Source organism: Mixophyes fleayi, chromosome 6 (assembly GCF_038048845.1).
Source record: "Mixophyes fleayi isolate aMixFle1 chromosome 6, aMixFle1.hap1, whole genome shotgun sequence".
Lineage (NCBI taxonomy): Eukaryota > Metazoa > Chordata > Amphibia > Anura > Limnodynastidae > Mixophyes > Mixophyes fleayi.
In genome coordinates, this window is record NC_134407.1 from 16,025,831 (window position 1) to 16,170,009 (window position 144,179).

At 40.2% G+C, this 144,179-nt stretch overlaps 2 protein-coding genes and 1 long non-coding RNA gene across 4 annotated transcripts; 1 reads left to right on the top strand and 2 right to left on the bottom strand.

Moving 5' to 3' along the window:
* Window positions 1-39,142: 39,142 nt before the first annotated feature.
* On the bottom strand, window positions 39,143-80,475 carry ARHGAP19 (Rho GTPase activating protein 19). 2 transcript variants are annotated; one of them, XM_075215911.1, is made up of 12 exons: window positions 80,415-80,475; window positions 61,425-61,690; window positions 58,125-58,205; window positions 55,775-55,984; window positions 53,393-53,619; window positions 51,120-51,206; window positions 49,226-49,291; window positions 47,371-47,577; window positions 46,807-46,890; window positions 46,180-46,281; window positions 44,118-44,195; window positions 39,143-43,275 (listed from the first exon to the last, which is right to left on the bottom strand). In XM_075215911.1, the coding sequence occupies exons 1-12, from the start codon at window positions 80,459-80,461 to the stop codon at window positions 43,219-43,221; spliced, it is 1,512 nt and encodes a 503-aa protein (XP_075072012.1). In that variant the 5' UTR covers window positions 80,462-80,475; the 3' UTR covers window positions 39,143-43,218. The 2 variants fall into 2 exon arrangements, with proteins under 2 accessions (XP_075072012.1, XP_075072013.1); XM_075215912.1 differs by lacking the exon at window positions 80,415-80,475 and adding an exon at window positions 63,444-63,482.
* LOC142160866 (uncharacterized) lies at window positions 72,418-78,532 on the top strand. Its single transcript, XR_012693326.1, has 2 exons — window positions 72,418-72,589; window positions 76,933-78,532. It is a non-coding gene; the product is annotated as an uncharacterized LOC142160866 (long non-coding RNA).
* Window positions 80,476-91,635: 11,160 nt separating the features above from the next.
* LOC142160198 (neurotensin receptor type 1-like) lies at window positions 91,636-114,482 on the bottom strand. Its single transcript, XM_075215143.1, has 3 exons — window positions 114,425-114,482; window positions 96,151-97,088; window positions 91,636-93,428 (listed from the first exon to the last, which is right to left on the bottom strand). The coding sequence occupies exons 2-3, from the start codon at window positions 97,052-97,054 to the stop codon at window positions 92,968-92,970; spliced, it is 1,365 nt and encodes a 454-aa protein (XP_075071244.1). The 5' UTR covers window positions 97,055-97,088; window positions 114,425-114,482; the 3' UTR covers window positions 91,636-92,967.
* Window positions 114,483-144,179: the final 29,697 nt, after the last annotated feature.

The window sequence follows — 144,179 nt, forward strand, 5'->3', positions numbered from 1 at the left end:
ACCATTTAATGATGGGTGGTAGCTTTCAATTTATTGGTGGGGGGATGGTGGTTACTGTTTATTTGATGGTAGGGACTATATAATTTAATAGTGGTGATATGGTGGGGCCTATAACTTTAAGGTGGGGTGATGTGATTATTAATCTATGAATTTAATGCTGGGGTTGTTTGGGGGCTACTAATTGAATGTGGGTCTGATTTTGGAGCGAAGAACTAATTATTTAATGTTTGGGAGGAAATAGGTTTATTTATTAAATGTGAATACAATTACTTTACTATCGGGGCAGGTTATAGGGAAAGAAGTCTATTAATTAAATGTGATTGCTACTAATTTAATGTTGGGGCTGGTTCCAGGTAGAAAGGCCTAGTTATTAAAAGTGGGTGCTATTGATTTAACTTTGAGATTGGTTGTGGATAGGGAGGCCTAGAGTGTTCACTCATTGCTCGACTTTCCATATTTCATGTACCTGTCCTTTTTCCAAACAGGGCCCCAACATTCCAGGATCCCGAGAAGCAGCAACTGAGCTTAAGACACCAGCAGCAACAGTTAGTGACATCTACAAGAACAGGTAGGAAGGAGAGAGCAGGGCAGTCTGCCAACTGGTCCTGGTGGGGCAGTTCCGATTTTGAGTCACTGTCCCTCTTAGTCAGTCCCCATTGCTAAGACAGTTGGTAGATCTCCTGCGTCACACTGCTCTGCTCGTGAAGGGGGGAGATACGTGCACCTAACAGCAGTGCACGCAGCATTGCCCATGTATTTGAAGTGGAAGAGAAGGGGTTGGTGAGCCCACCACTGTCTAAAATGATAGTCATCCCTTGGATGATGACATGCGCTCTCCTGCATTTGCCCCTGGTAGGAGATGATAGGAGATGGTGATCATCATAAAACATTTTGATAGCAGTGATTTTTTTTGCTCTTCTTTTTCATATGAAACAGCCAATATTTAAACTGTCAGGAATACATAGTTAAAAAAGAAAATTATTCTTGCATCTGGCATTGCGGAACTCCATTACATTTATGATGTGCTTAAAACAACGTCTTAAATTTTATTTTATTCGCTTGCAGACTGCTGTGGTTGAATATATGAGGTTTCTTAAATCTCAACACTGCATTAATTTATTAACATCTAAATCAACATTTGATGTAACGGGAGCAGAGGTTGGACAGATTGAACAGTATATGTGATATTGCCCTGGTGTAAGAGCAACCAAATGTGGCTTCCTGCCCAAAGACCGCCAAGAACTCACAGCAAATACACGTGGGTACAGAGAGCATTTGCCAAAGGGTTGGATGCACCGTAATATTCCGAGTGTCTACAGGACAGTATTGCCAACCTAGGCTAGCGTAATATCCCTGATGTCTAATTGTCAACCTACTCTAGCTTTACATAATAATATATCATTATAGCAATATAAAGATCAGCCAGTTTAATGATAAGGACTTCAATTACTGTTTATTGAGACTTAATGGTCACCAACAGTGCAGACACCCACCACCCATCTAACTGCATAGAATGTTGCCTATTATTAGATTGACATCTCACAGGAAACACTTTCCCATTTCTTCTGGATTCTAACACTCAGTGACCGAGGATGTGATGAAATACAATTATAAATACTCTGCTACATGTGAGAGTGTGAGATTGGTGGGCCTTGTCCACAGCAGCCAATCAGATTCCGTCATTTTTCTAATACAATTTAGGATAGGGATAGGCAAACTGATACACTTAAGGGGCCTTTAAAACCTTCAGAAGGGGCCGCACGCTACCCTTAACCTCAGTGATAACTTAAAAATAATACAAGTAATCAAAGAAAGAGACACCAATCTGTAATAACATAATAGGAGGCATTATATACAAGTGTTACAAGCTATAACAACCAAATCTGACAGATACGTTGAAGGTTTTATTTGCTTATACCATAGCAAAAGAGTAGGGAGAAATAATTTTAGGAGTAATACAATTCAATACCGAGGAGAAGCTGTCGTGAGGCAGAACGATTTGAGGTCATCTATATATGTTACATTCAATCTTGGACTTGAAGTTAATAGGTCTTTGATAGAGAAACTGCACGAGATCCAACAGACAAAAGGAATATTACTACAACTGGATCCTCGGAGGTGTGTCAGATTATTTCCCCTACTGTGATTGACTACTGCATATCATGTGATCTCAACTGTGTAATGCCTCCTGGGAGCTGTAGTTTGGTTCTTGTCCCACAGTTACAGAGCCGTAACTAGAAATGTTAGTGCCTGGGGCAAGAAAGGAAAAATGAAGCCCCCTAGCACTAAATTATAGTGAAACCAACCTAAAATATTCCTTATCCTGCTCCCCCCCTTCTGCTTTGAACCCTGGGCGGCTGCCCCTATCGCACAACCCTATGCTGCTATAGTATTGGCAGAGAGAGGTAACTACAAATATCTCAGACACCTGGCAGGCTGACATTTAACGCTCGTACTTATTGAGATTTTTCCTGCACCCCCTTCTTAAAGTGATTTTTATAATATAATGATTACTTACTGGCATAATTCATTCGTGCAGATAAACCCATATTTTTAGAGCTGTTAATGGAATCAAACACAGGCCAGTTACACTACAAGAAACTCGTTTGTTGCTTTTTTGTTAATGTGGCTTATGTTCAAAAATAAAACATAAAAAAACTTATAGCTGCCAACCTGACTCATTTTCACAGTAAGACAATACACTACTTTTGCTTTTCACACGTTGTTTTCCTGCTGCAGTCACCTGGGCTGAATTCATTACCTGGAGTTAATGTCCTTTTTTTTTAGCATAAGTTAACAAATTAAATCCAGGTTATTGCAATCGAAAACTGAGTGTGAAAAGCTGATTCTGAGCATTATCTCACCATGAAAGGGATTGAAGTTGTAAGGTATGAAAACTTTCAAATAACTGTAGAATCCCCCCCCCCACTCCCCACAGTAAAACAGGGGTTTGCCAAGATGCAGAACTGTACATTATAGCTGGATTTACTCTTAACTCTAAATTAAGCCCTTAGATGTTTTGTCAGTAACTTTATAGTTTATTGTTAACGAGTCGGTCAAAAGTACACTTAGGGGTATATTTACTAAACTGCGAGTTTGAAAAAAAGTAGAGATTTTGTCTATAGCAACCAATCAGATTCTAGCTGTGATTTTGTAGAATGTACTAAATAAATGACAGCTAGAATCTGATTGGTTGCTATAGGCAAGATCTCCACTTTTTCAAACCCGCAGTGTAGTAAATATACCCCTTAGTGTTAAGTCAGTAAATTTAGAGATGATTGTTAGTAAAATACATTGAGTTGTTTAGACATTAATTTGCTAGTTTATTGCTATTAGTCAGATCAGTTAGTCAGTATTTCTAGATTATTGTAAGTCAGTAAAATACATTTAGTTGTTTAGTCACCAGATATCTATATTATTGTTAGTCAGTCAATAAAATACATTTAGTCATTTAGCCAGTCAATTTCTAAATGTTTATCTTTAAGTAAAATATAATATTGTTGGTAATTCAGTCAGTAAGGGCCCGATTCATTTAGGAAAGTTAAGCAAAAGTAAGTAAGGCAAAACCAGGTTGCATTGGAGGGGGAGGTAACTTTAAAATGTGATGACAGATTTATATTTGGGGTAGGGCATGTCCTAGATCAACTTTAAATTTCACTGTAAAAATGAAGCTATCAAGTATTTGTGTGCTAGATGAAAAAACAGACAGTATTTATCATTTAACTTAAGTGCAAAATAATAAACTAATGTGCATCCCTTGCATTGTAACATGGTTTAGTCCAGGAGAAAACCTGCAAATTTTTTTGCCTTACATAATATTGTTAGTCAGTCAATAGAATACATTTAGTAATTTAGTCAGTACATTTCTAAATGTTTGTCAGTAAGTAAAATAAAATAAATAAAAACAAATAGATTCACAGTCTTCATCTGTAATAGATCTATGGATTCTTTGCAAAAACAAAAATCCTTTCTGGATGATGTCAAACTAGACTTTCTCTGAAGAACTCCTAGAGCATAATGAGCTCATTACGGCACTGGGCCTATTTATAACATGGGGATTTCGATTGACCTCAAGCTTTTCAGCACAGGACTGGTTAAACCTGGGGGAGGAGCAGCATTTCTTTTAGTGGACCCGATCACCCTAGGGAATCCAGCCCCGTGCTGACCTGCCTGGGGCTAGTTTGGCATTATGACAGGAGGACCCCACGGTGTGGGTTTCCAATCTATAGTGCCAGTAGCCCCAGCTGGCAATGCCTAGATCTGGTAATATTAAAATCAGGGAGACCCCACGCTTTTTCTCTCCCTGATTTTGCTAGTACCAGCCAAGGCTGGCAGCGCTAGGGTTGGTTAAACAGCTTGGGGGAGGTGGGGGTCACAATTTATATTAGTTTTTTACTGTATTGTAGGTAGTATTGCTGGTGTAAATCTAACGCTTTATTTCGACACTGTGACTGCCGACTTTACAACCTGTCGACAAAATGTCAACATTCTGACTGTCGACATTTGATGTCAACATTTTGAATGTCAACATTTTCACTGCATACATTTCATATCCATATTCACTGTGCTATTCCTGTAAAATGCAATTTACGCAAATTGCATTTGGACTTGAATCAGGTGGTATTTGGGCAGCACGGTAGCTTAGTGGTTAGCACTTCTGCCTCACAGCGCTGGGGTCATGAGTTCAAGTCCCAACCATGGCCTTATCTGTGTAGATTTTGTATGTTCTCCCCGTGTTTGCGTGGGTTTCCTCCGGACGCTCCATGATCCAAAAACATACTAGTAGGTTAATTGGCTGCTATCAAACTGACCCTAGTCCGTCTGTCTGTGTGTGTATGTTATTTTAGACTGTAAGCTCCTATGGGTCAGGAACTGATGTGAGTGAGTTCTTTGTACAGCGCTGCAGCATTAGTGGCGCTATATAAATAAATGATGATTTATCTTTTAGGGTCAGCGGTATTCCCTCTCTGAAGATGAAGCCCGAGCCAGAGTGATAGTCAGCAAGGCGTGTTCTAGAACTGGGCAGAGAGGGCATTTGCCCCAGGAACAAGCCCCATGTTTTTTTGTAGTTCCTTTGCCAGTTGCATATTGCTATAACTGTATGTGATATTGAGAGATTGTTCAGGCAGTAACAGGCATTCACTTTAATTGTCATCTTCATCTAACCTCGGCGGGCAGGAAATTATGTTTTGTGCCACTAAATGCAAAGCTTAAGAACTTGGCAACGTTCTGCTGGAAATTGTCAATATGAATTCTCCATCACAATCCTCCGCGTTCTCCAGCCCTGGCGGATAAAGGGTTATAGGCAGCTATGAAGTGGGACTTCCTTTGTGCAGCCTTATAAAACATAGTGTAATACAGTATTACATGCCAGTCGCGGACACATTGTTTCCTTCCATCTGCGTCTCTCCCTGTTAGTATTTTTCTATGATTTCTGTCTCCTGGCCAAGTCCACATGAGAGCAGTAATATATAATCCATGAAGAAACACGATGCCGCCTGTAGCATCCAGACTGGAACGGACACCTGTTTAGTTCTTTGGGGGGATCCTGTTGTTTCTCTGAGTCTGTTATAGACGTTCACACTCATGTAAGGAGCATTAGGAGGGCAGTAAATCTAATCTATATGGACTGACTGCACAAAACGTATAAGCAGATTAAATATGTTTCTTCATCCTGTCAGAGCAGAATAGTCCGAATTGTGGCCCGTAACTAAAACATCTACATATTTATAGCCTCTTTTATAAACAATATATTTTTCAATTTGTCATTCAGATATCTATCTATCTATCTATCTATCTATCTATCTATCTATCTATCTATCTATCTCAAATATCTCTCTATCCCTCTCTCTCTCACTCTCTCTCTCTCTCTCTCGCTCATATCTATCTATCTCTCATCTCTCTTTCATATTTCACTCTATCAATCATCATCATCATTTATTTATATAGCGCCACTAATTCCGCAGCGCTGTACAGAGAACTCACTCACATCAGTCCCTGCCCCATTGGGGCTTACAGTCTAAATTCCCTAACGCGCACACACAGACAGACAGACTAGGGTCAATTTAGCAGCCAATTAACCTACCAGTATGTTTTTTGGAGTGTGGGAGGAACCGGAGCACCCGGAGGAAACCCACGCAAACACGGGGAGAACATACAAACTCCACACAGATAAGACCATGGTTGGGAATTGAACTCATGTCTAGTCTATCTTATATGTCTCTCACATCTATCTATCTATCTATCTATCTATCTATCTCATCTCTCTCTCACATCTCTCTCTCATATTTCACTCTCTATCAATCTAGTCTATCTCATATGTCTTTCACAGTCTCATATCTCTCTTCTATCTATCTATCTATCTATCTATCTATCTATCTATCCTCATATATATTTGTTATATCCATCTATCTCATATCTATCTATCTATCTCATATCTATCTATCTATCTATCTATCCTCATATATATTTATGTTATATCCATCTATCTCATATCTATCTATCTATCTATCTATCTATCTCATATCTATCTATCTATCTCATATCTATCTATCTATCTATCTATCTATCTATCTATCCCCATATATATTTATGTTATGTCACGGTCGTCTGAATTTCTTGATCCGATTCGGGACCCTTGGGACTAGCTGGAGCAGGAGTGAAACAGAACTTAGCAGCCTGGATGAACTTCTTGCTCATGTTCTTGCTGATTGTAGAATATAGCAGGGGAATTAGCAGTCTGGAAATGTAGACAGGAACAGTGCACTAGTAATGGAGACAGGAACACTGCACTTGTAATGCAGTCAGGATTACTGCACTTGTAATGCAGTCAGGATTATTGCACTTGTAATGCAGTCAGGATTACTGCACTTGTAATGCAGTCAGGAACACTGCACTTAGGAATGCAGACAGGAACACTGGAGCCAAGAACTATCCTCTGGAGAGAAGTGTGGCTAAGATCCCGATTTGTGACAGTACCCCCTCCCTTACGAGTGGCCACTGGACACTTAGATTGGGGTTTAGTTGGAAACTTGCGGTGAAATTTTTTGATGAGAGATGGAGCGTGAACATCAGAAGCTTTGATCCAGGCTCTCTCTTCTGGACCATAGCCCTTCCAGTCGACTAGATATTGTAAGGTCTTATGTCGAAACCGAGAGTCCAAGATCTCTTTAATTTCATATTCATCACCATGTTCAGTCTGCACTTCAGGAGAAACCAGTTTGGGTGTATAAAACCTATTTAGCACCAATGGTTTTAAGAGAGAAATATGGAAGGAGTTGGGTACCTTGAGGTAAGATGGTAAATGTAATTTGTAGGACACTGGATTGATGACCCGGGAGATGTTAAACGGTCCAATAAAGCGGGGAGCGAATTTCATAGATGGAACTCTGAGGCGTAGATTGCGAGTAGACAGCCATACTCTGTCTCCCGGTTTCAAGCTTGGAATGGCTCGTCGCTTTTTGTCGGCCTGAATTTTGTAGCGTTGGGATGCTTTAAGTAGAGATTCCCGTACTTGGCGCCAGTGGCCTGCAAAATTCTTTAGGAAAACTTCAGAGGCAGGTACTGAGGCTGTAGGAAGTGGAGTAAACAAGGGTACCCTGGGGTGTAGGCCATAGACCGTATGAAATGGAGTGGAAGCAGAAGATTCGTGATAATGATTATTATGAGCAAATTCTGCCCAAGGAAGCAGATCTACCCAGTCGTCTTGTGAAGAAGATATGTACAAACGGAGAAATGTTTCTAGGTCCTGATTGACTCTTTCCGTTTGCCCGTTGGACTGTGGGTGATAGGCCGAAGAGAAGTTTAGTTTGATCTGTAGTGCTTGGCATAAGGATCTCCAGAATTTCGCCACAAACTGAACTCCTCTATCTGAGACGATTTCTTAAGGACACCCATGCAAACGGAAGATCTCCTTTATAAATTGCTGAGCCAGTATAGGTGCTGATGGGAGGCCACGGAGAGGAACAAAATGCGCCATTTTAGAGAATCGGTCAACGATGACCCAGATGGTATTGAAATTATTAGAATTTGGCAAATCAGAAACAAAGTCCATAGAAATATGGGTCCAGGGTTTGGTGGGAATAGGCAGAGGCAAAAGTTGACCAGCTGAAGATTGTCTTGAACTTTTATGTTGGGCACAGCTGCCACATGCGGAAACAAATTGCTGAACATCCTGATGAAGAGTAGGCCACCAGTAGCTTCTCGATATGAAAGATTGAGTTTTGCGGATGCCCGCATGACCGGCAAATCTAGAACAATGTGCCCATTGGAGCAATTTTTTACGCAGATTCTCAGAAACAAAAGTTTTTCCCTGGGGAGGTGTATTGTCGGGTTTACTGACTGCGATGCTGAGTGGGCTGATAATAGGCCGTGGATCCACAGTGATGGAATCTTCCTCTTTCACCATAGAACGTGACAGAGCATCGGCCTTGCGATTTTTGGAACCGGGACGGAAGGTGACATGGATATCAAATCGAGAAAAGAATAGTGCCCATCGGGCCTGTCGTGGATTCATGCACTGTGCAGTTTTAAGGTAGAGCAGATTCTTGTGATCCGTGTATATTGTGACAGGATAACGAGCTCCCTCAAGTAAATGCCTCCACTCTTCAAGCGCCAATTTGATGGCAAGCAGTTCTTTGTCCCCTATGGCATAATTTCGTTCAGCTGGTAAAAATTTCCTGGAGAAGAACCCGCAGGGATGCCATTGCTCATCAGCTGGTTTTTGGGAAAGAACTGCCCCTACTCCGACAGATGAGGCATCAACTTCCAAGTAGAATGGACAGGTTAAATCTGGTTGCCTGAGTATGGGAGCAGAAATAAATGCTTGTTTCAGAAGTTGAAAAGCTGTTTGGGCTTCTTCAGACCACTTGGCAGGATTAGCTCCTTTTCTGGTGAGAGCGGTGAGTGGTGCTACTCTAGTAGAGTAGCCACGAATAAATTTTCGATAATAGTTCGCGAATCCCAGAAATCGCTGTACTGCCTTTAGTGTAGATGGTTGAGGCCAGTTAAGAATAGCTTGCACCTTCTCTGGGTCCATACGGAGACCAGTACCTGAGATGATATACCCCAAGAATGGGATGGATTCAACTTCGAAGGTGCATTTTTCAAGCTTGCAATACAGTTTATTCCTTCTGAGACGGCTGAGGACCTCTTTAACATGTCTGCGATGGGACTGGATATCAGAGGAGAAAACGAGGATATCGTCCAAATATACCACAATAGTATGGTACAGTAAGTCCCGAAAGATTTCATTTACGAAATTCTGAAAAACCGCTGGGGCATTGCTCAGACCGAATGGCATGACTAGATATTCGTAGTGCCCATCCCTGGTGTTAAAGGCGGTTTTCCATTCGTCGCCACGCCTAATGCGAATCAAATTGTAGGCCCCGCGGAGATCCAACTTTGTGAATATTTGGGCACCTTTGACTCTGTCAAATAACTCTGTGATTAGGGGCAGAGGATACCTGTTCTTGATGGTAATGTCATTGAGACCTCTGTAATCGATGCAGGGACGTAATCCACCATCCTTTTTCTTTACAAAAAAGAACCCGGCTCCTGCTGGTGAAGAGGATGGACGAATGAAACCCCTTTTCAAGTTCTCTTTTATATATTCAGACATAGAGTTTGTCTCAGGGATAGAAAGAGGGTAGACTCTGCCACGTGGTGCGGTTTTACCTGGAACTAGATCAATGGGACAGTCCCAATCCCGATGAGGTGGTAGAGTTTCAGCGGCCTGCTTACTGAAAACGTCTGTGAACTCTTGGTAGGCAGCAGGAACTGTCAAAACTTCTTTATCAGAGGTGGAGCAATGTGGAAGAACACGTTGTAAACAGGACTCGAAACAAGTTGGAGCCCACGCCAAGATTTGTGGAGTCAACCAGTCGATATGGGGGTTATGCAATTGAAGCCATGGAAACCCGAGAACCACAGGACTAGTGGCTTCTGGGATGACCAAAAAGGTAAGGGATTCAGAATGCAGAACTCCTATTTGGAGAGTCACTGGAGAAGTCTGATGCGTAATGGTACCCCCTGGAATACGGCTACCATCAACCGCAGAGAGAAAGATGGTCACTGGAATTTTCACTAGTGGAATGGCTAGTTCAGCAGCTAATTTGGCAGACATGAAATTCCCAGCTGCTCCTGAATCCAGCAGGGCTGAAATGTATTGGGAGTCTTGAGCGTGTTTCAGGGTGACTGGGATAATACAGTCCTTGCCTTGTGGGGAGCGAAGGGCCACTCCTAGGCTCACCTCCTCATAGTCAGCTAGGAGGGTATGTTTACCCGGTTTGCGAGGACAATAATGTAGCAGATGTCCGGAACTGGCACAGTATAAGCAAAGTTTCTCTCTAACTCGCCGTTGTCGCTCGGTGGGTGAAAGACGTGCTTTGCCTAGTTGCATGGGTCCTTCAGGGAAAGGAGACAATGCGCAGACCCGTTGAATAGGGAGGAACTTGGGGTGTTTCAGCCTCCTCTTTTCTAGAGCTCTCTCTCTGAACCGAATATCAACCCGATTGCAGATAGTAATCAATTGGTCTAGCGTTGTAGGTAAATCCCGAGATGCTAATACATCTTTAATGTGGTCAGACAGGCCCTGCCAGAAGACCGCAACAAGAGCATCGTTATTCCAAGACAGCTCAGAGGAAAGTGTTTGAAATTGAACGGCATACTGGCCCACGGTCTGCTGTCCTTGCCGAAGCCGCAGAATATCTAAAGCGGCTGACGCTGTTCTTCCAGGATCGTCGAATATTCTGCGGAAGGTAGACAGGAAGCTATCAATATCAGATAAAATTGGGTCAGATTTTTCCCAGAGCAGTGATGCCCATGCCAGAGCTTGCCCTGATAGTAGCGAAACAATATAAGCAGTTTTGGTACGTGCAGTAGGGAAATTCCCGGGTTGTAATTCAAAGTGTATACTACACTGGTTGAGAAACCCGCGGCAATTCTTCGGATCGCCATTGTATTTAGCTGGCGTGGGAAGATGGAGTCCAGATGAAGTGGGTAGTGAAGCAGGTATTACTGGCTCAGGCGGAGTATGGGATGGTTGACTGCGGAATAACTGCAAGGTATCCATACGTGTAGAAACATCCTGCAGCAATCTCAAAATTTGCCCTTGGTTAGTTTCTTGTCTCTCAATGCGTCCAGCTAATATTTGGACAGAGTCCTCCCTCGGGGTATGTTCCCCTGGCGGATCCATTGGGTCAGAACAAACTGTCACGGTCGTCTGAATTTCTTGATCCGATTCGGGACCCTTGGGACTAGCTGGAGCAGGAGTGAAACAGAACTTAGCAGCCTGGATGAACTTCTTGCTCATGTTCTTGCTGATTGTAGAATATAGCAGGGGAATTAGCAGTCTGGAAATGTAGACAGGAACAGTGCACTAGTAATGGAGACAGGAACACTGCACTTGTAATGCAGTCAGGATTACTGCACTTGTAATGCAGTCAGGATTATTGCACTTGTAATGCAGTCAGGATTACTGCACTTGTAATGCAGTCAGGAACACTGCACTTAGGAATGCAGACAGGAACACTGGAGCCAAGAACTATCCTCTGGAGAGAAGTGTGGCTAAGATCCCGATTTGTGACATGTTATATCCATCTATCTCATATCTATCTATCTATCTATCTATCTATCTATCTATCTATCTATCCTCATATATATTTATGTTATATCCATCTATCTCATATCTATCTATCTATCTATCTATCTCATATCTATCTATCTCATATCTATCTATCTATCTGTCTATCCTCATATATATTTGTTATATCCATCAATCTCATATCTATCTATCTATCTATCTATCTATCTCATATCTATCTATCTATCTATCTATCTATCCTCATATATATTTATGTTATATCCATCTATCTCATATCTATCTATCTATCTATCTATCTATCTCATATCTATCTATCTATCTCATATCTATCTATCTATCTATCTATCCCCATATATATTTATGTTATATCCATCTATCTCATATCTATCTATCTATCTATCTATCTATCTATCTATCCTCATATATATTTATGTTATATCCATCTATCTCATATCTATCTATCTATCTATCTATCTATCTCATATCTATCTATCTCATATCTATCTATCTATCTATCTGTCTATCCTCATATATATTTGTTATATCCATCAATCTCATATCTATCTATCTATCTATCTATCTATCTATCTATCTATCTATCTATCTCATATCTATCTATCTATCTATCTCATATCTATCTATCTATCTATCTATCTATCTATCTATCTATCTATCCCCATATATATTTATGTTATATCCATCTATCTCATATCTATCTATCTATCTATCTATCTATCCTCATATATATTTATGTTATATCCATCTATCACATATCTATCTATCTATCTATCTATCTATCTATCTATCTATCTATCTATCTATCTCCTGCTCCAGTCTGCAACGCTGTCTCAAATTGTGGCAAAAGTAATACATACATTGTATACAGGCTGTTGGGCATAAATAACCTATATGAATGCAGCAAATTACCCATTATACCAACAATTTCTAAGGACAATTCCAGAAACATTGTTCTGTTGTATCTAAAGATAAGCTAAAGAACTATTGTCTTGTGGTGTTTGCTGTACTGAATAAGGGCTAATTCTATATTGGCCGTATCTTGTAGAGGAAAAAATCTGCATTGGCCAAGTAAAATAAGCCTAGCAAGTCCTGAGGTAATAAGTTTAACATATAGGCCCTGATTTAGAGTTACGGGTACGTTCATCTGGAAGGCACAGGTTTAGAGTTGGGAGAGTGTGTTTGTATAGTTTCCTCAACTTGAAATTTCAGTGTTAAATTTCCCTGCAAGTACCCCCCCTTACATAACAACATGATTTGTGCGGGTACACATTTTTTTCAAAGGGAATAATTTCTCCCTTGTTTAGGTGTCATAGTAGTTGTAGCTTCCAATGTCAATGAAAAGGTTCTTCAATTAGGCGATAAGAAATGTAGAGAATTATTTATGATTTTTATAATAAAAAACTGGTGCAGGGACTGTTTAAGAGATTTGAGAGCAATACTTATCCCTCATTTGTATTGTTTAATTCTCCACAGAGCCATGAAGTTGTGGTATAGAAACTATACAAATCCTTGACAATTAACACAGTTCAGGACAGGAGTATAGTTAATACAGAATTCCATAGAACTATGCAGAATTACTCTGAGTTCCATGGTCAAAACCCCAGAAGGGGATTGCAACTAGTAAGCGCTACTGAATATGTTGGCGCTATATAAATAAATGATGATGGTGATGATGAAGTGGGGGGTTCTACTAAGAATTGTAAAAGACATTGGGGTAGATTTATCAATCCTTCTAAAACAAAACAAATCAGATTTTTATCTTTATCTAATACGTTCAAGAAAATGAAGGTTTGATAAATCTACCCCGCAGCTTTATTTCCTTACAATTTACAAGTCCCTTTAAGAGACCTCTAACATTGCTTCTATTTAATTTCTGAAGCGTTGTGCAGAATTGGGGGTGAGAAGGGTCATTATTACACTTTAATTTTTATTACAATAGGTTCTTTACTTGAACTTATCACTAAGTAATTCTTCTATCTTCAGTTTCTCCAGATCCTATTATAAGCAGTGTACAATCCTAATATTCCCCTGTCTTACATCTCTGATTCCTTATTACTGAGGCAGATCAATACTGAAGATTGTGCCGAGAATTAATGAGATTCCCCAGTTGGAGAAAAGTTGAAGAAAGTTTCTGGTCCAATGTTATTGATGTAAAGCAGACAATGGATTTTGTTACTCATTACAGATGAATTCCTTGTACTTTCTGTACTGTCGATAAAAAGCAATTAGGTTTCTGTCTGCCATTATTTTTAATCCAGTAAATTGGACCTTCGCGCCACACACAGTGGAGGCAGCCATTTTGTTGTATGAATCAATATTCAGCCTATTAATTCTCTAGTAATTAGTGACATCACAGAGGCACAGGCCACAGTATGGCTGCCTTCTCTATGTGTGCACAATGGGTAAACGTTAAAATACCAGCAGCCAGTGGCGGAACTACCACACATAATTATAGGAAATGGGGGCACTAGTGTGGCATAATATGAACGGGCGGAGATGTTGCCTATAGCAACCAACATTCTACAAAATGATAACTAGAATCTGATTGGTTGCTATAGGCAACATCTCCCATTTTCCAAACCCACACTTTAGTAAATATACCCCATAGTCTTGGGTGAAATCGGCCACAACAGCAAGCACTAACCATTGGGTCTTGGGAATGTTCTAAATTATCCACTTTTCATTTGGCTTTGGTCTAACCAAAAAAATAAGCAAATGAAACGTTATTCATCATCTTGTCGTGTGACAGATAAACGTGGAAGCTGTAAAGAGGCAAAAAGGGGTAGATTTAATAAACCTTCTAAAAAGTAAAAGTGGAGGTGTTGCCCATAGCAACCAATCAGATTCTAGCTATCATTTATCTAGTACATTCTAGAACATGATAACTAGAATCTGATTGGTTGCCAAGGGCAACACCTCCTCTTTTCTTTTTATAAAAGCTTTAATAGATCTCCCCCCCCCGAGCCTTGAAGTGAACACGTCACTTACAAACTATGGAATCAGAGTTTATAAAAAGGCAGCCTATCAATTCACTAGAAACTAGTGACATCACAGAATCAGGTCCTTTCTCTCCAGAAGCAACCATGAAACATGATAGTAGCAAGTACATTTTAAAATAACTTGTAAATTTAGTTTTCTGTCTGCGAATACTATTCATCTTAAGAAATGACAACTAAGGAAAATATTTGCCCTTGTTACATCTAGTAGCTGTTCTGTCCGAACCACTTCATCAAACTTATCCTAACCTTTTAGTCTTAAGCAAGGCTTAGTGCATCCCTAAGGTATCAACACAGAGTGAAACTGTAAAGTGATACAGACTAAGTGCTATAAGTTATAGTTTGGGGGCCGCGACAACAAAGACTGGATCACATTGCGGAAATTCACTGCACAGGCTGCTGGGAATCAGGACCTGCGGTACCACCCCTAAGCACAGAACCCGATGACTGACATCTTAATTGTTCCTCTTCTTCCAATTATCTTTTCACGTTTCTTGAAATTCTGTCTTCCTAAAATGTTAACACCCGATGAGCGAATGACGAAACAGCAAAATGAAAAACACATTTTTATAAGTAGGGGGAAAAAAAAGAATTAAGTTTATGATAGATGAGGAGAGAAATTTAGGACACGGACTACTCTGACAGTTATACATTCATCACATTATTTTGCAATTCCGTTAACGTTCTATCCACGTAGCATATGCAAAACCACATTCCCCACCCCCCGATGTGAGTCATTAGTTAATGTTCTCAAATGAACGTCCGTTCCACAATAGATTACTCACTTTAAGGGACACTTTATATCCACATTCAATTTGACATGTTTATCAAGTTTTTCTTTTTTTTTTTATTTAAATTAAATATGACAGAGTTGTTCTTGGGGGAATAATCTTGTTTGCAGATATATTTAAATACACATTCAACACATTTTGTAATTCAAACATATAAGTTGTGTTAGGAAAAGTGAAATAATGATTCATTAACTATTGAACTTTCAGTTAAATGAGTCTCTGATATGATAATTAATTACATAATTATATGTACCTTAATTATGCAAGTGATTATCAAGATTTCATATCCAGCTTACTGTGAGAATTTACTGTTTTCAGAGCAAATATATAACATGTGCATTTTCTAATCTTACAGTATACTTTGAGTTCTTTAGTTCTTTTTGATTCTTCCCCGCCCAGTCTTTTCCTTAGCTTAAACTGTTCTTTGTATAAGTTTACTAAGTTTCCCTGGTATCCAAGGATGTACATTATTATTTACAGGTTTGGATGTCAACACTGAATCACAGTGGCCCCATACAGTGTGGGCAGCAGGTAAAGTGGTCACATATGTCGTTGTGCTCAGTGTACCAGATCAGATCTCATCCGATTGGATCGGGTTTCATTATTTAGGATGAGCCCACGTTTACTGCAATAATGGATCAACAAAATCTTCAGACCTGGTCACTCATTATTGACACATATGTTTGTATATCTGAATAAACAAAAAAATGGCAGCGCTGGTGTGTATAATATATCAAATTTATTAAAACATAACATAAAATAACTGTAAGTAAAATTAATATATTAGCGTGGTAAGGAGCTAAAAAAATAGAGCCCAAAGAGATGTTAAAAGTGCTCCAAAAACCGCTATACAGATCCAACATTGATCAATTGTTAGCGTTAACGCTAACAAACGAGTGCTCAAAAAATCTTACCATTAATACGGAAATTCCGCGAGTAAACTACCGTATTAATGGTTTTTGCGCGCAATATTACCGTATAAACGGTAATATTTTTTGAGCGCTCCTTTTTTAGCATTAACGCTGACAATTGAATACCCCCATAGTGTATGATTATACTAAAGTTCCACAATGGTAGATCATCGGAAATCAGCTGATATAAACACTTTCTAGAGAGTAGTCCACCGGTATTGTTCTCACAAGAGTCTAATTGGTATTCAGCATAATCCAAATCCCGTGTGCATCCAAACATCAAATGGAAGAAAAATCTATTGGAGCTGTCATGCTCCTAGCACATAAAGAGCAAAAAGAATATTTTCATAATCCATTGATGTAAGATACGGTACCTTGCTGGAACTGAATAGTTGTATGCAAAAAATCCTAATATGTCGCTATAGAGCGATGAAACCCACGGCCGTGGAAAAAGTCATAATATCCAAACTCCGATCACTGCAGTGATATGTTTGTAGCGTGTATACACAGAGGATCTCGGCAACAGCTGGTGTATTCAAAACGCCCTTCCACGTCTAGCTGACGCGTTTTTCCGCCTCCAATATGGGCGGTTTCATCAGAGGTGATATATCTGAATGTTTACCAATCAGACCAAACACTTGGACCTGACTTGACCAAAAGGAAGAAGCTAAGTGGTTAGCACTTCTGCCTCACAGCACTGGGGTCGTGAGTTCAATTCCGAACCATAGCCTTATCTGTGTGGAGTTTGAATGTTCTCCCTGTGTTTGCGTGGGTTTCCTCCGGGTGCTCCGGTTTCCTTCCATACTCCAAAAACATACTGGTAGGTTAATTGGCTGCTATCAAAATTGACCCTAGTCTCTCCCTCTCTCTCTCTGTCTGTCTGTCTGTGTGTGTTGGGGAATTTAGACTGTAAGCTCCAATGGGGCAGGGACTGATGTGAGTGAGTTCTCTGTACAGCGCTGTGGAATCAGTGGCGCTATATAAATAAATGGTGATGATGATGTGATGATGAAGGTTCCTGTCAGCCAATGATATCATATATGCATCAGTGTGCGTCACTGAGCGCCTGGTTTCTCCATCCCTACCGTACAGCGCTATTTGGATTGGATTTCATTTTAACTGGTAGAATGTTGGCCTAATGGGTTTTAAATCAGCCAATATTATTTGTGTGTATGACCAACATGCCTGGTGAGTTAATGATTTAATATGAAGCTTTTCTCCCATGTAATCTAAACCGTTTTTGTTTGAGGAAGAAGAATTGTTCAGACTTCAGAAAAAATGAGATTTGAACCATGTAAGACACGGAAGTGAGTGTGTTAGAACTGTGTTTATTTATACACCACACACCCAAGTGACTTAGGCTGTTTGCTATGCTGACAAAACAACCCAGCTTGCTAGAGTGAGAAGGAAGAGGGGCTGTTAACAAGGTGGGATTGACGAGAAGGAGGAGAAAGAAGCAACAGGAGCAGGAGTAAGAGGAGGGGCATCTTGCACAGAGGGGATTAAGACAGAGAAAAAGTGTGGGGAAAAGAGAAGATAGAAAGACAGAAGAGATATGACAACCGGGGACTTGGGACAGAAGGGGGAGGATGCCCAATGCTCCCCCGCAATTGCCTGGAAGCGCGAGCATGTCAGCTGCAGCAAGTAATGTGTGCCTGAATAGGGGGAGAGTCAGCAGAGCAGAGACGCCTGGAAAGAAGGGGGGATTGCTGCAAATGGCAGCGTGTCTACACTGCAGATACAGTGTCAGAGCCTAGAGGCTGAGAGTACACTGCAGAGAAAGTGTCAGAGCCCAGTGGCTGAGAGTTACACAGAGAAAGTGTCAGAGCCCAGTGGCTGAGAGTTACACAGAGAAAGTGTCAGAGCCTAAGCTGAGAGTACACTGCAGATAGAGTGTCAGAGCCTAGAGGCTGAGAGTTACACAGGTAAAGTGTCAGAGCCTAGAGGCTGAGTTACACAGAGACAGTGTCAGAGCCTAGAGGCTGAGAGTTACACAGGGACAGTGTCAGAGCCTAGAGGCTGAGAGTTACACAGGGACGGTGTCAGAGCCTCAGCTGAGAGTTACACAGAGAAAGTGTCAGAGCCTAGAGGCTGAGTTACACAGAGACAGTGTCAGAGCCTCAGCTGAGAGTTACACATGGAAAGTGTCAGAGCCCAGTGGCTGAGAGTTACACAGAGAAAGTGTCAGAGCCTAAGCTGAGAGTTACACAGGGACAGTGTCAGAGCCTCAGCTGAGAGTTACACAGAGAAAGTGTCAGAGCCTAGAGGTTGAGAGTTACACAGAGAAAGTGTCAGAACCTAAGCTGAGAGTACACTGCAGATAGAGTGTCAGAGCCTAGAGGCTGAGAGTTACACAGGGAAAGTGTCAGAGCCTAGAGGCTGAGTTACACAGAGAAAGTGTCAGAGCCTAAGCTGAGAGTTACACAGGGACAGTGTCAGAGCCTAGAGGTTGAGAGTTACACAGAGAAAGTGTCAGAGCCTACGCTGAGAGTACACTGCAGAAAGAGTGTCAGAGCCTAGAGGCTGAGAGTTAGAGAAAGTGTCAAAGCTGTCTGTGTGTGTTAGAGACCAGCTACACTGTGATTTCTGCCTGTGTATACTGGGAAACAGACAGAGCCTGAACTGTGAGTATTTGTGGAACTACTGTGACCAGGTGAAACTGGAATGTACTATAACAACACCAGTGGTGTATGATGTGTGCAGGAGGAGTAAGGAGATATATTTGCAACCATATTCATATTACTCATTAAGAACTGTGCTGGAGGATTTGGAGCTGTTTATAATTCTGTTTTGCTGCAATCATTATGATTATCGTGCTGGAGGACGAGGAGTGTAAATAAAGAGTTCAGTTTGTCATAGTGATGGTCTGGCGCCCACATAATTCAGGCTTATATTGCACTGCACCACAAAGTGACATCACCTGTGTCCCACAACTTACAAAGAAACAACTGCATATGCAGAGACCCCCTGATCATTTACACCCATGCCCATCAGCTAGCCAGGGCTGGAGAAGGAGGTGCATTGTATAACATTCGCACCCCACCCTACACACAGCGACAGGGGGTTACATACATATTCAGTGAGACGTTGTTTTCATTTTTAACAGAAACTTTGATTCAAGAAAGATAATTACTGGAGACTGAGTTTTACTAAGTTTTAGTAAATCAAGAGGCGTCATTATATAAGTTATTTATTGTTTTAAAACATCTCTTCCCTAGCAGTAAACACATAACAATATATTTATTCAAGCAAGTAACCCATGTATGGCCCGATGTGTCCATCAAACCAACTATGTTCAAAGGGACAAAATTACTTAAATTCCGCTTTGCTAATCAGTAAATGTTTCCAAATGAAAATGCCAAACTTCCTGCCATTTATCTCCATAAAAACACAGCCCAATACATTAGTATTTCCAGGTTCCCCACCTTCCAACACACTTAGATCTATTTCGATGCCCTTGAGATATAGTTCTGCCTTTGAGCCCTGACGGATTGAGACAGGGGCTGTGGAATGACATCATGGTGATAGGGACCCGCTCATCTGGTTCCGGAATGTACAGATGTTATTCACTCAACTCTCATCCCTTTGTATACAAGTAACATGAAACAGACTGTCCCGATTTTTATTTGTAAATTTGTTGTTTTCAGAGAACTTTAATAAAAACAACTTGTAAAGTAATTGAACACTCTATAAGAGCGATTCTTACAGAATCCTTGGGCAGAGCACTTTGTGTGCTGTATGTTGTGTGAAATAACTTGGCGGATCCTCCGGAATGGACCTGACACCAATGAACGCAATTGCATGCAATAGATGTCGGAACGTAGATGGCGCTTACAGCTGCCTATGATTTGAATGGGGGTGAGAAGCCACGGATGAATGTAGGCAATGTACAGTAAAGGACATGCCGAGGGGGTTCTGACACAGATGCGGACCATTCAAGTTCTGGGCTTCTCTTAAATACGTGTTTTTTAGCCGTATCAAAGCAGTACACTTTAAGCCATGGGCCAAATTTGCCGGGACCATGCCCCGCTACCACTACCTTAGCATATCTCTCAAATGTCCCGATTTTTGCAGGACATCCTAGTGTGTGTGCCACAAAAGGGACTGGCTTAACAGGAAAGTGGGTGGAGTTTTGACCAAATATGTCCATGTGTGGGTGGGATTTGTCCAACAGTGGGGGCGTGGCTTACTTTATCCCGCTTTCAGGATTCTAAATGTTGGGTAATATGACTTAGTGTTAGATCTCAGACCCTTTTTGAAGTGGAAAACCTGGAATTAGAAGAAAATATTCTATTATTTTGAGGGAACTACTAGGTTCTATTTCCGCTTCAGTGAGATGCTTTACAATGAAACCATTTTGTTATGTAAAATAAAAATTTGAATGATCTGGTTGAGCCATAAATATATTGAATTTACAGTGGAACAGGTCAGATATTTGCCCAGGTGGCCTTTCTTACGCTGTCCATGCTTGTCCCCGCTGCCCTGCCCGCTGATTCTGTGTATGCAATCTGTAATCATTGTGGAGAACGTTGTGTTAGAGACGTTCCCAGAATGTGTCTTGGTGAAGCTCATTGACCATTACATTTTATGGCTGCATATAAATAAGTGGGGAATGACCCCGCGCTTGTACATTTGTGAGTGCTCTATTTTTATGAGGTGATAGAAAAGATGCAATCTCCGTTCTTAGGATTTGCAGGTTTTGGATAGAGGTAGAGGTTAAAAAGGAGAGATAATAATAACCCATTAAACTGGTGAATTAAGTGTTATAACCTGGAGTAAAATGCATTGTAAACTTGGCCTACGAATAAACTAGGTGGGGAAAATAATACCGACACTGCCAAATATGCACTCGATACAGAGTACTTTGCAGGGTTTCAAAAGCCTATTTCTGGAAAAGAACCTGTCACCGCTGGGAAAATGGCTATTTTATCTTGTGTCTTATGAACTATGTATAACCCCCCCCCCCCAAAAAAAAACAACAACACAAGCTTCTGTGCCCCCTCTGCTCGGGAGAGAGTTTTGAGGACAATATGCGTTGTATAAGATATCTGGACTTAGTATCCAGGTTGGGGTACATATTGCACTATACTTATGTCTGGGGGTGTACTTCATGCTGGTTCTCTGCCTCAGGAAGGGATGTTTGTGACATATGGATACACTCGCCTGGGGGTGAGTGTATCACTATACAGCTACACTCATAACCTGAGCAATAGGTGCACAGGGGGACTGCTTAGTGCAGGTCAGGGGAGGCAGAGGGGACGGCTCCCCCCCCCAACCTGGGAGCCCACAGAGTTTCCCTGCTGCTTCACTTCCAGACATAGGAGTCAGCAGATCAAGTGTTGGGGTAAGGTTGGGGTTACTAATGTAATGTGGGGACTGGCAGGGTATTAATGTTATGAAGAGACTGTTAATGTGCAGGTTAATGTTAATCTTTGGTGCCAGTGTGCCATTAAATGTGGGTCACAATTCCTGGCTGGTGCACTCTGCAGGTCTGAAGTTGGTAGCACATCACAAGCCAGATCCTGTGTCCATTGTTCAGATGCCAGATCCAGTGCAGAAACTAAGAACAAAAGAACTAATTTTTGTAGCTCCATAGCCCCATAATTCCAGATACCAGTGGGGTACTCATTAAGTTACACCCCCCGGGTCCAACAGCTCAAACAAGCTGTATTTATTTGTTTTATACAGCACTGATTCCCTGCACATACAGACATTACAGATCAGAAAACAAATACAATATGCATATACCCTAGTGCAGTGTTGGCTAACCTGTGACACTCCAGGTGTTGTGAAACTACAAGCCCCAGCATGCTTTGTCAATATACAGCAGCTTATTGCTGGAAGGGTATGCTGGGACTTGTAGTCTTACAACACCTGGAGTGTCACAGGTTAGCCAAGCCTGCCCTAGTGTAACAACCCTAAAAGTGAGAGGTAGGTAGGGCTGTCAGCGCATTGTCAAAAACATCCATCTGTAGACCAAGTACAGAGGATGTATATATTGTGCAGTCTATACTACTGTTCATGAACGTCATTAGACCGGGCAGCTCCGTGTTAGAGAGTCCTTCTTGTGGGCACATAGAATCTCTAACTGCACCCATGGCTTCTGCAATTAAAGTAAATCACAATGAAAACTAAGCACCAGGTTTAGTAGGTATTCTTGACATTCAGGGATTCCGCTCACAAGCTGTCTGCAAGTTACCGTTAAACTATATAATACAAAATGACAAAGAGATATGTAAAGTCTCTCTCTAAACCACGTACCATTTATTTTTAAATTTACCAGCGTTATTTGTTTGTCCTCTAATTTTAACCAAGCATCCCACAAGCCACGTAATCAGTTTGTTTAGAATAATTCTAAATGTTGCAGTGCGGCCATAATGACCTGACATTCTACAAATAATGTGCAGCAAGATCCAAATGAGTTCACTGACCAACATTGACCAAATACACTTAGGGGCGGACTGAATTAGCCGCGACGTCCCGTAGTAACCTGGCACTGTGTCTCCGCAGTATGTTGTGGGCAAAAGTGAGCTATGTTTCCTTTATCAGAATTTCTGTATTTCTGTGCAGCAACACATCTTGCGAGGTTCCGTCCAGACCTTGTGGGTAATTGAGTCTCGCAATAAGGACCCTGATAAGAGAACCTGGTTATAACCCAAATGTCAGCTCATTAACCACTTTATACTACAAGGACCAGAAGTAAAATAATAATTTTAGCATGATTCTGCAATAACCTGGGCATTTTCAATGGAGAGGTCTCAAACCCCCTTACCAAGAAGTACTAGTATAAGAGAGTATAGGGTAAATTTATCAAGCTGCGGGTTTTAAAAAGTGGAGATGATGACTACAGCAACCAATCAGATTCTTACTGTCATTTTGTAGAATTTACTAAATAAATGACAGCTAGAATCTGATTGGTTGCTATAGGCAACATCTCCACTTTTTAAAACCCGCAGCTTGATAAATTTACCCCTAAGAGAAAAGCTTTTCTGCTGCAATACTCCTTGCAACCAGCAGGGGGTGATTAACGTTGCATTGGGTACTGTGTATAGGTATATGTAAATGATAATTGTATGTATGTGCCTGCATGTTATGTGCATACAGTTGCACACTGGTTAGCATTGCCACCTTACAGCGCTGGGGTCATGCGTTCAATTCCAACCAGGGCCCTATCTGTGTAGAGTTTGTATGTTTGTGTGGAATTCCTCCATAGACATACTGGTAAGATAATTGGCTCCTGACAACATTAACCCTAGTTAGTGTGTGTGGTAGGAAATATAGATTATAAGGACCGATTTGAATGATTAAATATTCTCTGCAAAGTGCTTTTAATATGTAGGTGATATTTAAATAACTGTTAATGATAAATATATTGCCGATGTATGTTGTATGTCAGTTTTTTTGTGATAAAATGCAACAATCACTCAGGTGCTGGGTCTGCCCTGTGCTCAGTACTGCAATAAATAATGATAGACTAAAGACTGGTTATTACAGTGTGTGAGGAAGATTGTGATTCTGTATAATTACTTGTAGCGCCCATAAGCTGGACAATAACTAACAACAAGGGGGTTCAGGTCAGCGATACAAGCAGATTACTTTCTTCTTGATTTGCTGCACAAGATGATTTTTAACTAAAAAAAAAAAATCAAATAAAAACATTTTAACAGGTTGGTTATATGAGAATTTGGGAGACGTTGCTCTCCCCACTCTCCACATACAGTTACATTCTACTGTAACTAACGCCTGACAATTGAGCTTTCGGGTTTGTGTTATTTGGTTGCATATGTTCCCTAGTACTTTTATCTGAGATTGATGGATTTATAATATTCTACAAGACACCATTTTATTTTGCTTTGAAGCAATTCTTTCACACATTCTGAAGTTTTGGTATTTTACGTTTTTTGTTCAGTAATGTTTCTCCCTGTATAGTCAAAAACAGACATAGGTCCTCTGCACTCACCATGTACAGACTGGGGTGCAAGAGGGGGTTGCCCACATTGTATAGACAAGAAAACAGGGATACTCTGCACTCTCCAAACACATAATTAATGCTATACCAAGTACTGTTCTATAGTAAAAACAGGGAATGTTAGTTCCACATATTGCAATATATGTTAAGGTGACCAACTAACTCCAAAGTCTTCCCATTCTGGTCAGTCCTAACATGATCTAATGCTATGCTATTTATCTGGGCTTAAGGCTTACCTGCACACAGCTTTTAAAGGCAAGACTTTCCCAAGCACTAGCAGCCATGGGACACCTGGCACTCACCTGACACAAGTTGGAATTAATTAATGTAAAGAATGGGGTGCAAGAGTCATGGGACTTACATTGTATAAACAGAAACAGACATAGGTCCTCTGCACTCACCATGTACAGACTGGGGTGCATTTGATCATGTTAGGACTGACCAGAATGGGAAGACTTTGGCGTGAGTTGGTCGGCTTAACATATATTGCAATATATGGAACTAACATTCCCTGTTTTTAATATAGAACAGTACTTGGTATAGCATTAATTATGTGTTTGGAGAGTGCAGAGTATCCCTGTTTTCTTCCCTGTATAGTCTACTGTTTGTACTATGTACGGCGCTGCGGAACTCTTGTGGCGCCTAACAAATAAAGAATAATAATAATAATAATAATAATAATAATAATAATAATAATAATAATAATCCATACCATTCAGGCAAAAGTGATAGAGGATTCTCGCTCTTACCAAAATCACAAAAAAAAAAAAAAAAAAGAAAAACCAAAACAAAACATAATATCAATTCCCAACAGAACACTCTTCATGTTGCCAAATATTAAAATCCTGCAGCTGATGCAGTGTACACACTGGGATATAATTCACGTTTGAGAGCTCTCTCTCTATCAGTTCTGCTTTCCCAGACTCTTAAACAGATGATAATGAATACAAATGAGTAGAATCGGCAGCTAGGTATTTGCATGAGAGGTTAGAACCTTACAGCCTCCAATTCCCTTTTCAATCATGATTGTCATTCTTCAAATCGCGCAGTCCCTGTTCTCCTGTCACATCTGGAGACTGCCTTTGAAAGCAAAGAGCTAATATTTAGGTATTCTTGAGAGAGAGAATGCTGTCACTATGACAACATGGTGAATGGTGTGTGCTTAAAAAAATATAAAAGGGGGGGGGGGTCGTTTTAAAAAAAACAACTAAATAATAATAAAAAGCTACTCAAATACAATCTGTTCACAATTTGGATTGCCTCCTGCGGTCTCAGCTGCCATGGAAATGGTTTTTAATTTGTAGAATGGAGACCTACAGGGACACCTAGTGGACAATGGCGGAAACACAATTATTTCTTGCAACAAAATAGATGCAGAATGAAGTTTTATTTAAAGTGAGCCTGTCTGTAGTCTAGTGGTGCAAGCAACCGCTATGGGGGTTAAATCAGCAGTAATGAGGGTGCCATGAACTAGGAGCCAGTGCTAGAACCCATTTGAGTTCTGCTCCATACACCTGTGGAATGGAACAGATCAGAAATGAAGCTTACAAAAAATAGGGATCACTGTTTGAATGAAGAATGGAAAGTCCATGTAGATGGCAATTAGAAGGAACGCAGCATATTGAATGGATGAATTTGAAAATATACTATTCTTGGCATTCACAGCCGCTTCCCTTTCCCTTACAGCCGACCACGGCATGACCAGTAATATATTTTATAACATTATGGTGTATTTTATAAACCATTATCCCTGCAGAGAAGCTAAGAAATGTCAACTGTATTTTGATTCAAATCCCCAATGTTAAAATCGCCCCTTTGATTGCTTACACCACAGGAGAAACAAATTAAATGATTTTGACTCCACAAGGTTTTTGGTGTCTCTAATCATAGGCAAACCGAGGGGGGGGTTCCTAGTGCCTGGAACTCCCCTCCAAGCTTGGGACACTGTATAATTGAGGTGGCTGGGCCCTGCCCCTGCTTCACACGGCTCTGCTTGAAAAGGGAGAGCTGCACCTAACAGTAGTGCGTGCAGCATTGCCCATGTATATTATGGGGATAGGAAGAGTTGGAGATCAGCCAAGCACTGCCTAAAATTATAGCCACGCCCCCATGCATGCTGGTCACACCCACCCCCTCTACAAATCCTGCGTTTGCCCCTGCTAATAGCCATCATTCTCAAAGTACATACTTTAATAGATACAAAAAAAAGTACATTATTTACTTGGCAATACCAAATATTGTCTCTTAAAACAAGTTAAATCCATATAGTGTTATATTAGCACAATACTGGATCAGTATAACAGGAGCCTGATGCTACTACTATGTGCTGATGGAAGACCTGGTTCCTTCTAATATACAACATGTATTCTTCATTCTATCTTAGATTAGTTGTGTTTGCTAGTATTACTAGTCAGTCATGCACCAATGCTATGCTTAGGTTACATGAACACATTGCTCTGACACTATTATACTCATCATATATTGCATCTGCTAAAAAAAACATTGTATTTAAGGATTTTAAGATATAACGAGGTCCTAATACACAAATGTGTGGAGTGGTTCCTGTTCCCCCGTGTAGAGAGGAACCTCTGTCAGTCCTATTCAGTGCACAGGGGAATGAGAACTTTGGAGTCATCATTGATTATAGTTCTTAAACCAACTGATAGATTTTTATGATACAATGTTCTTTCATATACTTAACTCTGATCTGTGGCTAACTAAATGTTCCTGTTTTGTTATTAATGGGTTTTAAATGTTTGAGTTAACTATGTCTAAATGCATTTTTTATTATATACAATCAAAACTCCTCTATATTAATATTAATTGTTAATATTAATGTATAAGCCAAATCCTGATGGCATGGTCAATTGCAAGACACCTCTGCCCTCGTGATGTTTGTGAATTTAAAATACAGTTGAGTAATGGAATCTGGTCAGTCATCAGGCTATGCATAGATCAAATATGTTTTCAAACAACGTTATTCTCTGAGAGGGGAGTAGTATCATCATCATCATCACCATTTATTTATATAGCGCCACTGATTCCGCAGCGCTGTACAGAGAACTCGCTCACATCAGTCCCTGCCCCATTGGGGCTTACAGTCTAAATTCCCTAACACACACACACAGACACACACAGATTAGGGTCAATTTTAATAGCAGCCAATTAACCTTCCAGTATGTTTTTGGAGTGTGTGAGGAAACCGGAGCACCAGGAGAAAACCCACGCAAACACGGGGAGAACATACAAACTTCACACAGATAAGGCCATGGTCGGGAATCGAATTCACGACCCCAGTGCTGTGAGGCAGAAGTGCTAACCACTGAGCCACTGTGCTGCTCGTGTATCTAGACTTTACGGTATATAGAGCAAAAGGAGAGAAAGTTGTCTGGGATCTGGTCTGTGAACGATGGATGGTGAATGCCCTCTAGCTCAGGGTCCCAAGTTGCTAGTTCCTCTCTTACACTCTCTGGAACCTGGCACTGGGGTGGCTAAGATGCCCAATGTGGTTCTCTACAAGGACTGATCCAAGGAGCGCGTTCCTCACTGCAAAGACATGGAGGCAAATTATCTCACCAATCCCCTCCTAAGGAAGCTCAGATTATAGACTGTGTCCTCTCCTGGTGCAGAATCATAGAACTGTAAAGATCTTCAATAAAGCAGTTATTGAATAGACTGTTATAGATATTCTCTTCTTCACGATGCTGGTACAAAGCGAACACCACCCATAGTCATGCCCGGCCCATGACCCTCTCTAGCCCTAGCTGTATCGTAACTGGTGATCGTGGCTGCGGCTGGGGAAGGGAGAGTTTTCAGGCCCCACTATTACTGGCCCAGAGGTTTCCAGGTCTGTCCTAACGCGTTTGTAGATGAGTTATTGGGAGTAATCATCATCATCATTTATTTATATAGCGCCACTAATTCTGCAACGCTGTACAGAGAACTCACTCACATCAGTCCCTGCCCCATTGGGGCTTACAGTCTAAATTCCCTAACATACATACACACAGACAGAAAGACAGACTAGGATCAATTTGATAGCTGCCAATTAGTATGTTTTTGGATTGTAGGAGGAAACCGGAGCACCCGGAGGGAACCCACGCAAACACGGGGAGATCATACAAACTCCACGCAGATAAGGAATGAACCAGGAAATATGGTCAGACAAGTTCAGAGAATGGTTCGCAGTCAGTATGAGAAACAGCCATAGGGTCAGGTCAGGCCTAAGACAAGCAAAATTCACAGACCAAGCCAACAATTCTAGGCATGGCGGCAACACAACTGAATGAAGAAGTTGACACCAGAATGATAGAGGAATGAGAACTCCTCACTGGCATCATTTAATAGTCAGAGTGCATCTGTGTGTACATCACTTGCTGTAAACATTTTGGGGCTGAGACAGGGCGAGCACTACGCCAGTTTGCATAGGGTAGCTTGCGTGAAATCGCTCTGCGCATTGCACAGAAAAGTGGCTCAGCCTATGCTGATAGGTGTTTTTTTTTTATTGCACTTGAATATATTATGCCTTTTAGGGCATGTGTAAGCATTTTTTTTTCACATACATGTGACATGGAGACGTTTCTCCATAGAGGTTTTTAAAGTGTTATAAATTCCTAATAGCGAATACGCATTTTAAAAACAAAACAAGTGGTTATAAACATGGGTGTAAGTGTATGTGATGTATGCACGGTATAATCTGGGTACATACGCTGAGGGCGTAGACCCGCGTGTATCTTACAGCGTTGCACATGCACACAATTATAGATTTGCTAGTGATCACAATTTGAGGTGTAATTGCAGCCAAATGTGCATCAGGCCGGTTATCTGCACCGTGCTGGGCGTGGATTAAGCATGTTGTTTTGACATATCACATTGCCCGTTAATTGATGCTCATCGTGTTTATTTCCTTTTGCCCTGGGTCTTCAAATTCTTCATACACGGGCTAGGGGCCTGCAGGGTGTACAGATGCCCCTTTTATACAATATTTGTTCACTTCTGCTACCAGATTGTTCCTGAGCTTTGCATTAGTTGCTGGGACACGGCCGCCAACGGCATTTCCTCTACTTGTTTGTGCAGCTTCCAGGATTTCATGAAATCCTTCACCTGAATACCAGTGATGGAGACATGAATGATGTGTTTCCCAATGTGTAACAGCTCGTGAGCTTCACTCCACTGCAAAAACTTTATGCACTTTTTGGGGAGGAGTTTTCACACACAGCTCAGTAGATGGTCCGCAGTGCCTGACAAATCATGGGGTACTGAAGGACAGTCAGTATTCCTGAAACTGCTTATTTACATCTCTGACATGAGAAGGATACTCAGTCCCTGCCCTTAATCATAGCAAATGAAATCCAATCACATGACCATCTTCTCCTCACACCATTGGTGAACAAGTAGAACTCAGATACAATTAACAAAACAGCCAACATGTATAGACAAAGTACCAAATTAAGTGCCAATCACAAATGGTCCGCTAGCGCAGGTGACCGTCATTATCTTCATCCGCTATTTGCCCCTGTCCCGGACCACCCACAACTGACACAGCTTTCTCAACCCTTTGTGCTCCAGTCTGCACGTGTTGGCAATGAAGGTAACAAGTCCTTATTGTACTCCGTCTATGTTAGATCGCAACCTTCCTCTCCCATCCCACCTCTCGAGACGTAGGCTGAATATGCCTGAATAAAATGTTGAACATGTATGTGACAGACAGCCAATGTCCGTCCAGCTGTTGTGGGACCACAAATTCCAGAAGGCCCTGTGAACTCCTGTCTGGCAGGGCCTGCTGGGATTTGCAGTTCCCCAGAGGCTAGAGAGCCGTAGGTTGCTTACAGCCAGCCGCACACAGTACAATCCTGCTGCTCGGCCTGAGGAGCAGAATCAGAGTCTGGTTTGGCCAAACTGGACAAGATTCTGCCATTCAGCGCTAAGGTATACTTGCCAACTCTCCCGGAATGTCCGGGAGACTCACGAAATTCGGGTCGGTCTCACGGACTCCCGGGAGAGCAGGCAAGTCTCCCGCATCCCGAACCTGCCTAGCCTAAATGATGCGATTCACGGTGAATCGCGTCATTTTGGCCCCGGCCCTGCGACAAAAAGGCATTTCCGTCGTGGGGGAGAAGGGGGGGGGGGGTCAAATAACGCCCCTCTCCCGGAATACACTTGCCGAAAGTTGGCAAGTATGCGCAAAGGCGGAACGTCACACGGGCTGATAGCGAACTCTGTGGTCATCCTACCAATAGGTCCGATACCAGGACCACACACTGCTGATGTCTCAGGCAGGCAGCGTAACACTGAGATAAATCATCTCACGTATGCCTCTTTATCTCACTTATTGTAGAAATAAATGTTGCCCCGTTGATTGCTGGGACTTCATACATAAAACATTTAAATAGAAAAGAGATGCATTGGCTGTAGATACTTCAGAGACGACAAAATACATTTAAAAAAGCAACTACAACACTTGTTAAATAAAAGATATAACCATAGTTTTGTCTGTAAACCAGCGGGCAGAAGGGATTTCTGTAGCTCAGCATGAACCCTGAGGTGGGAATAAATAGGGGGTTCGGAGTGAAAGAGAAATCGGACATGGGGCGTCTGAGCCGAAATACCATCGCTGGCGAAACTTCTTAGCAAAACAGCGGGCACCAAATCAGAATTTCACATGGCACTTCCCCGAGCACAGAACAAGTCTGCGTCACAGGAGGTCTGGGAAATCGGCTTGATGTGAAAGAGGGATAATGAGAGGACAAATTGTGGTTGAGAAGAAACTGGTTGGAAGCGGGGAGAAAACTGTCTGCCTGAGACAAACTTTGAGCACTTTATTAAAGTTTGCTCCTCTGGTCCTGTGGCCGTTTGGCTGTAGGAACTGGGTTGCCTTTGTAATGAAGCTATCAAGGTCATTTTTTTTTGTACAAGAAAAACAAAATATATTGAAAACTAATATCCACACATCAGCAAGAGATACTTTCTTTATTTTTACCAATCTCCCGTTCTTTAAATAAATGACAATGAAACCGAAAATACAAGTTTACGAACACCAAAAGGTGCACAACACCTGTACCAGGTTAATGTATGTGCATAATTCATTTTAATATAACATATTTCAGCCTTCTATATATGTCTGTGTGTCGCCAGACTAATAACGGTTCTATTTGTGAACGCAGAAAAAGAAGATTTCGTTGGTGGCACAGTGGTAAGCACTGCCGCCTCACAGCGCTGTGGTCAAGGGTTTGATTCTGAGCAAGGCCCTATCTGTGTAGCGTTTGTATGTTCTCCCAATGTTTGCGTGGGTTTCCTCCGGGTGCTCTGGTTTCCTCCCACACTCCAAAAACATTCTAGTAGGTTAATTGGCCTCTAATAAATTGGAAATTATCCCACGAGTACATGGTAGGAAATTTAGATTGTACATTCCAACGGGACATTTAATATGGTGACTAGTAAGGGTAATAACAATATATTTGTGTATGTCATTAGTAGCTGTTTATTTATAAATCAATTTGGATGTTAGGTGTAGTAGCCCTTTAAAAAGCACGTGAATGTTGTTTCCTTCATGAAAATGACAAACAAGAGCCACAGCCAATGACTGACAGACAATAAAACCTCACACATTAGCAAAACTAATATTTTTTTAATTAAAAGAAAATAATTTCTCTTAAGCAAAGAGCAAATATGAAGCAATAAAATATATATTTTTGCCTCATAGTATTACTGACACATCAATAAATAAAGTAGGCCCAGCCTATAGCATATAGTACACACCATAACCGTCACCCTCATGCACCCCATTGGGGATCAGAAACTAACACAGCACAATTAGGCAGAATCCACAGCAATCAATCAGTCAGACATTAGGGCCATTGTCGCTTACATTAGATCAATCATTGCTAATTAATGATCTGTTGCCACGGGTTACTGAATATTTGTGTTTAGTAAATAACGTGAATTGTCTTGCGAGACTAAACAAACAAACTTATCCAGACGTTCTGGATCCTGCCGAATCCTCCAGAGTGACTTCTCCGCAAGCTGCTGCACCCGGCACTGTGCGGAGAATAACTACACATGCTTCTCATTATCTCCCCCTTCCCGTTTTATATTTATTCCAATATTTTGCTGGTGTCTGTATTGTTTGACGGCCCAACCATTCCCAACTGCACCAATCGTTCAAACAATGATAAAGCGTAAATAGACTATGTGAGACGTGGAAGGTACATCTGTGGATCGTTGTACAGCGCAGGTCATCAGGTTGACAAAGATGTTTCCTAGCACATTATTCTCAGCTCCTAGTCATTGTTACTGGTGGAACATTAATGGAAGAGGCATTTTTTGGTTCCCAGATAATTAAGTGATCACAATTCGGACCATGTGTGTTTCAGAAGTCCTTGCATGTTTCTCTAAGCATGCGGCTCTCATATATTAGATATCTGTACAACAAAGATTTTCTTTCTCGTGCCTGTTCAATCATTCTGAATCATTAAGGAACGTAAATGCCGATATGTGCTGTATTTTGCGTAAAATTGCTCTGCCCGTGCTCAGAAACTAACCATTCACCAGAGAACGCAGCAACATGCAATTCATCTTGGAGCGCAAAGAACAGCCTACGATTTCAGGAACAGAACGGGGAGAGGACTGGGCGTATGCACGTAGTCATTGTACAGAGCGGCGCGCCAAGTATGAGCGCAAGCATCAGCGTCCAATTCAAGCTTTGGGCATCTCCAACGTACGTGTTTTTCTATCGCATTACTTGTACCAGCTACAGGTCGGGTGTAAGTGCCGATTACTAGTGATGACGGCTGTGTATGCTATAACATGTGTTTGCAATCAGAAGTAACTGTAAAAATTTATTTTATGTACAGTAGACATTAATAACATTCTAATAAATGTATTATATGTACAGTAGACATTAATAACATCATAATAAATATATTTTGATTAAAAAAAAAGAATAATTTAAAAATATATATATTAATGACTATGTTATTAACAGGTGACATTGAGGTTTTTTTTTTTCCTGTGAGTTCTTTTGGAATGTTATATTTCCGACATGTATTGGACGTGTACTGCTGTGAATTGTCTGCTAGAGCACAGTGGACCTAGACCGGTATTCATCAAACAGACGTATTTTCACATCCACTCCTTGTTGAATACGGGTGTCCGTATATCCAACTTACGCCCGATTTAAAAAAAAAAAATGCACAATAAGTTGGTTCTGCGTGCCCTAATGGATGAGGCCCTCATTGTTCAAAAAGCCCAAAAGTTCTCCTACGAAGGTGTTGCAGCCCAGGAGACCATTCTAGGCACAGAAGACCGGAATATCTACACCCTACCTGAGCCTTTCTGTACATGAGTGTTATGTTCAGACCTTGCCATAGCTTGCTGTCTCCTACTTTCAAGCACTACCACACATCAGATCTGTATAAGAAACAAGTGAATTTAAACTGGAAGTTAATATGATTATTGGGTTTTTCTATGTGTGACCTAACACTCCGGCTTCCCACTCGCGGCAGAAGTACTATAAAATAATGAGACAACATCGAAGCCTGAACTGGTAACTTTAAGTGGATCTGTCTTCTACACACTGTGACTGCAGCCAATCAAATTGCTAGAAGCCAATGACATCACTGAGTCACTGCCTGACTAATATTCATGAGTCCTGACTTATAATTAATAAGCACATGCTCAGCGCCGTGGTCCTACTAAAGTTTGGCTATGGGGCTCATCAATACCCTGTTCAGTCCCTGCTGTCGCTCCATTTGGTCCCCCACCCTATAACCGTACCTGTATGACCCTTACACAAAGCCAGACTCGCTTAGGTAACCTGTCGGTCTCCCTCCCTCTAACATCAGAATCATATCTCTGTCGTCTGAAAATTCTTTTGTCTTTCATTATAATTCTTTCTAGAGCTCTACACATACTTCTAGCGCAGCACTTTTTAATTTATCAGCAACTCTTTTAATCTTGGCGTAGTCCGCCATCACATGCAAAGCAGCTGTCGGTCTTTATTCAATTAGAAACTAATAGCAATAAACATTTCTTTTCTTCCTGCATCCAGTTTTGGATTAATATAGTTTCTACTGGTCTCCCCTGGATTTAGGCCATGTGACTGTATGCACATAATATATTTTGTGGTTTCACAGTCCTGTTATCTCTGCTATAATAGAATACAGCTGCCAAGGATTTATGGTTCAGTTACCAGGAGCAAGATTTTTCCCTTCTACTTTACACAATTTATCCAGCATACTTACAGAAGACATAAACCCTTTTACATTTTACTGTACTACTATGTTCAATATATAGATGCAGGATAAAGTTCAAACAATAATTTAGAACTACAAACCTTAGCAATGTCCCTCTTAATGTGAGCACAGCTCCCCCTAGTGGTGCAGTTTGGCATTTGTAAAACATTGTTATAAGGTAATATTTTCTTTGACAAAATCATCATCATTTATTTATATAGCGCCTCTAACTCCACAGGGCTTACAGTCTAAATTCCCTAACATACATACAGACATACAGACTAGGGTCAATTTTTTTAGCAGACAATTAACCTACCAGTATGTTTTTGGAGTGTGGGAGGAAACCGGAGCACCCGGAGGAAACCCACGCAAACACAGGGAGAACATCCAAACTCCACACAGATAACACCATGGTCAGGAATTGAACTCATAACCCTGGTGCTGTGAGGCAGAAGTGCTAACCACTGAGCCACCGTGCTGCCCCAGAACCCTTGTTATAAGCAATTGGTCAAATTGAGCACTTAAATTACTAAAGTCTAGTTCAAATTAAACTACACTTGAAATATGGACTTACATTCTCAGCTTCTTCTGAATAAGGTTGGTCTCCTGTCAAAGCGGAATAATTAAATATCACTATTAATGAAGAACGTAACACAAACCTGAACATTTAGTTTTGGGTGGAGATGGAACAAAAATAAAGAAGAAAGACGTCCGCTAGGTTCACCGGGGTCCTGGGTGACTAAATAGACAGCGTTGCTATGTTAGCCATGGAACAGATGCAAAAGGAAATTACTTTTGTAACTACATTATATAATATGTAATTTAAAGGTTATATGGTGAAACAGTTCAGATCTTTCCTAAGAGGTGTTTGAATAAAGTACAAACTCCTTTTTGCTATTAAGTATTCATTTCTTACTCATCTGGACAGGCACACACTTTGGGGGAGTTCCCAATTGCCTGGAAACCCCCCAGAACTCGTTAACAGGCTGATCCTTTCCTCGGGACCAGCACCCTCGGTGCCACATATCTCCAGATCTATTCTTCCCCTCCTGTCTACAGTACGGTCCACATCACCTCTTTCATGGTACGGGCAGCATGCCATATTGCAGGAAATAGGAAAGGCAGACAGAATAGTGAGGTGGAAGCTGGGTATTAATTTAATGGGTGGGTAATAATCATTTACTATCGGGTGGGAAATATTGTTTTTTTGGTGGGGCAACTTATTTCATGGTGCGGACTATTTAATTTAATTGTAGGGTCATAGTAATGACTATTACTTTAAGGTGATGTGATGGCATTAATTAATGCTAGGATGGTTTGGGGCTTATTCATTTACCGTGGGGCTGAGTTTAGGGAGAAGGAGGGCTATTTATTAATTGTAAATAACAATATTTAATAATGGGGCAATAGCTTTAATTATTAAATGGGAATACAAATTATTTATTAGAAAATAGAACCCAATTCAAATTACTCACACTTGCCTAAAAAGCCCTCAACACCACCCCTTCATACATCTCAAATCTCATCTCACCCTCCTAGATCTACCTCGGACCTGCGCCTTGTCTCTGATAACCACCTCTCACTCCCACCTACAAGACTTCTCCCCTGCTGCTCCCCACTTATAGAATTCCCCACCATGCCCAATTAGGCTTTCCCACATCCTTCAAATCTTTAGACGCTCTGAAAACCCATCACTTTTTCAGAGCTCCTCTTATCTCTTAGGACATTATTCACACTAATACACCATCACAATCATCCCAATCTCCACTCTGAGCCACATATGCTCCTCGTTTCAGCTGTGTCCTCTTCCACTTAGAATGTAAGCTCTCTGATGAGCAGGGTCCTCTATCCTGTTTTCACATCTGCGTCTATATTGTCTGCTTTGTATGTCCCTGTTTTATGTATGTCCTGTTTCCCCTACTGTATGGTGCTGTGGAGCACTGTGGTGTCTTACAAATCTATGATAATAATAAGGGGATGGAAACAGTTGGAAGAGCAGCCTAGCAATGTCTCAAATGATAGCCATTGGTAGACGCATAGGCATGCCAGCAAAAATATTGCTGTTTGATTGACTTGCCCAACAATTATATTTTCATACAGGGAAATTCTCAAAGGAGAACCTGGAGGGTTACAGTAGAGGGGGGGGGGGGTGGTTTACAAACTGCTCTAGAACAGACAGCAGGCATTTGGTTATCACAAATGTCTTCAGCCACCTACAACAGGGCAAGTTTTCTATATGTTCTCACAGATGAAATAATTAGTAGACTGAGCCATTCACGAATGACATGTGCGCCATAGAGTACTCCGAACATTACATTGTTTTTGTCGGTTCAAAGGAACACACACTTGTGAGGTTATATAATTTTTCTGTTATGGAAGACTGAGATTTAGACCCACGTATTTTGGGTCATTATCAGGTATGCCTGTAAATCAGGTTGGAAGAGGACAGTGACTGAAGTGTGTAATTATTGACTTCACTTACATGCTCCAATGTGTTAAAGTACAGATCCGCGCATCCTGAGCTTGTCCAACTTGGCTACATACATATATCACTGAATTGTAAAAACTCACATGGAGTGTTGAGGTAGGTAGGGCTCATTTCTGAGCCCTACCTACCTCAATCATCTTGTCATCAATACAAAGCACTTACAAATGTGTGAAGGCAGCGAAGGGATTACAGAGTACCCCAAGCAGTGTCGTCACACCAAGGATGAGACCCAGCGAGTTCAACTGACATCCCTGTTCCTTCTTTGGTGACCTCGGAGGACTTCTCAGAACATGAAGCATGTTGCCAAACAAATATACCAGGCAGACAGCTACTCCAAGCTGGCAGATGACCACAAGAGTGCCCTTGCAGCTCAAAAGTCAGAAGAGGAAGGAGGTTCAGTTAAAAACCATTAAGATCTCCCCAAAGATGATTGTTGGTCAACAGTAGACATACGGCCCTCCGGCTTCACCATTGGTCATGAATGACACTGTACCTTGGATTACCTTCCCAAAAAAAAAAAGCATACTAGCCAATGGTCCCAACTTCCAATGAGCAAAAAGGGAGCGGCGCAACATAAAAGGAGCTTGTTTGGGTGGCTCGGGGCATGGACTACATTGTTCCAATATTTCATCGAGAATGTTGTCATATGCAATATGCTCTTGGAATAATTATTTATATTGAAACTCTACAGTGAAGCACCTTCTTGTACACTACTCCCCGGTTGCCACAAACATGGCAGTCTGCAGAGATTCATGTATTTGTTGATGTAATAGAGTATGTAATACCCTTACAGCGCTACATAAACCACTTCTGCAAATCAGTGAATTGCAACCTAACACCTAAGTATAAATAACAGATAGAAAAAAAATGTATAAATCACTTTTTTGCGCCACAGAAGCTCCCTGCCTTCTGATTGGCTGATTACAGAAAGGAGGAGCGGAGATTAATACTCTGAAGTGCCAATTTTAAAGAATCTACATTGTAAGTAGATTGAATTGTGGGGTATCCCACATCATATATCAACTTGGAATAACAATTTTGTTACCTATGGTGAAATATTGATTGAAAGCACCAACATTGGGATTGGATATTTTTAACTTTCATATATATCATTTGTAATCACAAATATACACCGTTGTATTTTACAGTATTACACTATTGTATATTCTTTTTCTTTTCATATGGTCTGATTGTCAACGAGAAAACTTGTTTATGATCGTCTGAAAGAAATCGAATTTCATATCAACAACAATAAGTATATTCATTTCTGGTTTTTTTAATATCTACTCATTTTTGTCTTGTTTGGGAAACCACAGCGCAAAAAAGTGATTTATGTATTTGTTGATGTTATTAGAAGCACTGTTATAGAACACAACTTGTATTTGTTTTACACATCCTTTAAAAGGGATCTTGGACATGAAGAATAGACTTCTCTCCATCGTCAACCTCATGCTAAGTATAAACAATGGGAATCTGCCATGATAGCGGATAGGTGGTGTGTCCTTTGTGTTATTACTTGCAGATAACTGCCAGGTCCTGCTGCAATCATATTTATTTACATACAGTCTCTCTCTAAGGGCAATTTAATAGCAGCCAATTAACCTACTAGTATGTTGTTGAAGTGTGGGAAGAAACCGGAGCACCCGGAGGAAACCCACGCAAACACGGGGAGAACACCCGACCATGGCCTTATCTCCACACAGATAAGGCCATGGTCGGGAATTGAACTCATGACCCCAGCACTGTGAGGCAGAAGTACTAACCACTCAGCCACTGTGCTGCCAATATCAATTATTGAGTTATGTTGATTGGTTTTTAGATATCTACAGCAAGTGTTGTGTTTTTTTTTTACCTTTATTACCAGTAAACATTGATCAATGGCAGCTATATATGTGTTATAACAACACAGTGCTTTGTGTGGACACAGTATAGAAGTACAGGATCTCCCATTGGGAACACTCTCTGCAGAGTCAGTTAGTACTTTATAGCCAGAGGAGTTAATGACAAGGACGGAATGAGACACAGGTAATTGCGGACAGTTAAAAGGTTCTGCTTAGTAATGCAGTGTTCACGGAAATATCAGCCAGTATGTTTACGGATTATTATATATATGAAACAAAGAGACTCATCACAAATACAAGACAAAATATTTATTTGTAAACCTCGATATTAAAAATATTAAAGTTACAATAAAAAAAAAAAAAAAATAAGCCTTTCACAGCATGACATATATAGAACATAAATATTAAACATACAAATAGAAAACATTAAAGACATTGACACAAACATCGTACTGGGGATGGTCTAGCTGCATACTGACCATTGTGAAACGAAGCTCGGTAGTTAGTGGTAAAGGGTTTATAAGTAGTTATCAGCAGGTGACGAAAAACACAGACAGACGAATATGTATTTCTTGCAGTTCGGTAAACCGCACCAGCTCACAGCATTTAAAAGGTCATTTTAAATGACGTTTCCAAGATTTCACGCCAGTAGTAACAATCATTTCTGAGTAGAGCTCTGAGTGATCGTCCTGATTATTATGTATATAAAATACATTTCTGCATTAATAAAATGTATTACGGAAATAAAAAGTACATATACACTCCATACATATCCAACTGCCCAAACACCATTACTGGCACACAAACAAGCACACAAACAAACACACACAAGAAAAAGAAAATACAAATAATAGTAAAATGTAAGTAACCAAAACGACTGTTCAATTTTATGGGCCGAATCTCTATGAGCCAAGCAAAACCTCAGTTATTTAGAGAGAAAAAAAAATAATAATTTTTTTTCAAATAAATAATGAAAAGAAAAAGAAAAAAAAAAAAAGTTAAAACTTTGTAAAATTCACATTTCTTCTTTGGACCATTTTTCACATTTGTTTTAATATAGTTAAACCATGTTTCATGCATCAGTGGAACGTCTGTAATGTAACTGTACACTACGAATGTTTAGCGACAACTCGGTTGGTGAGAAAGCAGAAACCTATATATGTACTATAGGGATATTCCCGGGACAAGGGGTCTGCAAGCTGTGCAATGTATGACAGATGGGGAAGGTCTGACTGATGCATTCTTCAACATGTTGAAGATATCGGAAAGGTTCGTGTTTATTGTCTAACACTTGCAGTGTGTATTAGGTACAACTTTTCACCGAGTTGCTATTGAGATGAGGGAGATATAGTTATTAGTAAGAGAGTCAGTTTCTGTGTCAGAGTTTTGTATACTAACCAATGTTAATACTTTAATTATAGCTGCCTTATAACCCTAGACAGTTATTTTATGGTCTGAAAACATGCAGGAGAAGGCAGCCTATCAGGTCACTAGGATCTACTGACCTCTCATGCAGTGCCTCGTGCCTCAGTGAGGTGTGTAAGGGACAGGTAAATGTGAACAATTCACCTATATCCAAAATGAAACAACTTGTTCTAGTTCTACAGATCATAACAAGTCTCATTGTCTAGAGAGAGAATACATGGGAGGATTCAATATATGTAACAACACTCCCAGATTAGGGGAGAATTGAGTAAAGCACATCAGGTGGTCTGGTAACTGCCCCCTCAATGTAGAAGTGCTTTGTTGCTGGAGTTTGTTCACCAATCAGATGACACAGATCACTGCTAACAGTACGAGTAGAGAATGTTGTACCTGTTTACAGGTAAAGGCTTTACTAGTCTACGGAACGCAAAGCGGGTGGGGCATTCTAAGGCCCCATAAAATGGGTGGGGCATTCTAAGGCCCAAAAAGCGGGTGGGGCATTCTAAGGCCCAAAAAGCGGGTGGGGCATTCTCAGGCCCAAAAAGCGGGTGGGGCATTCTAAGGCCCAAAAAGCGGGTGGGGCATTCTAAGGCCCAAAAAGCGGGAGGCGAATCTGATGCTGTAATTGAAACCCGTTCAGTATAATTGTACTGGACAACCTACAAATGTTTTGTTGCTTGGTTCAAAATAACCAAATAGAGAACATAAAAGTTAAAATAAAAAATTACTTTGGTCTCACAGCGCTAAACATTATGCATATAAAAGCAACATGGCAGTTTATCATGAAGGTAAAATAGGCTTGTTCTTGGAGAACAGTTATTTTTAAAATACAAACTTAAAAAATAACATTGATAAAGGCACAATTTATCACAGTCTACAGATAAAGCTCCCCTTACACCAGCGTTGTATACTGCCCACACATGGGCAGATCCGGTCCTATTTGGCCATGTATGTGCAGCGTCATACCACATAGATCATAAAAGGGGAAAAGGCAAATCACACAGCTGACCGTCCAGATTTCCAGTTCTAGCTGGGCAGAACGATCTGTTTGGCCTAACAATAAGAATGACCAGCTCACATTTAAAACAGAAAAATAAAACACAATAAAATATCCACTAAAGTGTTGACCAAGGACACGTAGCAGTCTCTATTTCTCATGCATTTGTGCTATTGTCCGGGAGGTCAACGCAAGCTGCAAGAAAATCCCATGGGAAGAGTAAATGGTAAAAGAAAGATATTCAGCCTTGTATAGGAAGGCAAACATGGCTGATATTTACAGGCACAGCCGTGTGGACAAAGCTTGTCTAGTATTGTATTTATCATGAAATGTTTAAGTTGTTGACCACAAATAGTCTCCTATTCAGGATGGGGCCGACATTATTCGTTTAAAGAAAAGGCTGAAAGACGGGTTCACAGTTCAAAGATGAATCTTGCAATGATTCTTTCTAGGATACAGCCAGACATCAAATTCAAGCTGACCTAAGAGCTTACAATTTAATATACTAATGTGTCCGATAAAAATCCATGACCTTTTGGAGCAGGATTCGCTTATATAACTGTGTGGGATTGTGCGTGTCCCAGTGTAATTTGTCCTATTAAAAAAATTACAATCTTATATGTTGCATTCTACCCCCCTTCCCTTGTGGATATAGTTCAGGGCCAGCTGAATAGGTCCATTTAATGCTCTAAATCTCCACTAGGTTGTCCAACACACCGATGGAGACCACCTGCTAACCATACTAGATCGAATATTAATCGTTGTGTATGGGGCCGCAGAGAGCAATGGTTAGCCAATGCGGTACAAAAATACTCGGAGAGTAAGAGTTCGCTACATTTTTCTCTTACGTTGGAGTTAACTTTTAAGCTACAAAGTCATTAAGAAGTCTTCACAGAAAGAGTTAAAAAAGTTTTGCTTCAAACGATAAATGTGAAAAGATCCGGATGAGACACAATGTTTAGTGGGGCAGCAATGCCAGCAAATGAGAAAAAGGTTCTGTATCGTACAACAGGCTTAGGCACCGGTCACAGAATAGCTGTCGTGGTGGGAAGAGGTCTCTAGAAGAGGCCCAAGCCTGAACGTGGCTTCTCCCCGACAGCCCTCTTGCCACCAGTTATTCCAAAGTGGAGAACTTTAGAAGTTGGGGAGGGGGGGGGAGGCGGCAGTGATACAGGATTCAGCCGGTCACGAAGATAGAAATGATAAAATTTCAAACAATATATAACAGTGGTTATTGCTCATTGTGTGATAAGCGCCGGTCACTGTGTACACACATCTAGAACCCTACTAAACGCTGGTAACACCTACGATGGCTGGTCTGTAGAGAACATTCAGCAGTGGTGGACCCGACCTAGAGTCCCAGACACAATCTATTTACACATACAGTTTCCACATCACCTCACATTAATCATACGGTTCTCTCTTGTGCTAAACACAAGCAGTCACTTTGCCAAATCTGCCCCTAAATACTCCTCTTACGTAGGTCACTTTACACCACCAGGTTCACATGAAATGCAATAATGAACGTCCACCACTCCGACATACATACACTGGGACAGAAGTGGGGGAAGCCAGTGTGAGCAACATCCCAATAAAGAAATATAAAGATCCCCCCATACACATTATAACTAAGCCTCCACTGTTGTGTCAGAAACGTTGTATTAAACATCACCATACATGTGAATACTCGATTCGAAGGCTTTAGTATTCTAACAATAGCTGGTTAAATAAGTTTTTCTTTTTTGTGTGTGTTACAGTCCACAAAACTGAAATGCTACAACAAACACACTCCAGAGACTGGTACAAGTCTGCACAGGATTAGTTGTGTCACAACTTTCTTCGTAACAGTTATCCACAGGTTGAAAAAGTTGTATGTATAAAAAGTCATTATAAAAGATAAACAAAAAAAAAAAAAAAAAAACCAACAAGTCCAATATTCTGGGATCCATTAAATTGATGTTTCTTGACCAGATAAGAGATGAGCCCTTTTTAATTTGCTGGATCCCTAGAAAAGCAGATGGAAAGAAAGCCTGTTACATTATATTAAATAAAATGTTTATTAAGAAGTGTACATAGAACTTTGTCATACAGAGATGTTTCCATCCATTATTTCCAAAACAGAAAAATACTAGTGTCTTGTGTCAGGAGGCGGCGTGTCACCCCCAGGCACCCGATCGCTACCGGAGGGGCGCATGAAGAGTGGACATCCCTTATACAAGGAAAGAGCCATAGGCTGATTATGTTTCTGCTGCCTTATAGGTGAAAAACTGTATTTCACAATTCTTAGTTTTGCTGAAGCACTAACAATTAAGTGAAACAAAATACTAAAAAACAGTAGTTAATAAGAAAAGAGATGGGAGAGCTCAAGTCTTCAGCCCACAAGATGATAGTTTAGAAAAATAAAAAATAAACATATGCTTATTTTTCCCACCAGATAAAAAAAAAAAAAAAAAAAAAAAAATACTTATCAATTAAAGGTTATGCATTAAAACATGCTAAATATTCCCTACCACCGGCCCACCTTCTAGTTTAAAAACATTACACACGGAGCTCAGTGTTACTGCGTAGTAAGTGCTACTGCTCCGCAAGTGCTACTGCTCCGCAAGTGCTACTGCTCCGCAAGTGCTACTGCTCCGCTGGGATATTCACAGGAGTTCTGCACAATGGAGGGAGCGGGCAGGGGTACTTAGTTTAAGACAGGATGAATAGGTCGAAAAAAAATCTGTTGAGCCTTTAGTGGTCCTTATATATTACGGTACATGACTATCCTGATGGTGAAGCCGGAGGATGACCCAGGAAACCACTATAGTCTGGGAAGGATAAACCATGCAGCAATTTTCAACAAACCTCTTTCTTGGACGTAGATTCGTCTGACAACTTTAACTTGGCCCGGGTGAAGTAAACGGCAGGAGAATCTTGGGATACCTATATTTAGAAATCACGTTCATTACAGAGTTCATAATCACGGAGGAATGTTATAGACGTTAAAGAGAACCAGTCACTGCGGTGTTAAAATAAAACGTTAGAGTGGACATAAAAACAGCAAGCGGTCCTGACTCGGCGTCAGCGCAGAGAAACATGGCGTTACGCCTTCTCACTCCTAGGCAGCTCTCCACGTCTGTGAATGCCACAAGGCAGTCAAAGTGCCCTCCGTTATCTGTGCTCTCACCCGGGCTGAGTGAGCAAAGGTACATGTAGTTTTTATAGGTTTCTTTTACAAAAGACATTGCTGAAAATATGCTGTCAAACGCTTTAACTGAAAAGGGACAGGATTTATTTAAAGTTCTGCTCCTCACAGAACTAGAGGCCCAATAATGTAAATATAAACATCTCCTTCACTTATCTGAGTGTTTAATCCATTAGGAACAGGCCCACAATTGTGTAGGTAAGAGAATTGGGCAGAGAATGGTTGAAATAATTAAATATGTTTTTAATTTCACATGAATTAGATCACTTGATTCTGTCTTTGATAAAGTCACGAAACGCGTCAGGTTTCTATGCTGGGACTGTTGCCTATTTTAATACCTTTTTTTTGGAGTCCTATACTTTTTACAGGTACCAGTTCTAACCTCCTGATTATATGAGTATATGTGCAGATCTATTAGAACCTGCCAGCACTCCTATAATTGGCTTTAATTGTCCCAGTGCATGTGTGGACTTATTGAAAATTGACATCATCGTTGTAAGTTACGGCGTGGAGACGCGCAGCCGCGCTTCTGGGTAAAGATTCTGGGCGGCTGTGTTCAGAGTCCCCGGGACTGAGACATATACAGAGCTACAGTCGCGGTATTACCGCGTACATTCCAGCGAGTGAGTTACTTTATTCCTTCATACAAGTCCTGTGACAGTTGTGGTCCGAGAACATCCGTACGTGGAATTACACTAAAGACACCAACATCATTCCACTAAGCACATGCGAAGCAGCTTATTGGCCTTTTAACATGTATTATTATTTTGTGAGGATTACACTGACTATTTCTATACACGGACGGCCATATGATTATCTGGCTTACGCAGACAGTTATATCATTTTAGTCCGTTATATAATTTATCTTTTACGGAACAACATTTTTTAATTGTTGGTTGTAACATTTTGTGCTGTGATTATATCATTTATTCAGGCATTAAACAATTTATATGGAACCATCTCCGCTTTAACTGATTTATACGTATCGTGTAATGGTTTTAATTGATTTTTAATTTGAGTACCCACTTATATATCACATTTCAGCGCTGCTTCTTGTGGGGTCTAGAAATCTTGGTGACATTTTAAAATTAAAATTGGTGAAGGACATTTAAACACTATTTACACATTATCGGTATCTTGTGCTCTCTGGGAGCAATTTATCAATACACTCAATTGAGAGGCTTGAAAATGACACCAAGCAGTTTTTTTATACATGTAAAATAAAATTCACATATTTAACTTATTGTGTCAGGTGGTCTCTTTGGCAGTCTTGTCTACACTACTGTTCTCCCACGATCAATGAACTGGAGACTGTACTAATTTGAGACCTGCTGGAGACTATTTATACCAACGGGATAATATACTCATTTAACACATTATTACAGTCGACAGTTAAAATAGTGTCACCATTCTTTGCTGTTCTTTTATGGACGCACAGAGACTTGGAGATAAAAGTCAACGGCTGCCGTCTATGGAGTTAGTTTCTTTCCCGAAACCCAGAACTTATTTGCATTTTTAACTAAATTAGTATTTTTAACTGCATTAACATTAAATTGGAACACAGATTTCTAAAGATGGAACTTTTAATGCAGACGGGCCGTGTCTCTGCGCAACGGGTTTGAGGGGGGCTGGCAGTGGGGACAGAGGATTCTGCCAAACTCAAGAACAATGGATTTGTTACATCTCTAATCACACAGTAATCACTGTAAAGAAACAACTTACATATTTAATGTTCGTTTGGACGTAATCTTTTCCATCCGACGAGAGTGGTGTCCTCATCCTGCTTTTCTTTTCGGACGCCACGTGTCCGCCCATCACTTTGCGCTGAATATATTTACAAATTTAGGTAAATATTTTATTAAAACATTCATTGCATGGCCCTTAGAAAACAACATATCAGTATTTATGGATTAACATTGGTCAACAACTGGAGCATGGAATATAAATAGGGAGTCTGAGTATACCTTATCCCTCAGCCAATAAATTTGTTCTGGTTTGAGCTGAATCTACATAAAGTAATACAAATGGGATCATTCTGATGTGAGAGTTCTCTGTACAGCGCTGTGGAATTAGTGGCGCTATATAAATAACTGGCGATCATGATGATTCTTAGGTTTGTCAGATCACCACAATCTGCCTATGTGTCTGGTCATCTGTAAGTCACACTAATAGGCCTCTGTGATATTCAGCAGCTCAGTTCTCTAAATAAAACTATCCATTATTAGTAGCAGTAGCGGGATGCCAGTGGTCGTAGGGTTGTCTAGACCCCCAGTTATGGGCTATTTGATAAGGCATCCTATCTCTTAAGACAAAACAGGACCAGGCAGCATCTATAACATCTAGCGTTACCTTAATCATCCCACTAAAGGAACGTGAGCGAGTGTGTTTCTTCCCAGCAGACACCTCTGGCGTTCCTGGATTATGCTTATTGAACTAAAACAAAATACACATTACTGTAATTCCTTTAAATGACAATTGCTATTTACATTTCTAATTAAGAGGAGATTAATGGTGAAAAAAATATCCTGATTTGACCATTTATACCCATTACTCTTATGCAATGTCATGTGATATAAAACATGGCAGCCCACACTGCACTAGACAAGACCATTGTGTGAACATTAAGATGGGATTGTTTTCTCTTCTGCACAACAAAGATGTTAATAACCTGCGAATCTTGGAAACGCTACTCAATCTTCAGATTGATATAAATCTATTAACCAGCAGAGGGCGCTATGCGCATGATACAAGAAAGACCTTTTCCTATTAAACAGAAGCAAACCCCACACTGGTCACATTAACTGAAGCCTAGGCTATAAAACAATGATGTGAAAACTCATCTGACACACATTTGTTTCCTCCACCTTAGTATCCAAGTTATTATTAATGTATATGTTTATATGTGATCCCTACCTGCCGGATGAGCCGTTTCTTCTTGGTGGAGTCCGGCATATTGTGGACATGCTGGAACAGCTCTCTTAGCGCTTCCTCCGTGCGCTGCTGCGTCAGTTCCTGTTGAGATGCGGAGGACGATGGCGACGACGTCAATCTGTCTCTTTTCTGGCTCTTCACAAACGGAAACTCGCTGCGGTTCTCAGAGGATAATAAGGCCAAATCGTCCTGCAGAAATACCACAAATAACAGCTGTCAAGGGTCCTATTAGCTGGGTCACCCCTGTATCACGTTACTGAGGCCTGGCTCTGCACCAAGTATAATACATAATGTCCATCCTGAAAGGGTTAACTATGTATATTCACACTTGTATTCAGTATGTAGAATTGAAAGAAAGGAGGGCTCTTTAAAACTTGGTAGAAAATATTTGAAGTGTCGCTTTAACCTTGATTCACAAGTTTCTAATCAAATGTACTTAAAACTATATCTCACATATATACACAGTATATTTGTATATTATGATTGGCTTAATAAAAGGATCATTCTGATCACTTATGATCCACTGACCATCAATAAGGTCAGTGAAATCCTCTCTCCGGTGTTGTCAATGCCCCTCCCAGTCATGTGCATGAAAACGTTAAGGGGAGGGGATTGACAACCTTAAAACAAGCTCAGCTGGACCAGAAGGGGGAGGGGACCCACCGAATCCCTGGATGAATGGAGCACTGGTGAGGAACGGCCTCACTTTTTTAAAGGAGTGTTTTCAGTGTATTCATTAACAGCTTTCGTGCTGCACAATGTACTATGTACACATAGAACTCCATTGATTCTTTTTAGATATCATTAATGCTTTAGGTAAAGTTGAAACGGACACACAGAAAAGTGCAGCGAAGGATTGTGGGAAAGTGTGTGTACAGGTGCAGTCACGGTCATTATTTATTGGGTTTGAGAACAAACACGTCAAACAAATCAAAACGACGCCCAATTCTACAAGACGTAGCATTGTCTATCTTATTTTGGATCTACTAATTTGCTTTCAATAGAATTTGCCTTTATTTTATTTCTTTAATTATTTGTGTAACAAAATTCACCCAAACTACAAGGGAACGGAACATCTGGGGCTGCAGGTAGCTATAAGCTCACGTGAGGTTGTGGTGTCTAAGGAGCACATGCACGAAGCTCACACGGAGCATATTACATCATGAATAGTGATCGCCGTACACGCACAGACTATTCAGGAGAGCATATAATATGCTTGTGAGTGTGTTGTGTGAGACAGAATAAAAGCAGAGAGCAACAGACCTAAATGGGGAAACCCTGAGACCAGGACGACGGCTCCCTGATCTGGTGTTTCTACTGTTTTTGTTAGATCATAAGATTTATCAGACTTGTTGTCAACAAATGTTTCAGCTTTAACTCATTAAGTATAACGGTTCCCAGTTTTAAATGAAGATCACCAAGTGTCTCTAATTTCTGTGTTGTTTAAATTAAAAACAAGTCAGTGTGTATCAACTTTTATTTTCTATGATTATATGGTCTCAGATGCTAGTGTAGGGACAAACCTAAAATGAGACTCTCGTATTGGCTGATGTTTTCCCCAATATGGTACTACGTGACTATATAGAATACTTTGTAGTACATTTCATGAGGTTCTGAAGAAAGTCACAGGATTCTATAGCACGCTTTAGCATCGCTCTCGTTAGATCTGTCAGTCACGTACCAGGTAGCGACTTTCCAAACTCTAATTGTAATACGTTTGATCAGGCTAAACCCACTTTGGAACACAGCACACGTAAAGCCGATATGTAGTTACAGTGTAATCTTTGTGCTTATTGAAGCCCAGTGTTGGCCGATTGAGATGTACAGTGTTGATTACCTTAGAGGCGGGCATCCTGCTGCCACTGAAGTACAGCCGGGCATATTCCCGTATATAAGCAGGTGCCTGAAAACAAAGACAAGGATTAGAACGTTCAGAAACATCTATAGAACAGATGGCAAAACACACACTACTGGCATTCATTTCCGTGCATACTAATATATAATTAAATTGCATTATGAGGTCCTATTTGTACTTTAAAAGGGTGGGCAAGACAGTTGCTGCATTACTAAACTAGTACAGTATATACCATGATATTAACTCTAATGATAGGTTTGGAGACTGTACAATTATCTGACTTGTTAATAGACCCACAAAACATAATAGTTAGCAGCTTGATACTTTAAACTCCGAAAGGTTACAGTAGTCTTTTGAAAGGATAAATGTAAACCTGAACGGTTTATCTATGAAAATCACACCACGTAGCTTGTACAAGAATTAAATGACCACTTGGGCAGATTTCCTGTGATGAGTTCTAGGAGTGTCAATTATCGCTAGAATTCCAACTCGCAAATGACTCACATACTCATCACACGCTATTGACATACTGAGCACCATACTACAACATACATACTACACCAGCATGATGTCACGTGAAACAGGCAGATTTCAGGTAGATCTGTTTACACCTTACCAGCTTGTAAAATAAAATAAATTTGTGTATTCATCGTTATTCACATACTGGATCTCCCACAATAGCTGGAGATGTATAGGTTACCCATCTGTGTTCATAGTTTGAGTTATTGCATCGTGTCTCAGTAACAGCAAATACAAAATGACCCCATTAGCATGATAGAAGTTAAATCAGAGTATTAAAACAGACAATCATTAGGAGTCTCTATAAATCGCAGTGATGTATAATGAAGCAGCACTTTAATTCACCATGCCGGGCTACTCTAGGAGTCCCGGTGAAGCCTCCCCTCCACAGACACAGAGAAACCTTAAGTGGGTTATGGGAATCTTTGATCCCTCCTGCTATTAGCCCGTCATAAATCGTGCAAGAACTATCGCACCGACTCGTGTTTTCTCCGTTTTAAAGGCTGAATAGACCTTATGTTACCTGAGCTACAAGCATTGTATACGTGGCATTTCACACAAAGTTCCTGATACAGCCTTTCATTCGTTATACGCTGTAGACAAACATTCTGCCTGTGACAAGTGAACCATTAATCAGACCTGGACACAATGTAATGAGCATAATATGATCTGATTTGTTCTTGAAAAAAAAAAATATATAAAAGAGCAAATGAATGGAGTGAGTCATGTACCCTGTTCTCGCACAACCAATGCCGGCCACTAAGGCTATCCAACACACTGCCAAGTACACCCACAGTGCTTGTTGTGTACATGCGTTACCATTAAGAAGTTCTCTTTGTGTCTTCTTGTGCTCTCGCCCACCTGTTCTTGTATTAAGCCTTGAGTGCTGTGTACTACGCTTTGTTCTGTACCTTGCCCGTTACATCTTATGCATTAAGTGTAGTATCTTGGCAGTATTGCTTTATGCTTCTTATAGGTTGTGTATTTTGCCTTTCTACATTTTCTTTGCTAGCCCTCTGTCTTACGGCCTGTGCTGTATTTCACCACGGTAGGTTATGGAGCCACGGACATAAATATAAATAAATGCCAGTACCATATCTCATCACATTTTCCACCTGATCGGTAAGAATCCGGCATCTGACATTATAAAGCTAAATATATCTGAAATATAACAACAGCCGAGGTTTGCATCGCGTAGATCTCTTGGGATCAGTTGACCAGTTCATGCATTACAGAGTATTTGTATCATGTGTGGATATTATTGGATTGAGGGATAAGAACCGCTGTAAATATGTTAATGTGACGGTACGATTAGCATATATAAAATAGCATGTAACACAGTATACACGGGGCTTACCTTAAAAAGTTTTTGAGAATGTTTAATCATGAATGTGACTCCGTTGTTCAATTTTATTATATGATCCTGCAAATCATTTGCAGTGAGCTGTAGGGCAAAGAGACAGGAAAAACAGTAATGAAACACGCTAGCGGATCTCCAGCACTCTGTACATGTGTGTTACAGTGATCATGTCAGTCACACAGAGTTACATTTGTGGCTGTAAAGCATACATACAGTTTAGACCAATGTTGACTGTGTATTGAAAACGTTTTCTGTATTTTAGGAAATAAGCATTGCATCCCACTGCCGGCTATTTGCATAGATCATCATTAGCATTTGGAAGGAGAGCTTTGTTACATCTTGTAAATTTAAATAAAGTTTTCAATTTCACCAGTTTAACCCTTGGGGGGTACATTTACTAAACTACGGGGTTTGAAAAAGTGGAGATGTTGCCTATAGCAACCAATCAGATTCTAGCCATCATCTTATAGAATGTACTAAATATATAATAACTAGAACCTGATTGGTTGCTATAGGAAACCTCCACTTTTTCAAACCCTGCAGTTTAATAAGTCTAGTCTTTGGTGTTAGCTGAATTCAGAGGCCAGATCTCTCGGTAAATACTAAAGACCTTGCAGGACCCAGACTGTTCAGCAACTTTTCTAGCTGTCTGTATACCTTGTTACCGGCCCAGTATGTCTTTAGCTTCCATCACAGCATCTGTACTGGGCAGGAGTCTAACAATGACAGATAAACTACATATTGTGCAGCACTGCACACAGAATATGGAATCATTCACATCAGTCCCTGTCCCATTGGAGCTTACAATCTACATTCTCTACCACATACACACTAGGGTCTATTTTTGTCAGAAGTCAATTAACAGTAGGTCTTTGGAGTGTGGGTAGAATGTGGAGCATGCAGAAAAAGCACATACAAACATAGGAAGAACATACAAACTCCACACAGAATGGCCCTGGGTGGAATTGAACCCTTGGCCCCACTACTCCCAGGTAGCAATGCCAACCACTGTGCTGCCCGATAGATAACTGCTTAGACTGACACATGCAAATACGGATTGTGACTGACAAAGCTTCTGGGTAATTTGTATTTATCAGAGATACTTGCTATCTTGAACGTTAAGGAATCAGTATTCTGTCAGTGCTGTATTCTAGTCCAGATGTATATTTCAGCCCAGTGATACTATGGTGTAAAACAAAAACGTGAGAAAAGTAGCCATCTATTTACGCAATATACAACTAAGGGCTGTAACGATGTGCTGGACATTGGGTCTGTTATGTAATACCCACAAGGTGGGGAGTAAATCAAGGAGAAGGGAGCGGATATGGAGAATGAGAGCAGAGGAATATTCTCAGTGTGTGTGCGTGTGTGTGCGCGTGTGTGTGTGTGTGTGTGTGTCAACTGTACAAATAAGTTCATCCCTCTAACTTGTTTTATCTATATTGTGTTATTACAGTGTTAATAATGGTGTTATTACTAAATAGAAGAACCATGAAGTTAAATAAAACCATAAATCTAATTACCGGTAACTAAATTATAGCGCTCAATTAAATGGAATTCTACTCAACATTTAAATTAATCTTTCCAATAGTTCACCTATAAAGGGGTGTCTGTTGTACTGGTTGCCCTACAGAGATCAACATGTTTAAAACCTGAACCAATCTGTTGGTGTGAGGTGTAGGAATGATGTCATTTACCATTTTGTGTTATCTACTTTACAAGAGGTGCAGGTTTTGCACTAAAAAAAACAAACAAAAACAAAATGATGTAATTCTAGAAACAAAATGCCCAGAATAGAAGAGACACATATTACATTTCCAGGAAGCAGCTATTACATGTTCATCACCCACACAGACACCTGCTCGCCCCCTAGGACATCAGTATGCAGCTATAAGGCGTAGGCGGGTACAAGTTGCCATTTAGAGAATCTCCTTTCATACATAAGCGCACACATAATTGCAGCGCGTCCCAGAATTAGATTTACACTGGAGATATGTAATTCATTAGCTGCCGAGACCTAAGTGACTGTGATGCATCACAAGTGACAGTAATTTGTTCCATCTCTAGGAAGATCCCAATTTTCGCTGTACATTATGTAAATGATGGTTCCACCATCCAAGCTGAAGAAGCAGCTGCTTCCGCTGCAGATAAACACCATGGACGGCCGATACGCGGCCAGTAACAGCATGTAGCTGGCGTTCATCACATTAGCAGCTTGCAGGGTGAAGTCATCCTCCCACATAACGGGCAGGTGCCCGGGCGCCACTTACGTTCTTAGGCCATATGATATGAGGAGCAAACATGAGAGCCAGGTTGTGGGCGGACATCTTGTTGCGGTCTTGTTTCTTGGCCGTCTGGTAGAGGAGATCCAGCAGCAGTTTGAGAAGATTCCTGTTGGGGGATGGAAGGAGCAGGAAGAGGAGCTGCAAGGCCTCCATTTGTCGCTCTTTGTCGGGTGCCCCCGTTCGGTTCCCCTTGTCGTCCAGAAGCATCAGATCTGTGAAGCATTACATGGCCAGTGAATGGATGAATGATTAGGCTTTATGTATTACCAGCATTAGTTACCCTCATTTCAGCCCACTCACTCTGCACCCACTATACGGTTTACTCTAGAAATCGAGGCAGCCGGATGAGGCCAAGGACACGGGGGCTAATCATTGAACGATATTTCTATATATGGTAACAATAAACGAACAACAAGACACACTGCACAGATCATCCCCCTTTACTTCTCACAAGGGGAATCTACATTACTATCCTCCTGGCAGTAAATGGGTTAATGCTGGGTACGCGGTTAGTGGAGGCATCCAATCAGTCCGACCTAGGTGCCTCGGTATGAAGGGATTTATAAAGGAGTAGCAGCAGACGGCCTTGGTCATCGGTGCCATAGATTGTGCAGAAACCCCACTGAGCGAGTATAGACAGGGAGCTGGCGGATTATTTTGCAGAGATGTTGCCGGAACTGCAGTGAGCAAAATACAATATAATCCTTATTGCAGGATGTAATAAGATAATAGGTCTGCTTACGCTATCTACTACCCTGTAGAGTAACCACGTCCCATAATCCTCTCACCCCCAACCACAGCATTGCTGCCAATCTTATTCATGTATGACGAGAGGCCTAGCGGCAGGGTGCATGGTACGACGTCACTGGAGCCACAGTAAGGGCAGAGGGTCTGAAAATAGGACAGCAAGAAGCCTAAAACCCCAAACTATAAATGTGGTTTTTAGTTATATTATGTCACTGTGCATGTTATTACATTGGGTAAAGATAAGTTTTGAGGTTAGAGTGCCTATAAATTTACTAGACAGTTTTAGATCGCCCCCTAGTGCTGGCTTCTCTCTGCTACCTCTGACTGCCCACTTATAATATTGTCTCTCTCTCTCTTACCTGGTGAAACCTGTAGTGACATCACAGATATCCCTTGCCCACCCTCCAGCAATTGTCTTGAGAGAACTAGCACACCCTTATAAGACTGACGGGAGGTCAAAGGGGTTTTAGGGAAAAATAATGCAAACAATGGAACTGTACTAAACCAAGAGATTTGCGAGCTAATTATTAGCACCACATAAAAAGTAGATGGAAGTCCTAAAAAATATTTTACACCTGTAAATACTAAGGGATACATTGTACAAATACAAAGTGAAAATCAAATTTTGAGTTTTAGATAAGAGACGTGTTAATGGTGGAATGAGAAGACACACACTTCTATTTGTTATATATATTTTTTTAAATAAGAGTGTCACAGGGTTTGACTGATTGGGGGGGGAATTAAATTGACTGCAAGTTTTGCTTATATATTTTTTTTAACAATGCGTTAATTCTTTTTAACGCGGTTTTTTATCATTTTAACTTTACCCGCGATTCAATTACATTTTTAACGGAGCGTTTTTTTTCCCCATCGAACGGTCCTATCACAGTAGAAGATCTATTGAAAGTATAGGGTGTGTGAGAGGCAGCCCCGTTAAAAGCTATTCAATTGTTTTTTAACGCGGTGTGTTAAACAGACCAATATGCTGTTTTATCTCGCACCTCTTTGGGGTGTGATAAAAATAAATAAAAACCTAAGAAAACTATTTGATATCATGTAATAATGAAAAAAATAAAAAAAATAAAAATAAACTATGTTTATCAGTAATGCATAACACAAAAAAGTTGATTTTATTTTAAAAAAAATGAAAAAAAAAAAATATCACTAATTATATATGTATGTTTTTTGTACTAATATGTACGTACTAATGTGTTTTGACATGTTATAGATGATTCTGTAGTAAACAAAAATAGTGAAATAAAAAAATAAATAGTAAAATAAAGTACTGTATGTAGATATTAAATAGAAAGGTTGTGTAATGCAATCTAATGTATGTCAATTTTTTTATTTTTTATAATACATGACCGTGTTAAACACTCCCCTAAAAATTCGGAAATACCAATGATTGAGGCAGCGTTACCTCTTTTTCAACTGAATTGCATGGGTTTCAACGCTGCGTTAAAACCGGTTGTTATAGCAGTTAAAAACCCGCGCAGGACTTTTATTTTTTTTACCGCTGTGGGGAAAAAAACAAAACAAAAAAACAAAAAAAAAAACTTGCGGTCAATTGAATCCCCCCATTGATTCATCTGTGAATGCTATCCTGACAACACGCCTTACCTGCGATCTTTAAGTGAGCGTGATAATGCCGGTGTGTAAGCAGTGGTTCAGGCAGGTCGCCCAGAAACATTTTGAGTAACGTGGCTACATCGTTAGGGTGAAATTCACCAGAATCCACATCGATATCTGTCCCACTATTGAGACAGTCTTTAAGAACCTGCTGGCGATTGCTGTTCCCAGGGATACGGAATAACCCTTCAGTGCGTAGATCTATGGTAAGATAAACGTACAGTGAGAACACACACAAGAGGGAATCCAGTACAGGTCTGTACAAGCCGAAGAATAAACAAGTATACAGACAATTTATTTTTCTTCTGTGGCTTATTTATTAATGTCTAGTGCAACATATTGCTTCTGAAATAATTATAGAGATAGAAGAAGGTTATGTCGCACCAGTGAACAAGAGTAACTCCTCACTTATTACCTTGAAAGATAATATTTATTTCCTATAGGTACAGAGGGTGCACCAGCCATCAATAGATAATGTGAACCAAAAACAAAGAGAAATGGCCCAGGTGCACAGTACTCTATTATTTGAAAGTTGGGAATACAGAGATGTGCATAAAACTTTTACAAACAAAAAAGCGAAATAAATCCGACTATCCTCATTTAAAAACAATTGTGTGTGTTTAAAATCCACTGATAGAGTGATTCTGCCCCTTGTATTTATTATTATTTAAATACAACAAGAGACAGAATCACTTTTTTGTTTGTAACAATAAAAGTTAAGTTTTATGCACATCTCTGTATTCCCAACTTTCAAATAATAGAGAGTACTGTGCACCTGGGCCATTTCTCTGTTTTTGGTTCTGAAATAATTAACAGGGAACAAATTGTTCAGCACATGATGTCAATCGCTGGCGTTTTTAAGACAGCCAGTAAGAGTTTAAATCTGTCAAGTCTGTCCGCCCATACACAAGAACCTCATTATCAGACCCTTCCAGTCTGGGATTCTGCAAACATAAAACACAGGTAGGAGTACAAAAGTATTGTTGCTATGGTGTAGTACCCATGCCAACCACACACACAACTCCAAACTTAAGTATCATGCCCAGCAGAGTCCTATGCTTAACACATAATCACATGCCAACATGTGCCATCCTATGCCTAGTACAACAGTTTCATGCCCACCAGTCTGATGCACTCTATCTGCATCCTTGTGGGAAACACAGCGGCACCATGCCCAACACATACCATCTTGTGCCCAGGCTGACAGTCACATGCCCGCCCCAATCCCATACCCTCTATTACAGTCCTATGCCCAGCATAGGCCTTATACCCATCTCCTTTTCATAACTAGAATTACAGCTGTGCACCCAGATTACCAGTCTGATTCCTACTATTATACCTGTGCCCAGTACAACAGCCTGATGCCCACCAGTTTCAATACCACCCCTCCCTTGTTTCCAGAAATAAAGCATCATACTAACCACAGCTTTATGCCCAACATACAGCCTCATGTCCCATCACAACCACATACCGTTTAGTCTCGATCCCATGCCCACAAAATCCTGCTGTGTGCCAGACTCATTTCCCCCTCCCAACATCCACCATTCATACTGCTCAGCGGTGGATAACTCCACATTACCAGGGATAAGACCGCCCTGTTAGCGTGGAGAGCCAATGGAGAGGAAGCATCACAATTTCATCCAATTAAATTGCATGTTTTCCATCCAATGAAGTATGTGTCACAATGTTATCAAGCTGCAGTGGTTTTGTATTGAATCTATCAGTAACAGCAACAATAGTTTGACTATCGAAACCACCTGTTGTTGTGGATGAGCTAAAGTGGTGAGTGAGAACGCTTAGCTTCATAGGGGGCTATGTAGAGAGGCCTCTGGGGGACCCTAAGATTTAGTAATGTCAGGAAACCACTTTGTTCCATTATATTATTGAACTCTGGGGCGGAAGGGACCCCTTGATTACAAGGTATCACCTTTTAAATGGTTAAAGAAATAAGAGACAATTGATTTTAAAAAGGGACAAGTCCTTTTTTTGTGTCTTAAATGTACAAAACAGACCCAAAGGATCTATTCTGCAGATATAGGCCCTAGTGGAGTGGATCTAACCTTTACCTCTCCTGCACCAATGAGTCACACAAACGGCAACATCGGGTTTCAACAGAGAAGCGACAATAACATATCGCTGTACTCGTAGTTGCTGTGGTGTGGGAGCAGGTATTACCTGGAGTGCTCAGTACGTCCGACTAACCGAGGATCTGAAAAACTGGCAGAGATATAAGGGCTATATCCGCTCTGCTAGAGAGTATTCCGTATGCGAAAACACACACACAAAACATGTTATGTTATAGCTATGTTGTAGCTGAGATACATGAAGGTGAGACACTTACTTTTATACAGATACTCAATGAGTTGGTATATTTGTGCAATGCCTTCTTCTGTCAATGGTGCGCCAAAAACTATGACTTTTTCTAGGAGAAAAAAAAAAAAAGAAGATTATTGAGATTGTCTGATCAGCACTTTCCTCATCAGTTCTCTGCCTTTATCCTTCTGTAGCATGAAGATGGCTCTACAAGGGATATACTGTATATTGAAACGGAGGAACAGAAGGCAGCTCGTCAACTTTGTTTCTTAGAAGTGCAGTCTTCATGCTTGGCCATAGGGAAAGATAGTGGTTAGCACTTCTGCCTCACAGCACTGGGGTCATGAGTTCAATTCCTGACCATGGCCTTATCTGTGTGGAGTTTGTATGTTCTCCCTATGTTTGCGTGGGTTTCCTCCGGGTGCTCCGGTTTCCTCCCACACTCCAAAACATACTGGTAGGTTAATTGGCTGTTATTAAATTGACCCTAGTCTCTCTCTCTGTATGTTAGGGAATTTAGACTAAGCGCCAATGGGGCAGGGACTGATGTGAGTTCGCTGTACAGCGCTACAGAATTAGTGACGCTATATAAATAGTGATGATGATGATTTATCTTTATTACATGCTACACACTAGCGCCCAGCCACTAACATTGTGTCTAGCTACAAAATATGCACAAAACCATAGCAGCCAAATGGTCATATTTACTCTATATGGACGAAACCTCATTTGCTGGTTTGTTGCTGTGTTCAGTGCAAATTTTTAACCTAAATAAATGGTTGGTTTGGGCAAAGTAGTCGCATGTCTAGGGCAGCATAGAAATTATGTTCGATTAAAAACAAAACAAATTTTATTGAAGTAGGGGTTATAGACAGATTGGTAGAAGCACGCTGCGTGTGCACTCTTTAGAGTATTCACAACTCCTAGGAGCAGATTCAGTTCTGCACAATGTGCTGCCAAGTGACCCCGCTAGGACACTTTGCGATGGTATTTGGTCTGAAATCTCTGCTTATAATTACTCACTGAGGTGCGAGCGCAAAAATAGGTGAAAGGTTTAAGTCACCATATTAAGATTTCGGTACCATATTAACCGGAAGTGCCCACAGAAGGACAGAACGGTGATGTCCAATGGCACTTTGCAGGGAGCTCAATTTGCCCCCTAGAAGCGCCATCTCTTCCATATATACACAATCAAGTGATCCTAATTATCCAATACAGTTTGCCAAATTCAATTCTATGTAAAGATAATTTTACACTCCTATTATGTAACAGTGAGGATAATCTCCGTGCACACATCGGGTATAGGTGCAATACTGCATAATAAAATAGATGGATAGAAGATATTCTGCAAACTTATCTTTCTACAAATGTATCTAAATTGCCAACGCTGAATAATATTAAATTTCCTATTTCCATTATAGAACGAGTATTACATGAAATGTTTAAGATGAAGAATATATTTTTCCTATAGCAGTTTTCCTTTGAACATCATTGTATAGAAGGACTGAAATCTCGTCAGATAAGTCATATAAAACAGGCAAGAAGCCTGTAATTCTCATACAAGCTCAGACACTTAAGCATCTGCTATTCTGCTGGTCTGCTTTGCAGTAAGATAATGGAAGTGAGCGAGTCAGCTGCCTCTATAGAGAAACAGACCATCTATTAGTCCCATACTCTTCTATCTCAATACTAGAAGCAAATTGCACCAAGCCTGCGATTTCTTTTTCTGATTCAAGGCTATTTGTGTAAAGCAATTAATGACAGACCAAAAAAAAATAAAAAATAAGAATTCTGAAATAGCCAAAAAGACATTTCTTTAATACCGGGAACATCATAAATTGGATGCAAATTCCTCCTACGTGAAAGAACACTTTGTAATATTCACAAATTCAACGTAAATTATAATTTTCCGAACTGCATGTGGTTTGTGTGGGAAGCAATTTGTATGCAATCGATGTCCGAGTAAATACCAATTTCTGTACGCATGGAGAGAAGAGAGTTCTGTGATTTTCTCAGCGTGTAGCATATAATAGCAATAAGGCCATCAACGCCTGCCAATAGCAGAAGTGGGAACTGACTGCCGTAATCAGGAACGTGGAATAAAATTTAAGATCAAATGGCTCCAGATATACTTCAGGTATTAACATCATTGATCCCGGGCGTTCACACGAGCGGAAGTGTAACCCTTGCTGGTCAGAGCAAATTATTTTTGGTTTGTGAACAGCCCAATTCCGCTGTTCACAATGATCCAGATGTCTGCGGCATTTTCAGAGTTTTTCTAAAGTCTATTGTCTGTTTGGAACAAACTGCTCACGAGTCCTGCCAAAATTCTGTTCAGAAAGAGGTTGTATAGGCAGCGTGCTGGTTTAATCCAATGTCTAGTGGTTAAGGAAGCACTTTACATAGTTTAGCGCTTGTCGGACACATCAGTCATTGGGCTGTAGACTACAGATGACGCATACACAGAAAGGGATCGGTCATAAGTTGCTGTGAAATTAGCGCTAAACACAGACTATTCCGAAGCAGATCGTTGCAGCTTCATAGAATTAAAAAATATTTTCTCATTTTAAAGTTGAAGTGAAAGATGCTCAGAAGCAAACGCTGTAAAGCTGGGTACACACTGACGCAATTATCACGCAGATCACACGATAAGCGTCCATTTGGTCAGATATTACGATAGTACGCTCCCATTATAAATGTTTTACCGTACCAAAGCACGTTGTATCGTTTGATTTGGTTTTTAGAAAAAACTTCCTTAAAATCACAATCAACGATAGAACGATGTCTGGTAAACGTGGAAGCGTGTACTCACTCATGGGCAGCAGTGTAGGCAGATCTCTATAGTGTGTGCAGAGTCACCATCTTTCAGCAATTGGTTATGTGAGATGAAGATCACAGATCTGAAGGTAAATCGTGTAGGTGTGTACGTACACATGAATCTGCATGGTCGTTGGTAAAATCGTTACAGTAATTGTATCTGAAGTCATTTTCATTAGTGTGTACCCAGCATAACACTGTTCCAGGGGCTAGACCTCATAGTAACTCTGTCCTCTGCACCACTAGACAGCAACAGGCAGAATTAATATCGGCCACCACTACTGCCAAATCTCCCAAGCATTATCCTCATCGTTAACACTTAGAAATACAAAACTAATCCTGCACCCTGTTCTGTTGGCGGTACAACCATCACCCAGAATATCTGGGAATAGATTAAGTGTATTTAGTTACTGTTTCTCTTGCAGTTCATAACTATGATTATACGGCCCTGAATCATGAACCGGATGACACCGTGATAGTTGCTGAAATGATAAGAATATTTCATACCAACCTTTGCGCTTCAGGAAGTTGAGCGACTTGAAGAAGGAGGTGGCTGTTCCATTGGGTCCAGGAAGTTTTGGATCCACTTCTCCCATCAGCTCAGCAAACTCTGTTCCTGGCAGGTCTATCAACCTTGTGATGTTGCTGACCACTAGCTCCGTAAATACCTCCGGATTCTCGTGACGGAGTTTTTCCACAAAGAAGTCTGGGTTGTAGATGACCGGCTGGCTTCGTAGGGAGGCATCGTTACAGATGACAATGCTGCACAGGGCGTCGCTGCAAAGGAAAACAAGGTGAATGAACTTTGTGCGTTTGTCACCATGTGACAACAGTGTCACATCACTGTGCCATTAGGGACCCTGATCTTTTCACTATCTGTCAATCACTTGGTGACATTCTGTTCACCTCCTCACTCCATACTCTGTGCTGCTCTAAACATTCCAATTATCTTATCAGCTATGTATGCTATGAAACCTGATGGTCTCTGCTTTGGCAAGCTAAAAAACAAACAAACCACGTGGTAATTCCAGATGAAGATTGAGTACAACACAGACCCTAGCTAAGAACACCATAATACCTACCCCCAGTGCAGGATTTCTCATTGTTTAATTACTACAAATTAACATTTCTATCATTAATACTGTCTTCCCAAGGTCCATGACACCATAGTGCCTAGTAACTAATAATAACTGCAAACTGTTTTGGGTAATTTTATTCCAGAATTCAGACCACTAGATTCAAAACTACTGAATACCTCCTCATTTCATACATCAATAGTATATCACCAACCAACTAAATACCATGCATTAAAGTGCAGCCTATCAATTCACCAGGAACCAGCTCCGTGGATTAGGTCATGAAGTGCGTAAGTGATGTCACAGATTCAAATGACTGCCCCCACTGTGAGTAGTTGAGAAGAGCGCTTGATACTGAATGTTGGTTATTCTTAGCTTTAAAAAAAAAAATGGCAGTGATGCCACATGACGAACGTGAAGAAACCCAGCAGCTACATGCGGGGGTGGAGAAAATGGAGTATGCAGCGACCAAAAGATGACAAAGACACCCCCGACCTCCCAATTGCACAGACAACTATGTATGGGGTCATTGGAACCAATAGGTCCCATCTCATTAGGGTTTCCATGCTTTGATGAACAATAAAGAATTTTATAAACGCCAGTGGGCAAGTGGCTTAACTGTATACTATTTTTTTTAATCCCATTTATCTATATTCATTCTGCCAGTAGCCTGGTGAAAATCCTAATGGCAGTGTATGCAAATGAGGCATTCAAGTGGTTAAAATAATTCCCAGTCACTATAGCTTTGGGAAAATCACAGAAAATTACAAGTCTACTACAGAAGTAAGCAAAAGATATTTCTTTCTAGATAACTGTGTCTCTCTCTACTGATACAACAATACATCCTTCAAAAATATTTGTGACTAAAGGCTATGAACATGCACTTTCTTGAGTGCCCAGCACCTCAAGTGCAGCCACAACATATTTAATTAAAAGCACAATAAGAAACATTAGATGAACTCTCATCACAGCTATTTCCCTGAATCCATGCCCCTGTTTCACAAGAAGAGATAAGAAGTACTTTAAAGATTCTGTTAACATCAGTACTAAACCGCATCTCTAAATCTGTGTCTCTGAAAAGCAGCGTACAAAACAGACATTGCTTGTAACGCTGTACTGAGACGACAAACACACACTAACTCTGTGGCAGGATCGATGGTCACTGATGCGAATATGCGGTTATTAGCAATAGTCCCACTTCGGAACAAACAACTTGACCTTTTAAAACCGTTCTGCCATTTCTAAAGTGCTTTACAGGGAGGACACACAATATACATTACATTCTGTGCAAAAACTAATAAGCAATAACAAATAAAGAACAAAATCTAAATACTGTAATCTACAGCCCAGGCAATTTCCACCTCAGTTGTTTTAAGCAGCTGCCTATGCAAATGCTTCTGAATTTTAAGAAGGAAATTTTAATAGCAGGTAGATGTAAAATAAGAGAGTCTTACAAGAGTGCAGAAAGTTTTCGGAGCGGCATTAATAAGGCAGGAAATTCATGTGAATGGAGCTGTGTGCTATAAACATGTAGAAGATATACAACCCATGCAAATTCTTGGCATACTACCGGTACACAATAGAGCATTGTACATCCACAAAGAACACGCTCTGCGATACACAGTTTTCTATACTTTAGGCGGAAGCAAATAGAAGATTAATTAAAACCAGGGCACCAAAACACTCGAATGAGACATTAAAATACTCATTTAGCTTGGAAGAAAATTATCTTTAAAACTATAGAGTGAAAAAGTGGATTGTGTGCATGAGGTTTGTTCCAGAAAGCAAACATTTATGTCCCAGCATTTATGTGGAATTAAACATGGATCCATAGCAGAGAATTCTGGAGCTATTTTATCAGTGGAACATTGATGGATGAATATGAATAACTGGTGGTCACTAGTCACTGGCTACCTGACCTCTGCAGGACGTGAAGAGTTAAACCCAAAGCTCCAGAAGTATCCACAAATTCCAGAGATTTGAAAACAAAAGCGTTGGGTGATCATGAAACCTTATACACTTCATTTTAATTTCAAAATTAAATACATGGAGCTATTTATTTACATTGTTACATAATTGTTCTAGCAAAAATAATAACCCACAGTGTTACAAGCCGCGACAGCTCCCCGGGACGCTACTTTGATCCTCCTCGTCCTGGTCGTCATCTGGGCAACGGCCGGAACGCTCAGTTAATCAGCGCATCTTCCTGGCAAGTGTGGACATCCGAGTGTGTGCACAATGGCTATAAATTAAGTAGGCAGCCTCCTGTGGCTGCTTCCCATGCTCTGTGTGCCCGACTCCTGATTGGTCAATTATGGTATTGGAGTGCGACTAGTTCTACGGGAAAGGCGGCTGCTATAGGCGAAGGCCTCTAATCCATATGTTCTAAAAGTTTATTTTGGTAGCCGTCAGCCATAACACAGCTGAACAAAATTAAATAGAATTCAGGCTAAATCTCGTAGCAGTAAGCTCTTTTAATGTATCCAGGTAAATAATGTAAGCAAAAATAAGGTCAATGGAATAGAGGAAGGATTAGAAAAAGCAGTGAAAAAAATAAACAACATATTCAAACTATTTATACAAACACTTATAGGAACATCTATTCAGATCTAATGGTCATAATGACAAGGAATGAGCTAGATCACGGTGTAATGAAAATAATGGGTAAAAGCTATTGTATTTCCAGGTTATACCTTATGTAGAAATGACACAGGCAGAAGAGATGATGAAGTGACTCTACATAAAAACATCAAAGCAACATCAAAGGAGGCATGTAAATGATTTCTACTCTATTTGGAGGCAGTTGAATGGAGTGCAGGATTAGTGGTAAAAGAAATAAAATAAAGATTATAATTGTAAAAAGCAAAAAAACAAACAAACTGTCAGACAGGTTATAAATAAAAGCATAAGAAAAAAAAGTCTATTTGGTTCTCAAAGGAAGCGGGAAGCACGGTAGAAACAAAAGAATTGGTGTTAGCAGGTTACTCAGACTCAGCAGAGTGCCAAGCCAAAGGCCCAGGAAACATGGCCGGTTTTTAGATATACAAGTGAAAGAATATATTAAACACGGATGGAGAAAGTCAAGGGTGTAGCAGATCATCTAAAAGATGTCTGTAGTATTTCTCTGATATTTACAGTAGTTAAGTAACAGGAATGTTGACGTAAGGGGAGCAGTCACGAGCTAACGTAGCGGAGAGGATCCTAAAAACTAAAAGTAGACAAGTCCATGGAGCTAAATGGGATACATGGTAGAGAGCTTAAATGGGGGCTTGTTACAGCATCATCTGAATTATTCAGTTCCTATTAACAGCATTAGTCACATAGGGCTGGAAAAGAACAAGTGTAGCGTTGTTTTACAATAAAGAGGCTGCCGGACCACGACCTCAGTAAGTGGGGTATAATGTAAACACTGCTGAAAGAATCGACTTTTTTGACTGAGTAACACATGAAGCTGGAACTGTAGATTATTTGGAACCGGAGCTTCTTTAGATTCCTGCCTTGAAGACTGAGGAACTGGAATACTCAGGAATGGATTCAGGTGGCTGAGTGGATATAACATTGGTTGGAGAATAGACAAGGTTGTAGTAAAAGTACATTATGATGATATAGAGGCTACTAGTGATCTACTCCAAGGACATGATCTACATCATAAACCTGATCAGGAATGGCAACATGATCTCATATATATATATATATATATATATATATATATATATAGTGTGACAGGACAAGCAAAGTGACCGCTGAGCTCCATCTTATTGTTCTTGTACTTTTATTGTGTGTATTATGAAATGCTGATGTAACCAAGACAAAGCCGGGATATGTCTATATACCTATATCATCTAGGCGTTGTCCCAGCGCTAACTGCGCATGTGCTGGAAAGTCCCCGTGTAACGTCACTGCTATTGTACCTGCGCAGAATAAGTGAAACTGTAAAGAAGTTTTAATTATATTTATAACCGATATGTCAGTAATATCCGGCACCCTAAGTTTCCTCTCCATAAAAGATGGTTTTGCCTCGTCCTGGACTGTCGGTAATGGTGCCAGTCATTTGTCTGTCCAGCGAGAGAGAGATAGAGAGTGGGGTCCTGGATAATTGATGAGTAAACATAATCCTAAGAGAAATATCGAAGCCAAGTATATGATGATTATTAATTTTTATTTATAGGGGGCCACTCGCGGCGCCGCACAGGGACAGACAGAAACATGATACAGGGCGAAAGAGCGTGGTACAGTCAACAAAAAGCACAGTAACTCGGAAGCTCAATGTACAGCTAGATGAGAGCCCCAAGCGGGGTAGAGAGAGGGGTAGAAGGGCAGGAGGACCTCGTGGAAGAGACAAGGAGCTGAAGAGCAGAGTTAAGGTGGTGGAGAACAGAAGGAGAGGATTATTATAATTTTACTTGCTTGCAATAAAGGATTGATATTTGAACTTTGTGGTCACAACTAACTCCTAGCAACCGAAAAGACCCTGAAAAAATGATTCACCGGAAGCATATAGCATGACAAAGAGAAGGGGATATGATAGAAGCTTTCAAATATATCAAGGCTTTAACAAGATACAGGAGGGAAACATTCTACAGAGGATTATATTACAACAAGACTGCAGGGTAACAGGAGTAGAGGACATTTGAGGAAGAATTAATTTACCTAAAGGGTAGTAGGTAGGTGGAATAGCCTCCCAACAGAGGTAGAAGAGACAGACATGAGCCTAGCAGGCTAAACCTGAAAAAAAAGCTAAGGATCAAATTGGGTGGGAGTTAGCTCTAAATTTAATGTTTTAAAATGCTTCCCAAACAATTTTAAATGCTTTAGTGCACTTTCATCTTATTATGGTAGCTATACAAAAGAAAAAGAAAATTGATGTGGTTTTAATGCGTTAATAATTACAGGTAGAACGTCAGAAACTAATGTAAAATTCCATTTAAATTTGAATGTATTATATTAAAATGCAGCTATACATAATACAGTATAACGATCCCTCAGGCTGTGTCAAGTCAGATCTATCTGTGGAGTTATTTGAAACACCAACATTCTGTCCATTAGCGGGAATGTAATGTTACAAAAAGACGAACAGATGTCTATGACAGTTTTCCTTTAAACAATATCAGGTACAGGTGTAGAAAGGAGGACTGCCTAATACTAACCTACAGCATTTTTAAAAATAGTAAATAGATAGCAAAATAGATTTAGTGTTCTTAAACTATGTAACTAGGACCATTAATAGCTTGCTACTGTGGGATAATCACTACTAAAATACCTATACATATTCTATATCTTCTATAATCAAAATAGATCCATGCTAATAAAAAATGCTGAATACCCTTCATCAATTGCATACTGCAGTGAAAATTACTTTCCTCTCAATCTGAAAGATCTCATAAGTTCAGCCAACATATGAAAATCATTAATACCATGACATAATGTTAGATACTTGGAATTGTATAGACAACGGTAGATTTATCAGACCCTTTGCTATGGACAACACCTCCACTTCTTTTTCAGCCATATTCTAGCTATTATTTATCTAGTACATTCTAGAATCGGATTGGTTGCTATGGGCAACACCTCTACTTTTCAGTTTTAGAAATCTTCCCCTGTATGGCTGTTAATTAGTCAGGTTCCTTCAATCAATTATCTCACACACGTTTGTGCAGAGAAAATGTTTCTTTATAAAAACAAAGGTTACAAATATCTGTTCCTTGGAGCAGACATATTGGACTACTTGACTGTGCCACCTAGATTTTCATATTCTCCTTGTTCTAAGGTGGTTCTCAACCTGGGACTGATGGTGGCTTGTGATACACTGCGAGACAAATTATCACGGAATCTGCATCAAAACGAGAGCTATGGCCAGGAATGATCTGATCAAAGTTGATAAGACGAATTTTTGGGCACTCAGTAAATCTGTTCATTAGATGGCATCTGACCACACTAATAGGCCTTAAAACACAGATAGTTTCAGTTTGGGACTACCTGTGACCAATTTGGAGGTTGATCCTGTAGTTCAGCCAAGAGGTAAGATTATTACCCCGTGTCTCCCGTTTTGGGTCATCTTCAGGAACCACAGTTCAGTTTTGATATAGTAATTCACTAAACATTTCAATTAACTTAGTGATGGCTGCCAGTGTAGGAGAGTGTTATTGTTGAGAACCGAATATTGCAAGATAAATACATTTGAATACACTTTTTATTACAAGAATATATTTAGCAATAAGCGAAGAAAGGTGTTATAAATGGAGAGCACTCTATATTATTGTAATTCAATTAGAACATTTTGGAAAATAATTATATGTTTTACAAATACCTAATCATAATTTAGCAAAGGGTTACGGCCGGTGACAACACAGCTATTGCTGATCTTTAGTTTCACTGGCTTTTACCAACAAAGGGGTCTATTTATTGAAGGCATTTGAGACCTAAATCATGTGAAAAGGGGATTTTTTCACAGGATTTTGGACTTCTCCTTATTTACTATATCCCTTCTGTGATGCTTCCTCACGCAAAACAGGGGGAAGCCCAAGTACCAAGAACAGTAGCGGCACAACCACCGACAATATCTTCTGATTGCCAACGACATCTCGGGATGGGGTTAGCCGGGGCTCCCTACAGGAAAAATACTTTATTATTAAAATAAAGCATTTTATTGTGTGATTTTTTTTATTTTTGCATATTTTTTTTCTTTTTCAACTGTTTTTTTTTTTTTTTTTTTTAATAGAATCTGGAACAAGTAACTTGTTATCGGAAGGGTCTTAATAAATAGACCCCAAAGGCTTCCCCACTTCATTTCATGAGGAAGCCTATTAAACAAGCACTATGATGGTACTTGCACCACCGCAAAACCTGTTGTTACCAGCATTTCAGGATTTACAGAAGTTACATGTTCTCTATCTGGATAAACAAAATGATGTGTGTGACTCTTTGCTGCATTAGATTGAGGTCTGAACAATATTTAGACAGGCAACAGAGCTCCCGTAATTACACGGCCTCTCAACTCACAGTAATTACTATCAGCAGCAAATCAGTGTGTTTTGGCAATGTTCACGGCCATTTAATCAGAGCCTACAAAGTATCTGTCAAGACCTCTGGAGGCTGCCTGACAACTCCTGTCATACAACTGTGTGTGAGAAATACCTCTTGGTATTTCATACATTCCTCATACATTGTTTAATGAACAAGCATTGTATAGTACATAGACAATAAGGAAAAAAAAAAAAAAAAGATTTTGACTGAATGCTTCAAATGATTAATGTTCAACAAACTAATTGTTTCAATGGTGGTCGTGGAATTCTCTTGTAAAAACAAGCCCAAAACTATAAATAGAAAAAAACCAAATAACTGAAATCAATAAAAACCACAATAGCAACACTCACTAAAACCCAAAACGTATCAGATATTCCACCAATAAACACTCTTCACGGTATAATATAAACCAGAGTTGTGGCAGCACCCAAAGCTGGGATTATTGACTTTTTATGTTTATTAGAAATCTCTGGAATTTGAGACCAGCTGCACAGTCAAATTCTCTGTTAGGACCCATTTCTTGTCACTTATAAAATATTACTTTGCATTATCATCTACAGTCATCTTTATGTATTCAGATAATAAAATGCCATGATCCAAACTGATCACACTGCATGAACCGAAATCAGAGTGTAGGTGGATAATATATATATATATATTTATTTTTCAGAGGCTTAATGCCAAAGAATATGCTTTATCCCCATTACAGTCCTGTACACATCAGGCATGCTTGTTGACATTCATTGAGATAACTGTTTATTTAACTTGTTAGATAGACTTACTTATGAGATGATTATTATATCACACACTATGACACTACTTACAGTATCTGTGTGTGCACCTCAGTAAGCAGATCTACCATCATATAGCTGGAGACTGACAGCTTGCACAAGTATTTATTTGATGTGTTAGAGTGGAAATGTATGATTATTGATTTAATATCTATCATGTGCTAAGCTTTAGATGCTAATATGTTATGCTATGACTTTAAGAGAAATTAAGCAGATATTATTTTCAGTTTAAAAAGACAAATTATTCAAGGTTGGCCACGCAGCGCCATGTTTCCATCAACGAAAACATTCCAAGAACATGTAGTAAAGTTCTTGATAAGATAAAACCCAAGGACTCAAAGATGGGGGCAGCACAAGGATATTGGCAAAAAGCCTGGAAAGAGATAACACACAAAGAAGAAAGAGTTGTTTGATCTTTGATGTAAAACTGAAATATATATATTGTTAATTGATTTTCTCTCATTATTTTACTGTCTTATAATTGGTTGTTCAGAATCTATACCCCTAGACTTACATGTATAAAAATAAGCGCTGAAGTGGTCTCAAATTGGAACAGAATAAAGCTGCTCAGCATTATATCATACAGGTCTTGAGTATTTTCTGTTCACCAGTCGACTGAAAACAAAGGAAGATCTGACTGACATTGAAGGTGCTTGATAGAAGTATCGGTGAACCCCGATACCCCAACATTTCTGGGGGCTCGTCCGGGATGCTCCAATATCTCCACACCTGACGCCAAACTTCACTGATGTCCAGAGAACTGCTGAACTAAATCCGGTGAGTAAGAAAAGTGTAGATTTCTACCTTCTTACTCAGTTCAGTATTTCTTTGTATGTCTAAGGAAAGTCAGTTGAGGTGATTAGAGGGTATTCTATGAACCCAATGTACAGTCAGAGGAAAGGATAATGAAATGATAAATGTATGGATACTGTAGATTATGATGGATGTAGACAATTTGAGTTAGAAGATAATAAGAGAGTGCTGCATTGTTCTGAGAAAATATTCAGGTTGCAAGGGACCTAGACTAGAGTGTGTTACAACTACAAATGCATATTACGGTTTTGTAAGTAATGAAAAAGAACTATATTTTACGTTAGGGTGCATTTGAATGAAGAAATACTACATATTGGCCACAAAATCATATGTTACCAGATTATAAACCTATATGTCCATACACTGACTTGAGGGGAAGAATCGGATCATCCATAAATGCCAGCCTTTTAATCTACAGCCAATAAACCTTACATCTGGTGTTCCTAGGGCAGACTAGGAGGTAAAGGATTAAAGATACTTATAGTCTGTACAAAGGGGAAAATTGTATTACCTTATCCCACTTATAAGACATTGTATCCCAGATACTGACAGTACTGTGACCAGTAACCCAGTAAATGGGGGCACAGAACAGTAAGATGCCTACTATAGGCAAGCCTATGGATATAATGAAAAAGAGAGAAGGTAGTAAAGCTCTTTAAAGAATTCATAAAGTACTCAAGAGAGCAGGATTTCCCCCAGAAGGGACATTAGACTTACAGAAATGGTATGGGTTTTATTTGAATAATAAAGAATGGATAAAAAGGCTTGGCTATGAAGATCAGGTCAATGTGTGGATATGCTAAATGTATGTTTGATCCTGCGCAGCTGAATGAGTGAGATGTGCCCCTCCCTTATTCTGTGTAAAAGATTTCAGTGTGTTGAGATAAGAAGCACTCTGTTTTTTGTTATCTGACAATGAATGTAATGCTGATAAAATATGTCCGGAGTGCTGAGCGATAATAACATGTTGAGGCTAACTTGTATTTAGTCTAATGCTGGGACTTGTAGTTCCACAGCAGTAGGCTGGAAGGTATCGGCTAATTTTTCTTTCTCTGTATGTGAGTTTTGTCTCCGTCTTACTTCGTGTGAGGGAGATCTGTGTTTGTCTGTCTTGTCTGTTTTTTTTTTGTTTTTGTTTTTTTTTACAAGAGACATGTTTCAAGGTTAAAGAAGTTGTACATTTTTGTAAATAATATAATGCCTGCCTGCTTAATTCTAAGCTTTTAAAGAGATGCATAACAAGTGTTGAAATGTTTTGGTCCGTCATTACACGATTCAGTGGACGGACAAGTTGGCTGGGGTCCAACAAGCCGTTTCTGTATTTGAACAAAATAATTTTGTTTCTGAAATTTGAGAAAAATAGCTTTCTCTTTAATGAAGTTGAGAATTGTGGGAGTGAGCTTTACATGAAGATATATATTACAAGCTGTTTTTATCTGTGTGAAAATGGCGCTGATGAATGTTCTCAGAAATCAGGAGGGTTTGTTATGCCCATAAAGAAATGTTACGAGATAAAATGTCGTCTGTGAGCGAGAATTGTGAATATATATTTGTACTTTAAACATGGAAATCACAGAATCTGGAAATATGTGTGAATATTTGGTTTAAAAGAGATGATGAGAAAGAAGTGGCTTTGAACACTCGCCCAGGTCTCGTCACTTTGACATTCCCTGTTTGTGAGATTAGGGACTGCCCCTTTGAGGAAATCAGTTTTTCATTGCATGGAACGCATAGCGTCACAGTTAAGCTACAAAGAGAAACTTTTAAACAAGTGTCATATTAGCAGCTGTACAATGTGAATTAATAACAGTTACTGTAATTCCTAGTGAATAAATGTTAATCTCTATGCAAAAGTTTTTTCTTCACAGAAGCTCTCCAGCTACAAAGCACCCTTTCAATCCAGATTGCATTGATCCAACTTGCAATGAATAGAAGTTGCAATATGTTTTGGTCAACAGCCACAACAAACATAAGTATAAACTAATTAAGGATTTATAGAACGTAGACTCTGCTGAGTAATGATTACCTTGTTTTGGAAAGAGATATTAGAGTTTATGTGCTATTCGCATAGCAAATGCATGAACCAGATGGTTTTTCTGTATGTGCAGAAAGCAAAAGGTTTTTATTTTTATCCTCATAACAATTTTGAGTCAATCAGTGTTGTAAACGCATTCACTGCCCTTATTTACTGTGCTATAATAGTAATATACTGCAAGTCCTTCTTTGTATCGTGGGTATGGTAATGCATTGATGGGAATTCAATATTTGTACGGAAATGAAAAAGATTTAAGACTTTATGAGCTATTATCTGTGTTTTTGCATTAGCATTTCTGGGTGATAGTAAGACATTTACACTCTCCACTGAGCAAAACCAAATGTTTAACCAATTTTAAGCTAAAGCAACTTCAGCACCAGCACTGGCTTTGCCAGATTGTGACAGAGCTACTCAAGCACACAAAGTTGAAGGCTTCACTCAAGATAATGCCCAACATCGCAGACTGTTTAAGACCAGATTCCTCAATGGCCTTTCTGAAACATATCGTCAACAATTGTTCCTTATAAGACCAGAAGCAGTAACAATGAAAATGCAATCCATGCTCCAAGTCCTAGAAGGTATAGAAGACCGGGAAAAGGAGAAGCAGAGGAAAGTCAAAGACAAGTCCCAAACCGTTCATGTGGTCCAAGAAAATCAAGACTGGAAGGTTCGTACAGACACAAGAGGTGCACCTGAGTAATAAATAAAGGAAAAAGGAAATATGACTCTGGCAGAAATGAAAAAACAAGGAGTTTGTTTCTTTTGCAAACAAAGAGGCCACATGAAAAGAGATTGCATTAAGCATAAGAAATGGCTGGAAAGAAGAAATCAACAAGCTACAGACCAACAACTGGCATAGGAAATTGGCACTCCAATGTACCTCCGGCTCACATATAACCAAACTCTGAAAGATGACTTAACTAAAGGCCTAATGAATATCATATTACCCAATGGTCAAGAACGTGAGTGTCTAATTGATACTGGAGCAAGCCACACTGTATTAAGAAAACAGGAGGTACCTCAACAACTATTAACAGAAATTGATTTACCTGCTACAGGCCTAGCAGGAAAAGAAGTAAAACTAACAGAAAGTAAACCAGTTACACTTTTAGTAGGTGAAGAGACAATTGAAGTACCAATACAATTTCTCACTTCCTCATCTTGTCCCTATAATCTGTTGGGAGCAGATGTACTTTCAAGATACAAGCCAGCATCAAATACACCCCAACTGGAGTAAAACTCACAAGTCAACTCCCATCTCCAGTCCAAGAAGATCTTACAGCAGCAATCTAGATGCTAGAGCAGATGAGCACATGTCACAAGGATAAGACTGTTAATCTACCAGATTGGCTGAACATAGTACCAGACAAGTTATGGTCCAAAGGAAAACAGGATGTGGGTACACTTAAAGTAAATCCTGTAAAACTGACACTAAAGCCAGGAACACATCCTGTCTCAATTAAACAGTACCCACTTGCTGCAGCTCAAACCAAAGCGATCTCAGAACAAATACAAGAATATCTACAAATAGGGGTGTTAAGAAAATGTCGCTCTCCTTATTCTACACCCCTATTCTCAGTAAAGAAACAAGATGTCGGACAAGGGGGTGCAATACTGGATGGTTTATGACCTAAGGAGGTCAACAAAAGACTTCTGATCAACACTCCCATTGTACCCAACCCACACACTTTGCTTAATCAGATACCGCCAAATGCAAAATGGTTTTCAGTAATTGACTTGGCAAATGCTTTCTTCTCAGTCCCAATCACAGAAGATAGTCAACTTCTTCTAGCCTTCACCCATGATGGAAACCAATATTGTTGGACAAGACTCTCTCAAGGAGGAGCCACAAGCCTATCAGAATTTTCAGAAGCAATGGCACTAATTCTCCAAGGATGGAGGCCTATCAATCCAACTACTCAACTCATTCAATATGTAGATGATCTCATGGTGGCTGCGGAAGCTGAAGAAGAATGCAAAGCAGAAACACTGTCATTACTTTGTTTTCTGGCCGAACAAGACTGCAGAGTATCACCAAGCAAGTTGCAACTAGTACAGGAAAAAGTAATATTCTTAGGACATTGTATCTCTGCAGGAACCAGACATCTTACAACTGAAAGAGTTAAAGTTATACGAGACATGAAGACACCAAAAACAGTCAAAGAAATCAGAGCCTTTTTGGGACTCCTCGGATATTGCAGAGAGTGGATTCCTTCAGCTTCAATTCTTATGCAACCACTGTATGAATGCTTGAGGAAACAACAGGGAACAGAACCACTCAATATAACTGAAATAGAGAATGCAGTGCAAGCCCTGAAACACGCCATCTCTACTGCACCAGCACTTGGACTACCAGACTACCTGAAACCTTTCACATTGTTCTGCCATGAGCAGTCAGGACATGCTCTAGGAGTCCTCACACAGAAACATGGAACGAAGCAAAGGCCACTGGCCTATTATTCTGCACAACTCGATCCAGTTATAAGAGGTTCTCCATCATGTATACAAGCAGTAGCAGCAGCAATACTGAAAGAAAAGGTAGCAGATATGGTATTGGACCATGCACTTATTATTCAAGTTCCACATGCAGTCACAGAAATTCTTAATCAAGAAAAAAACAAGACATTTGTCTGCAGCTAGACTAACTAAATATCAGGTAGCCTTGCTCAGCGCCTCACATGTAACACAATCCTCAATCCAGCAACCCTGCTCCCCATTGATGATTCAGAAGAGGGGAGTAAGGGGAGTCGCAAAGAAGATGAATCATCAGACAGGGGATATGAGGACCTGAGTGAAGCGTCTGAAGAAGAAACTGAAGAAATACACACACAAAAATTTTCACATGATTGTTTGGAACTTATGAAATTAGAAACTTGAGCTTTGCATAATGTTACTGACACACCACTTTCAGATGCAACCCTAACTCTTTATGTAGATGGATCTAGATACTATGTGGATGGAGTTCCATATACAGGTTATGCCATCACAACTGAGGAAGAGGTGCTTGACTCAGGAACACTGTCTAATGGAGCATCAGCACAAGAAGCAGAATTGATAGCTCTAACTAAAGCTTGTGTATATGCAGAAGGACAAAAAGCCAATGTATATACAGATTCACGTTATGCCTGGGGAGTGGCGCATGACTTCGGTCCCATTTGGAAAAGCAGAGATTTCCAAGAATCAAATGGAAAATCCATCAAATATGCAAACGTGATTAATGAACTGTTTAGAACATTGGAACTCCCTAAACAAGTGGGAATTATAAAGGTTCAAGCTCACACTAGAGAACAAACTCCAGAAGCAAAAGGAAATAACTTTGCAGATCAAGCAGCAAAAAAAGGCAGCCCTCCAACCAAAGAATACTACATTTCTTGTAGACTCAACAGAAGGTGACACAGACAAATTTCAATTCCCAGACCTACAAAGCCTTAAAGACTTTCAGAAACAAGCAACAAAGGAAGAAAAGAATAAGTGGGAAAAAGAAGGTGCACAGCTTGATGAGTAAGGAATATGGTCAAAAGAAAATAAATGGTGCCTACCAAGAGCCTTATACCCAGTAATGACTCAGATTGCACATGGACAAGTACATCATTCCAAAGAGGCAATGACTAATAGGGTATGGAAAAATTGGATTGCCCCTGGATTTAACTGTGCGGACACAAACTATGTGACAGCTTGCTGGATATGTGGAATACACAATCCAGGGCAAAGAGTAAAGACCCCAAAGGCTTTCTATCCCTTTCAGAGACTTCAGATCGACTATATACAACTTCATAAATGTGGTACCTACGAGTATGTGTTAGAAGGAAAAGCTACTGCTAAAAATACAGCGAAGAAATTAATCTCGGAAGTCATCTATAGATATGGCATACCTGAAGTTATTGAATCAGATAGAGGTACAACCTTTACAGAAGAGATAATGAAGCATGTAATGAAGAACTTGGGAGTATCACAAGCTTTTCACACTCCTTATAGGCCACCAGCAGGTGGGAGGGTAGAAAGGCTTAATGGTGACATTAAATTGAAACTACAGAAAATGATGCAAGAAACCAAAAAGACTTGGTTAGAATATTTACCAATAGTTCTGTTTAACATTAGAACTACACTTATGAAGAGACACAGGTTTAGCACCAAATGAGATACTGTTTGGCACAGCACACAGAACAGGCTGTTATTTTCCATAGCAACTACAGCATGTACGTGGTGATTTGTTGAATTATGTTGCTTTATTACAGAAACAACTAACTGAAATACATGGTCAAATGTTCTCCTCCATTCCAGACCCTAATTTTGATACAGGTACCCATAAACTGCTATCTGGTGACTGGGTGGTCATAAGAAAGCACATCAGGAGACGTCTTGAACCCAGATATAAGGGTCCTTATCAAGTCCTGTTGATGACTCCCATGGCAGTGAAAGTACAGGAAAAAGACACCTGGATTCACGCATCACACTGCAAAGTCTTCAAATCAGGGGAGTCTTGTTCTGATAAATAGAAATAACTGTCTTATGGTATTGATATGTCTTACCAGAATATTTGTGCCTGAAGTAGGGGTCAAGGCCTCCCTAACCCAGTATGAAACAGACAGATAAGTGACAAATTGCCTATGTCACTGTGAGAAACAGAAGGGGAAGGAGTGCTCAACAATTTGCACTCATAGGAGAATAAACTTTGAAAATGCCTTTGTGAATACATAACCTCGTTGGCAAAATTGTCAGCAATGATTCATTTTGGATATTGGGAATATTGCCATTAGTAGCAAATGGTTTGGCAATCCAGCTCATTGTATATGTGGTAGAGAAAATTGTTATATGGCTGATTAAGAAATTACTGACACTTGATTGTTGTTCCTGCAGGAAAAATAATGAGCTTCCAGAACCAGAAATGATCACAGAAATTTCTACAAGTTTAATGTCTGAGACAAACAGTGAACATTATGAACAATGGTCAGCAATCAAACCAAAAACCTGCACAGTCTGCAACAAGAGATTGACAGTGACCATCGAGAAACCAGAATGAAAATTGATGTCCTATTCATTAGTGGGACATATTTGTTCATAAATCTTATTCCATATAGAAAACAATGAATATCTTGATTCATCCATTGATACTAATTCTTCTTGTACGAACTATAATGATTATATGGAACTGCTACTTAAAATGTAATACAAGAAAGCTTTTGAATAGATATCAGCAAAGTATTCCCCTCTATGCACCGAGATAAAACATTAAGTAGGGAAAGAAAAGTTATGGTGATAAAGTACCAGAGATATGTGCTTAATGAATTCTTGTTCTAATCATATGGGGTCCTTATGATACCATATGTTTAAATGTAGGTACTAACTGTCTTCTGCTGAGTATCGCCATGACTGATAGGTAGAGGTTAATAGTTGATATTTAATCAAAGAGGGGAATGTTAGAGTGGAAATGTATGATTATTGATTTAATATCTATCATGTGCTAAGCTTTAGATGCTAATATGTTATGCTATGACTTTAAGAGAAATTAAGCAGATATTATTTTCAGTTTAAAAAGACAAATTATTCAAGGTTGGCCACGCAGCGCCATGTTTCCATCAACGAAAACATTCCAAGAACATGTAGTAAAGTTCTTGATAAGATAAAACCCAAGGACTCAAAGATGGGGGCAGCACAAGGATATTGGCAAAAAGCCTGGAAAGAGATAACACACAAAGAAGAAAGAGTTGTTTGATCTTTGATGTAAAACTGAAATATATATATTGTTAATTGATTTTCTCTCATTATTTTACTGTCTTATAATTGGTTGTTCAGAATCTATACCCCTAGACTTACATGTATAAAAATAAGCGCTGAAGTGGTCTCAAATTGGAACAGAATAAAGCTGCTCAGCATTATATCATACAGGTCTTGAGTATTTTCTGTTCACCAGTCGACTGAAAACAAAGGAAGATCTGACTGACATTGAAGGTGCTTGATAGAAGTATCGGTGAACCCCGATACCCCAACAGATGTATTTATCTGTCATTAGTTGGCAGAGGTGTTTTCATTTTGTGAATGTTTCATGTATCTGTTTCTCTTACAAAGGTGCGTAGATTACATGACTACAGTTCCAGAGTGAAAGTGAAGGAGAGGTTAATAGGTGACAGTGGGGATGCTAAAACTATGCATGCTGGATGTCCTAGCTGCCATCATCAACATATATTTATATAGCGCCAAATTCCATACTGCTTTAGAATTGCCATTAGTCTTGAGTAATTGTGTTATGTAACTCATTAGATAAGATAGATTCATATTTTGATAAACAGAATAGTAGTTAGATAGGAGACAAAATAGATAAGATACACAGAATGATACATAGATAGTAGATTGCTAGATAGAAGTTAGCTAGATATATGGGATAAATAGATACAAATAGGCAAATATATGACAAAAGTGTGATGAAAGGACATATGGACAGATCAGTAATAGATTAATGTGCAACAGATAGGTGATGGAGATACGTGATAGATAAGCAGATGATAAATATGTGATGAATGGACAAATATACATAGGTAATAGATCAATGTGAGAGATGGATGGATGGATAGATAGGTATGATATATATAGATGGATGGAATGGACATAGATTAAAGAGGGAGAGGTGGCTAGCACTTCTGCCTTACAGCACTGGGGTCATGAGTTCAATTCCCGACCATGACCTTATCTGTGTGGAGTTTGTAAAGCTAGGTACCCACTACAGAAATTTCAACCAACTTTTTATGCCGAGCGATTTTACATCCGATCGCTCGGTCCATGGACTGCATACACACTAGCCTTGTTTTAGACGATAAAGGGAAGAGCGGACGTCCCTTTAGCGACTTTTTACAGCCATGTTGTCGTGAGCAATGATTGCAATTTCGTACTCACTATTGTGGATCGGTCGGAAGTTTATACACACTACACAGCGGAAACGAGATTTAAACGAAAATATTTAACGGTACGACCAACCAAATGAGGCGACAATCGTCCATTTGGGCAGACTTTCGATCATCGTGTCACTGCACACACTGACCCGACTTTTGAACGAGCGGTCGTATGTCGGCTGATTGAGCCGATTATTGGACGAAAACCGTGTAGTGTGTATCCAGCTTTAGATAGATAGATTAATAGAATACAGCTAGAGAGATATGCGATCAATGGACATATAGACATAGGTAATAGATCAATGTGAAATATGGATGGAATGGATATAAATTAAATAAAGGGGGAGATTATATAAGTATGTTGAATGGACATATAGACAGATAGGTAATAGACCAATGTGAGATAGATGGATAAATAGAATACAGCTAGATAGATATGTGATGAATGGACATATAGACATAGGTAAATCAATGTGAGATATAAATGGTTAGATAGGAGATATATATGTAATGGATATAGCCTAGAGAGAGGGTGATGATATAAGTATGTTGAATATAGGTAATAGATTAATGTGATAGATAGATAGATAGATATGGGACAAATAGAGGAGAGATGATCAGATGACATGCTTTTTACATACTAATTGATTATTTCAGATACTAGGACAGTGGTTACACGGAGCAGCTCCAGCAGTGTAAGGGAGCTTACTGCGGCTATAACAGCGGCTCTCCGGAAACCATGACACTACAAGTCCCAGCAGTCAGGACATGCTGGGTCTTGTAGTTCCAGCGCATGTATTTGCTATGCACACATACACAGGTGGTAATTATAAGTGTGCAGACCACTCTATGTAGCACCGCCCCCCTCACACCACTCACCGCTGCAGCCGGTGACTTCTCCCTCCCGCATCCTCCGCCGCTGCCATCTTGTTTTCAAATCCTCCGCTACAGCATCGCTTACGCCCCTCTCTAGCTCCCATTGGCCATAATAGTCCCGCCCCGCCACGGTGATTGGTGGTTTTGAATATCCCCGATAAGGGTGGGCGGGGCATAGAGCCGCCGCACAAATTAATTCCAACAGACCGAAGGCGTCAGTTCTCGCGGGAACTGACGGTGTTTCAGGAAAGAAGTGCATTGTGGGGGATGTAGTTCTTCTGCTTCAACATGGTGCAGTAGATAACATGGCAGATGTAAAAAAGTGAATGAGAGAGTAAGAGGAAATGTGAAATATATAACACCTCTGCATAGCAAATCAGTCCAAGTGAGACTATTCCCTTATCAGTGTTGGCTAACCTGTGACACTCCAGGTTGTGAAACTACAAGTCCCAGTATACCCTTCGAGCAATAACTCTTCTCTCTCTTCTCTCTCTCCTCTCTCTCCCCTCTCTCCCCTCTCTCCCCTCTCTCCCCTCTCTCCCCTCTCTCCCCTCTCTCCCCTCTCTCCCCTCTCTCCCCTCTCTCCCCTCTCTCCCCTCTCTCCCCTCTCTCCCCTCTCTCCCCTCTCTCCCCTCTCTCCCCCCCCTGGAGTGTCACAGGTTAGCTAACACTGCCTTATGTTCTGCTCCTGCTGTTACCTCTTATTTTGTAATTGCAGTAACCTGGCCTAAAATAAATAATTCATGTTGAAAGTGTTCTATACATTGGAGGATTTATGGAAATTTCAATTTATATCTCCTCACAATTTTCCACTCCCCAAAAAATCTTTAGGAACATTATTGAAACAGAAAAAAAAAAAGAAGAGGAGAATAATGAGGATAACATTGAAGCGGTGGTTTTGTTGAAGTAGACATTGCAATAAGTTATAGCCTGCCTAAATAACTATTTTTATTTTGCATTTACTGTTGAAAATGTACCGTATATACTCGTGTATAAGCCGAGTTTTTCAGCACATTTTTTGTGCTGAAAAAGCCCTCCTCGGCTTATACACGAGTGAACTTCTGTTCTCCCGTCCCTCAGCTTTTAACTTCCACAGTGGAACGCATGTGCGTTCCACTGACAGGAAGTTCGGCATTTGGAACGCAAACTTGCGTTCCAAATGCCGAACTTCCTGTCAGTGGAACGCACATACGTTTCACTGCGGAGGTAAGTAAAAGGCTGAACACCGCTAATTTCATTTGTTTAAAAGGTTATTTCCAGGGGGGTTAATTGTCCTCTTGTAAATATAATAGTTAAATATCTCAACTGATAATCCAAGGTATCTATCTGCACGAGGAGGAATAGAGATTCCCAGATTAATAACTGCTGTGCTTCTAAACCTACTGCCTCTAATGCATGCAATACAATATGCGGGGGTTAAATAATCCACTACCTCCTATTTGTGACAGACTGTCTTGGAATTGAAGGAGCTGCACATACTAATATACCGGTAGGTATATTATCTGTAGCTGTTATGCTATAAGTATCTATTTAGTCTTGAAAAAGCATAGCGAAACACTTAACAGATTTTAATAAATGTAACTGTTATGAAGATTGACTCTGCTAGTTTTCAATTCCTCTTAATATCGTCTGTGTTTTTTCTCCCCAACCTCTTCTCTCTCCCTCCTTTTTCTCTCCTTCTCCCTTCCTCTCTCTGCATTTCCCACCCTAGGCTTATATTCGAGTCAATAAGTTTTCCCAGTTTTTTGTGGTAAAATTTGGTGCCTCGGCTTATATTCGGGTCGACTTATACTCGAGTATATACGGTAAGTGATTCATCACTAGAAGGGAACTTAGTGTATTTAGCAGAACCATCATTTTGACTGCCAATTTCACAGAGCCATGATATATGTGTCAAAGAAACGCTACAGTTGCTGTAGACCCATTTATTTCTGTTTTAGTGGAAGAAAATTACAGTTGATTATGGGGAGACAGGAAGAAATTTAGATGTCTGGTATTATAGGATGGTTGCCATGTGTACCTGGCATTGAGAGACTAACAAGCCTGTAGAAAGTTTAAAGGGAATGACTTATCTATGGTGGTGTTAAGTTAGTAACTAAACAATCTACCAAATGTAGTTAACAGATACTAAGATGTTATCTGCAAACATGAAGATTTTGTATGACTGACCTTAAACAAGTCCGGGGATTAAAGGATTTGCTCTTATTGCTTCTTCTGAGCGTTGAGCAGTCTCCTGGGGGTATATTTACTAAACTGCTGGTTTAAAAAAGTGGAGATTTTGCCTATAGCAACCAATCAGATTCTAGCTACCATTTTGTAGAATTTACTAAATAAATAACAGCTAGAATCTGATTGGTTGCTATAGGCAACATCTCCACTCTTTCAAACCCACAGTTTAGTATATATACCCCCTACTCACAATACAATGGCTATATCTTGACTCTCTACCCATACTAACTGGTGAAGAGTGTGCTTGGAGACTCCTGGAGACAATTCCCGCACCAAATTAACACTACCGACCTGCACTTCAGCCTGTTCCAGTACTGTTTACATAGGTAAGTATATAAAACCTAGCCAACATCTTGAATATGTATTTTGTCTAATACATCCACCAAAGGACTATAGCACTTTTATTAGTTATCAATCACGCTGCAATAAGGTAATACAATACAAAAGGGGAACTTAATAGTACACATATAATAGTCATCAAGCCAACCCGTCGGGTATCCTTGTTGAGAACACTCGGGTACATCAAGGCTTCTCATGCTCTTATTCTCCAGTCCAGACGTCACCCACTCTTGGCTGCCATACACAGGTAAAAAGACCAATGGAGTTCGGTAGAGATGAAGTTTCCACGAGCGACACAATCACTCCTGTCATCCTTTAATCCTGGAAAGTCCAACGGGAACCACAGTCCACAGCCAGCCCCGTCTTTAAGGCTCCCAAATGGACCCAGGTCACAGATCTTTATCCTTGCGTCCCACAGGAGTGGGTTCTGGATACAAGGAGGAGTTAGCTTCTTAGTTAGGTTCCCCTTATTTACCAGATACTTCTGGCATGTGCTGAGCGGCCATCTTAATGTCTGGCCGTTATCTGTAGAGGAAGGGGCCGGTACCTAGCACACTTGATACATATGCACTAGTGACAGTTGTTGTAGGATAGGGTACCCCAGGGTGGCTACCATGGATTTAGAGGACATGTGTGCAGAAACATGAAATATGGGGCAGCACAGTGGCTAAGTGGTTAGCACTTCTGCCTCACAGCGCTGGGATCATGAGTTCAATTTCCGACCATGACCTTATCTGTGTGGAGTTTGTATGTTCTCTCCGTGTTTGCGTGGGTTTCCTCCGGGTGCTCCGGTTTCCTCACACATTCCAAAAACATACTAGTAGGTTAATTGGCTGCTATCACAATTGACCCTAGTCTGCTCCAATGGGGCAGGGACTGATATAAATGAGTTCTCTGTACAGCGCTGCGGAATCAGTGTCGCTATATAAATAAATGGTGATGATAATGATGATCACAATAACATGTTGTTACAGCCAGGTAATGACATTTAGGACCAGCCTAGGGAAAGTGCCACCAGTATTCTTCCCGAAGAGAGGAGTTCACAGCTGGGCTTAAGCTTTATTATAAATGTTTGACATCCCACCCTTGTCACACTCCCCAAGAGGGATTTTTATAAATGTCTCCAAATTAGACACTGTCTCATTTCCTTTCTTAACCCTCAAAAAATGTCCCCACCCTTCACCTGAATCATCATATAGCCATTACTGTTCTCGCCAACATAAGGACGCCCCTTTGCTCCCCCGTTTCGCCACTCCAGGTGCAGGCGGTCATAAGCGCCAGAATTGCGCGAGTCTGCATAGGCGTGCACCCACTTCCTGGGCGTAGGCAGAGCAATTTCACTCCAGATAAGCTACGCCAACTGGCATACGTCCCATACTGCATCGGCTCCTCTGTTTATTTGATATTTTCAACATCCTCATGATCGGATGTACAATCCTGTCTAACATTTGTCACATCAATGTACTTGTTATAGCAATGTTCAAATCTATGTACTGTGCCCGCCTATCTTACCACCCTCTCCCTTCTTTCTTCTGTACACCACTTACAATAAAACTTGTGTTCATTAAAAATCAGTGAAACATAATAAAGTAATATTTCAGTATGATGTCCTTTTAAATTGCACTGTTACTATAACATTTCTTGTCACATATTTTTGATTCTTCGTGTTTCATCTTCTCTTCCACCTTGAAATCTCCCTCTTCTCTCAGCTCTGTCAGGAAACTTGGAGGCAGATGGATTTATTTCTCTTCAAGGTTTTGACAACTAATCTCTGTTAGGCTTTGCATTCAATTTAGTTCGTCAGAAGGATTATAAAATGTGAGATATTCAAAACATAATTACCAGACAATATGACACAATACTGTTACAAGAAATCAATTTGTCCATTAAATTGCTGCACCAGTGGGCAAAAAAATGACAGTGTTATTAGGTTTGTGAAGTGTAAAGTGTCTTGTCGAGCTAGACGGTATCCATCATAGTAAGGTAGAGATAAACACATTTATTCTCTAATCTAACACCACACTCGCAGCATCTATCACTGTCTTTGTAATATGCTGGTCACACGTCCAACCATATCGCTGAATGTCATGCGTATGGCCCCAAAATCATCAGTATGCTGATAAAATAAATATCATATAGAATTCAAGAAGATCATCCTCAAACACATGAATAATGGGGTATTTCAGGAATGAGGTACAAGTGAGCTGTTTCATTTTTATGTAGTACAAAGTAGAGTTTTTTACAGCCCACATTTCGGAGAAGCCATGGCTTGTACAAGAAGGTAATTTCTCAGAAACTACTATATTGTGTTAAAGGAACACAGTACAAGCACAATACTACACTGATTTCAAACATGCAAGTGCTGGATACATTTTTGGATATGACCAGGAATCCAAAAGACAGATGACCGCTATTTCTTTGTATGTACAGACAAACGGGATGTTAGGAACTATAGCGGGCAGCACAGTGGCTTAGTGGTTAGCACTTCTGCCTCACAGTACTGGGGTCATGAGTTCCATTCCCGACCATGACCTTATCTGTGTGGAGTTTGTATGTTCTCCCTGTGTATGGGTGGGTTTCCTCCCACACTCCAAAAACATACTAGTACGTTATATGGCTGCTATTAAAATTGACCCTAGTCTGTGTGAGTGTGTGTGTGTCTGTCTGTGTGTGTGTTAGGGAATTTAGACTGTAAGCTCCAATGGGGCAGGGACTGATTTGAATGAGTTCTCTGTACAGCGCTTCGGAATTAGTGGCGCTATATAAATAACTGATGATGATGAGTGTATCAATGCCCTCTAATGTGGCTACAGGAGAATTGGGTATAAGAATTGTGCTGTACTGTGTAGACAAACTGTAATTAACCACTTTCAACAATTTTTTGGAGAATAATGAGAACAGACAGTGAAACCAGAGACAAGAGTACCGGCTTGAACATGAACCGCCGACATAGAAAATTACGTTGGTGTTTTGTCTTTTACATCCATCTTAAGTGGAGTGAGCTGAGAAGCGATTTCAATACAATCATGTTCCACTTGTTCCACTGGAGCTGGAAACAAAGCAGCAGGATTATATACCGAGCGTTCGGCGATAGAGACAGGTGAAACAGACCAGTGGTTATCCTCGACTTTCTATGTTAAAATCCCCTAATGCTAAATTATCTTTTTCATGACAAAGTGTAAAAGGTTTAAAGTAATCAGGCAATATTGATCTTGAGAACGATATCTATGCCCACGTGTTACAAGTACATGATGAACTCTAAGCAGGAATAATCACTGTTTTTCTTGTAGGGGTTTTATTTAAAGCAAGATTTGTGAGTAAATATAAAGAACCGGTTTTGCATGTCTGAAGACGAAGTGAAGCACAGGATTATGTACTACAGGGGAAATTAAAAAAATAGTTTTGTACCTGGTTTCACTGTTAGAAAAGGTGCATAAAAGGCACCTTAGTTTGGAATCCTATTTAGTAAGCCATGGAATATAGCAGTTCATCTGTGAGCGGTCCTGAGAGATGGAATAGTGTGGACGCCTCTGTAATTTATCTTTAATGTACAAGTAAGGGCTTTGATTTTTTTGATTTTTTTTTAACTAAAGCAAGTGTAAGTTCAACAAATCCAATATAAAATTCTTCTACTAACATACAAGGCCGTCAACAAAATTCATACATCTCCTCACTTTATCATCATCATCATCATTTATTTATATAGCGCCAACATTTTCCGTAGCGCTTTACAATTGGGGACAAATACAGTAAGAAACAAACTGGGTAAAACAGACAAAGAGGTGAGAAGGCCCTGCTCGCAAGCTTACAATCTATGGGACAATGGGAGTTTGATACATGAGGTTAAGTCTACATTTTGCATTTTGGTCCAGCCAGACTGCAAAGGTAAAAGTGATTCATAAGCTAAATGATCCTGTCACACAACAATGTTGGTCATGGAGTAGTTGTCTTGTGTGAAATTGTGTAACGGGTGGTAATAGGGTAATCTAGTGAGGTTAAGAGGGTGGTTGAGGAAAATTGTCTCAATATATCTCCCAACTTCTGCACAAGATCTGCGTCTCTCTTCCACTCTCATCACATCTTCCCATTCCCGGTTGCAGGACTTTTTTCGGGCTGCACCCACTTTGTGGGATTCCCTCCCTCGCACAATAAGACTTTCCTCTAGTCTTCAAACCTTCAAGCGTTTTCTGAAAACCCACCTCTTCAGGCAAGCTTATGATATTCCTCAACCACTATCTTAATCTCCCCTATTACCACCCTCTACACAGCTAACACAAGACAACAACCCTCTGACCAACATTGCTGTGTGATTGATCACACAGCCCACTCAATACTTTTACCTTTGTGTTCTAGCTGGTCCATTGTGCAATATGATGTAGCACATGCCCTTGTGTTTCAAACTCCCATTGTCCTATAGATTGTAAGCTTGCGAGCAGGGTTCTCTTACCTCTCTGTCTGTGTGTATTACACAGTATTGTTTTATTAATGTTGGTTCCCAATTGTAAAGCGCTACGGAATTTGCTGGCGCTATATAAATAAATGTTGATGATGATGATGATGATAACCCAAAAATGTACAGTCAGCCCCCAATACACCCACAGTTCGAATACGCCCAACTACAAATTGCCTGAGAATTGAGACCCAAGCTGTAAATATATTTTACAGTCTCTTTTTCCATTGTCCTTTGGATTGAAGCTCAAATATATGTCGTAAATGCATTTCATAGTTCACTTTTCTTATTATGGCATTTGCAGAAAGAAATTGTGAGCAGTGTCTGGGATGCGGATTTCTCGTTATAAATGTCAACGTCTGAGTGCAGTCAGTGGTAATAATGCATTTGGATAAAAAAAAGATATTTTCTTAGAAATAAACCAGGAAAAGTAGTAGTTAAAGGACACTTTGCTACCAACTGAATGCCAAGACACACACACACACACACACACACACACACACACACACACACAGACTTTTTCCCTCTGATCTCAGAATAATGTAAGGGGGGCCCTGGCAGATTAATTTATACTGGGTCCCACGGTTTCTGATGGCAGCCCTGCTTCTGCGTCTTGTTGCACCCCATGAAGGGGCTCGGTATAGTCCAGTGTTGGCTAACCTGTGACACTCCAGGTGTTGTGAAACTACAAGTCCCAGCATACCCTTCCAGCAATAAGCTGCTATATATTGGCAAAGCATGCTGGTACTTGTAGTTTCACAACACCTGGAGTGTCACAGGTTAGCCAACACTGGCATAGTCAATAGCTTAACAGGGGTGGCTGTGAGTATTTGTCCTACCTCATTTACATGTTTGGACCGTAGCGTAGGAGGTACGCAGGCTATGATCTCTTTCTGGAGATGTCTTTGCTCTGAGCTTTGTAAGTGACGTTAGTCTTTTGTAGCGCAGATAGAACTTCATCCTCATTCCCAAAGGGAACCTCAAGGAGTGCCCTCTTCAGGGGAGCAGCAAAGTGCATCCCTGTGCGTGCAACAGGAGGTTGTCTGGGATGGTGCGATGAATGAATGAGACAGGTATTTTTCTCTGCTATAGGCAGGGCCGCCTACTAGTTTTTAATTTTATTTTCTTTTACATTTTTTTTTTGTAATATTTCTTGGGGGTTTTTTTCCGGCGGGGGTGGGGGAGTGCCCGTCTCGTTCGTTGGTGGGGGGAGCTGGAAGAATAAAAGAACAATATATACTCACGTGATCACGGTGCCTGCGTCCCTCCTCTCCTCTCTGCTCCATTCACACTGACTGTCGGGCGTGACGTCATCAAGTCATGTGTGAATTGCATGACGACACCCCTGAATTTTTTTTTAAGTTACTCGACTATGAGGGGGGGCCCCGTGAATTTGTTGTACCGGGGCCCTGAATTCCTCTTGGCAGCACTGGCTATAGGACCAACAGCAGCAGATGCAGGCTGTGTGAGAAGGTGGTCTATGACATGGAAATCTGTTAGACATTGGCCAGGTTTATCTGAGACTGCAAGCAAATCAATGAACCTTATTGATCTATGGGAATTAATTGGACCGTTAAAATGCCCTTGCTGTTAGGATTTAGTTAATATTGTGACTGCGGCCGTGTAGAAAGTAAAGGGTTAAGAAAAGACAAGTCTGGCGATAAGAACTTTGTGATTCATAATTACCTCTTTCATTACAATAAGAGCAAACCCCAGTTGTTTTTGTCCAGGCTGCTCTTGTGTATTTGTCTGTGGTTGAAATAACGCTCTTCCTCCCAGAACGTGAAACAAATGGCTTTTGCTGTAGAGATCGATGATCTCAATAATGAGATGCGGCATCTGCTGCTTAATGCTGAGGCAGGAGACTGGAGAGAAGCCACAATTACATTTGTTGTGGATATGTAGCCTCAGTTGGCTTTCAGGACTAGAAGATGCATCATGTCAGCTGGTTTCTGGTTCTAGTATTCCAATCAAATCACCCATTGTGCATGAACGGAGGAGAGATGCTCACAGAGGCTCGGAATCAAGGAGAACACACAGGACACATGAGATTGCAACATGTACTTTGCTCGTAATGCAATCAGATCAGTAATCGTTGCCAGGGACATTGTCTGTTCACATTAATCAAACGAAAAAACAATAAAAATAACTGCCCAGAATAAGACGGTTTCAATTAAAAAAAAAAAATTCCCATATTTTATTTTCTTCAACTCAAATGTATAATATGTACAAATATTTTAAAAACATATACAATTGATCATATCCTTGTGTACCACAAAAAGAGAAAACAACAAATCATCATCAGTTATTTATATAGCGCCACTAATTCCGCAGCGCTGTACAGAGAACTCACTCACATCAGTCCCTGCCCCATTGGAGCTTACAGTCTAAATTCCCTAACATAGACAGAGAGACAGAGAGAGAGAGAGAGACTAGGGTCAATTTTGATAGCAGCCCATCAACCTACCAGTATGTTTTTGGAGTGTGGGAGGAAACCGGAGCACCCGGAGAAAACCCATGCGCGCCCGCATGCGCAGCAGCTCTCTCTAAAAATCCTGCGTGCGCCCCTGGGGGGTGTTCTAAGTTTAGGTGAATACCCGTTTATGTTCTGCTTCTCTAGACGTAAGTCTAAGATACGCAAACATCTAGATACAGATGCATTTTAGTACGCATGCGCAGTAGGACACTCCACAAATATTGACAAAATCCCAACTGTAGCTAAGTGTTCTCTGCATTTGAAAACAGACAAACATAGTTATTATGCTTAGTTTATTTCTGAAGTAAAGTATTATAAAATTATACAACCAGTGGATTAAAATAAGTAACAGCGCAGAATGGAATCCTGTTTCTCAGGAGAGCTGAGACATCCTCTCTGCTATAGTCACAATGACCCTGTACATATATCCACTCTACACACAGGACAAAGTCTGCCAGCCACTGGGCGCATGCTATATAAAGTGATGGAACAACAGGAATGAATTCATGAGATTAGACTCCGTGCCAGCAATCAGAGCTATGTTTGGCATCTTAACAAATCATAAAGGTCAGAAAGAATACAACACAATAGTCATTTGTAGCAAAACTCTTTAGAAATACTATTTCATTTCCAAATACATTCTCTGGAATCTTTATACCGAAGAAAGGCACTTCCATTGGGTACCCTATCATACCATTGAAGTGAATTGTTTTACATTAACAGGTGTTGCGTATGCCCACAAATTTAACTGGGTGCGCAGCAGTCAAGGGTGGAGTGGAATATACACATTACTTTTATAGTTTTTTTTAATTCCTGAATTATGAAAAGTATGGAGGCACAGTGGTTAGCATTGCTGCCTCCCAGCACTGGGGTCATGAGTTTGATTCCTGACCAGGGCTCTATCTTTGTGAAGTTTGTATGGTCTCCCTGAGTTTGTGTGGGTTTCCTCCTGGTGCTCCGGTTTCCTCCCACACTCTGAAACATACTCTGTACAGCGCTGCGGAATTAGTGGCGCTATATAAATAAATGATGATGATACCAGTAGGTTAATTGGCTGCTGACAAAATTAACCCTTTTTGTGTGTGTGTGTGTGTGTGTGTGTGTGTGTGTGTGTTAGGGAATTTAGACTGTAAGCTCCATTACAGCAGGGACCGTTGTGAATGGCAAATACTCTCTATACAGCGCTGTGTAATTGGTGGCACCATATGAGCAAACAAATAAAAGTATTGTAAGTGTAAAGCATATAGTCCAACAGGAGTAACACTTGGTTGCTCAATATGAAGGACCCAGGCCCCTAGATAACACAATCACAGCTCATCAACTTTCCATCTGCCCGATTCTAATTTTACCTTTTTGTTAAAACATCGCTCTTTGTTTCAATACAGCTGCTCACATGATGCCACAGAGGAACTGGAGTTTAAAAAAATCCAAAATCCAAAATGATAGCAATCCAAAAATCCTCTCCCTCTCCCTCTCCCTAAACTATGGGCTTTTAAACCATATATATACATTGCAAAATATTATCTTTTAGCCAAAGTGCCACTTTTAAAAAATCTTCCCTTTCAAGCTGCGGATGGTATAATGATGTGATTACAATATTTAATTATAGAAAAGCAGCTTTTCTTTTGCTAATCTCTGTGGATGAAAGAAGAGACCTAGTTATCTCCCTCATTTATCTATTGGAGACAGAGTAACAGAGAGACGGGGGGGGGGGGGGGGGGGGTCCCCCTGCAGGGACCAGCACTGGCATAATAACATTAAAGTAATTATTTTTAAAAAACAAGGCCATGTAGCCCCCCTGCAAATTCTAGTACCAGCCTCAGCACTAGCCGGGGGCTTCTCTGGGTTGGAATTTTTTTGGGGGAGGTGAGGGAGCCGCCTCCCCAAATGATATCTACCCCAACTCTGGTGCCAATATTTATTACTACAAATCAGGTAACCCGTGGAGGTCTGATAAGGTACAGGGGCCTAATTCATTAAGGTACTTAAATTAAGAAGTTTCTTGTAGCACACAAATATCAACTTTAAATTTCAGTGTACAAAGAAATAAGCTATCAAGTATTTGTGTGCTACATGAAAAAAACAGTCAGTATTTAACTTGTGTGCAAAACAGAAAACTAATTTTCACCCCTTGCATTGTAACATGGTTTTGTCCAGGAGACTTAAATAAGAAACTTCTTAATTTAAGTACCTTAATGGATCAGGCCCCAGATCTCTAAATTCAATTGTGCTAGAGCTTTGCTAGTTTCTGCTGAACTAATGTTGGATTTACGGTCTATTGACAAGTTGGACGATCACACAAAAGTATCACGTTTGCTTCGACGTTAACCGCCTAAGGCATGGTCTGGAATTTTCATTACAAGGGATAATTATTTAACCTCAGAGTTTGTTCCTGCCTAAAGGGATGATTTAATGAGCCTGTCTTGGTACATATATGGATTTTGTAAAACAAAGTGATATTTTGTAACCATGATGTGAATATCTCATAGCGTTCTCTCCTTAGGTGTCCAGCTATTGTGACAATTCCTCTAGTGCCCTTGAGGCGTTTCTGCATCCCTGCCATCGAAGGAGCTCCGATAGTTCTCAGAGGCATCTCCCAAGATCGAAGAATAAATGTCAACCTTGAAATATGCTGGACAGGCCATCTAGACGTCACGGTGGAAAGCCAAGAGGTTCGGATTAATGAGCCCCACCAAAAACTGAGTCTTTTGTTTTTGGATGGAGTTGTCTGTTAACTGTTAGTACTGACTTATAATTATGTTGTCTGTTTCAAACACAATTAAAAATTCATCCGCAAAATAACATTAAAATTCCATTTTGAACGACAATTATACTATTGACATAATCCTCTTAGAAGTAGGACTTAATTTTCTGTTGCAGCTCACGGCTCTGTTTGTTTTCCGCCAATTTCCAAAGCAATTAAACACTTACTGTGCCTTCCTCTATTAAAAGACCATTTGTATCCTTTGACTGATCAACTCAAGCTCCCATTATTACGTGACAATCCTGTAATTGATTTGGAGCGTGTCTCATTCAATCGCCCTTGTATCGAAATAGTTTTTCTAGGGAACGGAGAAATCCCCTGTTTCCATCACATCAAGGTGCCTGAAAAACACAAGTTTCGGATCAGTAGTTCGAGCCTGACCCAAGCACTCTTTTTGTTCTCCTTCATTGGAGTTTAGAGTCCACGTTGAACGTGTGCTCGGACCCGACACCAGGGAAGATCCACCGGGCCGAACACTAGAAGCTTGGTATGCCTGATTTGGCCCGCCTCTGGATTTTTCCTGACACGGAAGCAATGCGGTAAGTGTTTCCCAGCATGCACTGCGGAAGGATGTCGAAGAAATAGAGAACAGAATTGGGTCCAAAGCACTGTTGAGGTACCATAGTGGCAGGGATAGGTAGGTCTTCAGTAGGGTATAGATCTTGAGGACATGCGTGTTCCAGTTATCTATGTAGATCTGCATGAGCGATGAGGCAGTGTCAGGAAAATTGCACAGGAAAAATGCTGCCACTACGGCCCCTATAATAAAAATAGATTTATTAGTAATTTATTAAATTTACTGAAATAAAGGTGTGCAAAAGTATAAATGTCACATGAAAAGTCTAACCTACTTCCATTTTAGTGCCCTCGCTGTCATTAATTAAATTATGCACATCAAGGAGCATTCTTAAAAATACACCCTCTCCACCCTGTTTTTCAAAACTAGATACCGCAATGCTCTGCTTTTATACTTAGCAAAGAAACGCCCTCCCCACACCCACACTCCCCCCCCCCCCCCATTCAACTCCTCCTAAGCCAGGGGCAAACGCAGGATTTGTAGAGGGGGGTTTCCACACCACGCCACCAGTGGGCATGACCAGCATGCATGGGGGCGTGGCTATAATATTAGACAGTACTTGGCTGCTCTCCAACTCTTCCTATCCCTATAATATACATGGGCAATGCTGCGTGTACTACTGTTAGGTGCACACAGCTCTCCCTTTTCAAGCAGAGCCGCGTTAAGCGGGGGCAGGGTCCAGCCACCTCAATTATACAGTGCCCCAGGCGTGGAGGGGGTTTTCCAGGCACTAGGAACCCCCCCTTCCCCTTCGGTTTGCCTATGTAAGCAAACAACTGCCCTTCTGTAAACCCATGCGATGGGCAAAAATCTATCCACATTGTTGTAGACCGAGACACACATTGATGCCATAAAATATTTTTTACGACCTTTTTGCACTTTGTAAATGAGGCACATGTAGTATTACTTTATATTAAGCTTGCACTTAAAAAATAAATTCCCAAGGTAAATAGATTGCAGCGTCTATCGAGTCTGTTCATTACTGTAGCGTGTTTTCTCGGTCCTTCTATATCCATTAAGCTGATGCTTCATAGTACCAGTAAATTGTGGGAAAGGTCTGAGTAGAAAAGAATAAACTTGTATTGAAAGGTCAAAGTAACCCTTATATATTTCTCAGTTTGCCGTGTATTCTTCCATGCGGAAAAAGGAAACGCAGCGCTGTGCGTTCACCTCACCTTGAATCTGTAAACAAGTTACTCTCTGTGTTCTATTCATATGTGGTCTATAAGTAATAGCTTAATAATTAAATTGTGGTGATTAAACGTATTCTTACACTGTGATATTTTGGTTTTCTATTTACTGCAGAACAATGTTTCCCCACAACACATTTTTTATCAGTAGCACTTTGTTAACATTTATTAATTATTAACATTTATTTTTATAGTTCCGGCATAGCACTTTACAGTTAGGAACAAACATATGAAGTATATGAGTCTGGTTTATAACAGCAAGGTGGCTCAGTGGTTAGCACTTCTGCCTCACAGCACTGGGGTCATGAGTTCAATTTCCGACCATGACCTTATCTGTGTGGAGTTTGCATGTTCTCCCCATGTTTGCGTGGGTTTCCTCCGGGTGCTCTGGTTTCCTCCCACATTCCAAAAACATACTAGTAGGTTAATTGGCTGCTATCAAAATTGACCCTAGTCTCTCTGTCTGTGTTAGCGAATTTGGACTGTAAGCTCCAATGGGGCAGGGACTGATGTGAATGAGTTCTCTGAACAGCGCTGCGGGATCAGTGGCGCTATATAAATAAATGGTGATGGTGATGATGATAACAGACAGACATAGAGGTTAGAGGGCCCTGCTTACATGCTTTCAATCTATAGGACAATAGGAGTAGATTTAATAAAGCTTGTAAATAGGGAAAGTGGAGGCGTTGCCCAAAGCAACCAATCAGAGTCTCGCTATCATTTATCTAGTACATTGTAGAGAATGATAGCTGGAATTTGATTCATTGCTCACAAGATTACAATCTGTTGGGGTTGAGTTTGATACATATAGTATATGCATATTGGCCCAGCCAGATTGCTAGGGTAAAAAGTGCTTTGTGGGAATAAGTGATCCAGTCACACAGCAATGTTAGTTTGGGGGTCGGAGGGTTGTTGGAGCATAGAAAGAGAACATATGTAAGTTTTGGGTGAAACTCTTTGGAGGGATTGGAATCGGGTAGAATAGCCTAGGGAGGTTAGGAGGGTAGATTGGGAATTTGATAAGCTGCCCGATGAGGTGGGTTTTCAGGGAACATGTCAAGACTAGAGGAAAGTCTAGTCATGTGAGGGAATTGCTCACCCCCCCCCCCCTCCCCCTTAACTGGAGTGGCTCCTAAATGTAAATGAGTCCCAATATGACTACATACAATTTAGATGGATTTTTCAATTACGAGATTTCTTCTGACAGCTGAGATATGAATGGTTTTGAAAGGAATACAATATAATCTATCACAAAGCCCATCTGCTATTAAAAAGACAGGCATTATATATGTAGTATGGCGGATGGCGGAACAGAGCTCTCAAATCCGGACCGTCCTGCCTGAATCGGGACGGTTGGGAGCCATTATGTTCATACATCCCTACACATCCAATCAACCTTACTAGTGTGTACCACATACCTCCCAATATATAACACAATCCTCTCTTATCAACATATATATTTTATGCATATGAGTGGGTTCAAATTTATTAATTCCATTATAGCTCACCTTCTTTAGGAAAAGCACCCTCACTATAAGAGCAGTTTTGGCCTGTGTTGTGAACTGGCTTTATAAGGATGGAGTAATATACCAATAACATAATGTAGTCCCTGTAAACTCCTGCCCTAGGCTTATGCCTTCTTGCCCCACATATCTCTGTAACTGTCAAAATCCAAGGTTTCCACACACACATTGTGCCATAGCAGTATACTCACCCATTAGCTGACGTGCCTTTCTTTCTGAAAATGGGCGACTACGGGGGTGATGTTTGTGCGTTGAAGAAAACTGCCAATGCGTTCTCGTGAGTCCAAGCTTTTCCCTCTGTCGGTGGTTCATACTGAGGTGGTTGAAAATCAGCAAGTGAAGAATAATTATGGTTATCAGGGGTAACACAAAGAACAAGACGCTGCGTGATTGCATGATGCTTTTGTAGACAATATAGGGCTTTGGTTCCAGCATTTCACATACCGTGGACTCAAGGACAACCTCATCCTGAGAGGTGGCGGTGTAGTCCAGGATACAAGCTGAAGTCTCACCATATACAATAGCCACGGGTACAGTGCTGAGGAATGACAAGACCCAGATGAAGGCCAGTAGGTAGGCCATGCGGGATTTCCGAAGCCCAGTGATGGACCACATTGGGTGACATATGGCAAAGTATCTCTCAGAAGTGAACGCAATGATGGTCCAGCTGGTGGTCGCACAGTAGACTTGTCTGATCATGAAGTATAGCTTGCACACGGTGTCGGAGAGTGCCCAAGGGTAATATTGCCAGAAATATCGGTAGAGAGTCACCGGGATTGTAAGCAGGAGCAGAATGTCTGCCAGAGCCAAACTCAAGAGATAGAAACGGATGGCGCTCACTTTCATCCTTCTGTTTCTCATTAAAGTAAGGATACTTAGCCCGTTAGCCAGAACGCCAAATAGGAAGAGGAGGCTGTAAAAGATGGTCGCAGGTATGGCCACGTAATTAGGCTCCTGCTTTTGGGCACCAATAAAAAGGTGATGCAGCGTCCCACGGGTGGCGTTTGAGCCAACGCTATCATTAAATAAAGATTCATTTTGAAAATTAATGTGGTTTTGGCATACATTGGAAACAGCTGCTCTCGACTGGTTCATTTCAAAAGTCGGGCCAGGTTAGGAGAGTCGAGGGCTAAACAACACAAATGAAAGAAAAGAAATGATTAGAAGAATCAAAATTAAATTGTGTAAGCAGAATACGTTATAATTGTACATTTCATTTCTATGCAAAATTGTCCATTTACATTGCTCAATAGCAAGAAATAAAACAATGGGCAATAATTAATTAAATAACTTCATTATTCTGTAGTAGAAATCCTTGATTAGCTTTACAAACCTGTCAATGTTTGAACATATCATTCATCTTACTCATCCAATCTTAAAGAATAAAATGAAGGACATTAGAGCAATAGTTCAATGTGACTCAAAGTCTTCAGTATTATAAAAATGTGACTCAAATCCATTGCAATATATAAAAAGAGACTCATAGCCTTCGCATTATATGAAATGTGAACATGACAAATTCCTACTACTCAATATACACTCACAACCACTTGATCCCATATTATAATTGGTACCAGCTGCATGGCAATTTAAATGCCCTAAATGTATACAAATCAAAAAAGAAGAAACTTGTTGTCAGCGCTTATGCTTAACACTGCATATATTTGTGTAAATAGCTAAATGAAAACATGGGGTATTGGTTCATATTTTGATAAAAACTTTTAAGCCTGCATTCCAGCATCACTATATAATCAATGTAAACTATTCCTATTCATATTGTTAGCTTTCGAGTTTTGTGATATTTACGTTATTTTCACCCCACTAAACGATGTAGAGCTGGTTCCCTTGGTCTTGTGTATAATTGTAACGGGACCAGGTTTGGCCTCTGTGGTGCACACTGGTGGAAAAGAGACTTTCCAGACATACTCCGAGCTATGTAATGCTAAGCTCCACACAAACAACACTGACACCTGCAATAAGGTTGGGTCTAGTTCTAGACCTTAGTTTGAATGGGAAACATTTTTCACCTTCCGGTTGTACTACGGCAGAAAATTGCATTTCTAAGACTACTGTGCCCAGTAAACGTTCAAATACACAAAAGTTCTACATGTAATAAAAGACAGTCCCAATATCCTCTCTGATGTGATTGATTTAAGTCACAAACTAGGCTCAAGTCAGCAATGTTGAGGAGAAAAACAAAAAAAATTTGTGGTAGAAAAGTGTTAAAAACAGTGACTTTGATGTGACATTTACACTTTTGCACAGTGCTCCTCTCTGCACACATAGGCACAGTGCTTGTTTGCGGAGCACACAAATACTTGATAGCTTATTTGTACATTGAAATTTAAAGTTGATATGTGTGTGCTACATGAAAACACAGTCAGTATTTAACTTATGTGCAAAACAGAAAACTAATTTGCACCCCTTGCATTGTAACATGGTTTTGTCCAGGAGACTGAAATAAGAAGTTTCTCAAGTTAAGATCCTTAATGAATCAGGCCCAATATCTTTTGGGCTGTTTATATCTGTTTACACCTATCACTTGACTTTTGGAGCACTAAATGTCTGAAACCTATAGACTGGGAACCCATATGCCTGGGGAACCCCCTCTTTACAACACTGTTTGTTGATACGACTTAACACCAGAAGACGACGTCCTTCGCCATCTTATTTCTTTCAAATTGTTTTCTGGATATTCCGTCCGGGCTTTGAAGGCGGGCTGCCACACATAATTGTGGAGGTGTTCTAAGATAAGACTATTAATAAGGTTTTCGTAAAATCCAAATATTAGGTTAAGCACCACATAGATATCTTGATTTATTTTTCATATATATATATATATATATATATATATATATATAATTTTTTAATTTTTTTTTAAATCATTTCGATACAAACATTTTTGCATACTTTCTTAAGTATGCTTTTGTTTTGTTTTTAAGCTGTCACAGGGATGCCCCTGTATAAGAGGTTTGTAAGCAGAGCCCATTAATAGAGAAGCAAAATGGGCAATTGCCGTTGGCCCATCATTCCTGCTAATGACTCCAGACAGTGGGTGCAGGGTATGGGGCCACTACGGTGCCCGAAGGGAGAATGGACCCAGTAATGCTGGAGCCCCTCCATCTGGGGCCCTTGCGGGAGATCTCCCCCCGCCACACCAGAGCCCCCACATTACCCCCCAGAGGCCCCATTTCTGCTCTTTACAGAGCCGGGGACTCAGGAGGTTAAAGCTGCATCGCCCGGTACCCAAATTTACTATACTATACGGCCCAACGATGCGGAGTTCCCTGGTTTCTAAATAGGGAAGAATATATTTCTCAGCTATTCTTTCTCATTGTTATTTTGTCACACTAATAGCAATATGATAGGGACAAAAAAAACCACGGTTGTTTATAAAAGTATTTACATGATGTAATACTCATCTATTATACTGCTATTATGTCTTTAATAAACTGGATATGAGATCCATCTAAAGTCCCCTTTTATGATTCCAAAAGTATTTTTTTTAATCATACAAGGATCTGTATTTTACTGTTAGTTGCTACGCGTATGAGATACAGATCTGTATAAATGTGTAGCTGACAAATTGAGTGGGTTTCTCTGATCGCTTCAGGCTATGACTAAGAATAAACTGAATTACGAGAGATACACATCCTTTGTCACAACGAACACAGAACAGCATGATACACCATAGTAATCTGTGTAACACATTGACTCCAGTCTGACAAGCATAAATGAAAGACGTAAAATCAAATCAATCACTGCAATACACATCTCACTGCTTAACCAATTCTAGTCTTCTTGACCATTGCACGCACGGTTATTAAATATTATTAGACTGAATAACATAATACTGTCTCCACAGTCCAACAAAACAACAGGAGTGTTAGTAATGATAAGAAATGTACATTCATGACCACGAGCAGGCTGTTTTTTCTATTAAAAATGCAAGTTAATAATTATTAAACATGCATCTTTCTTTGCTAGTCTCCTACAAATCATTATCTTGTTTTTTGTTTTCAAAAGCTCTCTTTTTGGCAAACAAAAATGATTGCCAGACACAGTGAGCCTTCTACACAGACATAGGCTCACAGTGTGTCACGTGATGGCAGAGGAGAGAGAAGGAGGTTGTCACAGTTCAGATGAAGCTCAGAGGGGTATTCCAAAGCCTCTCTGCACACTGCACCATGTGGCATGTGACTGTGGTTGCCATGGAAGCACAATAATCATAAATCATTAATAGCAGCTTGAAGAAATATAGCAGCCTAAAAATATATAAACCTAATAAAAGTCATTTGTTTTTGTGTTCCAAGTAGTCCCAGAGTAAGCAATGTTCCTGGAGGTAACATATTCAGGATTGAGACATTTTAGACCCTTTTTTTTTATCTTTGCTCAAAGGTTTCTGTCTCTAAATCCTATATAAAAGTATCTGTTGAAGGCACAGTTATATGACAGGATTTCAACTTCCCCTGGCCAGGACTTACAAATGTCAGTTTGTGAGGTGTACACTGCAACGTGTTTCATTGGCTTTGTTTTGTCTTGATGTCTGGCAGGCTGGTTTTCCAGACCTCTCAGGATAAATGTATCAAGCTGCAATGGAGATGTTGCTTATAGCAACTGCCTGCAAAGGGGTCAAAGTGTGCGTGCACGTGACGAGCACACGCGTACAGGGACTAACTGCGCACTTACCATGGGGTAGGCTGGGAGGTTCCGGGTCTGGACTATAAAAGCCAAACCCGGGACTCCCCCTTGCTCTCTGCTGCCTGCCTACCCCTGGACAATGAGCACTACACTACACTACAGAAAATATACACTACACTTCAAAAAAGGGTATACTATAGGGGCACTACAGAAAAGGCACTATAGAAATACACTATTCTATAGGGATACACTAGACTACAGAAAAGGATAGGAATATACTACACTACAGAAAATATACACTACAATTTTATATTGATATACTATGTTATGTTAAACAATGTTATGATATATGTGTGAACTGTGAATTTTCTGTGTTAATGAGTGAAATACTTTGATTTGAATACATACATATGTTGTGAGCATTGGTTATTTATAACAAATATATATATATATATATATATATATATATATATATATATATATATATATATATTGTGAAGTACTGCTGAGATACAATGGTTATTGGGTAAATAATTCTGTAAAGCTTACGAGTTATTTAGTGTGGTTTAAAGACTGAGGCAACATTGTTTAAGGAAAAGTGCATAAATGAGCGAGCGCTATAACGATAATGTATCTGAGAACAGAATAAGAGGATACCGTGAGCAATTTAGCCCATGGACTTTAGCATTTACCATGGGAATACGTCAAGATTAAAACCTTACTACTTGTTCTTTAATGTTTTCTTTTCCCTTAATACTTTCCTTAATACTTTTTTTAATTCTAAACTGAGGTTGCCTTGATGAATCAGGGCCAAGGTGTTTTGCTGCCCAAAAAGAGGTTGACGTAGCGTGCCCTTCCCCCCACAGGAATCCTTACTTACTACCCTCACCATTACTACTTACATTAAATAACCAATGGTTCATCACACATTAAACCCACCAGTTGTCCTGCACATGATTCAAGAACGGAGACCCCAGACAATATATCAGCACAATGCATTCTCACACTGAGACCATTCCTGTGACGAGTGTACAATACAGAGCCCATTCTCTGCCGGCTAGTAGACAATACAGAACTCATTATTTGGTGACTAGCATACAATACAGAGCCAATTTCTTGGTGGCTAATGGCGCAATACAGAGCCCATTCTCTGTACATTATAAGGCTTAGTTTTTGGTGGCCAAATATACAATATATAGTTCAGTCCCTGTGGCAAAGAGTGCCCTTTAGAGCACATTCCTTGACGGCCACTAGGGGCCGCCCAGGCTGCCATTGTGCACTTCCGCCAGGTCAGTGGAAACGGTGGCAGTAAAGGAAGTTGAGATTGCACATTGCGCCTCTATACATGGGTGAGGTGGCGTCACCGTGCGGCCAAGCCCTGCTAAAATGTTACTATCTTTACATCACCAATGTTTGGAGGTATAATTATTACAGTCAGCTAGAAAGAAATATTACATTGCCCAACAATCGCTAGCAAAAGGACCCCTTTATAAATTACGCTGTGTGAATTTTCAGTCCTGAACAGAAAATATTTGCATAATAAAATACAGTGAAGTATAATTATTAACTTCTGATTAACTTGGCAGCAGGGCAATAAACTGCACAGCAGTGAACGTTAGATAGAAAGCTTGTTAACTAGGCAGTATTAAATTAGTAAATCTAAAATCAGAAGCTTATTCATCAACAACAATTTCTGACAATGTTCGCTGATTGAAATGAGCAAGTTTTATTTCTGTCCGTTAATACTAAATGCCTAAATGACTAAATGGAATCCACAGGAAGTCCATCGCTTAAAAGCCAACACACTATTAATTTCAGCCTTATTTCCACAACCTGGATGGCATGAAATGACTCATTTCCCAGTCACTGTACAGTATTTACCTTAATTATAAGACCATTCCAGATAAAATACAAGTTACCTGATATTAAAAAAGAGCTATTAATAAAATTCATTAAACACGCACGTAAACGTTGCCTTATGCAGAGATTTGTAGTGGCAATAGGATTGGGTCCTCTTTCTATTGATGATTTCTGTTTTCTTTTTGAAAAGTTAGATGTGGTTTGTTTATTTGTTTTACTTTTCTTTGTTATTGAATGGCAGTAAACTTGGTTGGTGAAAATGGCAATTGTATCAGTGGCTAACTGACTTGCTTCTAAGTTTAAATAGTGGACTTTTCTAACTCCACACCTCAGGGAGCCCTAAATCTGAATACACACCTATGTAATTATCGTGCAGATCACACGATAAACGTCCATTTGGTCCGATATTGCAAGATTGTGTATGGTTCCACAATCATATTTTATCGTACCAAAACACATCGCTTCGTTTGATTTAGTATTATAAACTTGCTAAAAATTCACGATCAATGGTGGAACGATGTCGGGCAAATGTGGAAGTGTGTACGCACTCACCACCAGGCAGATATCTGTAGAGTGTGTACGGAGTCACAATCTTTTCAGCAGATGGTTATGGGAGATGAAGATCACAGATCTGAAGGTCAATCGTGTAGGTGTGTGCACATAAATCTGCATGCTCATCGAGATTTTCAGTCATTGGTAAAATTGTTACAGAGATCGCATCTTAAGTAAGATTGCATAGATGTGAACCCAGCTAACAGTACATGTTTTCCATATCTCCTTGCTGGAGCACAGGTGTATTCATTACTGACTGATACATTGTAACAGATCCACAGGTGGTATAATTATGTCACTTGTGACCTGGAAAACCTGCACTGTTAGGGCTGCCAGAGGACTGGGTTTGGGAAATCCTGGTCTAGTTAAGATCATATTACTTATAGGTTTCCAACTATACTTACACCCAAGTCCATTTTTCATTGGACGACTCTTCCTTTTACCTCTGGGTTGTGTCCAAGCCAATTGAAACTCTGCCCTCCATCCAGAAGATTCCTGCTGGACGTCCAGCAAGATAGGTTTGTGACTACAGTTTACTAGCATGGATTGGGTAGGTTGGCAGTATAGTGGTGGGTATCGCCCAGCGGAACACGGTAAACCTGGTAAGCGTGGCGGGAGGGCAAGACGCTTACTGGGGTGCCCCTCCAGCTTGCCATGCGCCCCCTTGTAGGTAGAGCGAGTATTGGAACAAGTGCAGGGGTATAGAGGATTGGCAAAGTGATCAGAGGTACCGTATTTCCCCATGTATAAGACGCTCCCAAGTATAAGACGCACCTGTATAAATCATGTGAAAAAATTGAGGATAATGTTTTTTGCAGAGTAATTGTGCAGCGGGTACTACAGAGAGGAGAGACAGAGTTCTAACCCTATTGCTAATTCTGCCTTACCCTGTCAGATGCTTCCTCTGTCCGGTAAGGTCTTCTTTCTTATGTCCGTTCTGATCCCGATCCTGGAAAGTCGCTTACCGTCCTCTTCCCGATGACCGGATGTCAAAGTCCTGATTGGACAAAACGCCAAATGCAGAAATCGGAAGTGTGCGTTCCAACCGCGGTTCAGGCACCACATCCGGTGAACGGGAAGTGGACGGTAAGCGACTTTCCAGCATCAGAATCAGAACGGACAGAAGAAAGAAGACTTTACCGGACAGAGGAAGCATCTGACAGGTTAAGGCAGAGTTAGCAATATCACTGTATAAGACGCACCCAGTTTTTAGACCCAAAATTTAGGGGAAAAAGGTGCGTCTTATACATGGGGAAATACGGTAATCACAATAATTTGGCCCCTCCCTGGGTCACCTTAAAAAAGACTAATTAGTTGAAACGCCGTGGTGGATTGTTAAGAGATCTGTTCTATATCGTGCTTCTAGTCCGTGGATCTTGGAGCCGTTTGTAGGTTACGTCTTTACTATTTCCCTATACTTCTTTACATCTGGTATGAGTTCCAGTGATCTGACGGACACTATTGCTATCTATGTTGCTTTGCTAATTTTATTGTGCTCTTATGTAAGTTCAACCTGTTTTACATCTTTTATCTATAAAAATGATATCACGTGAAATGTTTTTCTGTACATCGCTGACGGGAGAGACAAGGAAGGTTGTGCATATATATCGGAACAATATCTGTCGGAAATCCAGTGGAAACTGTGTAAATTTGTTTGTGCCTGAGATGTCTGTGAGCATTGTGAGTATATTCACAATGGGGCGGTCTCCGTGCTGGTGTGGTTTTGTTTCCATAATAGAACAGAATAGTTAGCACTTCTGCCTCACAGCACATGCATTCCATTCCTGACCATGGACTTATCTGTGTGGAGTTTGCATGTTCTCAACGTGTTTGCAGGGGTCTCCTCCGGTTTCGTCCCATACTCCAAAAACATACTAGTAGGTTAATTGGCTGCTATTAAATTGACCTTAGTCTCTCTCTGTCTGTGTGTGTGTGTATGTTAGAGAATTTAGACTGTAAGCTCCAATGGGGCAGGGACTGATGTGAGTGAGTTCTCTGTACAGCGCTACGGAATTAGTGGCGCTATATAAATAGCTGCTGCTGATGTATATGTTTTTCCTTTGTATTTAACGGAGAGGATAAAGCGACATAGTAATACAAGTCATATGGGGAAGTTCAACGATCCTGCATAGCTGCTAAGAATAGGCGTTTAATCCTACTGCTTGCCTTCTCCTGGCTTTCTGTAAGTACATTCACAAAGGGAGAGGGAATCGTGTCGGATTTATTGAAGAATTCTTTGTGGTTTCTTCACATTATACATGATTGAGATTTTCTGTGTGTTGGACTTAAATTGGATATTTTTTACATCTATCTGTGTATATGAACGGAGGGAGCAGCTCTACCCCTGTTGCTATTTGGTTATTAGTGTTAAATGGCTCTGTGATTTTGGGGGTGTGTGCAGACTTCTCCCACAGGTGCGCCACTTATAAATATCTATTTCTTTTTATTTTATTCTGTTATACACATACTAATACCTAGGGGTAAATGTATCAAGCTGAGAGTTTTTCAACGGGTTTGCAAAGTGGAGATGTTGCCTATAGCAGCCAATCAGATTCTAGCTGTCATTTTGTAGAATGTACTAAATAAATGATTGCTAGAATCTGATTGGTTTTTCAAACCCGCCGGAAAACTCTCATTTACCCCCTAGTGTCCATACTTGGGCATGAAGGGTTACATCAAACATAGAACACAGTCTACTTCTGAACATGAAGTGCTGGGTTCTGAAGGAATGTGAAATATAGTTTGTTGGACATAGAGATTGGTTGTATTCATGCTGGGAGTTACAGGTAGATAAACGTATCAAAGATTAACAGCACAAACCAACAGGAGAAGCCAGTAGACTAGAACCATAAACTGTATTAAGATAAGGAGCATGGCATAGCACCAGTGGCATCTTTGGGCACCCAAGTGTTGAAGATGCCTGGTGTCTTGAGATGAGATAGGAAGGTGTCCAGGCATGAAATAGGTCAGAAGAATTGAGAGCCATGACTTGCTTTATACTCATATTAACTGTTAAGGTTAAACAGTTCAGCTGCGTACAACAGTGAATTTAGGCTTAGTGGCTGTTTATCCATTTTACTTATATGTACGTAGTTGGTAAAAAGTCTTGTACATATGTATTTTAATTTAATTGGTGTGACGGAAATGTTGTGTACTCAAAATTCAGTTTTGAAGCTTTTTTTTTATACATTATATTCTGTATATCTGTATGAACGATAGTGGTGTGCCAAGAGAGGTGCTGATTTGCATTTCAATAATCTTGGGTTACTGTGTATTCTATTGAACAAGAGAATGTTGCTCTACATTCGTATGATATTAATTAGCATAAGGCAGAGCTGGCCAACCTATGGCTCGCCAGGAGTTGTGAAACTACAAGTCCCAGGATACCCTGCCAACTAGTAGACTGTGACTATGGGGCACATTTATCATTTATCGAACAAAACGAGAAATACTTATCAATCCTTATCGCATGGATAAGGATTGATGTATTTCTCAAATTTATTAAAATTGGAACACAGAAACAGCAGTTCCAAAAAACTGCTGTTTCTGTGATAAAAAAAAACATACTCACCACTGCCTCTTCGGTCGCGCTGTCTCAGGATCTCCTCCTCTTCGGCTTACTTTATCTTCTTCATGCTACTGCGCATGTGCCGTCCGGAGAGCTTGAGGCTGTGACAGGGAGGGATCACAAGATCACTCCCTGCGCATGCGCTGTCCAGCTCTGCTCTCCGGAGCAGAGCTGGACATACCGAAGAGCACAACTTTTACAAGTAATTCCTATGATGTACGCCAGCTTCAGCTGGTACATAAACACAACAAGTTCCCGAAAAAAATATTTTTTCGGGACTTGTTAGATTGCGGCCAGGAGCAGTCACCATTCTGTTGAATGGTGACTGCTCGCAAAAACGATCAGGAGTGCAAAGCAGCAGATATCAATGATATCAATGATATCTACTGCGATGCACCTTTAATAAATTTGCGGAGAGCACATCCTGGCCTAATTTACACGGTAAGTGCACGATAGTGCACTACCGTGCTTTCTTAAATATACCCCAGAGAGATTGCTGGGCTAGTAGTTTGTTTTCTAAATGAACTTGAGATGAGACGACGCAAGCCCATGGCTAAACTCCTTTTCCCATATAATAGATTCTGTTTTGCAGATATTTGGGTGTAATTCCGACAGACATCGTATTCTGACGTTTGTCTTGCCCCTGACTGCGACATTACCCCTCAGTGACTCTCTGCGAGGATGCGGACATTGACCTGTTTAATTATGAATTAACTATTATTGGGTTTTTTTACTAGTTCCCTCTCTGCCAAATAAGTGAACATTTAGAGCTCTGTGATTAAGACCTGGGGTCACCTAAGCATGAGTAATCCTTTATGGGAGTGAAGACCATGCCAGCCAGGATCCAGGAGTACAGATGTTATCATTTGGCACTCAAAGCCAGAGAAACAACTGTGCTTACCACTCAGGGAGCCATGAGACCATCTGCAGCATCTGGGCTCCCCAACTACTATTAGTGGCAATCAGTATTTCTTGGTTAGGCGAGATCAGAGTAGCTTATTCTAATGGATTTCACTATTTTTTCTTAATGATATTCTTCTCCTATATATTATTTTCATTTAATTTCCAGTGCTTACTTGTGCAACTTTCCTAAATGCTATACTTTTTAATTCTAGTTTCCATCTGTGCTTTTTTGCAGTGCCTATATAGCATCCAGGAGAGTTATTTGTCTTCCTCCTTAGGAATATGACACTGTGCTCTCCGCATTGTATACAATTGTAACCATGCAATAGCTTTGTGTCGTATCTCAGTGCAAAAAAATAAAGAACTCACCCATGTCATATAAAAATATGGAAGAAAGGTGCAGAATTAAGCTAGAAAGCAATAGTGGCAGGAGGGCACATACAGGACAATACATTATTATTATAATATGCAGTACTATTCTATTCATATGTCTTGGTCATGTAGTATTTGTGACACCGTACACCAATCATTGCCGACCTTCTGTAAGTCAGTGTTTCAGGGACTGCTAACAGTTCATGTTTTCTAAATCTCTTAGCTCTATTATCCACTGCCGGATATATTTACAGGTGGGGGTAATAATTCTACTAGTGGAGAGACCTGGAAAACACTAGGGACTAGATTTACTAAGCTGCGGGTTTGAAAAAGTGGGGATGTTGCCTATAGCAACCAATCAGATTCTAGCTGTCATTTTGTAGAAAGTACTAAATAAATGAAAGCTAGAATCTGATTGGTTGCTATAGGCAACATCCCCACTTTTTCAAACCCGCAGCTTAGTAAATCTAGCCCTAAATGTTAGCAGTCCCCAAAGACCGAACTTTACAAACCTTATTGCAAATGTCCAAATGTCTCAACCACTTCTCGATTATGTTCTTAAAAAAATAAAATACAACATAATGAATTAGATGAAGGACATTAATGTGGGGTTACTGCTGCTTATTCCAATGAACTTGGTGTTAGCTGTTGTGATGGAATGTACAACTTGGGTCTTTATCTGACTCTGGTGCATAGCGCAAAAAATAAAATTGAGACAGAATAAGACACAAATAGCACAGTTGTCAACAGTGTTCACAAAGGATGCGGAGAGTTTTCAAAACAAATGACAGAATGGTACTTGGACATCCAGATAAAAGCAACCTGGGATATAAACATTTTGCTGTTCCGCAGGTACATGCCTTGCATGCAGAAAACTGTACTAGCAGTGGGTAACTTTTGACGAAGGACTTCATACACAATTTGTTCCTAGTGAATTTGACGTCAAACTGTGAGCTCAATGCACTCATGCAATCGTTGTAGCTGATTTCTCCACAATGGGCAAGTGATGGCATCTCAGCAGTTGACGAGTCAACCTTACGGTAACCTACTGCTTCGCCTGTATGATCATTCTGTGCAACTGTTCTGATCCCATGAAGTGGTGTGATGTTTCTGAGAGAGATTATTGCATCCCCCTTCATGCGGTAAGGGGTTGTGAAAGTGAAATTATTTTATAAATGAATGAACATTGCTTTAATTGGTTTTATGTGAAAATAAGCGAATGGTACGCTATGACATGAAAGGGCTAATTACGCAATCACACTAGCGAACACTTAGAAGTACATTTACACTCACATATACATTTGTAAATGGTTCCAGCACATAGTCTTCTATATTTACATGTAATAGATTTAATAGTTTAATATAATAACGTTAAAACTACTTTATTGAGATATAAGGCTCAGGATATAGGAAATGTATCATGTTTAGTGTCATACTAATCCACTTTTTACCATCAGAAATCTGCTACAAAAGGCGAAGCGATCGCACCCTGCCTACGCTAGTTATGTATTTTAGTCCAGCGTAGTGGAGAATAATTTAAGTGTTGTTTATGGTCCTGAAAGTAATATAAAAAGTCTACTGTAAAGTAAGTTCAGCACAGCTACCTTGATTCCCTTAATTAGACTTTTGGAAAAAAAATTGTGAATATCAGACCGGTAGATCGAGTACTTTATTCGCTTTGCCGGGATCTAAGAGTTATCAACATTTTTAAATCTGATCACTACATTTTGTCGACTGTGCTTGACCCTAGGTTTAAGAGTTATGTGTTATATTTTATTTCCAAATGACACATATCTCAAGAGATGCAATGAGTTGCTGGTCAGCCAGTTGACAGCTCAAGTGGTACATGACACCACAAGGTATACTCCTGCAGTTTCTATTGTGACTGCTGCTAGGAAGAAAATAGCTTTACCGAGAGACCCAGTGGTGGTGATACCTGAGTCTGCACAACATTTCAACATCTGCTTTGGTCTAAAAGAATTTAAAATAAAAAGGATTACATTCAGATTTGCACTTACATGAATTGCATTCTGGCCAAGGGGGATTGGCTAAGAAGATGGACAGCTTATCAATATAAATTGATTTACCCAAAAGTCTGACAGTTTTTTCCTTCAGAACATAGATTTTTAAGCAAACTCAAATGGGACGGCATTCACAGGGGCAGTGTGAATGCTAATGTGGGGGCGGAAATGTCCCCTGGGTGTCACCTCAGGTTTGTTCAAACTATTCCTAAGTTTTGACCTGTTGGTAATTCTTCACAGATATATCTCAGAGAAATAACACCCCCCTCAATAAAACGGTCATAATCTCTCGCACGTTTAAATACCAAATATGATGAGATTACAACAATATCCAATCTCATCCTGAAATACATGTGACTATGGTTGTTCCCTGTGTAGTTGGTATCTATGTTTTAAGACCCTTGTGTGGTTTTTGCCCCTCAGTACGGAGTGCCATCCAGATTTCCCAAAATAGGAACTATGACAAAATTTTCCTTTGATGGTCATATTTCTATATACCTGTATAGGCTTTCACATGCTGCCTACCAGGATCTCCAGCTGTGATTGGCACCACAAAGTCTATTCAAGTGTCTAAAGCAAACATCCTGGGAGCTGCTAAAAGTGTCAGGTTTATCTCCTCACACTGGGATGTAAAAAGCCATCAAACACAATTCCATCAGACTCTGCGTCTTTAACTTTTACACTAACTTATCAAAGGATTCATTTGATACAACCTATTTACACTGCAGTTATGAATTATCCCTTATAAATAACTGCAAGCTCTCTATGTTCACGACAGCAACAATGATGTACACACTGATGAGGATCAGAATGGTGACTGTAGATTGCAGGTGTTGGGATGTAGCTGAGAGTAGGAAGCTAGCTAGTTTTTTCTCCAATTTCCTCTGAATCTACTTCCCTCAGTACATATCATCGTGTTCTAGTACTTTTCTTCCTTTGAAGAATGATACCCGCCTGTACCTTGTTGAAAAACACTTCATAATTATATATTTCAAAGTTTCTATTATGTTTCTCCTTTCCCTTTTGTTTTGGGTAGGCAATGACACTGAGACTGAAGAGTGGCAAAAACACTGTTGTTAACCCTTCTGTTTCTCTGTGAGCTCTGTGAACAACAATGCCAGCCTATTACATTCTGATTCTCCTATTTCTGGGTGAGCTCTGGCACAGTACAATGTGACTGAAGACTTGGAAGAACACTGCCAACACTTCTCTTTCACTCTTTCAATTGCATTAATAACGCTGCCTAACTACACTGGAGCTTGCTAAGAACCCTGCTACCCCTTCAGTGTCTCTCTGTGAAATGGCGCCGGATCTCGTTTTTGGGGCGTTATTTATAGAATGAAAGTCTCGCGAGATCCAACGGTGCAATGATGACGCTTTGCCTCGTTTTCATGCCTGAACGTACACGACAGCACCGGATTGGATACCCTAAGTTCGGGCGGGCTCGGTTTTCGGGAAACCCGAGCCCGCCCATCTGTATAAAATATGCTAAAATCACATAATTTTGCTCTTTTTTTTGTTACTACATTATTATTAACCTCAATAACACTAATTTCAAGTCATTTGCAGTCAATTTTGACCACTTCACACAATATTATTTTCATACACTTTTGGACAAATACTGCAGCAGCCTGTCTGGATGCTTAGCGACAGAGCAATAACTCAAACACACGGCAGTTTATAGCACATCTAGGAAACATTGGCACACGGCAGTGGCAGAAAAGTCCCTACACGGTGCATAGGTGCCGGGGACATACGCCTGTCTCTCTGTACAGCTCCCGTCCTGTTGCCTAGCAACGGGACGTACTTCCGGGTCCGCCGAGCATGCATGCGCAGAATGGCTCACGTCCCATTGCTAGGCAACGGGACGCTTCTCTCCTCAGAGTTTATCGGCAGCCAGGTGTCTCTGACCACCTCGTTCTGCTCCTCCAATCAGGGGCCTGGTTAGGGTTCATAAGCTACTTCCTACCACAGAGTATTGGTTTCACCTATCCAGCGTGCCTTCTCCTGCTCCTTGCTCCTATTGTTGTCCGTTAAGTTCCTGACTCCTGGCTTGTTCCTGACCACTCTCTCTGTCCTGTGATTTTGGCTCCATTGTTACCTGGATTCTGACCTCCGCTCGCTCCTGACCTTCCCTCTGGATCACCCCCGTGTACTGCACTATCGATTGGCTAACGACCCGAACTGTACGACCATTCCCCTTCTCTCTCGCTGCACTGTCAACTAGCTGGGAAAACAGCGACGTGCGCAGGGCCGGATTAAGGGAATGGAGGCCCCTGGGCTAAGGGGGCCTCCATTCGCCCGTGAGGGCCCCCCCCGTGATCCGAGCTGCCCGCGCCCCCATCCCCCCTTCCCGTGATCCCAGCTGACTGCGCCCCCCCCCGCACTTACCTCCCTCCCCGGCGCGCTGTACGCTCTTTACTGAGGAGATCTCGTGGGAGTGAGACTCACGAGATCTCCTCGGTAAGGAGACTACAGCGCGGCGGGAAAGGACCGCAGTGAAAGTGCTCAGCAGCACTGATCGCGCCGGGGGCGCCCCGGCTCCCGACCGATCAATGCTGATGCTGAGCACTTTCAAGGGCCCCCTGGATGCCATAGGCCCCTGGACTGTAGCCCAGTTAGCCCTATGGTTAATCCGGCCCTGGACGTGCGCACCTCACGCAGCCAAGCCCAAACCTCCTTGCGGGGGTCCCTGGTGAATACCGGGGGGGGGTGCGTTAGATCCCGCGCCTCCCTGTCTAGTAGTGTCAATACCAGTCATCCTCGAAGTCATATCGTGACGGCTATAGTGATACTCTGATGCAGTGGTAGGTAACTTGTGACCCTCCAGCGGTTGTAGAACTAAAATTCTCACCATGCTTTGCTTACTACCAGAATATTCTGAGACTTGCTGTGGAGCAGCTTAGTCACAGGTTGCATGAAGGTGGTATCCATTAAGACCATACCTTATAGTTGCCCTACTCTCCTGGAATGTCCGGGAGACTCACAAATTTCTGGGAGAGCAGGGCAACCTCCAAGTTCCTAACCACCTCAATAGTAAAGTGGCAGGGGCGGGGCTTAGGACGCGAGTAGTGTGTAAATTTGACCCCGCCCCTTGCTGTAATTGGTCAGCAAATGTGATGGATATTAAGGGGCCAAATGATGGGCCCTGCCCCAAACATGCCCAACTCCCCCCAATCTCCTGGAGCACTCCTTGCCAAAGTCGGTGAGTATGCCATACTTACCAACCTTTCCCCGCAAGTACATCCAGGGGTGGAGGTCAAGCTGCAAGCGGCGAGGGGGCGTGATGATGTGATCGCGGCACCACAGCCCCAACCCCCTTCAAGGTCAGTGTCGTGCTTTGTGGCATTTGCGCAGAGGAGGCAGGGCTTAAATGACGCAAATCACATCATTAAGCCCCACTCACAATCCGGGAGGGTGTCTGCTCTTTTGGAAAAAATTCAGAAGCCTCCAGGACACTCCAGAAGAGTAAGAAAGTATGATTTAGATCCCAAGAGGCTACTAAAACCCAGCATTCACAAGTGTTCATTCTCTGCACTGGTGACAGGTTGCAGTGATGGGAGAAATCACAAGAGTAATTCAGCTCAGAAAACATTGTATGCAGCGTATAAAAAACCACTAACATTTAAAGTGCCGGTGTGGAACCACCCTAAGCCTCTTCTGAGGAAATGTTTTACATATGAATATACAAGAACATAAATGCTGATAAAGTATAACTTACTGCCAAATTATACATCTCTGTTAGGTAATGTATTGAACACACAATTTTAAAATATGAAAAAAATGTATAATACAATAAATACATAACCAAGGTGTAAAAGTACCTCAGCTATATAAAAACAGAACGATCTAATAAAGCTTATATAGCATTACCACACAGCTGCCTCGAGAGTCTAATTGTACTTAAACAGAGGACTCCTTCCAGTTTCTCCAGCGGCTGATTTATATCACTTAAAATCACATCAGCATAAACTAAGTACTAATCTTTACGCTACAGCAGACAGACACAATCTACCCCTAGATGTTACATTTAACAGACTATAACCTGTATTAACATTTGTTGCTCTGTCATTTACTCTGCAGATAATACATTACACTATAGCAGGGAAAGTTTGTGCTATTGAGATATTGCAGAAATCTGCATAATACTACATTTTTAAATCTATTAACAACTCTATGTATACCATAAAGATATAAATATATAGCTGTGTTAATAGGTAATAACAAGATATTAATTGAAAGGAAAAAAAATCCAACTTTTTATATCTGAGGATTTAGATTCTATAAAACATGATTGAGCTAAGTAAAATAATAATAATGAATATAATTCAGTAAACGCTAATAATATTAATATCTGGTTCCTTTCCCTGGACTCTATTCAGAGATGTTAATTAACGTACTGTCAAATGAATTTTTATAAATGATAGAATGCCTTTAAAAGAATTTTTTATAGATTTAATGGAGATGTTAAAACATATTTTAGCTACGCAATGGTCTTATGGAGCAAAACAATGATTGAGATACTATAAGGAATGTTCTATTACTTACTTTAAGCTGTATGGCAGAGGTGATGCTGTGTCTTGAGCCAGACTCCTCTCTTCAGCTGTTGCTTTCAGAATAAATGTCTTCGCTACGTGAGCTGGTGACACAGTGAATGTGGGTGGCTGCTACATCCTGCTCTGACAATTCTTGCTGTAGAGTGTCAGCTCCACACCACATATATAAAACTTAGTCTCACCTGTGCTGCCCACTGCCTGCGGTGAGGAGATATTTGTGATGGTGTGCTGGTGCTGAACCTTGCTGACATCAGTTGCAAATAATCCTTGCATCGCTGCAGAAACTTGTGCCTGTGTGGTGTAGATAATAGGTAGCTTGGTTTCACCAAGTTAAGCATTATTTCTGTGCCAGTTCCGCTATATGTACCCATGGTGTTAAATGTTGCTCTGTACTGAAGAGATAGGACTGTAAGCTAAGCAACTAGACACATGTACTTTATAGATCAGACACAACACAGGAGAAGTACCGGTTAGATTGCAAACAGATGTTAAATATAGAGTCTACTGTTGATTTAAACAGTGCACTGATGAAATTAGATGAAAATAATTTTCCTGCATCAGTGTGATAGAAGCCTCACCTGACTGCTCTTCGCTGTCTAAATCTAGGTGCATGCTGGCATTGCGTTAGTGGTTATTAGCACTAGCAAATATACATGTGAACCGTAAAAACAGCTGTTGCAAAATCATTAAGATGTTGCTTACTGCGTGATGCCATAGTACTGTAGAAGTCCGTCACTGACTTTGATCCACAGGATTCTCTGTTAGCAGAAGTGTTTGTTACGTTAGTAATTGAACTCTGCTACTAGTTTAATCATCTAACTTTAAAGAAAAAATTAGAGATTTCAGTATGAGAAAGCAGCAGAGATGGCAGAATTTGTAATAAACAGGATTATATGGTTAAGATATAGGAGGTATTGAAGCATATATAAAGTTTCAACATTGTAGAACATTTTGCTGTCGAGTAGAAGCATCTAAGCCAGTGGTGATGGGCAGCAGGTGGCCCTCCGAGCCTTCGCTTGTGGACCCCATCTTCTTACAACTTTATTGTCAGATTTGTTTGTTACAGCTTGCAATTATTAGTATTATTTTTTTTTTATATGGCGCCACAAAAGGTGCACAGCAGGATACAAGTCGTTTACATTGGTATAAAAACAGACGGCAAAAACAAAGAACATTAAAGAACAAAACAAAGCAAAAACAAAAACAAAAGAATACAAAGACCAGATATACTGATTGACCAAATTACACACATACATATAACTTGTTAAAGTAGATCAAGGGATAGTGAGTTAGAGTGTTGGTAATGTCTGATGTGAAGTAGGCCTGGGCTCAAGAAGACAGGGCTAGGGAAGCGGCAAAAAAAAGAATGGACAGGCGGGCCGGGACCTGATACATGGCTAGGTCAATAAGGTACAGAATCAGAATCCAAGAACGGTCACAGCAAGCCGAGGTCAGGATCACAAGAAATAGTCCAGAGGTAAGTATCAGCAATTAGCCAGACGCTACGAGGATAACCACAGGTGCTACTTGCCCGCTATAAACCAGAGGGAGCACCACCGGAGCCTGGAAGGTTTGTTAAAATAATGCTTTTGTATTTTCACCGCACGGTGGCTCAGTGGTTAGCACTTCTGTCTCACAGCGCTGGGGTCATGAGTTCAATTCCTGACCATGGCCTTATCTGTGTGTAGTTTGTATGTTCTCCCCGTGTTTGCATGGGTTTCCTCCGGGGGCTCCAGTTTCCTCCCACACTCCAAAAACATACTGGTAGTTTAATTGGCTGCTATCAAAATTGACCCTAGTCTCTTTCTCTCTGTCTGTGTGTGTGTGTTAGGGAATTTAGACTGTAAGCTCCAATGGGGCAGGGACTGATGTGAATGAGTTCTCTGTACAGCGCTACGGAATGAGTGGTGTTATATAAATAAATGGTGATGATGATAATGATATATATATATATATATAGGAACAGTGCTTGAAGTGGGGCGGTATGTGCCAGTATGAATTCTTTTTAGCTGTTGCCATGGGACAGAGAAGAGAGGAATCAGCATCAGCAAATGGATATTTGTATATATTGGGCCTGATTTATTAAGGAAAGTAAGGCAAAAAAATGAGTAAGTAGTCTCCTGGACAAACCATGTTACAATGCAATGGGTGCAAATTAGTTTATTATTTGCACATAAGTTAAATACTGGCTGTTTTTTCGTGTAGCACACAAATAGTTGATAGCTTTATTTTTATATTGAAATTTAAAGATGATCTAGGACAGTGATGGCTAACCTGTGACACTCCAGGTGTTGTGAAACTACAAGTCCCAGCATGCTTTGCCAGTAGATAACTAGATGATAGCTGGCAAAGCATGCTGGGGTTTGTAGTTTCACAACACCTGGAGTGTCACAGGTTAGCCAACACTGATCTAGGACATGCCCTACCCCAACTATAAATCTTTCATCACATATTAAATTTATCTCCCCCTCCAATGTAACATGGCTTTGCCCAGGTGCAAAGTTACTCCTTTTTTTCTGCTTTACTTTCCTTAATGAATCAGGCCCTACATTAATAAATGTCATGACACTCAGATCTAAAAATTTTCATTGAAAAGTTCTACTTAATATAAATACCATACTTTGAATTCACACAACCGAATTATTACTATCTGTGACTCATGTTTAGAATAAGCAAACAGTTCAGAAGGTCTACAGTTTGTGGCGCACTATATAGAACAACAAGTTAACCCGTGCATGATACTCATGCATTCTAGCCAAATCAAGCTACTTAAGGTGTTAAAAAGGTTCTTGTCATGCATTTGGGCCTAGCCCAGGCCTCCTCAGGGGAAGAGCGTTACTTCCCAATGCAAGCGCCCTTTTTTAATGTGGTTTTGTCCACTTGTCACCACCTCATCATTTTTCTCCATCACCTCATCCTTCATCTTCATCGCCACATCCTTCATCAAGCTACTTAAGGTTAAAAACTCCCCACTGTCACCCCCGGCAACCACCAACCACTCCCAACTGTCACTTCTCCTTCAAGAAATATATAGGTCAGTGTATAACTCTGCCCAGCAGGTGGCGCTGCAGCTTGGGGGTTTTTTTTTACACACACGCCACTAGGCATTTATATAGTAGATAATATTTTAAAATATTAATCTTCATTCATGCAAGTGGAATTTTTTTCAGGATACTTCTAAAAGCAGTGAAATAAAATTGTATAGACGTGTGAATGAACTCAGATAAAAAAGTAAAAGGGGCAAGCCTTGAAAAAGCATCACAACTAACCAGTTGTTGTTTCCTGTTTCCATGCCTAGCTATTAATAATTAGTAGCAGATGTTACATTTATTTTTTTATTTCAACCAATCAATGATTAGCTAATTTAGCTGACTAGGGACAAGAGTCGTTAGTGGTGACCGTTGAGGGACAATATAGAGAGATTTGTTATATTACTGGATCCAAGGGAATATACTGATTTGGATAAGACCAGTGTTTCCCAACTCCATTCCTCAGGGACCCCTAACAGTGCAGGTTTTCCATATCTCTTTGCTGGAGCACAGGTGTATTCATTAGTAACTGACACATTCTTAAAGATCCACAGGTGTTACTAATTATTTCACTTGTCACCTGGAAAATCTGCACTGTTAGGGGTCCCTGAGGACTGGAGTTGGGAAACATTGGATTAGACAATCATCTAGGTATTTCTGTCAGTGGAGACAGAATGTAGAATTTAGTCTATGGAACTGTAGTTAACAGCAGTATTAAAAGCAGCTTATATTACAGTAACAGACAAGCAATGTGTTGCTCATAAGTAGAGAATACCAATAGGTGGTACAGACGTTATCAGATATAAGACAACCAAGGGAGGGATATCAAAAATCCTCAAAGGTTTTGGTTTTGGATCTGGATTTAATTAAAAATGGTAAAAATAGGTAAAAGCATGTGAATTTGAGCTGTTTTTGCTCCTACATTACGAATTATAGCATTAACATTTACAGTCATTTACAGTCTATTTTCTAATGATCTCTTCAAAACCGACCAAAATTTCACCAATTTTGGCCGAAGGCTGCAGCGAGCTGGCTGGCTAAACTTAGTGACAGAGCAGTGGCACGAAGGCATGGCAGTTTAGTAAAAGATACAATCCCTATGAAACATAAAACGCAGCAGTGTGCATAAATTATCTACATGTGGTCGCTGAATTCTGAAAATGACGTTCCTGAGTTTTTCCAACAGACTGACACCGGTAGTAAGAAAAAGAGCTCATTAGATGGCTGTGTGAGTCTACATAGAGGTGCAGTGACTTTTCCAAACACTAAATCGTTTTCAACTACAGCAAAGTGTGGTAGTTACTTATGTAACATTACACTAAGCTATTTTTGTGTGATACAACAACAGTGTATAATTTTCACGATAACTGTAGATTTCTTGTTATGCTGTTTTAATTACACACAAAGTATCAGCAAAGTTCAATGAATGAATTGTTTTTTCTATACTACAACATTTATTAGTTAACTGTATACATTCTGTGTATTTAGATTTGCAAATGTTGACAACCCCAGATTATTATTATTATTTTTATTACCATTTATTTATATAGCGCCACTAATTCCGCAGCGCTGTACAGAGAACTCACTCACATCAGTCCCTGCTCCATTGGGGCTTACAGTCTAAATTCCCTAACACACACACACACACACAGGCGGACAGACAGACAGAGACGGACAGACAGACTAGGGTCAATTTGATAGCAGCCAATTAACCTACCAGTATGTTTTTGAAGTGTGGGAGGAAACCAGAGCACCCGGAGGAAACCCACGCAAACACGGGGAGAACATACAAACTCCTCACGGATAAGGTCATGGTCAGGAATTGAACTCATAACCCCAGTGCTGTAAGGCAGAAGTGCTAACCACTTAGCCACCATGCTGCCCAGATGGGCTTTACCTTTAATAAAATTTCCATTTTAAAAAAATTATGGCAAAGCACTGAGAGTCAGTGGTTGGTCAGAACCGCCGCTTAGTAAATATACCTCTTGGTCTTCTCTGATACAAAGAGAGACATTACCTTAATAGTAGCAGCTGCCTGGTAACTTTTGATCATTGTAAATTGATAAGTAACTTGGGGAATATTAGTGATATGTCATTGAATTTAATAAGTGTTTTCAATATTATTATTATTATATGTATATGTTTTTAGTATTAAAATCACACAATTTTATGGATAGGTGGGCTTAGTATGCTTTTTATATTTGCATTTGTTTATATTTAGATAATTTCTACAACTTTATTGGAAAGAGGCAGGTGTTGGATTACTTCAGGTATTCTTGTCTAGAGGTCATAAGCAGGCACTGGTTTTTGTATAATCTTTATTAGATGGACAGCGGCAATCAGTAGACATCTAGACAAGTAGATAGATGAAGGTGGGCTGAACCCAGAATAAAAATGTTGAAAGACAATGCACACTATATTTTGAACATTAGAGGGTATCCATTATTGACAGGCTACAGTAAAAAGAAGATGTCATTAGATGGACAGCGGCATCAGTAGACATTTAGAGAAGTAGACGACGAAGGTGGGCTAAACCCAGAATAAATATGTCGAAAGACCATACACACTATATTTTTAATGTTAGACAGCATGCATTATTAAAAGTGAAGAAGAAGTAAGAATCAGATGTCATTAGATGGACAGCAGCTGCATCAGTATACATTTACACAAGTAGATAGACGAAGGTGAGCTGCACCCAGAATAAAAATGTTGAAAGACTGCAAACACTATATTTTGAATGTTATAGGGCATCCATCATTGACAGTGAAGATACAGTAAGAAGAAGAGGTCATTAGACGGACAGTGGCATCAGTAGACATTTAGACAAGTAGATAGACGAGGATGAGCTGCACCCAGAATAAAATTGTTGAAAAACCACTTGTGAGCGCTAGACAGCATGCCTTATGCAAAGTGAAGAGGCAGTAAGAATAAGAGGTCATTAGATGGACAGTGGCATCAGTAGATATTTAACATATGGTGATAAACCAAGGCCATAATGTAAAATGATGCAAGATGAAATTGTCCTTGGGCCCACCCAGCCAACCACCCATATGTTGAAAAGGACATAAACATAGTTTAACAAACCAAGCACTTCAGTGACAGGGAGTGCCACTTTTGTGGCTAAAGTGCTTGATTCACCACCCTCATCACAGATGTCTAGATTAATTACATTTTCATTTTACAAAAGAAGATACACAATCTAATCTTTCGTTTGACCAATAACGCTTGTCCACATATCCGAAGTTAAGTGGACAGTCGATACAATGGCATTTTCTAAGAACTTTGAACTCTGAATGACTTTTTGTTTAACTTCCAAGTACAGCTGAGGAATTGCTGTTTGGGAGAAATGGAATAGAGATGGAATTTGGTAGCGTGGACACCTGACCTCAACAATGGACAGCCACATCAGTAGATATTTAACACATGATGATAGACCAAGGCCATAATGTAAAATAGTGCAAGATGGAGTCGTCCTTGGGCCCACCCAATCATGCATATGGTAAAAAGGAAATGCAAATAGTTTAACAAAACAAGCACTTTAGCGACAGGGTCTACCACTTTTGTGGCTGAAATGCTTGTTTGGGCCACCACAACAGCAAACATTTGGGTTGTTGGTTGTTGAACTGGAGAATAGATAAGGATTTTAACAATTTACTAATGGGCATTTGGCTAACAGATGTCATCTTCCTCAATGGTGTCAGACAATGTCTTCATTACCCTCATCATCACCCTTATCACAGATGTCTAGATCTATTACATTTTTATTTTACCGAATGTGTGACTTGAGGCTTGTTACGAGGAGCTGTTTACTTCTGTGAAGATTTGTGTCAGTTTGAAAGAAAGACATTATATATGACTTTTTTTGGTCCACAAACCCGTAGTTAAGTTGACAGTCAATACAATGGCAATTTCTAGGGACTTAATGACTTTTTAGCTTAACCTCCAAGTACAGCTGAGGAATTGCTGTTTGGGAGAAATGGAATTGAGATGGAATTTGGTAGTGTGGACACATTACCTCAACTAATTGGCTAAAACCTGATCGATGGCAGAAATTGCTAACATAGCTGTCATGGCTTTAGTGATTTGCTGTGCAGCAGGATGCTGGCTGTCGTACTTATTTCCTCTTTCAAACGCTTGGTTCACAGACATCTGTGTAAAATGCTTACTCTTCTTGATCACCTTCTTCTGTATAGATGTTTCACCCCTGGCAGCTGTAGTGGGCAAGGATCTCTCTTGGGAATCATGGATGGGAATTAGTTGGAATTAGGAAATTGGATGCTGGACTACATACTAATAATGAGGAGGTAGATAATGAAGGTGTAGATGACGGTGAGGATTGCATTAGGTGTCTATCCATTTGGCTGCTACCTGATACACAACTTGCCATGTTTTGGCAAACGACTTGAATGAATTTTGCTGCAAATAACGTAACAGGGAGGAGGTGCCTAGATGATCAACGTCCCTACCTCTACTTATTTTGACAAAGGCTACAGATACCTTGACAAATGTTGTCTGGGTTGGAATAAAAAATATTTCCCGCTCCCCTCAGTGACTCTCAACCTGTCATCCGTCATCCATGCCCACCCTCTTGGGCCATAGTTACCTGCCTATACTCACTTTTCCCCTCCCTCCCTCTCTTTCATGCTGTGTCTGAGCCCCCAGAGTTATAGTGCTTACTGTTACTTGTACTGTGCTGTTTCACCTTGTACTGTGCCATTGTTTGTCCTTGTACGGCGCTACAGATACTTTGTGGCGCCCTATAAATAAAAATTAATAATAATAATAATAATAAACAGAAGAAGCGCCTATTTTCTTCTTATCCCCTATCATGCTAATGCGCTTATCATGGGCATGAGGTGGCACCACTGGTGGCTGCCTTAGTTCAACACAATCATCATCATCATCTTTTTCAGACTCACAATAATCCCTCTCATCCTATTGCACATTTCCAAGCTCCAAGGCAGCATCCCCAATTTCTATGTGCAAATCATCATCATTAGTAGAACTACTACTCATCCTCACATTTCCAAATGTTTAAGACATTTTGGAAGAAGGCTGCTCTATAATATCCCAAAGAAGGGCAATAGTGGCAAAGCAGTACTTGAGATGGTGAAGATGGACTCCACTGTAAGTGTGTTTTGCCACTGATAATGAGTCCAGAGGAGTTCTAACGCATATATATATATATATATATATATATATATATATATATATATATATACACATATGATTTGTTTATTATTTGGAATGATGGTGAATCACGTGCACTTGATTTTGTTAATTATCTTAACACTAATGATTATAATTTAAAACTTACACACAAATATCACAAGAACACTATGGAGTTTTGGTACCTTTGTGTCTTAGCCATGGGATCCATCATCACTACCTCAACATACTGATAGCAGGTATATTTATTAATTTATATTATTTTGTTTTATTTATATATACTGTGTAAGATTAGTTTATTTTTAATATTAAATGTGAATTGATGTTCAGTAGTTAAAGAAAATATGTGTACTTAATTGTGAATTAGTCTTATAGCTATTTCAAAGATCCATGGATAAATTGTCTTTTGAAGTCATGTGGATGTTTGTTTGATTAATTAATTGATTAATGGTATGGAAAGTGCGCTATATATATATATATATATGAAGGGTTGAGGTCACACTTTCTTTAGGTCTCTAAGGAAATTGCTCATGGCAATGAAACTGGTCAGACTGTGTAATCTTTTTCTGTGTTATATTGAGTCTAAAATCTCGAAACATCTAATTTACATTTAGAAGGGAAACTTGTTTAATTGATGATCTCCGTTTGACAGCAACAGCGACCATCTGCAGGTGCTGTTATTTGGGAGTAACTGCAGTTTGACTCCAAGAGCCTCAGAGGCTGCACCCATAGGCAAACCGGAAGGGGGGGGGGTACTAGCAGGGCCGGTGCTAGGGTCCTTGGCGCCCCCGCCCCATTTTCAAAATCCCCCCCCCGTCTTTTCTTACCTTAACTCTCTGCTCCGTCTGCTCCCCTCCACTCACTGACACTGTCGGGCCGTGATGATGATTTCACGGCCCGACAGTCAGTGAGTGGAGGGGAGGAGACGGAGCAGAGAGGCGGCGGTGGTGATGATCAATAGTCCCTCCCCCCTCCCTGTGGATGTATCTGAAGCTGTGCGGCGGCCGTGAAAGGTATGGTCAGCGGTCGCCGCACAGTTTTAAAGAAATTTTTAATCGGTGGCGCCCTTCAGGCGCCCTCCAGAGCCCGGCGCCCTGGGCAAGTGCCTAACCTTGCCTAATGGGAGCGCCGGGCCTGGGTACTAGTGCCTTGAAACCCCCCTCCAAGCCTGGGGCACTGTATAATTGAGGTGGCTGGACCCTGCCCCCGCTTCACACGGCTCTGCGTGAAAAGGGAGAGCTGCGTGCACCTAACAGTAGTGCACGCAGCATTGTCCATGTATATTATGGGGATAGGAAGAGTTGGAGAGCAGCCAAGCACTGTCTAATATTATAGCCACGCTCCCATGCATGCTGGTCACGCCCACTGGTGGTGTGGTGTGGAAACCCCCCCTCTACAAATCCTGCGTTTGCCCCTGGCACCTGCTGTCAGTTTGGATTATGTTTTATGCATACTTGCCAACATTGGCAAGGGCTCCTCCGGGATATCAGGGGGAAGTGGGTGTATTGGAGGCATGGCCCAACAGGTAACGTCATTTGCCCCGCCCACCAAACATCACTCACTGTTTCCGGCCAATTACGGCGGGGGTGTGGCTACAATGACGCGCGATTCACGTCCTAAGCCCCTTCCCGCCACTTTAGTATTGTAATGATTAGGAACAGGGAGGTTGCCTCGCTCTCCTGGGAGTCCGAGAGGACTCACAGAAATTTGGGAGTCTCCCGACCATTTCGGGAGAGTAGGCAACTATGGTTTTATGAGTGCACAGAAGAGTAGTCCCTCTCTGTTCTATACTACCAGGAGCAAATGCAGGATTTGCAGAGGGGGGTTTCCACACCACGCCGCCAGTGGGCGTGACCAGCATGCATGGGGGTGTGGCTATATATTTAGACAGTGCTTGGCTGCTTTCCAACTCTCCCTATCCCCATAATATACATGGGCAATGCTGCGTGTACTACTGTTAGGTGTACACAGCTCTCTCTTTTCGAGCAGAGCCGTGTGAAGCGATGACAGGGTCCAGCCACCTCAATTATCCAGTGCCCCAAGCTTGGATAGGGGTTTCCAGGCACTAGGAAACCCCCCTCGGTTTGCCTATGACTACTAATCTAACATCTAAGAGGTAGTGCTGTTTGGGAAAAGCTGTGATTTACTGCACTACATCAGCGTTCACAACAACCACCAGCTGGGACCCTGTCTTAATTGTGTGTGTTATACGAGCGCTCCGAGGAGAAGCTGCGGCTCGTCACACACAGGAAAACCCCAAGGATAAAGGTCTGATAAAACTGTTTCTCACTGCACTTCTGTACCGTGCCAGATCACTGTGTCTTATCTACTAACACCAGCTGAGCCTTTGCAAACATTACTGCCAAAATTCCAACTATTAATAGTGTGTCTTGTCTTTTGGAGAATATAGCTGCAGGTTACCTGCTAATGACTGGCCGTTCATTTTTCAACTGCTTAAGAACACATCATTATTCAGTTAAGTGTTGGCAGAACTGTTTCACACTCATTTGTCCACAGGGTGTACAACAACAGATTTGAATATTTTCTAGTTTCCTTTTAAATTATACTTATGTATTAAGCACAAAAATCTGCAGTATAAGGTGTCTTATGGCTATTTTTTTATGAATTTATTTTAGATTGATATGTTTCCTATGAGGAACTAGTATAGCAATTGGCCACATTGCTTGTATTGTTGTCTTAACAAGGATTTTATACAAGAGTTCTTGTTTATATGTCAGATTCATGGAATTTTGTGAATAAATATAGTTAGCTATTATCCACGGATTTTTTTTTTAGTTTTTTAGGATCAGTCCTATTTTTAGTTAGTGTCTCTTGTGCGATGTTGCAAATTTTATCTGTACATTTTCCAAGGCATCAAAACTGCGGCACTTGTCCCAACTGAAGAAGGGCAACACAAGGTGGCAAAGCAGTACTTAGGATTGGTGAAGACGGACTCCATTGTAAGTATCCATACTCAAATGATTGCAGAGAGAGTTACTGTGATAATTAGGGATAATAAACATTATACGACAGTATTATATATTTATATATTTATATTGTATTTCTAAAAGATCCGTTATTAAGACAATGAAAAGAGTTAGAGAGATTTAGGTTACTCCCTAGAGACAATAGGTGTAGGTAGCAAAAGCCTTGGGGACTGGTCACGCTTTCTAGATAATATTGTAGGACATATTATGGGACTTGTCACTTTGGGATTATTTATGGGATGGATGAAGCCTTTCTGTGAAAATTTTAACATCATTATTTAAGTGACATAAAGGTGATTTAGAGGTAGGTAAGCAATGTAACAACGCAATGAGGTAAGCAAGTCAGATACCTGGTTGTATAGGGAGAGGAATCAGTAGCAGATAGAAAGAAGTAATAATACCACTGTATAGGTCATTGGTACGGCCTCATCTAGAATACTGTGTCCAGTTCTGGAGGCCGTATCTCCAGAAGGATATAAATACATTAGAGACTGTAAAAAGAAGGGCAACTAAAATGGTGCTTGGCCTACAGCACAAAACTTACCTGGAAAGACTAAAAGATCTTAATATGTATAGTAGTTTGGAGCAGAGAAGGGAATGGGGCGACATGATAGAAACTTTCAGATATATCAAGAGTTATAACAAGGGGCAGGAGGGAAACATTCTACAAAGGAAGAGAAGTACTAGACCACGAGGACATGTACTGACACTGGGGGGAAGCAGGTTCAGAGGAAATGTGAGGATAAATTACTTCACAGAAAGGGTAGTGGATACGTGGAATAGCCTCCCATCAGAGGTGGTAGAGGTTAATACAGTACAGCAATTTAAACATGCTTAGGATAGACATAATGATCAGGGGCAAACACAGGATTTGTAGAGAGGGGCTTCCATGCCACACGGCCAGTGTGCGTGACCAGCATGCTTTGGGGCGTTGCTATAATTTTAGTGCTTGGCTGCTCTACAACTCTTCCTATCCCCATCATATATACGGGCAATGCTACATGCACTACTGTTAGGGGCACACAGCTCTCCCTTTTCGAGCAGAGCCGTGTGAAGCGGGACATACCTCCCATCTGTCCCTACAATTAGGACAAAGTCCTGACTGAGTGTATCAGAACAGTTGACAGACTGTCCTGCTCTCTTCTACCTGTTCTTGCTGCTTTCAATACTTGTTGGGGAGAGATGACTGTGAACGCACTGTTCACAGTCATCTCTCCCCAACAAGTATTGAAAGCAGCAAGAAACGATCTGCACACAAACTGCAAAGTGGCTGGTCCCGAGGCAGGGTCCAGCCACCTCAAGCATACAGTACCCCAGGCTGAGAGTGGGGTTTCCAGGCACTTGGACCCCCCCCCCTCGGTTTGCCTATGATGATATTCTTACAAAGAACTAAGGAACACATAGGGTTTGAGGTTACTGTAGGTTAATAAAGAAATGGTTAGACTAGATGGGCCAAGCGGTTCTTATCTGCCGTCAATTTCTATGTTTCTATGTGACATAATTTAGACAAACTGTATATCTAATAAAATAGTGCACGTGGAACACAAGTAGGTCCCCCCATTGTCCCCACATATTTTCACCTGAAATCTTTACCTCACAATGCTTATTTTCCCACAATTCATAACCCTGATGCATCCAAACATAAACAGCGATGGGTTCCTGTAACAGCCTTGTTTGTTGTGGGACCTAAAAGTCACTATGCTGTGAATTTTATGGCATAAGCAAACATCAGGCCACATAAGTGCCCCATTTTATCATTTAAAAATGAAGAGAACGTTAGATAAGAATGAGGTAGGATGAGTTGCTTTAGTCTCAGTGGCTCTGGGGGTATCGCTGCAAGACCACAGCTTGCTCATGCTTCTGGGTCAGGGAGAAACGTTGAGCTCAGTTTATTACTTCATTATTTTTTTTCCCCCACTATGAAACCGAGTACCCGGCTGATTTTTTTTCGTGGTAGTAATTTATACCTTTTTTAAACAACCCCCCCAAAAAATGGGATCCTAAATGTCAATTGAACCTAGCGTTTTTAATTATATTTAAAAAACGTGCGTTTTTGCCGTAACGCAAAACATGAGGCAGATAAAGTAATTTGGTTTGGATTTTTGAATTTGGGAGGAAGAGTTACCTTAGGGGTCCAAATTTTGTGTCGATTCCTTAATAAACACCCGTAATACTTCAAATAAACTGGATAAAGAAGCCGCGATTAGTAAAATATTTAATAAATTGAAAAATCAATATTTAATCAACTAATTGTCAGACAGTCGAGATATTTGGCAGAAATAGTTGTTTTGACATCCTCTCTTAACTAAAAAAATTTCAAAAAAACCTGAGATGGGTGGTGGACATTTCATGTTTTTTTGGGTGATCTGATGGGGAATGACCCATATAGTAAATATAAAATACCACTTACTGATAACTGAAAGAGTTAATTGATAACCATATTTTATTATAGATTTGATATATACTTAAAAGCCTACTTTCGTTAATAGACAAAAATACAGATGTCCACATGTAGAACATATTAATTCCATACAGGCTCTAATCTGGTGATCAAGTGTAACATTTATTGAGGCAAGTGATGTAAGTATCAGTTTCCAAATTCTGCAAAGAAATATACTTTGAACTGTAATATTAATAACAGTACATCTGTCTATCCACTGATACCTACGGTTTGTTCCAATCCTATAAAATTCCCATATTACTGACCTTGTACGTCCATATTTGAATTTATGCCCTATGATGTTATGGGTACGAAATGAAAGTTACATTGTATTTATGATTAGTTTGTTTGTGTTACGTAATGTTTATATGTTTATGTTATGTTTTATGTATCCTTCTATCCTTGAATATAGAATTCTAGGACTGTCTCTGATTGAGGGATCACAATCTGGAATTATTTACAGACATAAACTTCTATCGATCTGTATCACTTATGTTAGGAGTGCAGATCGGTAATTGTATCTCTCCTCCTTTTCCAGCATTTTAGTATATGTATGTATAGGGTCCTCTATAGTATGTATGTATATATATATATATATATATATATATATGTATATATGTATGTATATATATATATATATATATATATATATGTATGTATATATATATATATATATATATGTATGTATGTATGTATGTATGTATATATATGTGTATATATATATGTGTATATATGTATATATATATATATGTGTATATGTATATGTGTATATGTATATGTATATATGTATGTATATATATATGTGTGTATATATATATATATATATATATATATATGTGTATATATATATATGTGTATATATATATATATATATATATATATATATATAATATAAATGCTTAGTGGCGTCTGTCTGTCTGTCTGTGTGTGTGTGTGTAAAAAAAACAACAAGTTGCAGCGCCACCTGCTGGGCAGAGTTATACACTGACCTACTAAATTCTTAGTGTGTGTGGGGAAAAAATTCAAAAAGGGCTGAAATTTGGTAGGGCTCAAACTCATTTTCGTGAGGTAATTTTACCTCATGAACATACATGTGTAGAGGCGTGCGTTAGTGTGTGTGTGTGTGTGTGTGTGTGTGTGTGTGTGTGGAAAAAACTATTTTCTCAGAAAGGGCTCATCCAATTGACCTGAAATTTGGTATACTGACATTATTTGACAAAAAAATTAGAATAGTCAAGTCAGTTAACTTTCATCATCCCCCCTTCTCCCCGTGGGAGGGGTAGTAAAGGCTAAATTTACGAATTGAGGGGTCAAACTCATTTTCGTGAGGTAATTTTACCTCATGAACACACATTAAAAAGGGCGCTTGCGTCGGGAAGTAACGATCTTCCCCTGAGGAGGCCTGGGCTAGGCCCAAATGCATGACAAGAACCTTTTTAACACCTTAAGTAGCTTGATTTGACTAGAATGCATGAGTATCATGCACGGGTTAACTTGTATATATATATATTGAGAAGGTCAAATAATTGGATGTACATAATATATATATAATTAGACACATACATGAGATATGCATTAGATATACATAAAAGATAATATATTAAAAGTATCTGAGGCTCAGGATATAGGAGATGTATTATGTTTGTTGTCGTGAACAATGATTTAAGTTTCGTACACACTGCAGCGACATTTGCGAGATATGTAACGAGATACCAAAGACTTCAGCATAAAGGGGCAGAGCTTTCACTATAGTTAACTCCCAAAACAGCATAACAACAGAAGGCTACACTGTCTCTTCATTCATTCCTATTTGTAAACCTACAATGGCTACAGAAGTACAAGAACAAGCAACTGCACTTCTCCTGCTTACTGTGGCAAGAAGACTGCTTTATACACGTGTAATGGTTTGCAGCCAGACAGGTGCAATACACATCTATACAAAACACAAGCCTGTGATGTGCGGATTCCGCACCACGTGGGACTGGGATTGACATAAAAAATTAACATACAAACGCCCCCCCCAGGTCGAGGAAGTATCGGAGGATTGTCGTGGATCGGTTGGAAGTTTATACACACTACACAGCGGAAACGAGATTGGAATGAAAATATTTAACGGTACAACCAACCAAATGAGGCGACATTCGTCCATTTGGGCAGACTTTCGACCATCGTGTCACTGCACACACTGACCTGACTTTTGAACGAGCGGTCGTATGTCGGCTTGAGCCGATTATTGGGTGAAAACAGTGTAGTGTGTACCCAGCTTTAGCCTGACTACACAGCAGACATGAATAGCTTATCCTGGGCCTAGGATAATTTATACATATATGTGCTTTTTTTTATTTGGCATATTTACATCTATCTACCAAAGTTTAAAACTATTGTTAGCATAATAGATGGAAATGTCAGTGAAAATTCTAAATGGACTCCAGACTGCAGAATGTTGAGACACAACATTGTCTGCTTATTAAAACATTTCATCTGCATTGTCCCATGTCTCTGTTTCAGTTATTCTTTTGAATCGTCTTATTCAATATTACCTAGAGAGGCCAAAATATTTATTAATATTTATTAAGTAAGTAAAGTCCCTGCCGCTTCTTAGACAAAGACTGTGTACAACTGGGAAAAACAAACAATGGAGGAACTAAAGTAAGTTAGAAAAATATGTAATGCAGAAAGAATAATGTATTTTGCCACCTGCAGGCTCACATTCTACTATTGTTGCCATTGAATAGCAGAATTGAGCAGAAATTAACAGTGTGTTTCTGGGCTGATGATTCATTATGAAGAGATAGAAGGTGTTATTTACAATCTATTAAAGCAGAAAACTGAAGTACGGAACATTTCCCCATAACAAACAGCTCCCAAAATATAAATATATATATTCAAATGCTTTATAGTGTAAGTCGATTTTATTATCAGCAGCTTAATACAAACAAAGTTATGCATACTGAAAGCGTAAGACTACCTGATTATCAAATAACACAAGAGACTTCAAAACACTGTTCTAGGATATATTGAGGACAGACAGAATTCAGTATTAAACCACTCCTGGGAGTGAGCCAACATTCTTTGTAGAAAAGCAACCACTCTAGGATGCCGTTGTCAGACCTCATAAAAAGAAATGCTTAATTAGACCCAGACTGCACGACTAAATGCAGACCAGTAATACAAAATTTAATTTGTAGGGAAGGTTATTTAGAAGCTGTTGCAATCTAACTGGAAACCTGTTTGTCAACCCATCATGTTTATGATCCATTCCGATCAGAATTCAGAAGTTTTTGAGTAAAAATTGGACACTCTCCTTTCTACAAAGGTATTTAAAAGTTCTGCTTTTATCTAACATAGAAATGGGGTTGTTGATTTCCTCAGTATGAACTTTTCAGCAATAGTCAAAATTACTGTGATCATTGGATTTAAATCTTTAATTGGTAAACTTGATTCCCAGTTCTTAAAATTACAGCAAAGTATCAGGTTGGTTCTTCCTCAGTTTGAGCCCCAAGGTTTTCACAAACATCATTGTCTTATCCCAAAGTTTTCCTGCATATCCAAAAGTTGTGAAAAATCATTTCCCTATTATATTTAAAGTGTACCCCTGTTTCCCCATCTATTTTCTTTGAGTCTTAGGAACATAAGCTCTATAGATTGTTTTGATAGTCACCTCCTGCAGCCTAGCCGAACAGAGATACTTCATTAGTTTTTAAAAACGATGAAAGAGTAATTCTGCTTTATCGCAGCTGGGAATGCCTGTTTGCTTCAGCTAGCATTGTTTATCTTCAGTTTGTAAAAGATCTTTCTATAAACATCTGATCCTATGTTTATTGTGTTTCAAAAAATATAATAAGTTTTCCAGTTCATCAGACGCTGGCCAAAAGGATTTGCAAAGTGACGGAATTGTAGTTACATATAAAATTGGGTATTGCTCGGGCCGGGCTGGCCCGGGGGGCAGGGGGCCACTCATTCTGGCTGCTGTTAGGGCCAGCCGCCCCCCGGAGGCAATTTTTATTTTTTTTATTTTTATTTTTACCGGCGGCCCGGCCGCGTCAGCGCACGGACGGCCGCATCACATGACACGCATCACATTGGACGCGGCCGCATCGCATGTCACGTGATGCGGCCGCCTGGGCGCCCCCCGGGCTGAACTCTGCCAGCCCGCGCCTGGTATTGCTTAAAGCATATTTTTCTTACAGTGGCTGGAGATTATAAATTATACAGACCTGGGTCAAATAAGTAGGTAAGTAGGGTTTAATATTAATGTATGAAACAGAAAATGGGTGTAATCGTATATTTTATATTCCCAGGGATCTTTCTCTTGCTAACATTATACTACTTAAAGACAACCAATATTATCACTTTGTTAATAAACAGCTAAAACAATTACTAAGACTGGGAGAATTATTTCATATAAGAAACCCTATTTAACCCTATAAGGCAACTTAAACATACATTACTACCACTTAACAAGTACTATAGATGATAGAAGCCAGCTCTGTGGGTGCTTGAGATCCCACCGTATTTCTGCTGCCGTTGTTGCAATCCATGTCTATGACTAACATTGTTCACTCATATGGGAGAGGGGTAATGTAAGCAAAATATAATATAAGTAATAGTGGTTAGCACTTCTGCCTTACAGAACTGGGGTCATGAGTTCAATTCCCGACCATGGCCTTATCTGTGTGGAGTTTGTATGTTCTCCCAGTGTTTGCGTGGGTTTCCTCCAGGTGCTCCGGTTTCCTCACACACTCCAAAAACATACTGGTAGGTTATTTAGCTGCTAACAAATTGACCCTAGTCTCTCTGTTTGTCTGTGTCTACCTGCCTGTGTCTGTCTGTCTCTGTCTGTGTGTGTGTGTGTGTGTGTGTGTGTGTGTGTATGTTAGGGAATTTAGACTGTAAGCTCCAATAGGGCAGGGACTGATGTGAATGAGTTCTCTGTACAGCGCTGCGGAATTAGTGGCGCTATATAAATAAATGGTGATGATAATGCAGACTTCAAGGTTTGGGCCTCAAATGCAAACGGTTCCAATATCAGAAGGGAAGTTAAACAGTTGTAATAACATAAAAACCTTATGTCAAAGAGTCTCTTTGGTAAGATAGGAGAAAATGCATCCTAATAGATGATGGAGCATTTTAGTGGAATAGCTTGATAAGCAATTTGTAATATCTGGTCCCAAGGTCGTGTTGGGAAGACATAGGTGAATCTGTTCTAGAAGTATCAGCTACTGGATGAGAGGACTGAAGATTCAGACTACGAAGAAAGTTCTTTCCTAGGGTCACAAATGATGATTTGTCCCATTTATACCTGTAGTTTGTTTATTAGTTTACTATGTTTGTCCCCAATTGTAAAGAGCTACGGAATATGTTGGCGCTATATAAATAAATGATGATGATGATTTATACCTGTAGGCTTGTTCCAGGAGCGTGTGGGTAACCGTGGTCCGTTCTCACCTTTTTCGACACCTCCATTCTGCACAAGATCTACGCCTCTCTTCCACTCTAATCACATCCTCCCATTCTCGGTTACAGGATTTTTTCTGGGCTGCACCCATTTTGTGGAATTCCCTCCCACGCACAGTAAGACTTTCCTCTAGTCTTCAAACCTTCAAGCGTTCACTGAAAACCCACCTCTTCAGACAAGGTTATGATATTCCTCAACCACCATCTTAATCTCCCTAGATTACCCTATTACCATCCTCTACACAGCTAACACAAGACAACAACCCTCTGACCAACATTGCAACACACACAGCCCACTCAATACTTTTACCTTTGCAGTCTGGCTGGTCCAGTGTGCAATATGATGTAGCACATGCCCTTGTGTTTCTAACTCCCATTGTCCTATAGATTGTAAGCATGCGAGCAGGGTTCTCTTACCTCTCTGTCTGTATGTATTACCCAGTATTGTCTTATCAATGTTTGTTCCCAATTGTAAAGCGCTATGGAATTTGCTGGCGCTATATAAATAAATGTTGATGATGATGATGATGAGATTTTGATATATTTGCAATTTAGACTCCACAAAGAAAATATAAGAAGTGTTCCTGTAAGTCGCAGTTATTTGCTCTTTGATTTTAAAGGGCAGCAACCTAATGATCCCCTCTCTAAAAGGCTCTGTGTCTTTTGTCTTTGGCCACACATCTCTATCTGCTTATTCAATTGCTACATGTTAATCTTCCAAACTCGGTACCAATACACAAAACAGCCAGAACAGGTGGGAATCCACCATAGCTGCCTCTATTGAATCTGGATTATTGTGAATCCGTAAAAAAAAAAATCTCTGTTTTCGAAATCTTCCGTCTTATCTTTGAGGAGTCTTGTTTCCCCATGGAGGAATTCCAGGTCGCAGTCGGCATCAATTTGACATTTCTGAGCCATTTGTCCTAGGTCTTTAAGATAGCGTAGCTAGGTCTTTTTATGCAATCTGTTTTCATTAGTAAACACAGATTTACTTAAGCACGGTATACAAGATATACAACATATGCTTAATGAAGAAAAAGATAATGAACAAACACAAGACACTGAGGTTGTAATTTTGATATAAGTAAACCATGTGAACAATGGAAAGAACAAAGGGGGGATAGGGAAGGGAAAATGCAATGATTTGACAATGTAGACCGTAAAGTGGAGGTAGGGTGACGGGGGAAGACAAGGGGTGTGGGTAATGGGGTATAAGGTACAGGCAAGGAACACAGCTGTACATTACTCGGAAATCACAACCACCTGATACTACTGTTGGAATATAATGAATATGATAGCTATAAAACATATTCTGATTCCTTACCTAGCCATAGTATGTTATGGTCCCTTAACCATGGCTCGCCCAAGTGAGATTGTCCCAGTTATCACCAATGACCATTCAATTAAGTAGACCCATCTTTAGCAAGAGTTAGGACACTGTCCCAAGACAGTAACTTAATAAAAATATTAACGCAAATATCTTATAATCCTCAGACTGTCGGCTGTAACTTTGGTGGGAAAGGTATTAAAGACCCCAGACTTCTATGGAAGAATATATGACTAAATCTGCCTTCCTTTTCTTTATGACCCAGGCTACGTCTTACTCTGTACTGTAAGACTCATTTCTTTTATAATTACCTATTTCTCCTCAGACCTTGTGACTGTCTGTCAGCATTCAAGCTTAATTACTATGTGGAATAATTGAAAGAATTATCTTTCAGAGAGACCAAAACACCATTTTCCCCATTTCAAGAAACCTCTATTGATCTGTAATGAAATATTACATCTTTCTTTTCATTGCAGCGTATAGATTATGTTTACTAGACTGTGATCTTTTATTTCTGATTATTTGTTGAGTTATTTGTATTGATTGTTTGATGTAATTTAAATAAATACTCACGTTTTTATTATGTCCACGGACACCGTTTTTATAATTATTTTAATTTTATTTATTTTTATTGAGTTGACTATTAAACGTTGTTGCTGTTGTATTTTTTATCTTACAGGTTGTCTGAGTGTCTAAATCTGCAACTATTTGTTTCACAGTAACTACATAGCCTAAACTTCAGTAGTTTTGCACAGAGCTAAGGCAGATGTTAAGGTCATTGCAAACAGGCAGATCAATATTTCTGAACACCATGTACTTACAATGTTCACAAAAATAAGGTGATACCAGATGATAAGAGTGAGAATTAAACTTAAGTATAAGGCAAGTGACTTGGCCTCTGGCGGTAATGATGGATCATTGATCTCTACCTTGACAAACTGACACCGGACAGCTTTCAAGCCTTCAATTCTGCATTCTTGTTGTGACTTACAGACGTTTTTTGATAAAAGGTTTGGGACATGTTCTTTAAGAATGCTCCTGTCTTTTGTAGATGATACAAACAAAATAAAAAGCCTCTGAAGTACTCGAAAAAGAGAAACCTTTTTTTTCCCATTAGTTCATTTTTATTGAAAGTTTTTATCATCACCATTTATTTATATAGCGCCACTGATTCCGCAGCGCTGTACAGAGAACTCATTCACATCAGTCCCTGCCCCATTGGAGCTTACAGTCTAAATTCCCTAACATACACACACAGACTAGGGTCAATTTGTTAGCAGCCAATTAACCTACTAGTATGTTTTTGGAGTGTGGGAGGAAACTGGAACACCCATAGGAAACCCACGCAAACACGGAGAGAACATACAACCTCCACACAGATAAGGCCATGGTTGGGAATTGAACTCATGACCCCAGTGCTGTGAAGCAGAAGTGCTAACCACTTAGCCACCGTACATATTACAGTAAAAGAAAACTCACATCCAACCTTTATCCCCAACATCTCGGGTGCGTAAGAGGCAGCAGATGTATAAACAAAATATCTTATATCTGGTGACATATATTTTCCAACACATAGTACAGTCCCTACACCCAGGACAACGGTTATACAATGGAGGACCAAGTGTGCTAGTTTTTAAACACTTATTGCATCCCAAACAGAGGATATACATTGGGCTGTCCCTAGTATCAGGGTAAAGCCAGATCCCACTTAGCTTCAACCACCCAGACCAAACTTGTTTATATTTAATCAGGAGATTACTAGATCCCTACACATATCTGTCATGTTCTAGGATTTATTAACTAAGGACACTCAGGTAAGAATATTAGGAGGTTCTGTATACATTGCCTGGCTATTATAACTTTCATCAGCACTAACACATTTGTAATACATATGGCCGCAAGTTTACATATTTATATAAGTCTGGTCCAAAGATACATTTTCATGGACTGAGCAAGTATATTTATACCCCAGTGTCTTGGATGCAGCCCATTACCCAACCAAAAACTGCTGAATGAAGGGCAGCTCCAATATAAGTAGAGATGCTCACTGACCCCAGTTAAGAAATTGAATTTTTTGGGGGCTAAAATAACATACGTTAGTGCTCCACCTGTTTCTTGGATAAGTGAGGTAATTCTACAGCTAATAAGAGTCAACGAGCGCTGACCCCCCCCCCCCTCCCCCAGGATGTGTGCTTTTATCAGACCCACACCAATCTAGGGTGGCAGCCAATGGTCTAAAAAAAACTATTGAAATCCATAGCAAAAAAGGCAGTTTAGTGTCTATCTGTATATTACACCCTACAGTTATAGTTAAATAGAAAAAAAAACAGCCTGCAAAGACTGGACGATCAATAGAAATGGTCAAAGCATCTTTTCTGTTTGGCTCTAGATTACACCCAAAGCTTATTAGTGCAAATTATGAAAAATACAGTTTAATCCCTGGTAGGCCGTCCTTAATTCTACAGCTACACACACCAATCCAGGGTGGTCGTTTTCTCTTAAACACGGTAAAAGGTTTTTTTTGGTGTGTTTTTTTCCCTGATTTAAAAAGACTATGTACTTTTACAGATGACGTACAGGGAAGACTACCATCAGGACTGGTGCCAGCAGCTGCTTGCTGATCCTGCTCATATGTGGACTGCTGTGAATCCATTTCAATGAGACCAAAAGCACTTGTAGTGCAAAATCAGAAATATATACTGCTGATATATAATAATTTCAACACCAGAAAATAGATTTTTGGGCAATGGGGAAAATGGCACACCCCAAGCACTTGTAGTGCAAATTCAGAAATATATATTGCTGGTATATAATAATTTCAACACCAGAAAATAGATTTTATTAGAACAGGGGAATATGTCACACCCCAAACACTTGTAGTGCAAATTCAGAAAAAATATAGTGCTGGTATATAATAATTTCAGCACCACATAATAGCTTTTTTCAAAGAGGGGAATATGTGACACCCCAAACACTTGTAGTGCAAATTCAGAAATATATAGTGCTGGTAAATAATAATTTCAACACCAGAAAATAGCTTTTTTCAAAACAGGGGAATATCTGACACCCCAAACACTTGTAGTGAAATTCCGAAATATATAGTGCTGGTACATAATAATTTCAATTTTGCTGGGATATTAAAATTTCTGCAGGCAGAAAATAATTTCTTTAGGAGGGAATATGACACCCCAAACAGTTTGTAATGTTTAGAAAAATGCCTCCTCTATCCTCCTCTCTTCCTGCTCTAATAACTGCTGTAAAAGCTGCTGTAATAACTGTTCTCACCCTGCTCTAATCCTGCGACCTAACCCTTCTCTCTCCCTCCCTATTTATGCATTTGAAACATCAGGAGAACCGAACTCCGAGATCCGACGACGTCACAATGACGTTTTGCCTCTTTTTCAATTCCGAAACCGGTGGGAGAGTACCGAGCCTGCTTGGCTCGGTACTCGGTTACCTGAAGTTCGGGCGGGTTAGGTTCTCGGGGAACCGAGCCCACCCATCTCTAAATGTAAGTGGCAAAATGTTCCCTCTTCCTCTCCTTTTTCCCCAGTAATCTTTGTCAACCCAGAGAACAGATATATGATTTATGCAGAATGCTGCTCTTTCATGGGATTTCATAGCTGGTCGTAATGGAAAATATATAGATATTAGGCGCTCACCAGTTTCTGCTCTAATATTTTCAAAGGTTAACAATCGTTCCTCTGATGGGAGTGATATGGTATGTTTCCAAAATTAGGACACCTTCATTTTGCAGAGTTTGGAAATTCCAAGTGAGGATTTGAAGGGTCCTATTGCTAGTTATTCCCAATCCAATAGTAGCCATGGCTCTCTGTATGAGAGCCTTAAGTCAGGTACACATCTATGCAATTGTCGTGAGGATCACACGATTCATGACCATTTGGTCAGATATTGCAAGAAAGTGATCATGTTTTCTCGTACCAAAACACATTGCATCTGTTGATTTACTTTCATAAACTTCCTAAAAATCATGATCAACGATGGAACGATGTCGGGCAAATGTGGAAGTGTGTACGCACTCACGACCAGCAGTGTAGGCAGATCTCTGTAGAGTGTACAAAGTCATGATCTTTTTAGCAGATGGTTAGGAGAGATGAAGATCACAGATCTGAAGGTAAATAGTGTAGGTGTGTATGCATGAATCGGCATGCTCATCGGGTCTTTCAGTCGTTGGTAAAATCGCTACAGAAATCGCAGTAGTGTGTACCCAGCTTTAGACGTCCTGTAAATATGAGATAGTGTTGTGCTCCAGTTTCATTTTGATTATGAGGTGATAGCAGCTAGAATGTAAATGAACACATGCGAGTTATTGAAAGAGGAGAGATAGTTGAAGTGAAGATAGTATAGAGGAAAAGAGGTGAGAAGTCTAGTGGTAGAAAGTATAATAATTTAAGTAAGAATAATATATAGGTGATTTAAGGTGGTAATACAAATGAAGAAATAAAGCAAAGATATATGGGGACATTTGAAAAGCCTTATGGATATAAGATGTACCAGGATTTGCCAGAGTTACGCAGCCTTATCTCCGCACATTAATAAATAGCCCTCATAGCGTGCATGTGGCAAGTAAGGACAGGGGATGTGATCGGAAAGAAGATGTGGATATAGGAATAAGTGATGAAAGGTTGGGATACAAGTTTTACTAGTGAGAGTAAAAGTGAAAATAAAAATGAACGTAAAGAAATAAGAAGAAGATCCCAATGGTGTGAGGAAAAGAAAGACAGAATGTAGAATGTATAAATGACTTGTAGATAAAGTCCTTGGGCCTGATTCATTAAGGATCTTAACTTGAGAAACTTCTTATTTCAGTCTCCTGGACAAAACCATGTTACAATGCAAGGGGGGCAAATTAGTATTCTGTTTTGCACATAAGTTAAATACTGACTGTTTTTTCATGTAGCACACAAATATCACCTTTAAATTTCAGTGTACAAATAAGCTATCAGGTATTTGTGTGCTACATGAAAAAAACAGTCAGTATTTAACTAATTATTAGAACCAAGCTGTCAAGAACTGTTTGAGGAATTTGGTGGGAGGGACATGCTGCCAAATGCTTATATATTTAATATACATGGAATTTCTACCATTCATTTCAATAGTCCATTCCTTTTAATTGGGTTTTGCACATGCTGCAAACCCTACTGTACTGGATGGGTTATTAGAATGAAAAGGAGGAAATCTTTGCCACTTGTATTATGGACAAATTTGCAAATGCATGTGAGCTCTTGGAGTGTCCCTATGATGCCTCTCGCCCTCATCATGGTAACCCTCTGAGGTTACGGTTAGCCCTTCACAACCTCTAGCCCACCCTCCAAACCCCCTTGGAACTCCATCCATTCTCCCTGTTGTGACTTCTTATTAATCTTTGTGCAACATTAGAAAAAATTATATTGTAAGTTCTAGCAAACAAAGTCCTCATACCTTTCATCTCAGGGTGTTTCCCTGTAAATTGATATGTAAGTGTGTAATATCCCCTATTGTACAGTGCTGATGAATATATTTGTGTTTTATAACTAAAGGACAGTTTCCAAACAATGGCATGACTAACACTGCTTTTACCCTGTATGTCGTTATCTTGAATCAATATTCTCCTTAATCAATAGTGGATGAAAATCTACATACAAATGTATCTTTCCTTTAATTCCACAAAACCGTATATTTTATTTAGCTATTCTTTTTTTCCACATATGCGGTGCATGTTCCGTAGATTGTAAGCTTGTGTGCAGAGTCTTTGTACCTCTGTCTGTATTACCCAGTATTGTTTTATTACTGCGTTTGTTCCCAATTGTAAAGCGCTACTTAATTTGCTGGCGCTATATAAATAAATGATGCTGTTTGCAGAGCTGATTGAAAAAGAAACTGTACTAAAAAAATCATTAGTACCCAGTCAACAATCTTATTTTTAATAGTGATAAAGGTGCTCAACACTAAAATGTCTTAGGTTACTGATGCTCACCTCCACACCTGCAGAACTGTGGGACGTCAATGTCCAAGACCTCCACGGATTGCAGAATCTCAATCCCTGCTGTTTGCTGGTAATTGTCACTTGTCCAGATTGGAACCCTGGAGATGTCTGAATGAATACACCGCTCAGTGTCGATAAAGCTGTTTGAATGACAGGTGGCGGCTATCTGTACTGTTTTAGTGTCAGTCTTAAAGAAGTGACCATTACCGATACTGGCAGGGGATAGTATCTCTGCTACAGTGGGGTTACTTTATAGAGCTCATCTGTAAAATAATAAATGTGGTTGGACATCTTCATTAAAAGACCAATGTATCCAATATTGTCCATTCTTTAATGCATCATTATTAAATTACTTTTCCTGTTAAAAAAATAAATAAAAGTACTTTCCTTTTTACAGAATGTCTCTTGAATTTGTCATGACTTTGTTTTTCTATACAGTATTAACTCAGTAAATGTTGACTCATAACTGCAGGTATCTTTTTTTTTAAGCCATATCCTGTCTTATTGTTCTGCATTGTCTGCCCTTACATCCTGAGTTATTATTGTCCTTCCACGAATAACTGTTCTCTCTGTGTATTCTGCAGCCTCCAATACTATATTGGCATTATGCATTTGGCATTAAACATAAACTTTAGGATATAGAAGTGGAATCTTTCATGTATTTCCCAGCAGTGGCAAATAGAATGCAATGCCACATGTATTTATTAAACTGAATAAAAGTCTATCAAAAGCCCTGTGTGGCTGTGGTGAATGGTGCTGCATTATTGTATGTATGTCTGTGGTTTTACCCATGAAAATAAAAGCTGTTATTTTATCAGCATTTGGGTCTGATTCATTAAGGAACGTAAGTCCATTTACGTGGTATATTTTGCGTATTTTCTCTCTGCACATGGAAGAATCTGAGACATGCTACAAAGTGCGCAATTTATGTTCGCATGTAAATGAAGTTTCCAACAGCCTACGGTTTGAAGGGTGGAACGGGTCGGGGAAGGGGAGGACTAACATAGACAATATACAGTAAGGGAGTGAAAAGGTGGAGAGCAGGCAGCAGCATCTGAATGAAGCTCTGGGCACCGCTAAGGTACGTGTTTTTTAGTCGTACCATTTTCACCAGCTACAGGTCGGGTGTAAGTGCCGATTACTGGTGATGACTATGGTTGAGGAGGTGCCTGAGGGGGAGGGATGAAATGGCTGAGGGGGGCTGATGAAGTGGCTGAGGGGGAGGTTGAAGTGACTGAGGGGGGCTGATGAAGTGGCTGAGGGGGAGGTTGAAGTGACTGATGGGAGCTGATGAAGTGGCTGAGGGTGAGGAATGAAATGGCTGAAGGGGGCTGAGGAGGTAGCTAAGGGGGAGGGATGGAATAGCTGAGGGGGCTGAGGAAGTTGATGGGGCGGTAAAGAGGTCGCTGATGAGGAGGGATGAAATGGCTGAGAGGGGGGTTGATAAAGGGGCTCAGGGGGGGCTGATGAAGAAGCTGAAGAGGGGCTGATGAAGGGGCTGAGGGGGTGATGATGGCTGAGGTTCTGTAGGGTGAAAGCACACCAAACTTACCAGGTTACAATACAGCCATTAGGGCATCCACTGGAGGACTCCATCTGTGGGTGTATCAATTATCCTTGAAGTCTTGTACCAATTGTCCTTGTAGAGGTACCTCACTGTCTCACTGTACTCATGGTTCCTTCCTGCAAACACCGTTTGGCAACACCCTGAAGGGACAGACTCATCATGCTTCTCATGCACCACCATCTCCCAAGCCAACCCTGTGTAAGGGCTCTGGGACTACCTTTTTTTCCTTTTTGGATGTCTCTTTGGTGGTGAAAAGATTGCTATTGACAGAACCTTTTGACATTATTCATCTTATGGTATAAGCAGTGATTTAAGTTGGGGTGTATACGGTGGTATGTCATACCGCCACTTCTACTACTGCCTTCATTGTAACACTATCACATTCTAGTCACTTACATTATACATATATATACAGTGGTAGAAGTGGAGGTGTATACAGTGGTATGTCATACTGCCACTCCTACTACTGCCTTCATTGTAACACTATCACATTCCAGTCACTTACATTATACATATATATACAGTGGTAGAAGTGAGGTGTATACAGTGGTATGTCATACTGCCACTTCTACTACTGCCTTCATTGTAACACTATCACATTCTAGTCACTTACATTATACATATATATACAGTGGTAGAAGTGAGGTGTATACAGTGGTATGTCATACTGCCACTTCTCCTACTGCCTTCATTGTAACACTATCACATTCTAGTCACTTACATTATACATATATATACAGTGGTAGAAGTGGGGTGTATACAGTGGTATGTCATACTGCCACTTCTCCTACTGCCTTCATTGTAACACTATCACATTCTAGTCACTTACATTATACATATATATACAGTGGTAGAAGTGAGGTGTATACAGTGGTATGTCATACTGCCACTTCTCCTACTGCCTTCATTGTAACACTATCACATTCTAGTCACTTACATTATACATATATATACAGTGGTAGAAGTGGAGGTGTATACAGTGGTATGTCATACTGCCACTTCTCCTACTGCCTTCATTGTAACACTATCACATTCTAGTCACTTACATTATACATATATATACAGTGGTAGAAGTGAGGTGTATACAGTGGTATGTCATACCGCCACTTCTCCTACTGCCTTCATTGTAACACTATCACATTCTAGTCACTTACATTATACATATATATACAGTGGTAGAAGTGGAGGTGTATACAGTGGTATGTCATACTGCCACTTCTCCTACTGCCTTCATTGTAACACTATCACATTCTAGTCACTTACATTATACATATATATACAGTGGTAGAAGTGAGGTGTATACAGTGGTATGTCATACTGCCACTTCTCCTACTGCCTTCATTGTAACACTATCACATTCTAGTCACTTACATTATACATATATATATAGTGGTAGAAGTGGAGGTGTATACAGTGGTATGTCATACCGCCACTTCTCCTACTGCCTTCATTGTAACACTATCACATTCCAGTCACTTACATTATACATATATATACAGTGGTAGAAGTGAGGTGTATACAGTGGTATGTCATACTGCCACTTCTCCTACTGCCTTCATTGTAACACTATCACATTCTAGTCACTTACATTATACATATATATACAGTGGTAGAAGTGGAGGTGTATACAGTGGTATGTCATACCGCCACTTCTCCTACTGCCTTCATTGTAACACTATCACATTCCAGTCACTTACATTATACATATATATACAGTGGTAGAAGTGGGGTGCATACAGTGGTATGTCATACCACCACTTCTCCCACTGCTTTCATTGTAAAACT

Excerpts from the sequence above, each read along its gene's own strand:
- ARHGAP19 (XM_075215911.1), bottom strand. The coding sequence starts at position 80,461 with ATGGCAGCGGCGGAGGATGCGGGAGGGAGAAGTCACCGGCTGCAGCG. Across the intron at positions 58,206-61,424 it reads CAACTTCCTGAAGCGCAAAG|AAAAAGTCATAGTTTTTGGC; the intron begins GTTGGTATGAAA and ends TTTTTCTCCTAG. Across the intron at positions 43,276-44,117 it reads AATCTACGTCCAAGAAAGAG|GGATCCAGCAAATTAAAAAG; the intron begins GTTTGTTGAAAA and ends CTGCTTTTCTAG.
- LOC142160198 (XM_075215143.1), bottom strand. The coding sequence starts at position 97,054 with ATGAACCAGTCGAGAGCAGCTGTTTCCAATGTATGCCAAAACCACATT. Across the intron at positions 93,429-96,150 it reads AAAGGCACGTCAGCTAATGG|GGGCCGTAGTGGCAGCATTT; the intron begins GTGAGTATACTG and ends TTTTTATTATAG.